The sequence below is a fragment of the Rhinolophus hipposideros genome (assembly GCF_964194185.1).
Source record: "Rhinolophus hipposideros genome assembly, chromosome: 8".
Classification (NCBI taxonomy): domain Eukaryota; kingdom Metazoa; phylum Chordata; class Mammalia; order Chiroptera; family Rhinolophidae; genus Rhinolophus; species Rhinolophus hipposideros.
The window spans coordinates 40521141-40624666 of NC_138054.1; the positions used below are offsets into that span (position 1 = coordinate 40521141).

At 36.9% G+C, this 103526-nt stretch overlaps 2 protein-coding genes across 11 annotated transcripts; one reads left to right on the forward strand and one right to left on the reverse strand.

The window, feature by feature from the left end:
* Positions 1-32118: 32118 nt before the first annotated feature.
* Positions 32119-77784, reverse strand: TYW3 (tRNA-yW synthesizing protein 3 homolog). Of its 2 annotated transcripts, XM_081057226.1 has the most exons (12): positions 77507-77784; positions 75290-75370; positions 73673-73771; positions 73400-73471; positions 71199-71332; positions 64403-64497; positions 63463-63734; positions 62732-62857; positions 42122-42232; positions 40386-40522; positions 36054-36249; positions 32119-32765 (listed from the first exon to the last, which is right to left on the reverse strand). In XM_081057226.1, the coding sequence occupies exons 1-7, from the start codon at positions 77690-77692 to the stop codon at positions 63694-63696; spliced, it is 708 nt and encodes a 235-aa protein (XP_080913352.1). In that variant the 5' UTR covers positions 77693-77784; the 3' UTR covers positions 32119-32765; positions 36054-36249; positions 40386-40522; positions 42122-42232; positions 62732-62857; positions 63463-63693. The 2 variants fall into 2 exon arrangements, with proteins under 2 accessions (XP_080913352.1, XP_080913351.1); XM_081057225.1 differs by lacking the exons at positions 32119-32765; positions 36054-36249; positions 40386-40522; positions 42122-42232 and having other exon boundaries at positions 62610-62857; positions 63463-64497.
* A 30-nt stretch (positions 77785-77814) lies between these two features.
* Positions 77815-101733, forward strand: CRYZ (crystallin zeta). 9 transcript variants are annotated; one of them, XM_081057222.1, is made up of 9 exons: positions 77815-77928; positions 82690-82806; positions 84258-84410; positions 88014-88177; positions 92665-92716; positions 97052-97201; positions 100061-100162; positions 100260-100355; positions 100759-101733. In XM_081057222.1, the coding sequence occupies exons 2-9, from the start codon at positions 82696-82698 to the stop codon at positions 100921-100923; spliced, it is 993 nt and encodes a 330-aa protein (XP_080913348.1). In that variant the 5' UTR covers positions 77815-77928; positions 82690-82695; the 3' UTR covers positions 100924-101733. The 9 variants fall into 9 exon arrangements, with proteins under 9 accessions (XP_080913348.1, XP_080913346.1, XP_080913345.1 ...); XM_081057216.1 differs by having other exon boundaries at positions 77867-78454; XM_081057215.1 differs by having other exon boundaries at positions 77879-78462.
* Positions 101734-103526: the final 1793 nt, after the last annotated feature.

Genomic DNA, 103526 nt, shown 5'->3' on the forward strand with positions numbered 1-103526 from the left:
ATATAATTATTTTAGTGCCCCTTTTAGTTAAAACAGACTGTAAAATAAAGCTGAATTTATTTACCTGCGTGACATGTATTATGTTATTTTGTGTAGAGAAAGAATATGTTTTGATACATTTTATATGTCAAGAGACTTTACCCTGACCCCATAGCCTCGAGCTAATGCTTACTTCTCTAAGGTAAGTCATTTGCTAATATGTATAAAGTCATTTGACTTAGAAATATTACATTTGGTCTTAGTCAAAGGCATGAGAAATGATATGCAGAAAAAGCTAAATAAAAAGACATTGTTTCTGACAGCATCAATGACAGCATATTACAAAATAAAATTTTATTCTTGATTTTAAAAGCCACTACATCTTAAATTACTCAGATGTCGAGTGAATGAATAAAATGTTCCAACTTACTTAATTTTCTGATTTCAGTTTTTCTGCCATCCCATTTCAAAATCAATCATATACTTGAAAGAATTAAAGATAAAACTCCACATCTCTCTAGGTACTTACAGCAAATAGTACACGGCCTGTTTACCTCTACCTCCGTCTTCATAAATCGAGGAAAGTCACTCTCTATACACATCTATGGTTGGCATCCTGCCATTCCTAATATTGAATAGATTACTTTACTCGTGGGGCATGTCCTTTTCTCTCTCCTTTCCAATCATGTCTGATTGGCTTCCCAGTAACCTCATTCTTGAATGTGTATAGCTAAAATGAGAGCCTACAATTTCCCTCTTCTAGCCAAATTTTATTATTTTTGTTAAATAGAATTTTAGGAAAAGCGTTCTCTTTTTACTAAATACAGGGAGAAAGAAGTACTTTTGTGTCAAAACAATTAACTCTTCTGGTTTATTTGCAATGTATTTATGATTAGGTCATTCCTGCTTATACCATATTATCTGATGTCACCTAGAATATGATAGTGTCTGGTTACGTTCTCTTTCCTTCTTGAGTTTTGTGAGGACCTGGAGAAATTATTGTTGTGTAGCAGTGAGTGAAAGAACTGTTTTTTAATTTATCTGGAATTAAGAGTGAGCATGTAAAATGTTCTTACTTCTTTAGCAGGAAAAGAAGATGGAGGGTTCTGTTTCTCACTTATCACTAGTCAAAATGAATTACAATTCTCAGGAGCAAATTGAAAAGTAAGGAGGAAAAAATATTTTCAAGAGTTCAAGTTCTCCAGGTGCTGAAGGGATTGAACACATCAGATCTGATGGATCTATCAACATTGACATTTGTGAAAATGTGCATGAAGAAATATGCATTGATTTTAAACTGCATGCCACAAAAACCTAAAAAATAAGGCATGATTTTCCATCTTCTGACTTAGATGGAAAAACATGTGTTTTGCTCACAATCTTGTCTAAGGGAAATGTGAACTCACAGCCAATCATATTCACATGCAGGCCCTTTTTCTGAGATTGCTTTCAAATGTAAGCAAAACATATGTTGTTCTGTTAGAAAAAAATAATAAAGTGAATTTTTACAATGTAAATTCCTAATATATAGGATTATAGGAAAAAGTCATGTTCTTTAAAACAATGCAGAGTTTTCCCTCTAGGACGATTCATGGGGATGGGGGTGAGAGATGAACGAGTTTAACCCTTGCCTATTTTACATTACCCCATGGTGTCTGCATATGTATCAGAGCAACTTTCTTCTGTCAGGGTGGAGAGAGTCAGGCTCAATAACCACTTTAAGAAGAAGAATAGGCCGATGGTACATGTGTTGACAGATCTTTCTTACCCAGTGGAAGGGAGATAGAAGAAATTAGATGATGAATTTAAGGACTGAAACAGACATTCTAGTTTTTCCAAATCGCCAAGTATTGTGCTCTTCCTGAGGTCACCAACTTTGTGTTGGCTCCCTTTGGTGATGCTGGAAAGTCGTTAGAGGCTAAATGAATGAGTTCTGGAATTGCTCCCATGATGAACCACTAACCAATTTGTCTCAACTGGCACTTGAATGCAAATTAAAAATGAAGGTCGTCTGGACTTCATTGTGGCTTGTGGAAGATGACTGAATGATTTATTCTCACTCATTTTCTCTACTTTCCATGCTAGAATATTTTTATGTGGTCAATAAATTATGAGGGCTGACATTAACAAGATGAAATGTGGATGAAAATACAATAAACTGAATATTTATAAGAATGTGGAATTAATATTTTAGTTTTTCTCCAACCAGCTCTGGACTTGTGGAATATAAATTAAAGGAGGGCATCTAACTTAATTCAGATTAACTTAGTAAAAGGTCCTGGAGACTGATGAGTCCTGGGTCATTGATAATGGAAATGAGGGTGTTGGGGTACTTTGGATATCCTTAGTAAAAGAAGGTGACATGTTTGGAACAAGTAAGAAGAGACACTGTCACTTTGCTTTTGGGAAGGCTTTGGCATTGAAGCTCTGAACTTGATGCTGACCTGGGGCCATACATGAGTTCTGATCTGCCAGTGATGTCTACTTGTCATCTAAAGGATCTGGTTAGCGTTTGGCAGAGGTCGCTGAGGGTTAATATAGCTGGCTGTCCCCGTGATGGAGGCGTTCTAAGAAAAAAGGAAAAGGAGATTAATTCAGGCATAGTCATTTAGACATTGGAGAGAAGCTAAAATGTTCTACTTGAGGGAAGTTGTATGACTTACTGCTGAGAAAAACAAAAAATGAAATGTTTTGAGAAATCAAAATACTACAAAGAGATCATTAAGAAATGAGTGTTTTAGGGAGATGACAGGGAACAGCAGTGCAAGCAGCTAATATTTGAACTTAGCTGTACTAAGCTTTGTATGCTACTTATTTTACTTCAGTTGACTCTAGAAACTATACTATGAAAGGAGCCTGTCTCAAGTCCTTTTAGATGTTTTGGTTATGGCCTCTGTCTGGCAATGTCGCAATAATAAATATGTGTTAAGCCTCTGTAGGGCATAGGCTCCACCCTAAGTCTTCGAGCTGATGCTTGTCAGGCCATTAAAAAAAATCAGAAGAGAAAATCATTGCTAAACACTTCGTACTATATTGATTTATACCTGGATTTTGCATGATCAGTAAACTGAAAACTTCATGTGTTTTTCAGTCCTGTAGGGGATAACCTAATATATTTCCTAGAATCCATTAGGATCTAAATATTGACTTTTTTCTTTTCAGATGCCAAATCTGTAAGCTCAAAGGAACTGACATAACAAGCACTTGAAGCGCATGAGACGTTTGTGATCTCATGAACATTGAAATGAGAGATGATGAAACTTATTTTTAGTAGAATATTTAGAGGGGCCCCATGGGCTAATTTTTGCTTAGGGCTGCTCTGCTGAAGATGTGCGAAAAGGGCAGGCATACTGCCAATGTCGATGATTGTTGTTATTTAGCTTTTTATTTTAAGAGCTTTAAACATCATCCAGAAATATTTATTAAGTATGTGTATGTGCAGAGCAAGGCTGTCTGCGTGTTGGACAAGCTTTGTAGATCTGAGAAGTGAATCATTTTATCCTTCAGCACATAATGAATGAGGGCCACTATTCCCTACGCTGCGTTGAACAGAAGAGAGCATGATTTGCTTGGTTCTTTCCACAAAAGGTATCAGGGTCTTGAGATTTTAGAATTAAGCTTTTTCTACTCGTTACCTTGTCACGCACTACATTTTACATATACAAAATTGAGAATGGCAAATAACCTGGGGAGTTTAATGAGTGTAGCAAGAAAGTCTGGATCCATGTAGTGCCAACTCCCTTCTCTGCTCTGTAGAAGTTGTTTGGTGGGATTTGTTGGGTTATAGGGATAAGTTTTCACTTTTCATTTCTCTCCTTCATTGTGGGTTGTAGGATTTGCCAAATTTAGAGAGATACCCTATGTGGACAGCTACTGTTTTGATTCATTTGATGACAATGGGATAGAAATACCAGATTATCAAAAGATGGATTGGTCAAAGGATTTTGTATGCCGCGGACTCTATCAAATTTAATGCTCCACAATTCCAGATAAAATCCATGTTTCTTCCAGTTTTCTACAGAAATGTGGAAATCGTCAATCATCAGGATAATCTAAACCCCAGAGCTGGTCAAATTCATTAATGGTGAGGATGGGGATAAAAGGTTTTCAGCCTTGTGTGACAGCCAGAAGCTTGTAGAGATTATCCAGTGACCTGTCCAAAAAAGAGGTGAGGTATTCTTATTACTCTGTGACTTTTCCTGAGAACAAATATCAGAATCTGTAGAAACCTTATTTGGACAACCTTATTTAGACAAAGGACAGGTTTCTTCCTCCTCTATCTGTAGTTAAGAACATAACTAAAAAAGCGAGAAAATTCATAAGCAATGGGCAATCAGCAAGGTATTTCCATATATTGCTTCTTTTTCTTCTCTGAAAATAAGCATCTTAAATGTAGGAAAAGGGTTTAATGACTTCAGCAGACCCTAAGAATCATGGTCATAATCTAATTAGACTATATGCATTGCCATGCAAAGAAAAGCTCATTACCTAGTGGTGCCAGAGGTGGAAGTTCTCAGGTCTCCATACATTTGGCTTCATAGGTATCTTGGCTAAAGTTCAGATGTTTTCTAATGACCAACAACAGTCTATAAAAGAACACATTGTACTTACTTTGAAATTTATTTTCTTTACCCAATGATTTATTTAATGCTCCTCTAGTAGATTCTTAGTACATATTGAAAAAATACATATTTATCCAATAATCATCAATGTGAACAAAGAGTCAACACAAGCATGTATTATTATTTCGCTAGACTCAACAGCATAAAATAAAAACCAAAAACACAAATTAAAGTAATTACATTAGAAAATTGTTATAATGATTAAATAAGCTATTTCTATAATGCCTTGCCCAGTGTTTGGCATATGCAGGTGATTCATAAATCTTTATGTAATGATTTATATAAAGATTCATAAATCTTTAATAGAAAGTCTTTTTGAAAACGATATTGATCACCTATTAAGGGAAGATGAACTATTTTCCTTTCACTCTAACATTTATTTCTGATGGCAGGGATTGCATTTGAATAACTTCTATATACCTAGTACTCCCTAAAGTCATTTTTTGGGACTTCCTTTCATTTATCTTGTGTCAGGGCCACCAGTTCTTTGACTTTATGTCTTTCTCTTTCTTGCTTTATTTTATTGGCTGGAGCACATACATAATATCTTCTCTTTTTTCTAATTGTTGAAAGATTCCCGCCATTTAGTTAATTAACATATCCATCACCTTACATATACATATACATATACATATGTGTGTGTGTGTGAACATTTAAATTCTACTCTCTTAGCAAATTTCCATTCCCTAATACAGTGTTATCAGCTATAGTCACCATATTTTATAACAGATCTTCAGACCTGATTCATCTGATAGCTGAAAATTTATACCTTTTCACCAATGTTTCCCTATTTCCTCCATCATCCAGCCCTGGAAACCACTTTTCTGTTCTGCTTCTATGGGTTTGTCTTTTATTTATTTATTTATTTATTTATTTATTTCTTCACATATAAATGATGCCATGCAGTATTTGTTTTTCTCTGCCTGGCATATTGCAATAGCATAATGCCTTCTAAGGTTGTTTCTATTTCTTGGGTATAATGAATAATACTGCAGAGAACTTAAGAGTGCAGATATCTTTCAATATCCTGTTTTCATTCCTTTGGATAAATACCCAGAAATAAGATTGCTGGATCACAGGGTAGTTCTATTTTTAATTTCTTAAGGAAACTCCACACTGTTTTCCATAATAGCTGTACCAATTTATATTCCCAACAGTGCACAAAAGTTCCCTTTTCTCCATATTCTTGCCAACATTTATCTTTTGTCTTTAATAATAGCCATTCTAACAGGTGTGAGGTGGTCAGTATCTTATAGTGGTTTTGATTTGCATTGTCCTACTGATAAGTCATGTTGAGCATCTTTTCACGTATCTGTTGGCCATTTGTACGTCTTCATTGGAAGAATGTCTATAATGTTCTTCTGCCCAATTTTTAATCAGATTGTTTGGGTTTTTTGCTATTGAGTTGTCTGAGTTCTTTCTATATTTTGTATATTAACCTCTTATCAGATATATGATTTGCAAATATTTTCTTTCATTCCATAGGTTGCCTTTTCATTTTGTTAATGGTTTCTTCTACTGTGTACAAGTGATTTAGTTTGATGAAATCCCTCTGGTTTATTTTTGCTTTTATTGCCTTTGCTTTTGGTCTCAGATCCAAATATATATATGTATATCACTACTAAAACATTGTCAAGGATCTTTTGTGTTTTATTTCCAGGATTTTTAAGGCTTAAGATCTTATGTTCAAGTATTTAACTAATTTTTATTTGATTTTTCTACATGGTATAAAATAGCTGGTCCAGTTTCATTCTTTTACATGTGGCTGTCCAGTTTTCCCAACACCATTAATTGAAGAGACTGCCCTTTCCTCGTTGTATATTTTTGGCTCCTTTGTTATAAATTAATTAACCATATATGTTGGGGTTTGTTTCTGAGCTCTCTGTTCTGTTCCATTGACTCTGCATTTCTTTTTATGCCAATATACAGTTTTGATTACTATAGATTTGTAATATAGTTTGGAATCAGGAAGTGTTATGCCTCCAGATTTGTTCTTCTTTCTGAGGGTTGCTTTGGCTATTTGGGGTCTTTTGTGGTTCCATACAAATTTTAGGATTGCTTGTTTAATTTCTGTGGAAAATGTCATGGGAATTTTGATATAGATTGCACTGAATCTGTAGATTGCTTCAGGTAGTATGGACATCTTAACAATATTAAGTCTTCCAATCCAGGAGTGTGGAATACTTTTATATTTATTTGTGTCTTCTTCAATTTCTTTTATCAATGTCTTATAGTTTTGAATGTACAGTGTTCCTCCCTGGTTAAATTTATTTCTGGACATTTTATTCTTTTTGATGCAATTATAAATTGCATTGTTTCTTTAAACTTCTCTTTCTGATAGTTCATTGTTAGTGTATAGAAACTGATTTTTGTACATTGGTTTTGTATCCTTCAACTTTATCAAACATAATATCTTAATTAAGGCATGTGGCAAGTAGATGTTTTGAGGTTTTAACTTCAAATGTTTTTATTCTAGTGTAGCACTTAGTATAATTTATTTTGGTAAAGGATTCTAGATTCAAAATAATTTTTGTTCTGTTGTTTTATGACTTTGTTATGTTGGTTCTTTTGGACCTGAGTATTCTGGATACTTTTTAAAAGGCATTTTCCAATATCTTCACATCTGTTGCAGGTGGTGAGAATTCTGATACTAGTCCCTCTCTATGTTTTTCATAGTTTTGTTTTGTTTTGTTTTTGTTTTTGTTTAGGATCTTGTCTTTGTTCTTGGTATTCTGAAATTTCACAAAATATAAATGTCTTTTTTTTAATGTAATGATGAACACTATATAGCCATTTCGTTTGGTACATTCACGCTGGTATATTCTTTTATATAAGTGTTTTGTTAATTCTTTTGTGTGTGTGTGTTTGTGTGTCTTCTCTTTTCTTTATTCCTAATTATTCCTAATTCTTTATTCTCTAATTAATCAGAAGCTGGACCTCATGGATTTACCTTCATGTGTTTTAATTTTTCTCTATTATATTCTTTTGCTTTTTTTGTTTTTTTCAGGAAATATACTCAAATTTATATTCCTTTAAAATTTTTAATAATTAAAGTATAGTTGACATACAATACTCTATTAGTTTCAGGTGTAGAACATAATGATTTGACATTCATATACCTTATGATGTGATCATCGTAAGTCTAGTAACCATCTGTCACCATACAAAGTTGTTCTGATATTCATGACTGTATTCCCTATGATGTACATTACATCTCTGTGACTTATTTATTTTATAGCTGGAAGTTTGTACCTCTTAATCCCCTTCATCTTTTTCATCCATCCCCCCATCTCTCCCTGCTAGCAACCATCAGTTTGTTCTCTGTATCTATGAGTCTGTTTCTGTTTTGTTTTGTTTGTCTGTTTGTTTTGTTTTTCAAATACCACATATAAGTGAAATATACAGTATTTGTATTTCTCTGTCTGACTTATTTTACTTAGCATAATACCTTCTAGGTTCATTCATGTTGTCATATCTTCGCTATAATAATAAATAATGCTGTGATGAACATAGGGTGCATATATCTTTTCTAATTCGTGTTTTTGTTTTCTTCAGATAAATACCCAGATGTTAAACTTCTGGGTTGTATAGTAGTTCTATATTTAATCGTTAGAAGAACCTCCAAGAACTTTCCATAGGGACTGTACCACTTTAGAATTCCACCAACAACGCACAAAGATTCCCTTTTCTCCACACCCTCGCCTAGACTAGTTATTTACTTTTTAATAATAGCCATTCTGACAGGTATAACACAACATATTTCTTTCTACTAGCTTGGTATTCTGTAACTTTATTGAAATTTTCTATGCGTTCTAATAGTTTTTTAGTGGTGTCTTTAGGGTTTTCTGTATATAATATTAAGTCTTGGCAGTCATATTTAATAGTTTTCCAAGACTTCTTTCTATTTCTCTTAGTTCCTTTTATAATATCCCATTTTTGTTTAGAAACTACAGTGTCTTTATAAACCATTCTGAAGATACCTATTACAATTAGGTGTATTTCTTTTAAAAAAAATTAAGTTATTTTCCCTTACATATCAGCTTTCTCTGGCATTTATTTTCCCTGTCTGTGTATCTTGGTTAATCTTTATATTCAGTGATTTCCTTAAATGTCTGGGGAGGCTTGATTGAAAGTTTATATCAACAAAAAGCTATGTTAGAGTCTAGATCCAAAAATAGGGCTTCTCAAATTTTATGCTTTAGGTTAGTGAATTAAAGGACCTGTTCATTACATCAAGGGATTTCCAAATGTAAGAACACAGAGGTCTTTGCCCTGGAGCCGTTGAGCTGCATCAGTGAGGAACCATTCCAACTCTGGCCTTCTTGGGAATGAAAGAATGGGAAGAGAGCTGTCTGACTTGGGGGAGTTGTGTGCCATGGCGGTGGAGGAGACCGAAGCCAGCAAGCACAGAATTTCAGTCAGTGCCCTTATCTTCATCCTGAGCCCCAAGTCCTGAGCCTCTGGAGAGTTCCGGGGGAACAGGGACTTGCTTTCTAGCTCCACTCCTGTCTCTGTGTGCTCTGCGCTTCACCTCCTCTGCTTAGTCAGGTACCACTTCTCTATTTTCTGTTTTCCAAAAATTTGATTGACAACGTTCAGCAACTATTAGGTCTCCCTGCCTCCCTATTCCTCTTCAGACAGCTGAAACTTGGGTGGGGACAGAGCCCCAGAAAGCAGTTTCCAGGCTCTCGGCCTCATGTGGAGAGGTGCTGGCTCAGATAGTGGATGGCCGTCAGCTGTGGCTGGTTGGCCATCAGCTGTAGCCATTAAGCCATTGGTCACTGATATAACTGCTGCAGCTACGGAGGGGAGCCGAGGAGAGTGAAGGAGGAGTCTGAAGGAGAGTAAGGAGAGTCGAGGAGAGTTGGTCAGTTGGCAGCGTCGTGTAAACCGGCCTCCAGTGAGACCATAGTGGTATGACTTCCCTACCTATGGCTCCGTGGGTGTTCCTTTTTGGCCTCACCATGTCCTGCGTTCTTATGTGGGGAGCGGGAGCAGAGACCCCGCAGGCCGCCCCGCTGGACACCCGGCATGACACTTGTCAATAAAATAAATATATATCAATTGCTTTACTGTTGTTTTATCAGGGTCTCAAAGAGAGAAGATATTAGCATGTGGTCACCCTGCAGTACTGATCCGAAAGTCTCACAGGGGCTTCATATTGAGCAGTCATTCTAGGTCACTTGACAGTGGATCCCTAGGGCACTCTGCTCAGAAGGAATCTCAGACAATGTCTGGGCCACCTGGTAGGGTGGAGGAAGGAAAAGAAGGAATACCTATGAAGTGTGGTGCTCTCCCCCTGTGTATCACGATATGTAGAAAACTAGAATACACAATGTGCATTTCTGTCCAGGATGTGTGCAAAAGAAAGGGTGGAGGTAGAAGAGAATGAACACATTGTTAAAATGTTTAAGGTGGACAGAGAATCTCTACTTTGATAAATTTATATCTTTTCATTCTATATGTATATAGAGAAAATGGAGTGAGCCATCAAAAACTTAATGAGTACCCTTGTAGTTTTAGAGTTTGTTTTAAGCTAAAGGGTATGGAGTTCTAGAATTAGTGATTGTCCCCAGAACTTATACAAGCTTAAAAATAAATACGTTCGAGAAAGGTTTAAATAAATTTATGAATTGTGGATCTGTAGGAGTGAATAAAGGAAAGTGGGGCTATGTATTGATTTATTTACTGCTAGAATAAAAGAACTTGTCATCATTTAAAAGGTATGTAGGTACCACAGTCAATTTTATAGGAATGGGTTTAATCAGCATGGTATTTATTTTGTAGTCACTATCCAGAGATAGTAACTTACCAACGCATCTCATACTCAAGTGGAAAACCATACAAGCTTTACAGTGATCTTGAGAAACTGTGTACAGTAATAGAATGGGTACTAAAGTAAGAGTTAGAACACCTGGACTCCAGTCTTGGCTAAGCAGATAACTCCCTGAAAGCCTGAGCTAGTCTTTTAGCTCCTTAGCAGTACTTACTGTTTAATAAGTGATGGGACTGCTATACTTCTAGACTCTGTTAACTCTTATAGGAGAAATCATGCACCCCACCTTTCTTGCTCCACAGGCTGCATACCTCATAGCTAACAGGCCCACATCATATAGCATAGATCAAAGTACCACTAACATTTGCAAGAGTAAGCAAATGCCCCAAAATACTTACTACAGTTGCTTCTCTATTATCCATGTTCACAGGAAAAAAATATATAGGATAATCTTTTTTAAGCAGATGAGCTTTTAAAAATGTACTTGGCTTGAGATAGCATCACACTTAATAATATTTTTATGAGAATTTTCTTTCCAGGTTATGGTTTACTTTGGCTAATATAAAAGTTGGTGGGGAGTTTCTGAGAACACGACAATTTCTCATTTGGAAAAGGCAGCCATAGAGTTGACTTGGTATGAAATGTTTCAAATGTGCTGTTAATAATCTCCAGAGAGAATGATTTACAGCTAGATAAAAGGAATAATAACAATACCTATGCTTTAATAGGAATTTGTGGTGGCTTTGAAAGATGTCTACAATCCTATGACACTCCTTCTATGAAGAGATGGAGTCTCCGCCCCCTCCCATCACACTGAGGAGGGCTTGGTGGCTGCCTTGATGAGTACAATGCAGCAGGAGTGACGCTGTGTGACTTTTGAGTTTAGGTTAGGAGGCTATGCCTCTTCTGCTGGTTTTTCTTGGGATAATAACTGCTGGAGCTTAAGGCACCATGTAGAAAGTCTGGCTGCCTCGAGGTTGCCTTATGGAGAGCCTAAATGAAGTGATGACATATGGAGAGAGAGAGACGGCTGCAGCTCCTGCCTCCCCAGATGTATGCATCTTTCCCGCCCAGGCACTGTGAGTGAGGAGTCTTTCGAGGTTCCTAAAGCCCCCTCATTTTCTGACTTCAACTCCATGAGCGACCCTGAGCAAAAATTGTCTGACTGGGCCTTACCAGAAACCAAGATTCATTATCACAATATATAATAGTTATTGCTTTCAGCCATTGTTTTTGATGGGTTATTATGCAGCAACAGATAACTAGAACACACTTTAAAAATCACTTTTATCCCCTAAATTTCCCTGGACAGGCAAGCTAACGTTCCTGTTTCACAGATGAGGAAATTGAGACTCAGAAAAGTGAAATGGATAGGTACACCAGTCTAATCCAAGTTCCTCTTTCCATCAGTGAGGAAAATGAGGATCAGAGAGGCAAAACAGAGAGGCACAACAGTCGTGTAGCTTATCAGTGGATGCGCTGAGACTTTTCCCAGTCCTCTGCCCAGGAATTAGCTATGTGTGTGTCCTCTGGTCCATACTAATGACAGTTGCTTTTCATCCAGGGAACTGAAAGTGGCCAGGAACCCTTTCATACTCAGATCATGCTTTCCTTAGCTCCATAGAAACAGTGGACAGAACATAGGCTTGTCGGTGACAGAAGAATTGAATTTCAACTCAGCTTGCTGGCTGTGTGCCTACAGTTATTTAATTTCTCTGAACCACATCTTTATCATCTGTAAAACTGATCAAAATGCTTCCTTTGGAGTATTGTTAGAAAAACAAGATGTAATGAATATTAATTGGCACAATATAAGTACCCGATAGATGACCCTCATAGAAAGTCTCTTATAAAGTAACTTTTCATTATTATCATTATCATGTTTTCCCAGAGGAAAATAAAATAATTAAAGTAATAATATTATACTATAGTAATAACAACTATAGTTTAGCTCACTTGATCCCCATCGTCAGCACACAAGGTAGGTAAATTATTCATTTTTAGATGAGGAAATAAATAAGCAGGGAGTGGTTAAGTAATATGTCAGTGTTAGTTGGGAATTGAATCACGGTAGACCGGAAAGGAAGAAAAAATGGTTTCTTAACATGGTGGTAAAAAATATATTTTGTTACTATTTGACCTCCCCTTAACGCCCTTTAGGGAAATAAAACTAAGTATAGTATGCCTGATAACAGCCAAGTCTTCCACCAAGCCAGATCGTTTCTCAATCTTGCTGAAAAGTAAATCAGATTCTATGTAATTGCATCTGATGTTAGTGTTGCATTAGAAAAAGTCGTTCTGGGTTGCCTGGATTCACTGTCTAAGGTCTTCAGTGTAATGTTCATGCTTCAGATAAGGGCTCCTAGCCTGAAATGTGCATGCTCTAATGGTGCTGTGAAGCATGTTTACAAACTGAAGCACAAAATACCACCAATAGGGACAACTCAGGCCCAGGGTGAACCTGAAATATCTGTTTGAATTGCACTGTAATTTTCAGATTCATGATTCGAAATTGCTTAGTAACGTATCTTTATTGTAATGTTACAGCTGTCTAGTACATATGGATTGTATTACTTATTAAAAACATCTTGTGTGTTTTTTTCATTATAAAAAGTCCGGCCATTAGTCAATGGTCACATTGTTTTTCTTCTTCTTCTCCTTCTCCTTCTCCTTCTCCTTCTTCACATTGTTCTCTAGCACATAATGTAATACAGTTATTACTCTAGTACAAATATCTAATGTGCAACTATATTTTAAAGTTGCATGTTTTCACAAAGTGATTCTAATAGTTTTGATCATTTCTTTTAGCAGTTCACCAAGCATTGCTCTCTGGGGAAGACCCTGGGAAAAGAAATAATGTACATTGTACCTGCAAGTTTTTTATTTACTCATAACTCAGACTATTGCAACAACTCATGCTGAGATGCTGGAGGGTCCCCTCTAAACCTTTTCCCACTTTTAGTAGCCATGTAAAAAATTTGCTAATGAAGATGAATTCCTACAGTTTTGATAACACAGACACATAGAAATGATGGCTAAAATAACTACATAGCCAATCCAGCAGGAAAAGTAACTTACCTGTGTTAGAATTAAGAGTGAACAGTAACTTTCATGATAATCAGGTGAGCTCCCATAGCACCTAGATAGAGGACCTAAAAATCTACTCATAAAAAAAAAATGTAGACTACACAAAGAAACAATCCATCAAAAGGTAGAGAAATAACACAACAAAAAGGAGAATTTGCGCCCCAAGAACCTGAAAAGCTAGAACTACCCCCAAAGACTATAAAATAAATATATTTAAAGTGATCAAAAAGATAAAATAAGAAATTAGGGATTTTTATAAAATTACAAGGTACTATAAGAAAAGAACAGAATTATTTGAAAAAGGACATTTTAGAAATTAAAAATAGTCATGGAAATTTAAAAGTCAATGACCATCCTATAAGGAAACTTGTATCATCATTTCCGTATAACAGATAAAGAAAGTGAGGATCAGAAGTTTAAATAATTTACCCAAGTTCGCATAGCTTATAAATATATTTATATTTATATTTATACGTATTTATATAAACATGTATATATTCAGACACAGGGATATAGTAATGTTAATAGTAGTGAATTATGGTGGTTGATTTACTTGTGATTTATTCTGTACCTAGAATTTTCTACATTAAACATTATAATAGAGTAATAAACACACCCTAAGTTTTCCTTTCATAAATACCTTAGATGAAGCAAAGAAAACAAATGTGAAACAAAACAAAATAAACCTTAATAATAAGGATGAAAAGCAGATTAAACTCAGATGAAGAGAGAATATGTGGTATGAAAAATAGATCTAAGAAATTACTTAGAATAGCCAGAAAGAAAAGTAGTTATACATTCTATTTATAATTGTTAGTGGCTGCCCTTATATTTTTAACATGTGTGTCTGATTTTACATAATCTAAAGTTAATCACTGTCTTTAGCTTCTTCCCAAACAACCCAAGTTCCAACTTTTAACTCTGATTATATTTCTGTGTCACATGTAATTTTTTGCTAGCATTTTATTTCCAACTTCTTAGTATTGTTCTATTATTATTTTTTTATTACTAATATTTCTTATACTGTCAATTCTTATTTAGAGCTAATCACTGCTTTTTATATCTTCAGTTTCCATATCCTAAAATATACCATATTAGCATTCCATGGCAGTGTAACAAATTACTAAAAACTTGGTAGTTTAAAACAACATCCATCTGTTATCTCTGTTTCTGTAAATGAGGAGTCCAGGCACAGGCCAAAGCTTGGACCTCTGCTCAATTTCCCAAAAGGTTGAAATCAGGTTGTCAGCTAGACTGCATTGCTTTCTGGAGGCTCTAGGAAAGAACCTGCTACCAAGATCATTTAACATATTGGCAGAATTTAGGAATTTATGATTATAGGACTTAGATTCCAATCTTCTAGATGTTGACCAGGGGTTATTTACAGTTCATGGTCCTGTGCCATGTAGCTTTCTCTATAGACCCTCATGTACTTTGAATCTCTCTGACTTCCTCTGTCTCAGACCCCTAGGCCCAGATTTAAAGGACTCATGTGATATTATCCCTATCTTAAGATCAACTGATTTGGGGGATGTCAATAAATCAGCACAATCTCTTCACAGCAGTACCTAGATTAATTTTTTACTGAATAACTAGTAGAAGGTGTATTTACAACAGGGACGAGTATTGTGGGGCAATCTTAGAATTCTGCCTACCACCTAACCTTTTAAAGATTCTTTTATAAGAGAAATTGTTAATAGTAAAATCTCTGTGTTTTCTTGCTTTAAAATCTTTATATAACTTTATTCTTGAATGGTTATTTAGCTGGATATAGAGTTCTATGCTGACAGTAATATTCTTTCAGCTTGAAAATATTATTCCATTGTGTTCCGATTTCTGTTATTGCTATCTAAAAGTCTGCTTTCAGTTAAATTTTCAATCTTTGTGACAAATCTGTTTTTTTTAAAATAGTTTATTCTTTAAATTTGTCTTAGTTTTTGATGTCCTGCAATTTCACTAAGGTCTAGCCAGTGTGGATTTAGTTGTATTTATCCTGCTTGTTACATTTCCCGAGTCTGAGGATACATGTCTTTTAATAATTTTGGAAAATTCTCAGCCACTATCTATTTGAAAGTTACTTCTCTTTCCTTTTTTTCCATCTGAAACACCTATCAACCTTTTGTTCTGAAACAACTATTAAACATCTACAACCTTATTCTATCCTCCGTTTCTCTACATTTTACTTTAAAATTTTCCATCTCTTTATCTCACTGGATTTTGAATAATTTTATAGGTCCATGTTCTAACATATTATTCCCTTTTCAGCTGTGTTTAACATGTATTTAATTAATTTGTTGGCTAATTTCAGTGATGATGTCATTCATTTCTAGTCATTCTCTTTGGTTCTTTTTCAAATATGCCTGATATTTTTTGTTTCTTTTTTTAATGTTGTCACTTCCTTTATATCTTAATGGATTAAAATATACTAAGTTATCATCATTTGGCAACTAATATAGTAATACTTGTTTCTGGCAAGAATTATCAATGGATCCTAAAACTAGTGAGTGAAAGTTGGACAAGAAAGTAGATATTTACACAGTCTCAAAATATCTCCCTATGTGAAATTTATTTATTACAAAGGAGAAATACTAATTTTATAGTGAAGAAACCTAGCACACATTATTTAGTGCTCAAAGTTAGCCTTCAGAGTAATAGGGAAAATAGACATGATTTGCCTCCTGATATGATGTACTGATCAGGATACAATATTACTTCTGTGGCATTCCTGCCAAAAATGCCTAATGTGAATCAGTCATGTCTTTGTTCCCCACCAATTATAATTTCCCTTTTAAGAGCTATCAAGCTCTCTTAATCTATAATAATGTAATACACACACACACACACACACACACACACACACATATAAAACCTGCTTACTCAGAGTATGCTATTTGGAGTTATACAGACCTGATTTTGAGATCTTGAGCCATCTCCACCTTGAAGATATACAAAACTGAAGCTGAAATGGTGGGTAGAGAAGATTACTCTGTTGCAGCTGTTGATATGTGGTACATTTCCTCTTCAATGGGATAGAAAAGGTGATTGCTCCTCCTCCTTGATTTAAATAAGAAAGAGGGCTTCAAGGGAATTATTTGGAGGGATTGACTTATTATCCTAGAGTCTGAGGCATAAGGATGATGAGAAAAGCTAGAGATAGAGTGGCTCAAGGCAATGGAGCAGAAAGAAAGAAGACTACCTTGGGAGTAAAAAGCTCTTCCACAAACAGCATGGTAGGGCAAGGGTGTATGAGTTTTTCTTGTGGATCAGATATGGGCCACCTGGGAGACAGGCATTATGGAGCTACTTTGAATTCTACCCCACACCCCAAGAAACTGCATGGATGAGGGTGTGACTGCAATGAGACAGTGTTGACTGCCGCAGTCTCAGAGGCTGAAGGAAACATTTTAAGCAGCCAGCAAGCCACAAAGCAACAAGTAAGCATTGAGGAAGTGGTGATTGAAAAGATCCAGTGGAATATCACTAAGGAACTCACGAAAACATCCTGCAAGAGGAAGAATCAGCTTGGGAACACTGCCACACTCAGTTCCATCACAGATTACTTCCATGCCACTCAAGTAAGATCTTTTCTGTTGCTTACCTGTCCTCCCTCACTAGCCCATCTCCACCCTGATAGACCCAGAGAAGACCTAAAAACAATGAGAGGAAGAGAAGAAGGAGGAGAAGAAAAGAAGAACCCCAGAGTGCCCTTCCATCATTCTGGACTCAAGGTCCAAAGCAATACCAAGCTGGGGTAGGAAGGTAGGTGAGGGGCGGGCATAGTGATTATGACAATTTTTTAGTCCTGTAATGAGACTATGATCATGCATGAAAATGACTGGAATACTTGCATTCTTTGAGCTTATCAAAAAGATTCTGCCAAGATTTCATTGTAGCAGTGAGGAAGAAATAGTCCTCCGAGGAAGTCTGAAGAGATAGCAGTGAACAAGAATAAAGATATTTATTTATCGTTTTGTTTTGTTATATGTTTTTTGCTCATACTTTATTGAATCCAGCCCATTTAATATCCAGATTTCATGCACAGCTTGTTTCTCCCTCTCCTTTTTCATGTGGTGGTTAACTGGTAGAACTGAAGCTGAAATTCAGGGACTATTTACTATATGATATGGCTTATTTTTTTAGAGAGAGAGAGAGAGGATGGTTGAATATTTAGTACTTATTTACATAATTGGAAAGCTTAATTTCATCTCTGGGTAGTTTTCGGCCCCAAGGATAAATACACTCAAAGTGCTAGATTTGCAAAATCTTTTCCCTGAGAAGGGCAAGCCAGGTCCTGGCTAGCATGGGTATGGAATTCCCCCGGACAGGAGGCCGAAACTTTGAGAGGCCAGGATTTCCCTGGGGAGCCAATACTCAGAGAGCACAGATGGTTTCCAAAGTAAAACCTAGAGAGAGAGTTCCCCAAAGGGGACCAGATCGTAGGTTTTTGGCAGAGAGGAAGTTGTTTCTCTAGTAGTGAAAACATCTCCACTCCCCCAAATTCACTTCCCTCCACACACACACTCGCAGAACATTTTCTCCATTGTGACAACACACAGCACAGTTCACCACGAAAGGGCGATCATATTTTCCTGCTGAATGCAGTGGGCTTTTCAAACAGATTATGAGGAGCCTGCGTTTTGTCGATAAACCTCTAGTAAGACCCAGAGGGAAACCAGAACACAGACTTGGGATTTGAGACTGTAGCCTGGCCAGTGACAGGAACCAGGCCTGGGCTGCCCTCCTCTGTGGAGGGGCTGGCAGGGAAGGGGGAGGCAAACCCGGGTGCAGCATAGGGAGGGGATTTTGTGCAGGAGGTGCTTGTAGCTCTGCATCAGTGGGAAGCATCGCTCTCACTGGAAACCATCTTAATGAATGGTTATCAAAGCACCCAGGGGCGGACTCTTTTATAACACAGCATTTATTTCCCAGAGCCGCTGGCCCAACTATTTGCATGAACGTTGTGTTTTAATGTAGTATAGCCCCAATGAATTGTGAGGGGCAGGACACCAGACATAAATTGGATGTGAGTTTTCTACAAGAAATTTGCCTTCCAAACACTGTGGCATCTCTGAAACTTTGAAAACCAGCTGGTCAGTTCCCTTCAAGCAAACTGTCTGAAGCTGACTGGAAGACTCAATATTGAGAAGAGGCTTTGAAGTTATTAGGTTTATTGTTTCTCCCTCTCCTTTTTTTAAAAAAGTTACTTCTCTGTCTCACTTCTCAAAAAACACCTGCAAGTCATTTTTATTTACTTGTAGATACTAGAAAAGGAAGGAAGGAAAACTGATATTAATGACCAGGGTTCTTTTTGATTGAAATTTTAAAACATTCTTCAAGAACCCATATTCCCAGCAACCATTCTTTATGAATGGAAGCCTTAATTATTTGGACAGAGTTTGTTAGAGGTTCAATGTTTAAAATAATATTAACAATAAAAGTATTCAATCATGATATAGAAAGTGTTCTGATAAACTATAATAATAAATATTTATGTCTTTGAATAATGACCCAAAATATATAACTTACTTAAATTCTTTATACACTGTTTCATTTCTAGCATAAAACGTCAACGAATGACTGATAAATATTGATAATATATGATCATCCTTTTTTCCATCGTGGGTCTTTCTTACTTTATTATTAATGTTGATAGTCAAATAGTACTCTTTTGGTTTGTATAGGCTTGATATGTTTAAAATAGAAGACATGATGGAGAGGTAGAGTTTGGACAATTTCACTTAAATGTCTTTCCTTTCCAGACCTGAACTTGGTGTGAATGGCACATAAAAACAACCATTTATATATATGGGGGGTCCCAAAAAAGTAAATGTGAAATCTGTTGCTTTTCCTTCTCTTCTCTTAGTAATTCTCTCAGGGTATCAGTGGACTGGCTGCTCCCAATTCCAGGAATAATTGGAGTAAACTTTATGCTGATCTAAGAAAATATCTAATGAGAATATGATTTTAATATATTGAAATATATAACAATTCTTTGTTATATCTTTGGTGCCTGACATCTATTAAAAAACATACCTCATTATCAAATATTTAAGGAAGAAATAATACCACTTCTCCACAAACTTTTACAGAAAACCAAAAAGAAAGGAATATTGTCACTTTGCTTCAAATTCATCTATAGATTCAATGCAATCCCAGTCAAAATCCTAGGAAATCCAGAAAATAGTTGCTAGAAATAGAAATGAATTTAGCAAGTTGAAAGAAAGGATATTAGATTAATATACAAAAATAAAATGTATTTTTATATACTAGGCAAATGATTGGAAATGAAATTTTTAGTTTTATTTACAATCATGACAAAAATATATATACCCAAGGATAAAAATAATATAAGATGTCCAAGTACTAAAGCCTACAAAAAAGGCTGGGAAAAATTAAAGAAGACCTATATAAATGTAGAGATCTACCATATTTATGAATTGGAAGATTTGATAACATGGCAGTTCTCCTCAAATTGATCTATAGATTTCAAAATGCAATCCCAGTCAAAATTCTTCCAGCTTTAATGTAGAAATGGACTATCTGATTCTAAAATTCATATGAAAGTACAAGAACCTAGAATAACCAAAGCAATTTTTAAAAGTAAGAACAAAGTTCTGTATGATTTCATGACTTTCTGCAGTACCGTTGGGTAGAATTTTCTGTGATAATGGACATGTTTTCTAATTATGTGCTGCTCTATGTAGTAGTCAATAGTTACATGTGACTGCTAAGCACTTCAATGTGGCTTCTGCAGTTAAAGAACTGAAATTCCAATTTTATTAGTTTAAGTTTAAATCGCCAGGTTAGTGACTATTGTATTAGATAATGCAGACATACTAGAAGGCTACATTAATCAATACAGTTCAGTATTATCCAAAAGAAAGACTTAAAAATCAATAGAACAGATAGAAGTCTAGAAATAGATCAATGCATATATATAGTCAACTGATTTTCCACGAAGGAGTCAAAGAAATTTAATGGGGAAAATAAAACTTTTTAAAATAAATGATGCTATATCAACTCAATATCTTCAACTCAATGCTATATCAACTCAATATCTTCTGCTATATCAATTCAAAAAAAAATATTGATCTAAAGCCCTAGAATATCTAGAAAAAGCATAGGAGAAAATCTTTCCATTGTGACATATGCAAAGGTTTCCTAGATAAAACGAAGAAGCACAAAACATAAAAGTAAAAAAATTGATAAATTGGACTTCATTGGAATGTAAAACATTCACTCTTTGAAAAACATTAAGAAAAGAAAAGTGCAACACAAACTTGTAGAACAAATAAACATGAGCAAAATATACGACCAACATGTCACCAACAAAGCAACATAATAATACTAATAGATCTGATTAACAAGTACTTACGTACCAGACATTGTTTTAAGTGATTTACCTTTATTAATCGATACATTTAATGTAGTATTTAAGGATACAGACTCCTGAGTCAAAACACTTGGGTTTGCATTGTAGATCCACTCTTTACTAACTTTGTAAACTTGGGTGAGTTACTTAATTACTCAACTGTATGATTCCTCATCAATAAATGAGGATAATATTAGTACCTACCTCATAGGGTTGTTGGGAGGATTAGCGACACCATAGATATAAAGTTTTTCGAATGGTGCTTAGCATATAGTAACAGCTCAGTAATGTAAGCAGTTACTATTTTCTTTGGAAGGAGGCAACGTTGTATAAACCCTGGGTGGACATGAATGCTTTCATTTACTTATTTGTGAAATAGGTATGCGTTAATATCAGTTCTAACTGATAAGGTTGTTCATTCATTTATTCACTCATTCACCAAACATTTACTTAGCACCAGCTATTTGTAAGCACTACGGTAGATAAGGGTATAATGGTGAACAGGATACATGAAGGCCCTGACTTCATGGGGGATAGGGACAACAAACAAAAATAATAAACATGTAAGCAAACAATGATATACAATTTAGGGATCCCCGAAAAGACGAAAGCAGGGTAAGAACGTGGGAAGTCACTGGAAGGAGGTGGTAGGGTAGTTAGATTAGGCCCCTGTGAGGAGATGACATTGGAACAGAGACGTGACTGAAGTGAAGGACTGGACCATGCCAGGAACTGGTGTAAATACATTCTCTGCAGAGGCATACTGCAGTGAGAACGAACTTGCAGAGTTTCAGAGGCAGAAAGAAGGCCAGTGTGTCTAGTGAAAGACAGAGGAACTGGCAGGGGAAGATGCCAGAGAGATAAACAGACCAAATAACATAAGGGATTGTAGGATTTTTTTCTAAGTGTGGGCACTTCTGTGTATGGGTGTACCATTATCTTATTCACAGTATTTAAATAATTGCATTGAGAGTAGAAAGCCGGGAGGCTAAATCAGGAAGCAGGAAGACATCTTAGGAGGCTTTTGCAGGATCCAGCAGAGAGATGATGGTGGTTTGGAATAGGATGTTAATAGTGGAAATGAAAAAAAAAGAAGTGGAATTGACAGATATTTGAAGATGTAGTTAGCAGAACAGAATGAGAATTGGGTATAAGGTGTGTGAAAAGGTGGGGGAATCTAGAATGATCTCTTCATTTGTCACCTGAGAAACTGCGTTTATGGTGGTGCCATGTCCTATAAAGAAGATGGGAAAAGAACAGTTTGGAGTGGGTAGTCAAGAGTTATTTGGACATCTTAATTTTGAGGTGCCTACCAGATATCAGAATAGAAATTTAAATGTCTATTTTAGTAGTCAGGAGAAAATTAGGGTAGCTTGGACTGGGGTGGTGGTGGTGATGTTGGTGGTAAACTTGTGAGAAATAGACTAACTGGAGGCATTTTTATAAGTTGGTAAACATTGGTGATATATTGGACGTGGGTGTGAGGGATATTGAGATATCATTGACACTGGTTTCTGGCTTGCACACAGCTAGATGGACAGTAGTGCTTTTAAATGGAGAAGGACAAGATTTGGAGGAAGATTATTAATTCCGTACTGGATATTTAAAGTTTAAAATGCTTGTGAGACACCCACAAGGTGATGTCAAGCAGAGAGTTGTACAGGAGATATAAATTTGGGTATCACTGGACTGTACAAACAAGATAATTGAAACCATGGTCAAAAAAGGTGATCATCTAAGGAGAGAATATGAAGTAATAAGAGAAAGGGCCCTAATACTGGAGGGATTCCAGTATTAAAAGATTAGGTAAAGTTTGCCGAACTTGGAAAGAGGATACCGAAAGGCCCAATGACATAATTTATATGGAAGGTATTTTATAATTTGTAGAGATCCAGGCAAATGGTAGTTCTAATAATTAAATGAGGCCCATACTTCTCAAATGGGGATATGAATTCCTCCAGATATAAGCTGATTGAATCAAGGGGCACTTAAAACCCCAGGATAAATAATGATATATTTTCCTTGAACATGAATTTTACTCACGGGTAAGTAATGTTAGGTATTACTTTCATGTGGAAGCAAATGGGTATCTATTATGGAGTAAAATGGAAAAATCAAGTCACTTTAAAGATTACAATGTAAGATTTCAAAGAAATTTCGTGCTTGAGATAGGATATCTCTGCCAATACCCCCCCAAAATTTCTTCCACTGCCAACCTCTTCCTCATCTCTTGCTGTGTTCATGGGAGTGTTTGGTGGGGACATTTGAGAAGCACTGGGTGAGTTAGAAGCAAAGAGTCTTCCTGGCAATGATGAAGTCTTTCCTTGCTCTCAACTGTACACAGTAGCAAATCAGTATGGTTTGAAAAGACACTACTTACTAGAACATAGTGTTCCTATGGGCAAGATGACGAACAGCCAATGAGAATGTGTGTAATTTATTTAACCAAAAGAAGGCTGAGGCCACTAGCCCCAATTCATGATTCATGATCCCTGATTCATGAGTTATGATTCATGATTCATGATTAGGGTCTGAAGTAGGCCATTTTCAGACTTTCCTAAAAGAGAGGCTCTGTCCCCATGAGGAAAGATTCTAGAACAGCATGACAAGTGTTGATGGTAACAATTCCACCCATCCTTCTCCGAACAGACTTAGGGCCTTTTACTTAGGTGACCACACACTGGGGAAAGGGGAATGGATACTCTGACATTTGGAGGACTATTGGAAGCAGTTATACAAGTTGACAATGAAGCCCCTCCCATTAGAGCCAAATGGAGTCCTAATTTTAGTTTTGCTCACAGTGGGTCCACTGTGTTCACAAACCCAGTGGCCAGATCCCCAGGCCTTAAATGTATCATTGAAATCTACATACTCAGTAATTAATTGTCAGAACCCTCCCGTGGGGTCCTTAGCCTATTGGATAAGGGATAGCACATGGACAAACACCACATAGAAGCTTCTGAAACTGCCACCTTCCCTTGGCCAAGTAATCAAAAATATTATCACATTCTGGGTTGGGTTTTTAATCGCCTGAAAATGTATGAAGTAATTTTGGAAGAAGTGACATTGTTATGATATTCATCACCCCCCCACCCCAGAGAGATAATTATGCCTTTTCACTTCTGTATGTTTCAGGAAATGTGATTTTCTACATATAAATATCACATTTCTTAAGAAAGTTACTTCTACATATTTTACAGATTTAATTGCCATCGTAAATACGAAAGCTCATTACAATTTCTGAACGTTGATAGTTTCTGAACAGCTATCCAGCTGCCATTCTAATTCCTTAATCCACGATGGGGACTGTTCTCTATGATTCAGAACAACACTCAGTTGAGGCACACATATAAGGACAAAGAACCAATTCAGTTTTCTTTTGTTTTCAGGAAAAGAACAACTAATCACTAATTCCACAAATATTTATTGAAGGATTGAATTAGGTGCTTTGTAAATATACAAAGATGAGGATGTGGGCCTTGTCCTCAAGAATCTTATTAGGTTGTAAGAGAGATAAATCTTCATATCAATATTAAAACAATAACAACAATGACAACAAGAAAGGTAAGGGATTATTAGGTCAGAGAGAGAGAGATAGAGGGAGCAGAGACAGAGAATAAGAGAGGGACAGAAGGAGGGAGAATGATGGGAATTAGAAGGGAGGGAGTTGTCTTCTGAATGACAACATTGCAGATGGTGTCAGGCACAAAACTCAGTCAGCCTTGGACAGGAGATCCCTTTTTCCCTGATAGGAAGAGAAGGGCTGCAAGGTGAATTCAGAGGAAAGAAATAGAGAGATGTGTTTTTAGTAGTTGTCAAAGATGGAAACTGAAGAAATTCACCTTAGTTACATTGTTCTCTGTAAAGTAGTATCAATAATAAAAATATTTTTTTAAATATCGTGTTAATGGGCAGTTCATGATGTGTGGGAAGCTGAGAGAAATGTGGGAGGTAGAAAAGGGGGGTAGGAAGTTAAAGAGTGGGAGAAGGAGAAAAAAGATGACAAAAGAGAAATATTGGAGAAAATGACAAAGATACAAGACAGGAGGAATTGGAAGCAGAAAGGGAAAAGAGGTGCACAGTTACACAGGCAGACATATTAAAATGCGGGGAAGAGCTAAGTGTAGTTTTGGTTAGTATTAGCATAACCAGCTTTTTAAGTTAGCCTTCAGGATAGATTGTTTGTTTCCACCCTCTTTGCAATTCTAATTAGCAAATAGTAGCAAATTTGCTACTCTTTCTTTCTCCTGCATTAGGAATCTCAGCTAGCAATGTGTTGGCTAAACCACTCAAAGGGAGAATGTTTTTCTGCAGACTTTTGTCACAGGTTGGCAAAATTACACCCAGATCTGGTGCTCTAGGAGATTGCCTATTCGGACTAGCCCCAGGGCCCAAATAACAGGGGAGACTGGAAGAATCTGAAATGGGGGCTGTAGATGGTTATCATGGTCAGTCACCTAACCTTTGGTCACATGCAAGTCAGCAGGTCAGTACTCTTCCTGTTGGTAATAACTTGTTACCTAGGTAACTAATCAACTAACTCTCTAATATGGATGCTGTGTTCCTAAATACATCATCAAACCTGATATATATTCCTATATAAAATAAGTTGAAACTAAACTCTTCATTATGACTAGCCCAGTATTCCTATGTTAGCTTTACGGCTTAACAGTGGTTGGAGAGAACTTAGTGCCTTGTTAACCAATGGACTTTCTTGGGAATTCCTAAGTGAGGGTTTGAAGAGCAGAAGTGAAAACAATTAGGGAAATTAGGGGAAAATTGCTCTTCCAGGTACTGAAATGTGGTATAAATAAAATTTTGTATTCATGTGATGACCTTTAGTGGCATTGGGTGGGCTTCAGAGAGGCATCTGTTGGAGGGGAAAAAGGAATTTCTTTCAGTAAGAGCTAGAGAAGGCCTGTGGCCTCTGTACACTTCATAGTCATCTCAATACTCTTAACCCACCCACTCTATGACCAACAAGATATTCCCCTCGTCCCCCAAGGCTTCAGCATATTCTTTCATAACTTTCCTTCTCCATCATTTTACTGTCATCTGTTGTAACAAAGATGCTTCCAGTGGAATGGGACAGCTAGTGAAGTTCTTTTTTCCCCCTAGAGATGACCTCCTTAACAGAGCAATACATTTGTTAAAATTGATTATTTATTTATTTATTTATTTATTTATTTATTTATTTATTTATCTTTTCCCCTTCTTCAGCCCCACCCCCACTCCAGTTCGAGCCATTGTTTCTCAGTCTGGTTGTGTAGGACACAGCTCCCAGGCCCATGCTGGTGTTATGAGCCTTGCACTCCCCCCCGGCTGAGGCAGTTGATTGCTGGTCATCAGTCAGCCACTCTGAAAATTTGTTTTTAAATAGAAGAAATAACTAGGTTGCTTTAACTTCATAGAAGATAGCAGTTTTGGACAGAGCTAGATTACTTTTTAAATGAGTCCTAATTGTATATTGTTACAAAGTTTCTGAGGGCAGTTTGAAATTGTGTCAGTATCCCCCTATCACATTGTTGCAAAAATAAAGCTTAAAAATAATATAAAAGCATAAAAAATATGCATATGCTTTAGCCCAGCAATTCTAATTCCAAATAGTGATCCAAAGACAATTGGTATACCACTAATGGCTGCTATGTGATTACCAGGGCCATTTCTCTTTCTTCCGGGGCACCTGCATAGCCAAATATCTCAGTCTCCTTTGCCGCTAAGTAGTCATGTGACTTGAGTTCTGGCTAATGAAATGTGGGAAAAGTGATGTATGCCCCTTGAAGACCTGGGCTATTAAGAAGCGCAGGTCTTCCATACAATCCTCAGGCTCTCTCTTTCTCTTTCTCTATCTATGTAGCTGAATGCTGAGGAGAAAGAGGTTCTAGAAGATGACTGAGCTACACAATGGAAGGCACTTGGGTCTGGGATTAACTACATAACGCAAAGTTCCCCCGCCAACCCATATTTGACTATGATTGAGAATTCGGTTTTATTAAGCCATTAAAATGGTTTATTACAGCATATCTGCCAAGTTCTTTTTCCCACACAAGGTAAAATATTCATAGGTTCCAGGGATGAGGACGTGAACATCTTTGGTGAGCCATTTTTCTGCCTACCACACAGCACTTATCAAATTTAAAATTACATTCCATAAAACAGTATGGTGTATAGGGTAGAGGCCTAGAAAGAAAACCATGTGTACTTAGAAGCTTAGCTCTTAGCTTTTTGTAAAAGTTTTAGGCCTTCTATGAGAAAGGAGACTTGCAAATAATAGGATAAAGGAAAAGTTATTTAATACTTGGCACAGAGACAAGCTAAAACCAGATTTCCATATCATATTTTATGCAAAAATAGTTTTTAAATAATATAAAGAGAAACTGTAAATCTTCCTGAAAAAAAACATTAGAGAATAATTAGAGAATAACTTTGTGAGAGTTTTTTTTAAAGAAGCACTTATTTAACAATACAAAAATGATAAACCATAGAAGGAAAGATCAATAAGTTTGAGCTCTTTAAAGTGAAAGCAATTTTCATAAAAAAGGCATAACAATTAAAGTGAAAAGACTGATTCAGACAGGGACATATTTTACAACCCATATCTTAAAAATGAGTAAGAAAGAAAAAACAGACATGGAAGCCGAAAGAGAAATGGGTAAAGGATATGAACAGACAAGTCACAGAAAACGTGTAAGTAGTTGATAAAAATATAAAAATATTCTCAATATCATCAGTAATCATGAAAAATAAAATTAAAACCTCAATGAGATATAATTTCATAACCATTATATGGACAAAAAGTAATTAGCAGGATTACATCAAGGTTAGTCATAATGTAAGGAAACAGCAATTCTTCCATATTCCAGCTGGCAGTGTCAACTGTTACACAGCTTTTAGAGCAATTTGGCAATACCTGATAAAGTCAAAGATGATCTTTTTACAGGATCTAGCAGTTTGTTGCCTAGATTTCTCTTCTAGGAAAACTCTAGTATATGCTCAAGGCATCATGTATAAAAATGTTCATTTTGGAATTATTCGTAACAGTAAACAAGCAGACAAACAAAAACATTTGCCATCAAGACTAACATTTTTCTGTGAACTCCTGTACATACGCATATGTATATTATGAGTAATTAAAATACTTGATTAAAGAAACAACCTGCTGTCCTATTAAACGGGGTCAATCCAGCAGTTACTGAGGAGTTGGAAAAGTCTCTTAGGAGGGAAGGGGGTTAGCACACCTAAAGGAATGCTATGTTGCTCTTAAATTGAATGAACTAAATCTGGATCTATCAATACGAATGGATCTTAAAAATGTGTTAAGTAGAACGTTGCAAAAGGATAAATATAGCATAATGATATGCATGAAAATGGTTAAATAAAACGATAGTACTTACTGTTCAGGAACACATACTTATATAGTAAAAGTACAAACATGTGCAAAAATGCTACAAGACAATTTCAGGTAAATTTTTACCTCTGAGGAAAGGTGAGGGGAAGAGGATGAAGGGGTGAGGATATAGTATTTATGTCTATAAAAGAGGGAGATATCAAGCGTACATCGAAAAACGTTAATATCTGCTTAACCTTGGTGGTGGAAAACAGAGACCTGTTATATTATGTTCTGTACTTTTGTGCATGTTTTATATTTCTTATGAAATGTTTCATAATTTTTTTATTATGGAAAGAAAAGCAGAGGCGAGTAAAAGATGAGAGACAGACCAAGCAGTGAAAGTAATTCCTGGAACTGAAAATCATTCACTATTTTTCGACAGATATTTATTACAGTTTTGCTGTGTGACTTATTTTTGTGCTAAGAATTTGAACAAAATCCTATTTTTTTTAAAGCCATTCAGCCAGCTGAAGTCAAACCCAGTAGGGACGTTTTATATTGAATAATACAGACCAGTCCGAGTCTTTAGTAACTGCTAGATTGTTCCTGCGTAATTGGATGGCTGCTGAATCTTTTAAGGACATACTGCTGTTCATTCACTCAGATTCTTCCTCAACATTCAGTGAAAACTGAACCATCTGTTGTAATGAATATAAGACTTCCTGCTTTCAGTTCTATCTTCTGATTCCCCCACTAAATGCTGGTTGTCACTTTCAATTTAGGAAAACATCATTATATTCTCCAATTCCTCCTTTAGAATTTTCCTGTGAGGATCTCAAAGCACTTGATCCGTTCAAGGAAGGCACTGCAGTTTGTCCAGAGGATTCAGTCGTGGTGGTAGCACCAATTGGAAGACTGGGCAAACGATGATTTCGGAGAGTTCCAGAGTTTTGTACCCATCCATCTATTTGAAAGTTAGTGCCAGTCAAGAACCGAAGTATGACTTGCTATTCTTAGATCAAAAAATTTCAACACCAGGCAGTGCTCTATGGAAGAATTGCAGAAAAATTTTCACAGCGTTCCAATCTAACCTGATGTACTCTGTGTCAGCTGTAGCTGACAGGTTTTCAGCACTTTCCCGCTTGTAGGCTGTGGGTGGTCTCCTGGCTGCAGACCCTGGTAGATCTGACTAATGAATTGTAGGGGAGCAGAGAAGGAGAGAGGTTCTTAGGGAAGAGAGGCCTATGGATAGTGAGCTGGAGGTTAGGGAAAGCTTTTCTCCCAGTGAAACTAGAAATTAGGGTGGAAAATCTGGATCTTCCAAAGGAAAGCATAAAACAAGCTATTAATTAATGAGCTGGTACTTAGAGTTGTAATAGAAAAGGTAGAAAATTCTCCTTTGGGCATAGGAAATGGAAAATTTCACCTTAGTAATCATAAAGCAAGGCGCTTACAAGGGAGTTAATCAGTTCTCCTAATATATGTGTTCCCCTCCTTCCTGGCTTCCTTTGCCTCTTCCTTTCTTTCGTATTTTTTCAGAAGCCTCTCTACTGTCCATTAAACCTGGTCCACGTAATATTGTCGAGAGACACTTCAGCAGGCTGACCTCCTGTGATCCTGATCCATGAGCTGCTCTCGCCAATTATTGTCGGAGACCCCAAGTACGATGATTTATTCCACTCAATTAAGAAATTGTAACTTTTCACCTTCCACTCTCTTTTAAAACAGAAAATCAAATCTCTTAAGAATCTGGGACATACCTGGGTTTTGAGCTGCCTCCACTCATTGTTTTGAAGCAAATGTAACCCGTATATAATGTTCAGATGTTAGCCTAACAAAAATTAATGAGAGTACGTCAAAGAACAAGAGAATGTGTGGCTTTGCTGTGCAAGCACACACTTTGGATTTGTTAATAAACTTTTCATTCTGAATGACCAAACACCACCCTTTGAAGAATATGTTAATCTGGTTTGGACTCTAAATATGGCAATTCAAAAGAAACCTTATGAGGTTCTGGCTTGCTCTTTTTATTGACAGATTCAGATCTCGACTATATCAGGCCTATATCTTAAGTCTCTTTGTTAGGGACCAGCAATAAATTACCTGAGGTCAAGCTCTGTTTATACAGTGGACGGTTCTGAGAGAATTACCTTCTTGACTTAATAGCTTCCTTTCGGGTGACATTTCTCCCTGAAAGAAGACAAATTGTCTAAGGTCAGCCTGCAGATCAGCTCTGAGTGTAGGAGGAAATTGTAGTGGATCAGCCAAATTGCACCATCTCTACCCACCAGCATCAGGCAGCACGCGGCCAGTCAGAGGCCAGCCCTCAGGGACCAGGCCGGCAGTCTGGGCCCCTCCCTGAAGAGCAGAGTTTTCAGATTTTCTCTGTGGGCTGCTCTTGAATTTTAAATGCCCCCCCCCACTTTTCCCCCCATCAATAATAAAATGGTTCAGAGCTGAGTTGCTTTAAAGGTTCTTTATATCCCTTCATCTACTAAGGCTAATTTGCGAGTCTGACTGGGAAATGAGGGTGAGTCTCAGACTTGACTTAGTCTTGAATCTGTTTGGTTTCCTCCACTGGAGCAGTGGAGTGAACTCCAAACTGTCATTTTTACTGAAGGGGAAACTTATAAGTTAGAAGCGGACTCAAAGCAATGAGTAGGTTTTAGGGCACTGAAAACAGAGTGATTTACTCTTAAAGATGATTGTCTTCTACACGAAGCAATTCAAAAAGACAATTTCTTTTTTTTTTTTTTCATATTCACCTACAAAGGAACTGGTGACTTTGCCAAGTAAGTGGGTATTTTACTCCTCCTTTAAAGGAAAAACACAGAGAAAGGGAGAAAAATAGAAATACAAGTCTCTTTTTAATTAACCGTTTTATCCTTTGAAGTTATTCTGATTTTTTTCACATTGATGATGTAATTTATGTAAATAATCATCTATCTATGAAAGGAGTGTGTCTGTCAAAAGCCGAAATAAAAAACATCCGTCATTTTGAAGTGATTAACATTCTCCAGATGTTTAAATCATCAGATTTCAGGAGTTTCTCTTTGTTGTGATAATGATATAGTATCCAGAACAAGAATGTTTACTTTTTTGTATGGGTCAAACGCAGATTTTTCACAATCCTATTAAGGCATGCAGTTCATTGTAATTGTATGTGCAGATGAAAGCATATTCAGTTATTATTATTCCCCTTAATTGTAAACTGCTGCTGGTAATTTTACTGTAAAGCTCAAACAAAAGGAGTATACTTGAAAGGACCACCACTGCCCACTTATGTAATCAATTTATATATGTCAAGTTTGTACTGGGATGGTTATCCCCTTCTGTTACCAGACATGTGACATGCTACCACCCTGCAGCTTGGGGCCATGCACGCTTGCCGTTGGCTCCCTTTTGCAGGCTGCTTGCAAATACAGTACATGTTGGTGATAATGTTAAATGACAGTTCCAAACTATTTCCCTTAGGCCTGTTTGACCCTTGGGTTCAGGGTAAAACAGGAATGGTTCCGCTTACCTTCCAGGCCTGAACATCCTCACCACTGGCAGACTTAACTTGGAGGTTTGGAGAAGCTCCCTGGAGGCCCAATTACCCTTGTTAGGGGACCTATTGAAACACTAATGACATGTAGGCACTTCATTCATAAAGTTGGGCTCAACTCGTGTCTGGCATTACCCCACACAGACCCTTGCCGGCTTCAGATCTGAAATGCTTGTAGGGATTTATTAAAACCGCTCGACGAGGGCACACACTGACTACACGCTTATTATGTACTACCTAAATGCAGACAAAGCTGAGGGGGCTGGGGTGGGGTGGGGGCTGTCTCAAATCCCCATATGCCCAGTTCAGTCTTGTAGAACTGCATTAATTAAGGACAAGAGATACAGAATAAATTCTGAAGAACGATGCGTTGGTAGTAATGTCTCTGGCCTTTTTTTTTTTTTTCTGTCTATTCAGCCCTTAATACATTTGTTCAGGAATTTAATTAAATGTTATTCCATCAATGGCCACACAATTCTTCTCTCTTGAACATCAGAGAGATCTCTTGGCATCAACAGAGGAAGGAAATGTCTTCCTTTACTTTTCTCACAAGAAATCAAAGCATTACAAGGGTTAGATGATAATGAGTCAGACATAGAATACCTTCTTTCTTACTGCACTGAAGCTTTGGTAATAGGCTAATAATTAATAGTTACCATCTGCTATCCCTTGTCTCCAACCTTCAGATCATTCTTCACTTGCATTTGAACACACACATTCCTTTTCATCATTCCATGGCCATTTAAGCACTTTGATAAGCTTTGGGTCCCTAAAATGTTTCCAAATCATCCCCATCTGACATAGACACTTGAATTAGAACTTTATTAAAGAGGAAGTATGTATAATAAGCGAAAAAGGGCTGTAGCATTGGGCGGGGAGTCATGTAACTTTGGCTTTCTTCCTTGCTATGTTCAAGCATCAAAGCAAGTGCCGAGCCCGCCCATTAAGCATTCTTGTTCCTACCTTTTTCAAAGAATTTTAATGACCTCACCTGTCACCTAAAGATGAATGTTTCAGCCCTTCTCCCGATGGACCTCTCATCTCTACTCCATCTAGAAGAATGCATTTGGGTCTGGGATTATTTTGGGACCTGAACATCATTCTTTCTCTAAATTAGAGAAAAAGATTTGCTTCCAGATCTTTATACAACGTTTAAATTCCGTTTCCTCTGGATAGTCAAAGGGTCAGGTTTTCCTGGGTAAAAGAGAAAATGTGCACAGAAATCTGGGGACATCACAGTACCACTTTCCATGTATCACCATCATCACATTAAGTCAACATCACTCTGAATGGTAATAGGACACATTTTATCTCTTAATATCAAATTAAAATGAGAATATTATTTAGAAATTTAAAAATAGATCCAAAGAGGATAAATGACTAACCCAGTGTTATATTTGTTCATGAATTTACCGAGCACCTACAATTGCTGGGCACTGTGCTTGACGCTTGTAATAGGGAAGAACAACGTAAGATCCCCATCCTAAAAAAGGAGTGGAGCCAAGACAAGAGACTTAGGAGCAGGAGAAACACCTTCTGCTTCTACCCGACCTTTTTTTTTTCCCCCATCTGGACTCATTGTTTTTAAGCATTAAAAGGATTTTTTTGTCATGCTCTGGTTCTATTTTGACAATTAACCCCATGATATAGATGGTAGCCATACATCTGCAGGCAGGAAGGGTGATAGCCATAGAGGAGAAGAAAGCACACACAATTTAGTTTTTCAGAGTGTCATCCCACCCACCACATTATGATAATGGTATTAGCCTGAGAATCACAAGTAATATCTTTGCTGGCACTAAAGACCAAGTACTCTTATCGTCAGAACAGATTTCTTTTAATAAGACAAGAATTCCTAACCCAATTTTAAGCTCACGGGGAATTTTGGGACAATTTTCAGAATAGCTGTGAAAAGGTTAATGGCAAACTATTCATCTTGAGCAATTTCTCATCAACAAGCTAGTATCAAGGGCCAATGATGCTAAAGAGCTTCAGAGTTCATGAACAGGTGAAGCTGGACAAACAATGGGGAAAGTGTCAACAAGATAGTCTCAAGACTCGTCAGTTCTCCTAGATCCCTGGGAAGTGATGTAGCAAGAGACGGAGACAAATTTGTTTATTTTTATAGTGATGTTGTATTAAACACGTCTCTTACCAAGTCCTAGAAGTGTTCCCTTTGGCTTTTTAGGCTTTTAAATTATTTTACTTGAAATATTAGGCAAATCTTTCCTGTTTCATTTCCTTGATACAAAAAGTGTGATGTTCATTTTAAGCCAAAGTAGTTTTAAAATTTCATTGTGACTGGCTCCAGCCTGTTGACAGAATAATGTTTTTGGTGAATGACTCTAACAGAATCTCTCTCTCTCTCTCTCTCTCTCTCTCTCTCTCTCTCTCTCTCTCTCTCTCTCTCTCTGGCTCTCTCTGTTTCTCCTTCTGTGTTTGTTTGTCTCTCTCTGTATCTCTCTTTGTCCTTCTCTCTTTCTCTCTGCCCCTCTCTCTTTCTCTCCCTCTCCTTCATCTCTCTCATCCTCAATCTTACTATTTTCCTTTCCTCCTCTCCCTCCCCTTTCTCTTTTCTCCTCCCTACCATTTTGTTTTCCTTGGTATGTTGCTCACAAAGACCCAGACTCTTCCTCCTTTGTGTGTATTAGATCTGTTTCTCTTATCATACTTAGGCTCTAGCAAACACTTTTTAGCTCTTAACTTGAAGTTTATTTTTTTCATCCCCTGAGTCACTGCCAGATTAATCTTCCTCACATTCCACTTTCATTTTCACTAGCTATTATAAAATCCAAACTCTTACAAAGTTTTCCATCACCTCAGCCTCTTAGAACTCATTTCTAGGTAAGTATCTGGTAACACTTTACTGTTTACAATGTATTTCACATCTGATAGCCCAGGAGAGCTTCATAAAAATCTTAGCTGAAGCTCATAGAGGTTAAGTTACTTTCCAAGGTGTCACAGATATTGAAAGAGAGTGCTCAAGATTGAACCTTGGCCTTTTGCATCCAAACCCTACATATATGTACAAGGGTTAGCAAACTAGGACCCGAGGGCCAAATCCAGCCTGCTACCTGCTTTTGTAACTGAAGTCTCATTGGAACATACTCATAGCTATGACCATTTGTTTTTCCTATATAACGACAGAGATGAGTAGTTGCAACACATATCCTATAGCCAATATAGCTGAAAATATTTAATATCCGGCCCTTTATAGAAAAACAGTTTGCTAACACTCGGTCTAATGTATCAGCATCTGATCTTTAAAATAAAAAATATACCCCAAAAATCACCCTTTAAAAATTATAAAATGCATGTTTATCATAAAGAATTTGTAAAATATCGAAAACCTCCAGTACCCATCCCATTCCTCTTTCCTTTCTCCTCCCTGACCAATTGGAGGGGCATTTGGTGGGGCAAAGGAGGCATGTGTGCCTGAGCGTGGGATGCTGGCATGGCCCAGAGGAGGGACTCTCCTTACCCCATCCTCTTGGAGTCCTAGAGCAATTAAGGCTGGCATCCTTATAGGAGGGCTGCCCTGCGGGGGGTGTCAGAGCCCAAGCAAAGTGAAGAGGGCATCTCGGTGATGGGCAGCACAACATGTGCTGCAGAGCTCCAGTGTGAGGAAGGACCGGGGCTGTTGTGGGGAGTGGGAGCCCTCATGGATCAGGAGATTGGTTACAGTACAGGAGTGTTAGTCATATAAGTAAATATATTAAGAATAATGGGAGCTAGGTTTGTCGATGTCAGGGATTTGCAAATAGGAAAAGGGAGAACACTGGAAAGAACCCTGTGATATCCAATTGGAATTGAAGGCCTTGTTGTGAACTCATAGATTTTGGTAATTATAGATAGATATACTAGTAAATATAAATGTAAATATGTATGTAAATGCTTATGTTCCCCAGCTCTGTACATTGAAAGGACCTGAAACAATGCCACAACAATAGCAATGAGGCAATAGCAGCTCCATAACACTGGCTCTTAAATACTGTTCTCCACTAAAAGGAAACCAGGGCTTCTTGGAGAAATGACTGATTCTAAGATTAAGGCAAGAAAATAAAAGATGAGTCCAGAACATCTTGTGACAGAAAGCAAAGAAGTAGTCAATGAATGATGGAGAAATGCCAAACACACAGAAAAACCAGTTTGAATAAGTTCCCATCACTCAAATAGAAGACAAACTAAGCATAAAAATGAAAAGTATTAATGAATTATAATAAAATAAAATAGGAAACCATGAGTCCCTTAGTGATATAAATTTAAAAATTGAAGTTTAATGAAGAACAGGATATGCATATAGTCCCAAAGTCTCTCCCAACAAAAATACTTCTTCCTACCTGAGTGAAGTCATATGGTTCTCAACTTTTCCTGTCTGACTTCGCTTAGCATAATACTCTCACGATCCATCCATGTAATCGCAAATGGCAGTATTTCATCTTAAGCTCGAATAATATCCCGTTGTATATATGTATCATATCTTCTTTCTCCAATCATCTATCAAAAGACACTTTGGTTGTTTCCATGTCTTGGCCACTGTAAATAAAACTACAATGAACTTCGGAGTACATATGTCTTTATGGGTAAATGTTTTCAGATTTTTTGGGTAGATACCCAGGAGAGGGATTGCTAGGTCATATGCTAATTCTATTCTTAGTTTTTTGAGGAACCTCCACACTGCCTTCCATAGCGGCTGCACCAGTCTGCATTCCCACCAACAGTGTATGAGGGTTCATTTTTCTCCACAGCCACTCCAACACTTGTTATTATTTGTCTTGTTGATAATATTCTATTATACTAACAGGTGTGAGGTGATATCTCATTGTGGTTTTGATTTGCATTTCCATAATACCATGTTTCCTTGGAAAATAAGACCTAGATGGACAGTCAGCTCTAGGGTGTCTTTTGGAGCAAAAATTAATATAAGACCCGGTCTTATAATATAAATATAAGACTGGGTCTTATAATAAAATAAGACTCGGTCTTATATCATATCATATCATATCATAATCATATCATATTATATAAGAGCTGGTCTTATATTATAGTAAATTAAGACTGGATCTTATATTTTTGCTTTAAAAGATGCGTTAGAGCTGATTGTCTAGATAGGTCTCATTTTCGGGGAAACACGGTAGCTAGTGAAGTTGAACATTTTTTCATATATCTGTTGGCCGTTTGTATATCCTCTTGGGAGAAGTGTCTGTCCAGGTTCTCTGCCTGTTTTTTAATTGGATTGTTTGTTTTGTTGAGTTGTACAAGTTCTTTGTATATTTTGGATATCAGCCCCTTATCGGAGGCACTGTTTGCAAATATCTTCTCCCATTCGGTTGGTTGCCTCTTTGTTTTGTTGATGGTTTCTTTTGCTGTGCAGCAGCTTTTTAGTTTGATACAGTCCCATTCAGTTATTTTTAATTAAACTTCCCTTGCCTTTGATGTCAAATTCATAAAAATCCTCTTTGAACCCGAGGTCCATAAGTTTAGTACCTATGCTTTCTTTTATGCAGTTTATTGTTTCAAGTCTTACGTTTAGGTGTTTGGTCCATTTTGAGTTAATTTTGGTATATGGAAGGAGAACTGACTCTGAGTGATGAGCACACAAGGTGACATATAGATGATGTATTATAGAAATGTACATTTGAAACCTATGTAATTTTACTAACCACAGTCGCCCCAATAAATTTAATTTAAAAAAACTGTGGTAAAAAAAATACTTCTTAATTACAAATGAGAAAAGAGTAACATTACAGTCGGGGAGACACAACCTTAATAGGATGACCAAAGTGAACATTGTTTTAATGGTGACAAATCAAAATCATGAGCTACCTGATAGGATGCAATAAGAAAAACATGCCATCACTTTTCAAAATTCCTGCCATTGTTACTTAACCAAAATCTAATCATGAGAGAATGCCAGACAAACAGCAATTGAGGGACACTCATTGGTTTATAAACTTCAGAAGTGTCAGTCATGAAAATCAAGGGAAGACAAAGGAACTTTTCCAGAACGAAAGAGACTAAAGGGGCATGTGAACTAAATACAACATGTGCTTCTGAACTAGGTTTATTTTATTATAATATGCATTTTGGGGATATTTAGTGGAAATTTAATGGGATTGAGAATTAGATGGTAGTAAGTATCAGTGTTATTTTCATGATTTTGATAATTTTCTTGTGCCTATGTATAAGAATGTTCTCATTGGTAGAAAATACATCCTTAAGTCATCAGGGGTGCTGGGGCAACATGTTGGCAAGCGACTCTCAAATGGTTCACCAAATAAATTTCTTTGTACAGTACTTACAACTTTTCTGTAAATTTGAGACTTTCAAAATTAATAAAACCTTTTTTAATTTAAAAAAGAGAACAAAAGTCACACGTGGGTTCCTTATCTAGAGATATATAACCATTGCTAACTTTGGTTTATAGCTTTCCAGCCTTTGTTTCTGTATGTATACAGTGAACCAAAAAAATATATACACATTTTAAGAAAGGAAAAAACTGTATTAAAATTGTAATACTCAATATGTACTGATAATAAAAGATGAACACAAGTCAGGTGTATATATTTTATTGGCACCCCCAATATTTTTAAATATTTTATTATTTATTATTTTAGTGAGTCTCATCATGCCATTCTTAATATTTTCTTTTTTTACTTAACAACAGCATGATAATTTTCTCATTTCATTTAATATTCTCATTACTAAATAATGTAAAATGTCTGTTAGTGTCTCATCATTTGGAGTATGACAATTTAATTAATCTCTTATTATAGAACATTTAGGTTGTTTTTAATCCACCTCAGGTTATTTCCTTATGGAAATTTATAGAAATAAAATTACTAGATCAAAGAATATGAATATTTTGGCCTTTTTATACTTATTAAAAATTATCTTCCAGAAAGGTTGAACTAAGTTACATTACCATTATCAAATAATAGTGTCTTGTTTACCACAAGCTCACCAACAATGGTTATTACAGATCACTGTATCTTTTAGCAAAGAGTCAAAACAAAATATCATTTTAACTTAAAATAGGTTATGCATTTCATATATATTATTAGCCATTATATTTATTCTTTTGGAAATGTTCCTTTATTTTGCTTATTTTCAGACAGTATCCTTTTGTATTAAATATATTTATGTAATCTGTTTATATAGAATGACGTTCACTTTTTTCTTTCATTTACACTGTAGGTATCTTCTTTTCCATTTATATTTGTATCGTTTGTTTTCATTATTCTTAGGGGAAAATCCTTCTCTATTGTGATGTGTCTTTCGTTGTTTTTATGTTGCCAAATGCATTTATCTTATATAGAGTCAAGTTTAGAAAAGCACTTACCACTAGAACATTATCTATCTATCTATATTTAATGTTATTTATTCTGGAATTATTTAAGTATACAGTGTGAAAAAAAAAAAGCAATTGTGAAGATCCATTGTTAGTCACAGACACAACAGAACTACAAACAATGGAGTCTGCTCACTTCAGTCTGCTCCTGGCCTCTGAGGCTCTCTCACAGCCCAGAATAATCCTTGGTTATTGACCTGGTTTCTTGGAGAAGGTCAGCTCCAGAAACAGAATATAACGATGCAGTTTGGGGGGGCCCATTCACATGCAATGAGGCTTTCCACATGACAGTGCTTGTAATTTTTCTGTTTGTACTTTCTATCTTGAAGAAATAAAAATCTATGCTTTTTTTAAATAGTGCAGCAGAGCAATAGTTTACATTTTTAAAAAGAATACATCCATTCAATACAATATCTGTAGTGTTAAGAAGCAAAGATATGTTGGTGTATCTGAGGGATACAACTCAGATCGGATAGCCAAATGGAAGAGATGCACATGGCAGGGTACAGGGGGAAGAAGGGGTGTACGGAGCTTCTATGCCCTTTCCAGGTGTGTCATCCTCCCAGCACCTTGAGGTGACCACCAACCTAGAAGCTCCTAGTTTTTATTTTTATCAAAACTTGTTCATAGATTCAAGAGTCAAACACAAACAATATCAAGGGTGGTAGTCTTTATGCCACACATTTCTGGTTCCTTCCAATTCTCAGTGCAGTATAGGATTATGTGTTGTTTTTCGGTTCCCTTACAGCTGGATGCAGCCAATGAGTTGTAAGCAGAAGTGGGTGTGTCACTTCCAGACTGGAGCATTTCATTATGTAAGTGAGACTCTCAGAGCTTTTTTGTTTTTACTCTCATGTGGTGAGTAGCAACAGTCAAGATGGTAGCTGCTCTAGCAGCCTGGGTCTATGACAATAGTGAACAGACTGCTGTTGTCAGCAGTGGACATTTAACGTGAACAAGAAATAGGCATTTGTGCTTAAAGTCATGCTAATTTTTGTTCCTGCAGCATAACCTAGTCTATCCTGATTGTTATAATGATAGTAATGTATGAATTTTTTATTATTTCATATTGTTTATCATAACTGTAAAATTATGTTTATTTACTGTCATTTTATATTATGTTAATTATTTATTCATATTTATTAGCTTTTCATTATAATTATAATAGCAAACACATCGTTCTTATCATGTACCAGGCACTATTCTAATGCTTTACATGTATTATTAACTCATTTAGTGTTCATAATCACTCACTGAAGTAAGTACCATTATTATTCCTGTTGTATACAGGACAAAACTGAGGGACAAGGAGAGTAAGTACCTTGTACAAGTAAGTGGTAGAACTGCATTCTGAATCCAGGTTGTTGTTCCCAGAATCTAGCATCTTCACCACTAAGTCAGTTCTAGAAAGCTTCATTTTCTATTCATTTTCTAGAAAGCTTCATTAGTTTTCTGTTGCTGTGGAAAAAATCACCAAAACTTAGTGGCTTAAAACAGTACATATGTATTATCTCACAGTTTCTGTGCCTGATTTAGCTGGGTTTTCTGTCTCAGGATCCCAGCAGGCTGCAATAAAACTGTTGGTGTGGAGGCTTGACTGGGGAAGAATTCACTTCTAAGTTCTTTCAGGTTTGTTGTTAGAATTTCCTAGCAAATGTGTGACTGAAGAATCTGAATCTGGCTTTTTGCTGTCTGTAGGTTGGTGGCCTCTCTCAAGTCCAAGAGGTACCTGCAGTTTCTTGTCATGTCAACTTTTCCATAGGTAATGCACACATGGAAGTTAGTTTCTTCAAAGCCAGCGGGAAAGTCTAGTGTGTAGTGCATGCTAGCAAGATAAAGCCATAGGTGTGTGTGTGTGTGTGTGTGTGTGTGTGTGTGTGTGTGTGTATGTGTGTTTATCATATCATATGTATATGTATGTGTATGTGTATGAGTATATTACAATGTAACCATAGCAGTGATATCTTATTACCTTTACCATATTACTTTATCTATTTATGGGAGTGACATCCCATCACCTTTGCTATATTTTATTGGTTAGAAGCAAGTCATCATCCCATCAACTCTCAGAGGGAGGGGATTGAACGGTGTGAATCACTGGTGGGTAGTTACCCTCCGGTTGGTCCCCACAGGTGGTAAGAAAAAAATGGAAGTGGAAGAAAAAATGGAAAATATCCATCTCATTTTCCAAATAATACATGTACAGAATTCTATAAAAAGAGAAAAAGACATTTAGAAAATAAGAAGGGCACTTGCATATTAAAAATGATTGATGTTATTTTTTTTTAATTTTTGCAATCATGTTTTAAATTTCATGTTTTAAATCCTTTGAACATTGCCTCTCCTTTTAATAGAATTCTGTGCATATATTATGGATGCATTATCTCCTTTTCTCTCAAAGAACTTTAACATAGTTGTATTTTTCAATATTTCTCCTTCCTTCATAGCTTTACTTCGTCTAAGCTTTTTTTACCTGTTTGTGTATTTGAGTCTCAATCTTCCCTATGAGATACTTGCCTCAAAGGTATAATGATTGTTAATTATTAACTTATATTTAAGAATGTGTAATTAAAAAGCTGAATGGCAGCTCTGTGATTGTGGATGGGGCTTGCTTCCGGAATTCTTCTCTGTATAGTGAATTCATCAGGCCCTTTCGTGCACCCTTCATTGTTAGAAGTTTTTGTCTATTCTCTTGCACTGGGCAGTTTCTTGAGAAGAGACTGTTACAGTCATGAGTGTGGAGGGTCTATGCCTGGCTGTAAGCATTTGGGGAGCTGAGAGGTGGGTGAAGCCTAGAGACTTTAAGATTAAGTGAATAAATGTGCACTAAATTCAACTATGGCTGTGTCCCCCTAGTTCAGAGAATCAACCTCTAGTCCTTCAGCTGAGTGGAAGAAGGAATCTGATGGACTAACTGCCTTTAATTACATCCTGCAGTTTTTAGTCCTACCCTCATCTCCACTTCCAGAGGTACATTGTGCCACTAATTCCTGAGACTCTTCAAGATTCCTTGATGTAAATTGTGTTGCCTCTCACATTTTCCCACTAACAACTTACGATGAGGTTTTCTCAAGTCTCCAAGGTCAGTTACCACTCATCCACATGTTATTCCAGCTTCTGAAGTTGCTGCTGCTACCTCCTGTCTCATTCTGTCTTTGTAATTTATGTCTATTAAAAAAAAACAATAACAACAAAAAAGACAACTCAATAGGTTTCAGGGAAGAATTGAATGCAAATGTGTATGTTTAATCCATCATTTTTAACTTGAAATGATGACTCACGATTTACATCATTGATTTCATGCAATATCAAATTTCATGTTCTACCATATTTCTGACAATTTCAATTTTTTCTTCTCGAGAAATGACAAAATGTTACGTGGGGATGTCACTCCCCTCCTCTTCTCACCCTCCATCTGAAACAAGTTCCTGACATGTCAAAAGAGTCATCTTTCTTGGTTTTGTTTTGTTTTTTCCCCAGGAAGGTCCTCCCGTAACACCCCCCCTCCCCCCACCGAGAAACATAACACTGTCTTTTCCTTGGTCAACAAAGGATTATAGGGACTGTACCTGTGTGTCATTATCTTATTACATTTAAGACAGCTGGTTCTTTAAAGAACGGTTTAGACATGCATGCAGTATGGAGAAATGGCAAAAGTGAAACAAAAAATCCTCTTGTTTGGGATTAGTAGAACTAACTTTGAGTCGCAGGTTTTCTCTGGGCCTAATTTTCTCATTCTTAAAAGAAAATAATACTACTTATTTCACAAGGTTGTTGAGAAGTTTGAAAGGATAACATGCAAAGTAACTAGCATGGATGGATTACTAGTTTAAGATAGCAGATAGTAACTTCACCAGAGAAATGTATCCCTTACAAAAAAAAACCAAAACCAAAACAAAACAAAACACAAAAAACACCACTACAACCACTAAATAAGAAAATGGTAAACAGACTTTGAAATCTAGCAACCACACATGAGAACTGCACAGTCTAAAGAGGCTTGACTCCCAAACAACCCTCTACCTCCTATCCTACAGACCAGTCTGGTAAATCAATTGATATGAGCCAAAGCCATAGGGTGCTTCTCAAACAGGAATGGCACAATCCCCGCACCACCCCAAATAGTTTTGTAAACCTTATGCAAGGCATTTCACAAGATCTCAGAAAAAAACTAATGTCTAAATATAACAGGAGAGAGAGGGAGATGATAGATAGATGGATAAATAGATAGAAAGATAGATAATAGATAGATAGATAGATAGATAGATAGATGATAGATAGATAGATAGATAGATAGATAGATAGATAGATAGATAGATAGATAGACAGATAGATACATAGATTAGAGGACTATTACAAAAAATCCAGATAAGAGAATATGGTGGTTTGGAAGAGGGTGGTGGATGATAGCATTGATAGTGGGAAAGGTGATTAAATTCTGGATATAGTTTGAATGTAGAACCTACAAGATTGGCTGTGGGTATGAGGAAAACAATGGAGTCAAGTATAATCCCATGTTCTTTTGGTGTGAAGAACTGAAAAGTATGAAATTGCTATCAAGTGAGTCAGGGTAGATTGTAGGAGAGATAAGGAGCTTACTTCTGGACATGTTATGTTTGAGACACGTATTAGACATTTAAGTAGAGATGTCAAGTAAGCAGTTGGATAGATATAAGTCTGGAGTTCTGAGAAATCTGTACTAGAGATATAAATTTGAGAAGTATCAGAATATGTGTGTGTGTGTGTGTATATTTGTGTATACATGAATGTGTGTATCATGAAACTGAGTGAGTTTCTTATGAATTCAAAGAAAATGGGAAAAGAAAGATAACTTTCCCAACTGATAATTAAAACATTATTATGGAATCAAGGGATAAATTATCAGTGGCAATGAACAGAATAGTTAGTGCTGAAAATTAAATTGCTAACATAATAGAATTAAGATAGTTTAAAAAAAAAAGATTAAAGCAATTAGGAGGTGTTAATTAATAGGCATGCAAGACAAAGACAGAGAAAAAGAGTCCAACATATGGATAATCAATTTCCTTACAGCTGAGAATCCAATTATAATGATTTAGCAATGTAAAAAGCATAACAATGTTTGCTAAATAAACTAACATTTGAATTGGATGAATAAAGATTTTATATTTTGTTTGCTAGTTTGAGTAGTAGACATAATTAGAACTCCTAATGGAGAGTTTTCATTTATTTAAAGAACTAATTTTTATGTCAATGTTATACAGAGTCAAATTTGTTACAGGTAATACAGTAAAATCTGTGTTTCTTTTTTATTGTTTAAGAGTTCTCCATAATCCAGTAAAAAACCTATTTACTGATGACCATGTCATAAATAGTTGAGGCTACTAGTGCCCTTGCGTTTATTTTTCCACCAGTTAGGTGCTGTGTTTACTCAGATTCAGCTTTGTTTGTCCCCAAGCTGATCGTGACAGCTATCTAGCTTTAGCAATCAACGAACTCAAGTGAATATTATATAAGCCTAAAAACATGAAAGTGAAAGAACCTTGCTTTTTTCCTCTGGGGAGATTTCTGGTTAGGATGTCAAAAGTTATAAGAAACCGAGTTGGGAAGATTTCTGGTTAGAATGTAAAATAGTTATAAGAAACCATTGCTCTCTACCTAACTACCAAAGCAAACTGGCTACGATTAAAATCATTGTAGAGCTCAGAACACAGAATCCTACATTAACCATATTCCAGAAAATGGCATGCCTTCAGAGACAAGAAGAGACACATAGCTGCTCTCATCCCTATTGGAACAGCAGGAAGAAGAAAAATTTACCAGAGAGAAGGATAAGGAAAAACCAACCAAACTTTCAAAGAATTTTTAATGGCTCTAAATGAGAAGGCATGACAGATTAGAGTTCCAAGGAGCCTCAGACACAGACAGATTGCATCCACCCACCAACTCCTTTATTTTTTCTTTTTTGTTAAACAACTGATAGTCAATTTTTTTCTAAGGTCTTCACTGAGTGCTTGGGAGTAGTATGTAAAAGCCTGAGAGCATAGCAGGAGTGGTGGGAGAGCAATGCAGGCAGCTACTTAAAAGCAGTGACAGGGCACGGAGTTTAGAAGAAACCCATTCAGGGAACTCTGGGATTTCAGCTGCCAACACTGGTGGGGAGAGATAAGAAATCTCTTGGAGCTGTAAGAAAGCTGTCCAAGGCATTCTGCACCTTCATAGAGCATAAGCAGCTACCCTCTGAAGTTGGCAGCAGGGCAACAGGGAGGAGAGAGATTTCAGGTGCATAAATCCTTAAGCAGGACTGGAGAGCAAAGCGAACTTCTAAGCAACTCCCAAATCTGGCATCCTTGCTATAAGCAGAGAGAGAGCTCCCATAATGCAGAAATCTGGAGGCATTGCTATAGAACATAAAGAGATCTCAGGAAATTCATCAGAACTCAGAGGCTAACTCCTACTGATGGAAAAATCTTGATCCCATGCTCAAAACATTTAAAGCCAGTAGTGAATTGAATCAAACTAATTCTGTAAAAAAGACCTCTTTCACAAGTCAGAGTCACTCAGCATCCCCTCCTCACTCAAGCAGTTTGGCAGGAAATAGGGTGTGCACTCTTTTCTGGATGTAAATATTATTGACTTGTTCTCTATTGCCTTTTTATTAAAAATATGTGGAATAGAATAAAATATTACAAGGTACACACAGAAGCAAGAAAATGTGCTCAAGAGAGAAAGCAGTCAGTAGAAGTAGACTCAGAAGTGGTCCAGTGGTTGGAATTATCATACCAGGACTTTAAAAGCAATGATACAAATACTAAACGATCTAATGGAAAAGGTGAAAACCATGCATGAAGAGATGAGAAGTTTAAGCACATATATGGAAACTATAAAATATAGCCAGACTGACAGAGCACTGTGTGTGTGGTGCTTTGCACTTAGATCTATACCCAGATAATCCCCATGGAGAGAGGGCTGTAAGTTAAAAGCAAGGAGAAGGAGTGGGGGAGGGGGAATAGTGGTTTGGTGTACACTATGATTCCTAATAGAAGCAGCAGTGAAAGTCAATAAATGTGCTAGCACTCTATGGGAACAGTAGAACAGCAAATATCTCAAGATCACTCACTCAATTTATTCATAAATGCACAATATATTTGGGGACTCCCAAAAACATATACTGAGGATTTTGCAGGGCTCTGAGGTCTTACAGATCTTGTGGGGGCAAAAAACAATGAAGCCTGGATAAATACTGTTAATATTATTCTAGCTATAAAATAAACTGATGAGGATTGTTTGAACTCAGGTTTTGATCAATTATAAGAAATCAACTTCCTTTCTTCCAGAACTTTTATGATTGGGAAAAGTGGTTTTATTTCCTTCCTGTGTATAAAGTTACATAGTTGATATAACTCATGCACTTAAGAGATCAAAGAATATTCATCTTGTTTTACAATAAGTCTTAATAATCTAAACCACAGGTGTTGTTCTGCTAAGGTTCTATTTGTTCCTACCGTATTTCCCCCAAAATAAGACCTTATATTAATTTTTGCTCCAAAAGATGCATTAGGGCATAATTTCAGGGGATGTCTTATTTTTTCATGTACAACAATCTACATTTATTCAAATACAGTCACGTCATCTTCTGGAACATTGTCATAACGTACTAAATGCGTCTGTCTGGCTGACGTTCTTAACTGGGGCTTATTTTCGGGGAAACACAGTAGGAGAAATCAACAGTCTTACTTTCCTTCTTTTTGGCATTCTTTTCTTTCTAGAGCACAGCTTATTGTGTGAGGCTATGCCTTTTCTATTTTTAGTTTATAAAAGCTACTAGGAACTGCTTTAGTTACCTGACATTTATCTAGACAATTTCTTGTTCCCAGTTCACCCATTTTTATTTCTGGTGACACTTGACTGTAGTTAATAGACTTTTCTATTTTTTTCTAATTAACTACTTATTAGCACTGCATTTCAACTTCACTAAGTTAATTACAATCAACAGACTTAACTTCACCATCCTTCAGTTCATATTTCAGTGTATTAATTTGAACAAATATGCAACTCGGTCAAAAAATGGATTAACTGTGTCCTTTATCAGTTATATTCTCAGAGGAGCCTCAATGGAAAGTCACTTTTTAAAAAAGTAATCTAGGTGACATATAGAGCTAAATTAAGTGTAAAAATAATACAGGTAATGACTTCTTAGTTGTGTGCAACAGAGTATCATAGAAACATTTAGGCCACACAACACTTGCCATTTGTAACACTATATTTGCAACAATATCTGCATCTATAAGATAAAATGTAACAATGCTAGTTACTGAATTCTTAGCTATATCTGGAATTTTCATTAAAAAAACCATTCTGAAGTTGGCTATAAAGTCAAATAAGAGTGCTTCTTAATATTTTGTGTCATTGTATATACGTTTTGGCTCTCAGTGGCTAACTTCATGATGACACAAAGGTGAAAAAGGAGGAGGAGGAGGCCATAAAACTGCATTATGGATGTATCTTGTTTACACATACACAACACATGCCAAATGAAGATCTGGACTTGCAAAGTAAACCTATTAACAGTTAGTTATTTAATTTTCTGAAAGATTCACTATTGGGTACTTTTAAATTGCAGGCTCCGAAAAGTATTGAAATGCTTGCCATTCTATTGCTAATAGCAAGGTATATATGCCTCTCCTACACCAGAGCTGAGCTGCGAGTATTACAAACAGGTTCTAGGTATGCCTCACAGGTAGGTTTCTTTTTATCCCCACGAGAAACTTCTAAACAGATGCATTTATTGCTAACACTTTTATCCACACCTCTACCAATTTTGTCTGGGAAACTCGGCCTTTAGCAGTGGTTGTAAAGTTGCCGCTGCTATTAATCTCTTAGTGGGTGGCATTTCACAGGTAAGGTGGGCCTTGGAGGGCAAAACTCAAGGTCTCCAGCCTGAGAATAAGCTCCTTGGCATCCTGATTTTTTCTTCAGCCATTTACTGTTACAGAGAGGCTGTTTACCATTACAGTTTGTGGCTTTGGGTTCATTTATACACGTGCATTGTTCAAAATGGTTTGTGACCTAGGCAAGGCTGGATTTTGAATTTCTGCCATCTTAGTTAAAAAACAAAAAAAGATTCAAAGACCCACAAAAATTTAGCAATGAAGAGTCAAAAACAAAACAAAACCTTTTCTCCTAGTGAAAGCTTTCAGATTATTTAAAAGGGAATGGATTAGTGAAACAATTTATTCCTTTCCTCACACTGCCTCAAGTGTAATTATTAATTTTGATTTTTAACCTTTTACTTCTCTTTCACTCTGAATCTTTAAACAGTTATATTCAGAATTGACGGGATGCTGTATTCCATTAAGAGTTCAAAAAGAGACTTCCTCAAAATTAAAGACTTTTGTGGTTCAAAGACACTATCAAGTGAAAAGTCAACCCAGGGACTGGAAGAAAATATCTGCAAATCATATATCCAATAAGGGACTTATATCCAGGTTATATAAAGAACTCTTGCTAGTCAATAATAAGAAAACAACCCAATTAAAAAAAAGTGGGTAAAGGATTTGAATAGAAATATATAAATAGAAAACAAGCACATGAAGATTGTCATCATCATTAGTCATTAGGGAAATACAATTTGAAATCACAATGAGATCAATTTTTCACCCACTACAATGTCTATAATAAAAAAGATGGACAGTAACAAGTGTTGACAAGAATGTGGTGAAATTGGAACTCTCATACATTGCTAGTGAGAATGTAAAATGATGCAGCCATTTTGCAAAACAGTTTGGAGGCTTCTTAAGTTAAACATAGATTTACCATATGACTCAGCAATTCTATTCCTAGGTATCTTAAGACTCAGCTATATTCTTGGCAGAGCCTATAGACCTTAAATTTGGTGAAAAACTTACAAAATGCCCTCCAAAACAAAAGCAAAGAAAAAGCTCTTGTTTCTGTATCATTTCTCAGAGAACAAAGAGTATGCTAGTGCTAAAACTAAATATGCTTTGGGATGGCTTAGTGTCAGCTTTGTAGCTCTACACCTGTTTTTTTTTTTTTTTCCTTTTTTCTTTCCTGTGCCACATTCCTAAAAATGGAAAATAAGGTCTAACAAGCTTCAAGTCTCCGTCCAAACTTACTTATTGAGTGTAGAAGTCCACATTCCAACATGATTCTTATTTTGAGTGAAAAGTTCTCTGAAAATTTAAAATAGGCACGGTAAGAAGCCAAATGTACATTAGTTACCTGCTCCCATCCCCCATCTTTGTTAAAGGATATATTCTGCATGATGGAGGCTAAAAGGTCGCAGCTGTGCCAAAGTAGTGGACCCTAAATCGCTGAGCAAAAATGAGAGAGGGGGGTTTTGATTGCTCACAGTACAGAAGTGAGTGTGTGCTCTCAACCACAAATCAAGTGAGCTGAAAAAAAAAAAAAAGGCCCAATCAAGGCAGTAATGGCCTCCACTTCACAATCAGACAAGTGCTTCTTACTTGAAAAATCCTACCATTTATAGCTGATTGCTAACCCTGGCCTCATTTCTAATCTAAAGGGCGAGTAATAATTTGGAAAAGGAATTATAACAACTTCCCAACAATTTAGCAAATTGTTATTATTTCAGGGGGAGGGAGGAGAGTAGAAAGGAGTTGCTTTTGTAATGTGTTTCTCTTGGGGGCTACCATTTTCATGGCATCAAATCCCACTGCTGCCATGCTAGAATAGCAACTAATATATATTGGAAATATGGGTTTTTTTTTTATAATGGTGATTATTTTATGCCATGTCACATGTTCCAACATGGTCAAAGTTATGAGTCTCCAAAGAAAAAGAAAGAGGAACTGTCACTTCTTTTATACACATTTACCTACAATAGTCTCAAACTGAGTGAATGTTGTCCTTGGGTATCACTGTTTTAGAAAGGATTTTTGACCTTTCAGAGAACTTGACTTTATAAAAAATAATACTGTTTAAATGCTCCACTGGGTTTTTCTTTTAGTGTTGCAGTATTGATGGATTTGGCTCAGGTGAGGGTTCTGTTACTAGAAATATAGTAATACATAGTCATCTTCTACACTCTTATTTTCAAACTTCTACATTAGAATGAATATATATATATATATATATATATATATATATACACACACACACACACATATATATATGTATATAGTACCAATATATAACCTATATAATAACATGATACATCCATAAAAGTAAGGTACCTGTTATGTAGGTACGATTTTGGAGATTAATGTAATTATTTTTACAGAGCAAGACACTCACACCTATGTGTGTGTACACAACATTCTCATTACAAAGCGGCTGAGCATATGTATCTAATGTGATACTATACGAACGAAGTCAGGACCATGCTGCTTTCTGAGAAAGAAAATTAGCTGCTAAGAGTAGAGGACAGAGGGATACACTGAATCATAGAGACAGGAAAGATCTTGGAGACCACCCTATTTAGCCTCTCAATTATTATGCAGATAAGGAAACAAAGGCTAGGAAAGGGTAGTAATCCTAAAGGTCACACAGATTGTAAATGACAGAGATTACATGAAAGCTTGGAAGACTTCCTCCACCACACCTTTGGCATTATATCCTATACTTTCAATATCATTCTTCCAAATAGCTTTAAATTATGCATTTTTAGGAATGTGGCACGTTAGCTTCATACAGTACAGACATCAGTGATTTTTGTAACAGGATATGCTTAACATCAACATGTAACTTTTTAAGCCTATAGTGTGAGCAATGATATTGTTTCTGCATGTTTTGCCACTTTCCATTACCCGTGTAATAAAACTTCTCTGTAGTTTAGAACCCTTTTGTCCTTAGATATGAGAACACTAAAACATTACCTACTGAAAATATACTTTATTCTCTTTTATTTTCCAAATAAGATCAGTTACTTAAAACAGAATGGACAATTAGTAGCAGAACCCAAACACAGCATTGGTCTTTCATTTCTTTTTTCAGGTAGGCAACCGGCAGATCTGGGGGCAGCACAAAAACCTCCGCAGCTATAGCTATGCACAGCATAATTGACATGTCTGGAAATTCACTCCCTAATTCGGATTCCAAGTTAGAACAAGTGGAACTGCTTATCCTTTGACTCAATGTAAGCTTAGTGGACATTTTTATCACGTATTCATTTTTAGTAGAAAAAATAACTTTCTCTTGGTATTTTCTATAAGTCAAACAAACAAATACTAAAAATAGAAAATATATCTAGTTTCTGAATCAAAGGCAATACTTTGATTGTCAGTTGAAAATGTTGGACAGAAGACGTTATGCTTTCTGAAGCACAACAGATTTTAAGCAGATTAAAAAATTGGATTTAGAAAAACAAATATAACTATCTTTATTTATGTGTGTAACTAGAGGAAGAAGGCTAAAAATTTCAGATACCCAGAAATGATTTATAGCTTGCAATTACACACTCCATTCAATATAAACAGGATCATAATTCATATTACATATATATAGCGCCTTCTAAGATACATAATGCTACTCTGAAAAAAAATTTTCCTTATATCATCTTTCATGTCCAGCACTATGGCCTTGAAGTGAATTTTTTAAAAAGAAATAAGGAATTGATATTATTAAGTCCCAGCAAGGGAACAATGAAGTACTTTTAGGAAGGAGGTTGAAATTTTAAAAACTTTTTTAGGAGTGGGGAAATCTGAGATACTGTAATGGAAAGTATTTGTTTTGTTATGGGAAGAAAATAATCTCCATTCTAATAGATACACTGGCTACACTTCATAGCATTTTGAAAATTAGTGAAAAATAAGGAAGACTTTCACTGAGGCTCAGGAGGATCAGACTGCAAAGGATTGAAGAAAAGTACTAAGCAAACCCAAGTGCTGACAAAATATTAAATAGCAACCACAGACAAAAACATGAGATGAAGCATCACGCCCTCAAAAGTAGCCTAAATATTTTAGTTGAATTAACGAAAATGAACTTTAGATAGGAAACTCAAAGCACACTTTTGTTTTTCATTTTTTTAAAATTAGACCAAGTAATGGAATCTATTCACAGTCCACCTATGGAAAAAGTTAGGGATCTGAGCCCAGGAAAATGTTTTTCCAGGATAGCATTTTCTAGGAAATGTCATATTGCTAACCTCTTTTATTAAAACAAAATACCTTAGAATATTACCATAAGCTAAAATGACCCCTAGTGTTAGGAAATAGATTCCTTAGGGTGTATCATGAGCACCAAATATCATTTATAAACACAGTAAGATTAGCACACACATTGTGTCACTGCTGGTAATACAATTATCTGCTTTAGTCAACACAAAAAGATAAAGTGTACGAGAAAGGGAATCTCTTTTCTCATGCCCATTAAATAAAAGAATACCTAATCCTCAGATCCACTCAAGCAATATTAGATTTTTGTCATTCAGAAAGGACTTTTCTCTCATTACAAAATATATATTTATAGCTATGAGTTATAGGAGATGATGTAGTTACAAGGGGGAAAAAAGGCAGGATTTTTTAATAAAAATTCTGGTAGCATTGTCAAGAACAATGTGTGGAACAATTTCACGGCAGGTTTCTTGAGTAGTAAAGTTACCTATATATGGGAAATCATAACTTTTATGGACAAAATGGAAAAGTACTCAAGTTATTTTAGCTGTGTAAATCATTAGACACATTATAAGGAGACTTTAAAATTTATAAATATTTAAAAGCTCTTGAATCATTAAAAGTATACATATGAATTTTATGGTAGCCATTTAACAGTTAATTTTTGAATCTTAAAGAGCAAATTTTGGGAGGAAAATATAATTTAAGAATACGTTCTCACAGGTATCAAAGAAGAGCAGCACGCACACTGTAAAGGTATCTGTTTACTAAGAAAAAATGCTACGGAAAGAGTGTTGCATTAAGATTCAATAATGAATAACTGAACTTTATTATGACAACATTTTTGTTTTCATGGCAAATAAATAAAACTAGTAGATATCGGTCAGTGTGGTTTAGATAAAAAAGGAGGAATTAGAAAATTAACAAAAAACCTGTACTCACAATAAACGCAACATTAAAATACTAAATCTAATGGCACATGTTTAAGCTTTTGAAACTATTGTTTGTAAATGATACTTATGTTAAAAATAAGATTCACCTGCACTGCATTTATCAATGAAAATTAGAAAAAAGTGCAAGTCAAAGCTCATAAAATACAGGCTTATGATACAGGTGAAAAAATAAAAATTACTTACCTAACATCCAAGCACAGTGTAACATATTTCAGAAAAAAATTAATAATACATACATATGCACGTTAAAAATGTACCAAGCCACTTTCAAGTATTTCAAGTATGTTTTGAATTCTGCTCTGCGCTTAATTTAAAAGCTTTCCTGGAAGAAAACCCACCATGCTTCTTCCTATATGTGCTTATTGCTACCAGAGTAATTAAGAAGAATATGCCATGATGATAAACTTCATTACTCGATAACATTAGTAAACATTAAAATATTTAAAGAACATTGTACTGCATTATGGTTTATTCTATCTAAATATCACAATTATAGCAGCCTTTTCTTCTTGTATTCCTCTAAGGGATGAATTGCTAGGATTTGATAATCTGCTGCTAATGCAAGCTGATATTACAGTCATATGACCTAATTAAACATCAGGATTCATATTTAAAATATATAATTACCAGAGTGTCATTCTAAAAAATGTAATTACTAGTTTCTACTTTAATAGCAAAAAAAAAAAAAAAAATGATGTTCATGTCAACAGACTATGGAATGTTTTCTGGAAAATATTTTTCTTCTCTGATTGTAAAGAAACAATGAAAAATCTGTGTTGAAACCCATTATCAATATTATTTTCATGGACTAAATTCCCTTGTTTTTCATCCTGTGGAAATCTCTGCTTCCAGAAGTATATTATGTGTCATTTCTTATTGTCACTTGGAATCCATTCGTCTTTTTTTACAGGACCATATTTTCATTTTGGGCATCTGAGAAATCCATGTACAACATTAGCGTGAAAGATAAGTAAAGCAACAAACTTCCATTATTTTAAAACAAAATAGACTCGAAGATCTGAGGCTTTGGGGAGGAATTTTTCATTTTTGAATTGCACAAAATCATTCATAATTACCTCTTAGTGATTTCAGTATCACAAATCCCTTCTGATTAGCCCTCTTTAAAAAAAAAAAAAAAAAAAGAAGAACCCGCTTCGGAATTGTTTGGCCCTGTTGGAAGCCCTGTCCTAGAGAACGACAGATTACATAATTAAATTGAATCGTGTATTTTCCATAGAAACAAGGCATGATACTGGAACTGATGCAAGCTATATGCTCATTTCTATATTTAGACTGCTCAGCGTCAACAGGGCAGCAGTCCACTGATGACCAACCAAGAGTTAAGGCATCATATGTAGATTTTTCAGTTTTAAAAATAAGGAAAGACAGAGAAGTGACTATAGAAATGGCTGATGAAATGTAACCCTTTTAAAGAACTATTCTTTATTCTTTAAGTGAAAGAATATCCCCACAAATAGTATTTTCCCATTTAGAAGACTGATTTGCTTAGAGTACAGTAAAGTCTGGGGAAACAGTTAAGTTTAGGATCTAAAAAGGAGATCCAAACGAGAAAGCAAAAACGTAAGTTCATGGAGGAACACATGCCAAGTAGTTTGTAAGTGAAAACACAAATGTAATACTTAAGAAAAACGCTCCTTTGTTTTTCAAGTGCAAAGTGTAAACTAGAGATTACAAGGATAAACCAGATGTTACTGCAACTATATGAAACACACAACAGCAGTAGGAGGGAAGCATATCACTAAAGATTTCTCAGCATTTGATTATCGTTATCTTTGTATTAAGGGACACTATTTCCTACCAACTTGCACTTCCAGATTCTCTTAATTTATTTCTACTTTTTTTTAACCACTAAACCACAATTGTAGTCCTAAGTACCCAGCCGTGCTGTATTTTGAAATCCTCACCGTGGCACTCCAAATTGGAAATGTACTATTTACATTTTACCAACACAGTCATAAAGAAAATTCAGTGTCACAAAAGTCCCTCCAAATCAAGGGATCAAAAATAATCTGTCACCGGCTGTACAAAATCTAGCTTGTCATCAGGAATCAGCGACCATCAATCTATAATAATTCTTTTAAACCAACAGCAATGGATTATTTATAGACTTGGTGATTGAATGTAGATATTTAAATTTTGTAACTACTTGTCTAGGTATTAAACATTATATTTAACATAAAGAAGACACAGGACTTCATGAGGAATAGTAACGTTAAAAATACTAAAGAAAACATTTGACATGAAACTATAATCCCGATAAATTTAACTATAATTACCTATTCTTTTTCTAGGACACCTGTAGATTTCATACAAATATACAGTGGGAGACAGAAATTTCCTTAGAGGCCTATACACGAATAAATACATAGATTCACCCTTTGAATTTATACAAAATGATGTTTATTATGAATTCCTTATACATATACATAACACTTTATTTATGTGTGAAAATATTTAAAGCTATGAAGATGATCTGACAATTCTAACTGTAAGTAGATTTTAGACTTAAGCCAACTAAAAGAATTGAAATAAAGCTTATTCCCAACATATCTTTCATTTTGCACCTTAGACATAATATAACTTTAATGGCAAACTAGAACAACAAAGGTGAAAACTGGATATGTAGCTTTTCCGATTAAAATATCATTTGACAATACATGATTTCATTTATTTAGAAGAGTAAATGGCAGAGTTCTTTTTTATAAATAGTAGTTAAGAATAAAAATATCAAAATATTCTGGAATTGGTTTTATAAAGAAAATAAAACAAACCAAAGTCCACAATTACCACCTCAGTGTTAAGGATACTCAAATTGCTCTAAGGGGTCCACCGTGCGTAGTGCTCTGCCACCTGGTGGCTGCTTGTGGAAAATCTAGACAATGTGTTGGTGCATTCTGTTTCTTTCTTTACCTTCCCCTTTATAGAACTAACAAATTAAACTTCAGTTTGACTCTATGCCTGTTGCTGTGGAAAACATTGTCTAGTTCACGTGATTTACTAATTACGTTTTGCCTCATTTGAAAGTATCAGTACAATTAGCCTCAAGATTAACAAGCAGTTTGATTAAGTTATTGGCAATTGTTAAACAAAATGAAATTAGCAGAATTTCTTTTTTTTTGCATTTTAAAAAATTATTATTTTTTTTTTCAGTTACAGTTGACAGAGCCAGAATTTCTTGAATCTCTGCATAGTGCTTTTCTCCAAGGGGTTAAGAACAGTTTGTTTAAGTCTTACCATATCCTCGAAAATAGGTAGGGGTGGTGTTAAGTCATGAAAACCTGAGGAACAAAGGAATTCATGAAATGAATATAACAAGAGCTCATTTCTGTGTAATAATATGAATATTCCTACTTTTCATCACAGAGAAATAAACTTAGTGGACAGTTTTAGATGTCATTTCTTTCAACATATCTCATGGATGATATAAACCACAAGATCCAATCATGGAAGAGTGATCACATACTGATTATTATACACTGATGAATCATTCCATAAGTATTAAAAAAATGTGTTGTCACGAGCACACCTAGTATTCAGAACGTACTTTCTAAACGCCAAGGAACCACAGCTCTTCGGTTGATTCTATGGTTGGGGTGAACCTGGAACACCTGTGCAAAGTAATAAGGAAATGCTCAACACCTGAAGGGGGCATGACAAAAGAGCACAGGAGCCAGTCTGAAGTGACTCCCACTGTCCAACTCTGGGACAATATAAGCATTAAAATTAAGAATGAGAACAATGCATTATAACCCATTGAATAATACAAGAATCCATGAATCCATACGGATCACACACACACACACACACACACACACACACACACACACACACACACGCACGGTGAAGGGAAGCTTTCTCATGAACTAGAATGTCAATTAATAAATACAGAAGGAATAAGGGAAATAGCAAATTACTATTTTGCAATCAAAATCATCATAGTAATAACGGATTCAGACAAGAATTATCAATAGATGTTAAAACTAGTGGGTAAAAGTTTGATGAGGAACAGGTTATTTACATATCCTCAAAGTGTGGCATCCTACAAATTTCTTATTAATACCTCCAGAGTGGAGAAACTTGGCTGCCACCACATTAACCACACGATCAAAGTTAACATCACTAAATGATGGGATAAACTGAGGTCCTGAGCCTCCTGAAGCGATACATGGATAAGAACACATCACTTATGGAGTATTCTTGCCCAAAATGCATCACCTGAATTGAATTATGAATAAGTAAGAAAAAAATGTAAGTTGATAGCTATTTAAAAAAATCTCTTCGGGTATCCCTCAGAAACATCACTGTTATAAAAGGCAAAGGCTTCCGACCTGATTATAAATGAGACTAAAGGCACATGAACACTAATAGCAATTCACTTTCCTAAATTGGATGCTGCACCAGAAAAAAACAAACTGCTAAAAAAGACGATCACTGGGAAAACTGGTGAAACTTCCATAAGATTTGTAGATTGTACAATTGTGTCATATAAATGGTAAATTTCCTGATTTTTATAATTGTGTTGAGGTTTTATGAGACTGGTCTTGTTCTAAGGAAATATACGTTGATATATTTTAAGAGTAAAGGGCAACGGTATCTTCAATTTACTCTCAAATGGTTCGGAAAAAATGTTTATGTATCTATTATATAGCAGGGATGCCAAAAAATGTATGCACATGACTTGTACTCATCTTTTTTTATTGGTATATATTAAGTATTATAATTTTAATACAAGTTTTTTCCTTTATTAAAATGCATATACTTTTTTTTGGCACCTTCTGTATGTTCTATCTATACATAGAGAGAGACAGAGAGATGGAGTTGGCAAACTAGGTAAAGTGTATAAGTACATTCAGGAGCTCTTTTTACTATTATTACTTTTCTGTAGCTTTGAAATTATTTGAAAATAAAAAGCTTTTCAAAAAAACTTACTGTAAATAAACAGAAGAACTTGATCACCTTTAGTCACAAAGTATATCTTGGAATTTTAGAATGTTGGGTCTGGAAATCTGGATATAGAGGGAATGTACTTCAGTAAAATAAATGCCATATATGACAAACCCACAGCTAACATCATAGTCAACAGTGAAAAGCTAATATCTTTGCCTCTAAGAGCAGGAAGACCAGAATGCCCGATCTTACCAGAATTGCCAGAGCAATTAGACAAGAAAAAGAAATAAAAGGCATTTAAATTGGGAAGAAAGAAGAAAAACTGCCACTATTAGCATATGACATATTATATATAATACCCTAGAGGGGGTGGTATATGGGGACTCTCTGTACTTCTCAATTTTTCTGTAAACCTAAACTTCTCTAAAAAACATAATGTATTAAATAAATGAATGTACAATGAGTTAAAGTTTAAATTAAACCATTTTAAAGACAAAAAGAAGGCTTCGGAATAAATCCTTAGCAAGAACTGAATGCATAAAAATTAAATTGTTGAGTTAAAGGACATAAGCATTGATGAGTATTAAAAATCTTTCGCATTAACAGAAGTCTGCATGTTGAGAATAATAGGATAGAGCAGGGGAAAGGAGAGGCTTTAAGCTCAAAGCCCATTTTGAAAGGCCAAAAATCCTAACCAAAAATATATTCCTTATTATAAGCCTTATATGGCAGTGTTAGATTTACTTCCCATTCCCTGCCAAGTTAAAGATAGTGCCAGCTCCCACCTATAGGTTGACAGCAGCCGTTTTTCAAGGTTTCAATGGCACCCATTCCCCTCTTCAACTCTCCAAGCACCAAGCCTTCAATCCAGGGCCGGGCTCATGGGTATATAACCCGTAGTTTCACAGGGCCTTACGCTTAGAAGAGCCCTTGACTTAATGCTCTGTTTTGCCATTTTGTAATTCTTCAACATTTTCTAACAAGGGGCCCGCATTTTCATTTTGCACTGGCCTCTGCAAATTTTGTAGTCAGTCCCATTCTAATCTCTTATTTATTATAACCTACCAACACCATAATTGGTTTAGTTCTCCCCAAAGTTCTAAGCAGGGGTTGCTAACACTGGTGCCTACAGTGTGGAAATGATTGCAGCAGGTAAGTCAGGGAGCCAGTAGGGGGTGCTGCGTCTGCGCTGAGCAGGAAAACAAGCCTTGTCCAAAGGGGCAGCCAGTACTTGGCTCTGCGGAGTGCGGTCAGGTGGGAATGTGGACTCAGTGTAGCCACATGTTCCAATTTTTTTTTTTTTTTTTAAACAAAAGGCCATCATAGTTTAAAATATTGTGTCAATTAGGAAAAAATACCCTGTGTGGGTCAAATGAAACACATCTGCTAGGCCATCCTTTCGCCACTAGTTTATGAACTTGGCTTAGAATCTCAAGAACAAAAGCATGTTTCTTAATTTCCCTCCCTGTTTCTCAACAAATCTGACAACTTTTGTTTTTCTTTCTCTTTTAGAACACAAAAGTACAGTTAACCCTTGAAATACATGGGTTTGAACTGCATGGGTCCACTTATATGTGGATCTTTTATTTCAATAGATACTGTAAATGTATTTTCTCTTCCTTATAATTTTCTTAATAACATTTTCTTTTCTTTGGCTTTCTTTATTATAAGAATCCAGTATATAATACATATAACATGCAAAATAAGTGTTAACCTACTGTTTATGTTATGGGTAATACTCCCCATCAACAGTAGGCTATTACTAGTTAAGTTTTGGGGGAGTCAGAAGTTATATGTAGATTTTCAACTGTTCAGGAGGCCAGCACCCCTACCTCTTGTATGTTTTTCAAGAGTCGGCTACAGTTACCTCATTGGTGATATGGAGAAATGGAGACTCCATTAGGAAAAAATGCCTGCCTCCATCTTAGGGGAAGGAAAAACATTTATTTTGGAAAGCTCAACCAAAACGAAAACAAACCAGAAAGTTATTTTTCAATAAGTGATCTTGTATGTTTAATTATTACTACATTGCCCTTTTGCAGTTATTAATATTTTGGATCAGGCATGTGGATTGATTAGATAAATAAAATATTAAGGGACACTAAGGAGTGAGTGGGATTCAGTGTATTCTTGGTTTTATGGCCAGCACTTGGTCTCTCTCTAACCCAAGAGGTCCAGGGTAATTCTGTTACCTTAGATAAAGAGAAGAGGAGGCAGCCCCTCTCTTCCAGATCCTTATGCATATATCAGGTTAGAGAGTCTTTGGAATACATATGTCCCTCGGGGATCAGTTTAAATGAGTGAAAAAAAGTCTGGATTATGAACCCTTTGAAACAGCAGAGTGCAGTCATTCCCCGTAGTATACCCTTCCCCACCCCCATCACTTTTCCTACAGTTCTTATGTATTTGGAGCCTATTTTTTCATTGTTTTTCTTCTCTTCCCATCTACCTGCCTGGCAGGTAATTCCATATTCTATTAATTAAATTAGAAGAAATGTTCCAGACATTCTGAGACTGAGATTTCTTTCCTGGCCAAATTCCCTTCTGGCAGGACTGCTGTATGTTAGTATATAAGAATGTGCACTGTACAGCTTCATGGAGTGCCATTCATATTGTCACAATGGGGAATGCCCCCTCCTGGGTTGTACAGAGTTCACCTTACACAGCTGTACATTTTACCACTCCTCCTGGCAGCTGCTTGAGACCTAAGAAAGGGTAAGGACAGTGACGACACTGATTCACATACCGGAAGCTCCTGCTTACCCTCCTATAAAGTGTATACACAAAATCTATAACCTAGGTACACTGCAGCATCTGCTGATATTACTTCTTTTTTCCTTCAAAAAAGTGTCTTCAGGATTAAGTCTGTTACCAGTGGATTCTAAAAGTGCTGGGCTAATTTTTATCAGAATCACTTGGATGAGTTGCTTAAAATATAAAGATTCCTAGACTTGAGATTGAAGTTTCTAGCTTGAGAGATGGGGCATCAGTGTTTTAGAACACAGCCCCCCCATGCTCTATCCCCTCTATCTATGGCAAATTCTGAGGCATAGCCATGTTTAGGAAGCATGGGTCTACTTCCTCGCTGGATTACAAGGCCCTCCATAATTGGGCTTCAACCAGCTTGACTCATTTCAGGCTATGTGTTGTATTTCAGCTTTTCTGCAACATTCACATCACTGAGTACATCATACTCTTTGGTGCCTTACTTACATCACACATTCCTTTTGTCTGCAAGAGCTATTTTTTGATTTCTCTGTCAAGTGAACTTGTTTCTTGTCCTTTAAGACCAAAATGAAATGGTATCTTCTTGAATTGGACTTCTAGTACTCCCTCACCTAGAATCAATTCTTCTCATTTCTAGGTTCTTATATGTATTATAGAAATGACCCTCAAAAATTGTTTATTAGATACTGCCCCAAAATAATTTTTAAAACTATGTACTTATCATAAATTTATTTGCAGCATGTTTATGTCGTAAATTTAAAATCACTACCAATAATGTAATTTCTATCATATTAAAATATCAACTCCTTCAAATAAATGTATGTCATAGCTTTTTAAAATATGACAGAAGTATTCTCAATACGTGTCTTAAGTCAGGTTATTCCAGAAGACAGCATCCTAGTGCAAGTGTGACCCCAGGAGAGACAGGTAAGGGAGTAGAAAAAACACGGTAGGATTAAGGTGAAGTCCTCCGCCTGGTGCTGCTGGGAGCTCAGATGGCAATTGCACATGCAAGTGTATCCCATTTCTGGGCAACAGAGTTGTCTTTCGAAGTTCTGCACTTATCCTTATTGGCTGAGACAGTGGGTATGCATGTGGCAGGAGAGGGGAACAAGAAACAGACTTCTAGGCTTTTTCTTCTCTATTTTAAGGTGGAGAGGCTCTAGTAACCTAAAGCAAGAGCAGCAAAACATACAAGCTGGAAGGTGAGGCACAGCACTAAATAAAGGGCTCTCCGGCTATTTGCATGGGTTCCAAAAGTGTCCTCAGCAATACACCAATATTTTATCAATAATTTAAAAAATACATAGACTTCTGATTCTGGGAAGATACAGTATATATATACTTTTTCCTGTTCCTTCCACTAAGTGCAACTAAAAACTCTGAACATTATACATAAAATACAGTATGACTCTGAAAAGTACAGAGTGGAAGGAGAACCAGCTAGGGATCTCGGGACCTAAAAAGCAACACAGCAGTGAGTTCCCTGGGTTTTCCTTTTGCCTTTCATGTCCCAGACTGGGCAATGAAAAAGCCAGCAACCTAGAGATGCACATGCACTCAGACAAAAACAGTCACAACAAAAGCCTGCTCTCTGCAGCCAAAGAACCAGAAAAGGTAGTCTAAGGAGAAAATGCTTAGAAAGTAACAACTCTTCTGAAGGAGCCCAGCTGGAGAGCAGGAGACAGGTCAGGGCAGGAGAGGTGGGAGTCCCGGTCTCAGAAGCTGAGGCTACTGGAATGGATGAGATAGCTGGGGTGAAGAGAGGAATGGAAGACGAGGGCCGAAGACAGAAATGGGGGAATGTTTATAGCATTATTAGCCTTTAGTTTCACAATTAAAGAAATTGGGAGCTTTTTAAAAAAAATACACAAGCCAACTGCCCCTGGAGAATCTCAGGTCTTTTACGTTATTTATTTTTTTAATTCTAAAGATGATTCTAAGGTGCACTAAATGTTGCAAACAGTTAAAGGGTTGGAGAGAAAAACAAATTGAGGACTCGCCATAAACGGAGATGATTGAGAGGAAAGCATGCAGGATATCCATGAAGGCAGATGCATGGCTGTGAGTGGTCAGCACCATCAAAGCTGCAGGACGGCAGAGGATCCAGGACTCAAAGGTGGTTCTGTCTGGAACAAGGAAACACAGGACTTTGTTAAAAGATTTCCTAAATATTAGAATAAATGAGAAAATTTACTCTAATGAAATAAATGAAAAATGAATGAAATGAAAAAATGGGAAGATACTAAATATTAGTATCTTCTTTTAAAGGCCAAAAAAGATAGCTGTCCAAAGCAATGATAGGAAAAAGGAGTAAAGAAAAATCTCACAATAACTTTAGAACAGTCTGAACAGTATCTCTTATGATTTTATTTACAGATGTCTATGAAGTCAGTCTATTTAAAAAATGAGAGTACAAAATGATGTCAGAAGGCAAGCACTGAGATACAAACCTAATTCATATAGGATGAAGACTTAAGCAAATTATAAAAATATTAGGAAACGGCAAAATCATGACTCAGTATTATACTACCTTATATAATGTTTCTTATTTGACATTCTGGTATTATGACGTATTAGTTCTTGACTAGTTAATTTCCCTTTAAATATGTTTTTTTATGATTTAATATATTCTGAAAATACAGCATAAAAGCATCATTTGAAAAGAAAAATGGTAAATACTAACATATATGCAAAATGGTCTATTTTATACTGTTTTCACATTTTGATTTACCTTCATTCTGTCAACAGTCCTATGGTGTAAATGCAGCAGGTTTTAGAATAACTGTTAGGCAGAAGAGGAAATGGAAGCCCTTGGAAACTAAGTGATTTGCTCAAGGACCTCCGACTTCTGTGTAGCAGTCAGAACTCAAACCCAGGTCTTGCGATTCCTTGCAATTTTCGAGCACATTTGTTCCATTACGATTCCTGTGTCTTATCACTTCTGACCAGACTCAGGGAAAAACTATGCCCCCTGTTTGACAGAGACTGTGCCAGTGGCAAGCTCTGGTTTGTGAGAAATAAAAGAGAAAGACAGTTCAGATATTTTGTCCAGAATGAAAAGCGTATCAGTTGTTTTATCCACAAGGTCAAAAGAGAGGAAAAAAACTTGTCATTGGATTCCATGGCAATGAGAAGCAAACTCTGACCTGCCTTTAAAGCCGGAGACTTCAAAGTTAAAAATAAGTAAAACGTTACTATGATTTTTATTCAAATATTCCTAACGATACGGTTCTCTTGAAAGGGTATTATAGTTCTCCTGTTTGCAGAAGTACAAATTAAAATAAAAAAAAGAGGCATTAAAATTCATAATTCGATTTTTATAATGAATCTGTGATTAAAATATGGTATCTAATGAGCAAACATTATATACAGCTATTTTAAAAAGGCATCTGTTTATAAGATGCATTTCTCTAAAACAGAGAGAAAAATTAAATCTTGTTTTTCTGAATGTCTGATACACTCAACAAACTAAAATACTCTTATAAAGAGCAGCTTTATAATAATTATTAGAAACATTATTCTACCAAGACACTTCAGGACCAAATCTTAGTAATCTTTAGGAAAGACAGTAGTAACATTGATTCCTGGATAATCATCATTTTCAAGTTCTTTATCATTTTCTTCAGTAGTACATTTGCCATGTGATTTTTCTCGGTTTCTTTTTTTCTTACGAGAATATGGGTTATTTTTCTCGTTGATTTTCTCTTTGGAATGTGAGTTAGTAATAGTTTCTCTTTCCAAAGCATGTTGTAGGCAGTTATAAAACCTGTAAAGAAATAAGTACTGTGGTTAAATCTGTGTTATGAAACAGAATGACTGAAATACACTTATAAATTATATACATTTGATGTCTCATATTAACCTTAAACTATGAAATGAACCAAAGAAATAATATGCTTCTTGCTTTATTATTGTTTAATTTGGGATTGTGTTTTTAGTTCTTTAAGGACAGTTCTGAAAATTGGGTTAGAATCACCTCTTGACAATCTCTATTCTGCCTCAATTTCTATTCCACAAGAAGGGACAAAGAAGGTAAAAACAGAAATTATGTATCTATTATAATTATTTATTATAAAAAATCATAACGTAATAGCTCATTTTAGAGAATTTGGAAAATATATGAAGTTACAAATACAGATAACCTCTGTATAACTAAATAGAAATAGCCACTCTCAATATTTTAATTCTTACCAGTTTGTTTTCTGAATTAATGTATTTATACATGCACACATATACCTGCTGCCTTTTACACAATTGTGCTATTACATATAAATTTATACATTGTTTCTTCAAATTTAATATTTATTCAAAACATTTTCTATATCATCAAATGAACTACAAAATAGCGCTTTTTAATGGTAGTATAACATTATGTCATCTAGATTGGCGTTAATTTATTTTCAAATTTTCTAAAACATAAATCCAAGCATGCCACAAAATGGTGTGACTCGTCCTTATTTGATCGTAAGAGCCTATCCATGATGTGCAACTTCATTTTCTATCATTCTCCACCCAACTCTGAACTTACGACTCAGGTAACCAAGTCTTCTTTTTTTTTCCTGGATTTTACTCTATTCCTAGAAAACTAAAGTTAAGATTAAATTACTCTTTTATAATAACAGAGAATTAACAGCTTGTGTAAAATATCTTGTCAATAATATAAAAAAAGTAAAAGACTTTTTTTATTCTAATCTAATCTAACTGTCTAATAAGACAGTTCTTATTCTAATCTTCCATTAAAAAAAATCTAAGAATTCAAAGCTATGTTTTTGGGTACCAAAAATAAACTGACAAAATTGAACAAAGACTCTTTTGTGCTGAAAGCCAAAAATAAAATCTTCAAATACTTTCCCTTTTCCTTTTTTAAGGGAACTTTTAAAAAGTCCTTTGGAAAACTATCTTCCTCAATAAGTCAGAAATTTGTTTTTCCAATGACATGTTCTCCACTCATATTATGACCCTTTACACAGCATTTTAAAGCCCAGCTCTCAAAGTGTAATTTTCTCAGCTCTCACAGGCAACAAAAAGAGCTTGGAGAATAAAAAGAAATGTATGCTCAGGCAACTGTTTCTTTTTGCACTTCAAATCAAATTGTCTTCAGTTTTTCTACCTCTGCAGTTAAGATTATCATGCCACAGGGCAACTTGTACTAAGTTCTCTCCATGAGAGAACTTTTTAGCCCAGCTCTGGAAAAATGAATTCTTGCTTTTCAGGTCAGTTATAGGACCACTTGCAATAAAAAGCTAATTATTTGACTTCTGAAACAGAAGCATAAAATTAATGAAACTTAGGCACAATTTCATACATCGCAGGTGTCTCTTATTCACAAGTAACAAAGAAGACTATTCTCATATATGACACATTTGGAATTTAACTGTTTAAGCGCAAGTGTTTTTATTACAAAAACATGTATGTGACGGCCTATGCCAGGTGCTGGAAACAGAGGTAAGACCCAGGGTCTGCCTTCAAGGAGGTTAGGGTTTAATGGGAGCTGCGAAGCTGGAAAAACACAAGCAACATGCCACAAAAAAGATAAAGTAGGAGCATACTGAGGGGACTTTGCTCCACAGGAGATCACGGAAAGCTCCTTGGAAAAACACCCAACACCTGGGCTGAATTGCAAGGATGAATGGGAAGCTGGCCAGGTGATGGGAGAGGAATTATGAGAGGGAAAAAAATGAGGGGAGGGGATAAACAGAGAGGAACTAAAGTATGAAAATAAAGTATGTATTTCCACTTTATATTATTTACTTTTTTGATCTTGAACTATATAGGGAAATGTGTGAGTTATTTACTAACCTGCTTTACTTCCTTAAAAAAAAATACGACTAGCAACTATGAGGAGTTTAAGACATCTATTGTTCTTGACTCCTCCTTCTCATCTATCCCCATTTATCTGTTGCCATGGTCAGCTGATATTCATTCCCTTTCATCTGGTTACTCAGGGTCCTGTTACTTCCTACCTGGACTGTGTAGCAAGAACTTCTTGTTCACCCCACTTCTCAACAACCTTACATGTCTTCCAGGATAATCTTCCTAACGCTATGAAGTCTTAAAAATAGCACATTAATGAAAGAAGTCAGTTCACTAAATTTATGAGCCACCATTGTTGTGCCAGACACTCAGAAAATAATGAATAAGAAACACTCTTTGCCTTTGGGGAATTCAACATAATGTGTTAATTTTTACGTTTCATTATTGTTTGTGATTAATTCAATAAATATCTACTGGGTTTCTACTATGAGCCACACACCATGTAAGGTGTTAGGATAAGAGTTAGGATAAGAGATATTTAAGTGTAAGTACAAGTGTAAGTGTAAGTGTGTGTGTGTGTGTGTTTGTGTTCAGTTGGGGTAGAAGTCGGTCATATTTTCAAAGTGACCATGATGTAACGGAAAAAAAAGACATATGCAATTAAATAATTGCAATTCAATCATTCACATTTCTGTTTTGCACTGAGGCATAAACTGTAATGATACTGGTAAATGATAAGAATCTAAACCAAGGAAATGGCTATGGGGTTGAGGCAAGGATAAGAAAGATATTAAGGAAAGACTGATGGGATATTTTAGTTAGATATGTTCAATAGGTTATTGGATATATGGGTCCAACAACTTGGGAGATATTTGGAAGGCGTATCAGTATATGGGGAAGTAGCTGAAATTATGCGCCAGGAACAAAATCCTAAAGAACAACGATATTTAACCAACAGATAGAATAATAAGAGAAAGTTAAGAAGAAGCACCATAAGCAGGAAGGAAAGCATCAGTGATACAACAGAAATTCTTATCAACAGGAACATGAAAAAGTGCTCAATGTCACTAATCATCAGGGAAATGCAAATCAAAACTACAATGAGATATCACCTCACATGTCAGGATGACGATTATCAAAAACACACACACAAAAATAAAAGACAACAAGTGTTGGCAAGGATGTTGAGTAAAGGAAACCCTTGCACATTTGCTTGTGGGAAATGTAAAACGGTACAGCTCCTGTGGAAAACAGTAAGGTGGTTCTAAAAAAAATTAAATGTAGAATTATCATATGATTCAACAATTCCACTTGTGGATATACACCACAGAATTGAGAGTAGGGACTCAAACAGATATTTGTATACCCATGTTCATAGCAGCGTTATTCACATTAGCTAAAAGGTAGGGAAAAAATCCAACTGCCAACGGTGGATGAATGGATAAACAAAATGTGGTATATAAAGACAATGGAATATTATTCAGCCTTAAAAAGAAGTTCTGACACATGCTACAACATGAATGAACCTGGAAGACATTAGGCTAAGTGAAATAAGTCAGACACAAAAGGACAAATATTGTATGATTCTGCTTTTATGGGGTACCAAAAATAGTCAACTTAATAGAGAGAAAAAAATAGAATAGTCATTACTAGGGGCTGGGAGTTTGGGGAATGGGGAATTATTATTTAATGGGTACAGTTTTAACTTGGGATGATGGAAAGGGTTCTGGATATGGATAATGGTGATGGTTACATAAAAATGTTAATGTACTTAATGCCACTGAACTGTACACTTGAGAATGGTTAAAATGGTAAATTTTATGTATACTTAACCACAAAAAAGAAAAGTAAACAAAACAAAAACACCCAACCATAGGAAACAGATTAATTTACTTTTTCTTCCAATTTGTTTTATTTTTATCAACAATATTACATGCCAATATATTCTGCCTTTTAGTCTATACTTTATTTAAAATGTTTATTTTCTTATCACAGAGTCAGTGAAAAGAAGAACATGGCTACTCTATTCTACTTATGGCCAAATGGTGGTCCTATCTGACCCGTCAGTCCTGATCTGTGATTAATAGATACAAAGACAGCCTCCCTCTTATAATTAATTGGTAAGTGGATCTCCAAACTTGACATTTTTCACATGGAAATCATTATGTAGGAAATTATCTAACTCTTCCCACGAAGAACTGGGCTTGGAAAATGTATTCAACAAACACCAAATTTCTATTTGAAAATATTTTACCTTTTAACTTTGATTTTTCACATTTGCAGACCACTTCTCATTGCTGAAATATTACTCATTTGAATTTTAAAAATTCTTATAGCTATTTTAATTGTGAAACTTTGGTCCTAAGACAAACCAATTTTAGCTCTCAATGTCTGATTGCAGAACTCATCACCTCGTGTATTTATTATTTTTTCTCTTTTCAATATCAGAAGAGTCACTCTTTCTCTTCATTTGGTTGGATGTACAGCTGTTCCCAAAGGAGCTCCCTAATTTGTTCACCCTTTCTGAATTCACATGTAATCTTCTAATCAGTATCTTAAGACACTTTTTACCCTTCTTTAATTTTTCACTGATTTTATATGATGAGCATGACTCTCTTGATAGCAGCATGCACACGATAATCGCAAAACATATTTTTGAGTCACTGGATTTAAAGCATAATTTGATTTTATAGTTGGTGAACGTGGCTCAATTAACTTCACCAGGTGTCTAGTTAGTTGATCGTGGGCTATATTTATAATCTTGTTGAAATTCACATAAGGAAACAGAAAAACTGATTTGTTACCTCCTACGTTTTATCAAATAGCCTCACTAGAATACCACCTAACAAATGTAGTCAACTTTTGGAATGGTACCGATAAGTACCTACCTATATAGTTCAAACTCTGCAGCCTACTGGAGTGGCTGGATGCTCTTCAGTTGCTTACTTGAAATCATCACTTTCTTTAGAATGTTTGCTCAAAGCATTTTGTGGCCAGGTAACCTCTTAGCTTTTTTCAATCAGGATTCTGCTAGAAAATTAAGCCCTAAAGTCCTAAGGCATCCATTGTATATAATGAATTAACTTCTCTTCAGTGTATCTAGAATGGTAAAAATTATATACCATTGTTGGGAGAACTGAAAAATAGTCACTCGAATAATTTTGTGAATTCTGTGGTTCAAATGAGGAGCCCTGGTTGAGAAAGCCTGGATGGTGGCACTATGTGATTATTGGTTTATTCTTCTTATGTGTCACTGAAGGAGAAGGCTATCCTATCCTGAGACGCCACACCATGACAGGGACAGGGCCAATCATTATGCACATACTATCGAACGGATACTAAAATTATTCTGTAAGATAACTGTGTCCCCAAGTTAGAGGTAAGAAAACTGAAGCCAAGAGAGTTGAGGCCTCATTCCCAGATGGTAGAACCTGCATTTGAACTAAGTTCTGCCTTGGGAGCCTAGTTATACCTTTTCTCACCATGCGACACTGCCACCATTGGCACTTCTGGTCTTACCTGCTTCAAAAAGAATTCTAGCTATTGAAGAATTTTAAGCAGGCAAGTTAAGCAATAGGATTCCTGTGCATTTTATGGACAGGTTTCTGATGGTGTTATGGAGAATGGCTTAGCAGAGATACACTAGAACTCTACTATGAGACGAGCTAATATTGCAATGGTCGTGAATGAAGAAAGGGGCAGTAAGGATGGAGAAAGAATGATTCAAGAGTTACTTAGGCAGTGATTAACTGGTTGTGAGGTGGCCAAGGGGGTGGGGAGAAGGGAAACAGGACATTATAAATGATATCAGGTTGGCCATCACCACAATAACTCAGAAATGTACATCCTAATGATGGGTAGGTCAATGGCATTATCTTCATATAAGAAAGGCAACATAATAGTCACTTTTTTCATATCAAAAGCTATTCTTAGGAAAAAGTTGAAAAAAGAAAGCAATGTAAGAGATTTATCTACCAGAAGGTAAAGTTTAGGAACAAGTAAAGTGTAAAGATGTAAACTGATAGCCATAATCCTTCCTACTGGGACAATTATGGCAATTCTAGATCTAATCCATGATAAGACCAGAGGTGTAAAATATTTATGAGGCTAAAATTAACCAGTCCATTCTCCTCAAAAGGAGAATCTAGGTAGTCTCTAGTAGATCACACCCAGCGGGCAGTGTACCTCTTCCATGGCTGCCTTCAACTTGATCAGTTATGGTCTTGGTAGCTGTTGGGCTCTCTTACCTAAGTGCTTATGTTTCTCTCCTTTATGCCTGTAGTCATTTGTTCCATTCTTCTAGGTGTTGCTTATAATCCATTTAGTAGCCATGACAATCTGGCCTACTCTTATCTATGAGTTTGATCATCTTTTTATTATTCATGGTAAGGTTACAAATAGAAAAGCAGTTGGTGTGTACAATGGTACCTCGGTTTTTGAACATAATCCATTCCAGCAGACCATTCGAGTTCTGAAACATTTGAAAACAGCTGACAGCTAGGCCTCAAGATTTTGCACTCAGTGGAAGCCGCGTGACATGTTCGACTTCTGAGGCGTGTTTGAAAACCGAAGCATTTATTTCTGAGTTTAGGGCGTTTGTAAACCGAAATGTTCGTCGAAGGAGATGTTCGAAAACTGAGGTACTACTGTATTAATATTTTCAAAGATGAATTAAGCATATAAGAATAACATGGAAATATCCAATTAATATACCTTTCAATCCTCTTCTTGTTTTCCTCCATTTTTTGATTTGCTATCTTTAACAGGAAATCAATATATTCCTCAGTTACCATCAGTTTTCCCTCATGGCTTAATGGAACTTCTAAGCCATGTGTGCTGCGGACAGCCTACAAAGAACAAACAATTTATATATGATGAATTATGTACTAGAGACATTGATAATAACTAAAGCAAAGTCCTAGTCAGGGTTGTCTTTAAACATAGTTCATTCAGTTCCATTACAGCATTTAAGTTGATGCTTTGATATAATTTAGCTAAACACAGTTGAATCAAAGGAGATTAAATAGATTTTCCCATCATATAGTCATTTCTTAAAGAAAGTCATTCTATACATTGTCTTTCAGAGAAGCAGAGAATATGAAAGAATCCAATAACTTGAATAGTTTCAATCTCACTAAAGCTGAAAAAGCTTTAATACACGATTTAAAGAAAATAAATAAATGAAATCTCAACAGAAGCTTCAAGAGAAAATCAAAATGGACTGGAAGTGAAAGAGCCTCTTGGCACTGCTTGAGCAGAGTGTGGTTATACGAATAAAGCACGCCTGCTCTAGCTCACAAAGTGGCCATTTCTCGATGATGCTTAAGGGCTAGTCTCAGTAACCCCATTGATGAAACAGTCAACGTGCTACAGGTAAGTCCAAACACTGGATGTAGATTAAGAACAACAACAAAAGCTATCATGAGAAGTAAAACTTCATTCATGAAACCTTACTGAGCATCTGCAATGTTCCAGGCCCCATGTAAGTCTGAAGATACAGGATGGATATAACGTGGTCCCTGCCCTATAACAACTTACACTTTAGAACAGGAAATAAACAGGTGGACAAAGAATTATAATACTACATAGGAGCTATGACAGGAGAAATACACACGTATGTGCACACACACGTGTGCATGTGCACACACACACATACACCACACAAACACACACACACTCAGAATGTTAAGAAAATGTAGAAGCGGTGCAACTAGTTGAGACTGATGCCTCAGCTTTATGGGAAAGTTGGCATTTTAAAGGATAAGTGCAATTTCACCAGATCTAAAAATGGGGGGGAGAGGGGCATTCCTGCCAGAGGAACAATTTAGCTGTAGTCATGGAGATATGAAAGCCCATCACACATTTGGCAAACAACTAATAGTTTTCTATCCGGCTAGAGTGTAAGTATACTAGGGGGAGGTGAACATAAGTAAGGTAGATGGAAAATAGTTTGGGGGAAGTCTTCAATATCAGGGCAAATATTTGGAGACTGACTTTTTCAGAAGAGATCTGACAGTATTGTTCGGAGGGACTGAAGAAGATGGAAAGCAGGGAGACCAGTCAGGAGAGCACTGTAATGACTGAGGTGAGGGACACTGGGGGCTTGAGTCAGGGCAGTAACAGAGAACGTGGAGCAATCGTGTCAGGTGTGAAAAAGTAGAGGCAGATATGACAACTTGTAACTAACTGAATATAGAAGACAAAGGAGAGGAAGGTAAAACAACAGCTGTGTTCTTGCTTGGGCCACCAGATGCAGTGGGGAATGAGATGGGGACTCAAACCAGTACCGTGGACTTTGATTTTCTACTTGGTTGTGCTTTATAGGGGTCTTCTTTTGTAAGACACCTCTATTTGGGAAATAGGCCTATTTTTTAAAAATCAATATAAAATAGGAAAGTCTAGGGAACTAGAATGGAGGACAAGCTGAAATTAGTTCAAAAGCAAACAATAAATGCCATGCCAAACAGTTAATACAAACAGAAAGTACTATAGCAGATAAGAATAGGGCAAATTCACTAAGGTTAGGTTGGCCAGGAAAGGACTCAGAGAGGATGTGACACTTAAAAGGGGCCTGAAAGATCATTCAGTCCAGGGGTTGGCAAACTTTTTCTGTGAACGGACAGTAAATATTTTCAACTTTGTGGACCATATAGGATGTCCATTCTCTATGGACATAGCGAATGAGGTTAAAAGGAAGTGGAGTACAGTACAATAAAATCAGACTTCAAATGTACATCTCAACAACTCTGGACTTTGCCCCATAGGTAAGAAGGTCACTGAAGGTTTTTGAACAAGGGCATGGCAACAAGATTTGAGTACAGAGAGACTAAAGGCAAGAACCTAATAAGAAGGTTATTCAATAAATTAGATCACTTTATGCTCAAAGAATTGCTTTTTGCCAAGAGGTATCTTACCAACATAATCTTTCCTCTCTTTCCCACTGTGATGCCAGAGTTCCTGAAACCAGAATCTATTGCCACTGAATGCTGTAAATAAAAAAAAAAAAAAAAATTGTTAAATTCTGATAATCGGACTAAATCAGATAAACTGTTCTTACCTCTATAAAATGCAAAAACCCATATAACCCCAAACCTGTAATTAAACTTAATTTTTAGTAGGAGTTTTAAGACTTAAAATTAAATCTACCCACATGTCTATAACTTCAAGTATAATCACAAAGTTTTTACCAGAATCTGTGCATCCAGCAACTGTCGACACTGCACATGAAGAACAAATGGTTCAAATTTCAAAATGGCATCACCATTTGCTTTCTTCAGAGCTGCAATCTAAACAAACGAAAAATGTTAGTATCAGTCACCAATATATATGATCCTGTCCTTTGGTGATCCTTTATCATACATAACTTCAGTGTTTCCCAGGAACTTTCAGACTCATTCAGCATCCCTTTTCCGCAGTAACTTTTTGCTCTGTTTTCTTGGTCCTCTTTCTCCAAAAACTTATTAATCCGCTTTTTTAAAGAAAAAGACTGATTTCTTCATATACTTTTTGTGTCATTCTCTCCAACAATATCTTTAAAAACTAAACTACTACTGTATTTAATTCCATACCAGATTTTTCATTAAGAAAGAAGGCATGTAGGTTGGCTCAGTTGGTAGGAGCGTAGTGCTGCTAACACCAAGCTTGCCGGTTCGATCCCTCCATGGGCCACTGTGAGCTGCGCCCTCCTTAAGAGTCAACTATGCCATTGTAGCATGAAAGCAATATGTAACCAAGGACCATGGCTGTTTCCCAATTAAAAAAAAAAAAAAAAAAAAAAACAAAGAAAAGAAAAGAAATATGGCATGTAAAAAGATGCTACCAGGTTTGTTTAAATACTTTGTTGTTTGATTGAGGTTTGAGACACATGTTACTATTATGTCCGAGCTAGAATTTATATAAGATTTATATAAGGCAGTTGTTATTTCTGTCTACCTAGTATCCCTGGGCAACATCTTCCCTCCTTCACACCATTTGATTTTGGTGGAACTGTCAATCATGACCTTGTTACTCATCATTTCTCCTATCATAATATCAGAGATGCCAAGTACCTAGGACTGATCAAGGGTAGCATTCCATTTTATCGGCAAAAATAACTGACCTCAGGGACAGAACAGCTAACCCAAGCAGGATAACTCAGAGTGAAGTACTCTGAGAATGATACATGAATCTTAGAAAAAAGCCTTTTTCTGCTGGGGTCACTGGCAGCTATCTTTCCTGCCACAAAGATCATCTATAGCAGAAGAAAATAAAGGCAGACATGCAGAGAGAATCAGTACCCAAAGAAGGGGATGGAGATTGAATGAGTACTCTGAAGACAACATCTGAGCATCTGAACTAGTAATGCAAAGTGCCTGACTAATACTTATTCTCAAGAAGCAATCCTTACAGAGTAATTGTATAACTGTCTTAGACAGTGATGTATGACTTAGACTTTGTATTTATTTTCTAACCCCTTTCTCCTAGCTCCCTTCTCTTTCTATAATTTATTCCAGGTTACAGGGTTATCAAATGGCAGAACTGAAATTCAAAGTTTGGACAATATGTGTCCAACGTCAATGAACTCTCTACTAGGTCCAAGAGAATGTGTTTTGTTGAGCAGCTGTCAGTACTGCTTGCATACATACGCGTATTTATACTTTTATCTCCTACAACTCAAAAAAGCCACAGTAATAAATTCGGCTTTATAATCTTCAGTCATTATAATTATGCACATTAATCACCTTGAATTTTCTATTCTTTTCACATGTACTTAAAGTGATTATGAATTAAAAAAAATATTTATATGTTTATATATGAAAACTTACCATGTCATTTTTTACACAAGGTCTGTGTGTCACCAGTAGCCAGCAACAGTTTTTTTTTTGAACCTCAATACCATTTATATTCTAAAATAAAAAAATAACATAATGTAATTTAATCATACATTTACAAAAATAATAAGTACAATGTACAACATATTGTAGGCTTTCTTAAATTAATAATTCCAGTGGTGATTTTAAGGGCTACCTAGCAGCACTTTAAGTGCTACTGAGACTTTATACGTAGACCCAAAGGGCAGAGATAGGACTAAGAGGTCAAAGTTTCAAGAAGGCAAATATTTTAACATCAAATTTTTTATTTATTAACTGAAAAAATGTTTATTTGCAAAGTTCTATTAGGTACTCTGGGTATAAACATGTCCTACCCTCAAGGACACTGGAAAGAGGATGCAGGAAACCACAAGTACTTTTAAATCACTCCACTTCTACCATTTATACAATAGGTATACTTTGCTGTCTGGCCTTGGAAACTGGAAGAGCTGTGCTTGTCCTAAATAACTGATTTGTTTTTATTCAGTGACCTCAGTGATTTATGTATCTGATTTTATTATGGCTGCTCTAAATCGCATAGCCAAATGTGTGGCTTACCTCTAGCAAAATTACAGAAATCAAGGGTCATGTTTTGGGAACTAATGCCATCACTGGCTTTCTCTTATCTATACTCCCTTTATCCAGATTTTTCCACTTTTATTTTTTCTTCTTGTATTGCCTTTTTGTAAGCTGATCCAAATCCTTCCTGAAATGAGGCAAAGTGAAAATGTAAATACAAGGTGTGAGATAATACGTATAGCGAAAAAGAGGTTCACAAAAAGTCTTAACGCAATTCAGAAGTAGTCGTTACTTCCAAGTCTGTGTTTGTGTTCAGGTGGAAGAGGGGAGCTTGGGAGTCATGTATTAGATATGTAGAGATGGGAGGAAACATTTCAGGAAAAATAAACATGGGCAAAGGCAAAGGCAGGTGAACATAAGATGGAAAAGAAGAGTTCAGTTTCAGTAAATAGATAAAGATGAACAGAAGAAGCAGAAGATAGAGTTGAAAAGTATGCTGGAGTGGGGGTTTGAATTTAATGATATCGAAAAATGTATAATAAAAGATTTTAGCATAGATGAGTGACATGCGCACAGAATAGTGCTTTAGAAAAGTGAATCTGTTAACAGTGTGTAACACGGTTTGGGGTAGAGACTGGTAGTTTAGTGACCTGTTAGGGAACAACTGCAAAAATCCAGGTAAGGTAGGGCAGTAGAAAAGGGAGAACAGAGAGCAAGCCCAGCCAGTGTCAGCACTCAGGAGGCAACTGAAGCAGTATCAAAATGAACAGGCCCTGCTAACCCTGGAGACCAGCAAATGATCCGGGTAGCGTCTAAAGAATGAGCTTATGAGTTTGCTGTCTTTCATGCTCTGAATGCAATTCTAATACCAAAATCAACACACAGCTAACTTTTACAGTGCTCTTAATATGGGCCAGGCACGATACTAAGTATTTCAAATAAATTATCCCATTTCCTCTACACAAAATCCCTGTGAAGCAGATATTCTTTATTATCCTCAGTTCATGGAACAGGGAGGGGATGAGTTTGGATAACTTTCCTACAGTCACGAAGCCAATAATTCCCATAACTGTAGCTGTATCACTCCAAAGCCTAAGGGCTTGACCAACACTTCACACTGTATACTAACTACAGTATTGTACTCAGCATAACGTAGAAATGACCAGAGCTGTAATAAAGGAGTGGGCCGCCAGGAGGCAGTGAATACCTTAACCCTGGCGACGTTCAATCTGGTAGTTACGGTAAATTGGTTGAGCCGTTGAAGAGATGCCACCGATTCCGCCAGGCTGGACAGTCTTTAAACTCCCTTAGTACTCAGAAAATCAACTTCCTTAGCCCTTGCAATTCAAGAGCATTCCCAGGCCAACAGTTTCAGCATCTCTTTGGGGCTTGTTAGAAATGCAATACCAGGACCCACGCTAGACCTACAGAATAGAATCTGTATTTTAAAAGACCTCCAGGTGATTAGTAGACACATTAAAGTTTTAGAAGGAGTAATCTAATTCACCCTTTAAGTTTCATAGATAAACCGAAACCACCCACCAGAAGGACAAACACAGAGGCTGGTTTGGGGTGTCGCCTTGGGTGGGCACAGGACGCCTAGTGCTTCACGCTATTATAAGGCAGCGCTGCAAGAGCACAAAGGAGGCTCACCCCATCTAGGACGATGATGCGGCCAGCGCAGGAACTCGTGGTGAAGAACTGTTCTCGTTCATTCAGGAGCTGCACAAGGTCGACCACATCCTCGTCTACGTCGCCCTTCCGGCTGAGGTCCGCTTTGCTCAGGCCCTGCGCCTTCCATCTCCTGAACTCTGCACTACGATCCATGCGATGCGACATTTAGGATCTGTTCTTTCACGTTCACCCTCGCCTTTCCCTGGGGGCAGCCATGTTGAAACGAGTGGTGCCGAGAAGGTCCAAACTTCCTCGTCGTTCCGAACGTGGGAGATTCTCGTGAGGTCTCCTGGGGGCGTGGAGAGGCGGAGCCAGCAAACGTCGAAGACGGTCATACCCGCCCCCTTTTCTGTGGAAACAGTGCGTGCCCTCGCAGGTTTTGGTTCCCCACTGTAGAACCGGTAAGTGGTTTTAAAAAGACCCCTCCGTTGTTCAGACCTTGCACCTCCCCGGCGCTCGACCAGATGGAATCGGGCTTGACTTTTGGCTGCGCTCCTGCCTGCGCACGGTCCTCCCAGAGAACTGGTGACTGAGAAACTCCTGGCCTCCCGCAGAACCAGTGAATAACGAACTCCTGGCCGAAGTCTTCCCTCTAGGGGCCGCAAGTTCCTGGTCTGTAAATCCACCTGGGGAGTTTTACCTGCCCGTCCTGAGCTCCCAGCCCTGGATCTGCGTTTGGGCTCCACACCGCGGGGTGCCGGTTGGCGCCACCCCCGCACCCCCGGCCCTCCACCCGCTGGATTTTCCCTGCGGCCAGGCCTGGGCTTGGGATTCCTGCGGCCGCGGGTGTTTGCTGCGTGCCTGCACCCACAGCACAGCTGCAGGGGCAATGTTCTCCGGTTCCTGCAACTGCAGGGGTCCCGGAGCTCTTTCCACCCGACCTTCCTCCTGTTTTGCCATCAGAGTGGCGGTCTTACGGAGAGAAACGTGTAGGGGTGTGTGTGTGTGTGTGTGTGTTTTGTTTTTGTTTTACACCTTTTTCCCTTGTTGGCCCCCACCTAGAATAATCTTAAAAAAAGAAAATCACAAAACACTCTGTTAATACATCGTTTACACAGTTCCTCCAGGAGAGTTGTATCACTGACCAGGGAAGATGTGTTAATGATTGAACCATTTCAAGGCCAAACTTTGGACGGTTTCTCCGCAGTTAGTGGAAAGGGCGGTGTGACTATCTGCTCAGCAGCCCGGCAGCACGTCCCACAGAGCTCTGCTCCCCAACCCTGGAAAGCAGCCTGCCCGGTTCCATCCAGTTTGCGTCAGAGAACCTGGAGGGGTTTACAAGTATCTGTTCAACAACTTTTCCTCCACCCCCTCTTATCAGAAGTGGCCACTGAGATCCAGACCAGCTACGTAATCTGATGAGGTCACAGCCAGGAAGAGACACCCTTGGCCACTTTTAATTTTTAAAATTTCTTCTAGGTTAAAAATAAATACTATGTTACATGAATCATTCTTGATCAGTAGCACATTTTATGATTTCTCTTTCCAAGTTTTTATCTTTTTTATTTCTTGCCTGAAATCTTTAATTTTACTTCTGCTTTTCTCTCATAATGTGCCTTTACTCCGACTTTGTGAATTGCTCTGTTCATTCCATATTAAAATATAATTCTGACGTTTTCCCTGTCCCTTTAATTTTTGTTTAAATCTAATGGATTCAAGTGTAGCATGGAAAAGATCACTGAGGAAATATTTTAAATTCTGTATTTCATGGATTTGCAAAGTATGGTTGGCAACCGTTGAAAGGTTCAAAAGTAAAACCAAAAGTTAAACCAAAGTACTCTTGGTTCAATTTTTTAAAGTTCATATTTGAGAAATAGAAAAACCTAGTTGGAGTACGTATTCTGAGTATTTCTACTGGATGCCATAACATGGACATTTAAAAAATTTCAAACCATAAGCAGATGCCTTAATTATAAAATACATACTACTACCTGCAGATTGGTTGAATTTCAGATTTCTAGCTGAGTCTCTCTCACTGTCATTATAAAGTATATTTCTAAGAGATTAAGGGTCCTCTATGCCAACATTTCAAAGGGTAAGATGAAAAAGATTGTACTGTAAGGGAATAAAATCCCCCCACATTTAGGGTCTAGAACTTGGGTTCTAGCTGTGCTTCTGTGTCACCTTGGTGAGTCCCTTTACCTCTTGGAATGTTTTCTCATCTATAAAATGGTGATTTTATTTAAATTTCTGCATACAATGAAAGGGTGGTTTTAATAACTTGCTTCTCTTGGTACTGTGAAAATAATTATATCAATGGACATGAAAGGTGTGCTTTTTAGAAGAAATCAGGCATTGCAGGGGCTTAAAAATTACAATTACTATTTGCGTATTGTGCTATTTTATTCTTTTTATTAGATCTTTTGACATGGCACCCGTATTGTGAAGCAGAACATGATCCTTTGGGGTTCAAAGGCAAAGAGTGCAGACTAGAGCCTGATCAGAGGCAAAGGCTCAGTGGGAACTAAGATCGCCAGAAGCCAAGTAGAAGACAGAGCTGTCAAGGTCATGCTTGTCTCCTTACACGCTCCATAGGATAAGTGCTGGACCAGGAAGGGTGTCTTCTAAATCTACTATTAAGGATGAGTCGCCTCCTTTGTTCATTTCTCCCAAGTTAGCAAATGTCAAAAAGCAGGGGGAAAATGTATGTGCTAGATATTTTTGACAGATCCTATTTCAGGGTAATTTTGCTTTTATTATTGCTACAGTTTTTTGAGGATAATAGTGATGTCTGTTGGTGAAAAGACAGATGCAAGTGCTTGAAAGAAATGAATAGGTAGGACGTGGGTACATATTGAAAGTGAAAAAAGAGCTATGAATCTTACGTGGTTTGTGTAGACATGTGTGAGGGAATGAGCGCAGAGTGGGCAGGAGCTGGGGAGTGGCTGGGGCATTTTCTCTCTGCCCCTTGTGTTCTCTGATTTTCGCACAGTGCCTCACTTACAATTCATGTTCAAAAAATATATGTTGAATGAATAACAACCATGTCTGGTATTAATGTTTCATTTAAATGATTCTTTAGACTGAAATTTTTGAGACTAATGACTTGTTTTTACCACCAGAGTCCTGTAAATTTTATTATAATAAATTCTATAATAACGATTATAGAATTATAGACTCGAGAATATTTTAATGAATAAGAAATTGGAAAGGAGAAAATAGACGGGAAAGGAATAATGGTGTCTACCATACGTAGGAGTAGACATTGGCCAGTTTCTGAGCTTGATGCCATGTGTCTAGCACAGTAACCCTGAGTGGAAGCCCAGTTTTCAGATGAAGAGACTCAAAAAAGTCGATTGCCTTGCCCAAGGCGGTGTGGCTAGTAAATGACAGAGCTGGGACGCATACTGAGAGTGGTCATCTTCTAAAGCCCACACTCTTTCTATAACACCATGCTGAAGACAGAAAGCTGGGGTTGGGGGGGGGGCGCCACGGGAGCCGTTTTCTTATTTACAGCATGGCAAACTCTGATCTAGGCAACCTTTTTCTGTTTTTTTTTTTTATTTATTTATTTTTTTATTTTCACTTTGTTGTCTAAGAAATACCCAGCTTGAGTGAAGACCCAAATAGAAATACAATCATGAGACTGGTGAGTAGGTGTGGAGTGAGCTAGTAAGCTGCCTTTCCCTGTCCAGCAGGTCTTCTCACCCTCAGGGACTGCTTAACTGCCCTTCAGCGCTGTTAGGTTTATGCCTTTTGTCTGCTTCTGACCCCTTGTATTTGAGGGCTGCCCTTAGGATAGATCCTTGCTAAAGAACCTGTTAGCAATGGAAATTTTACTGTTTCCTCTGTGCTAGGTACTACACTAAATCATTTTTATATAAAGGGTTTTTAAATGATCTAACTTACTAATTATATCAAGAACTTTCCATTAATAACGCCATCAAAATGCTTTTGATCCCCTCCATACATGGAATGACATTCTGTGGTTAGCATGGGTTCTGAATAGCCCTGGGTTGAGCTTCAATGCAGTAAAAGTCTGAATTCTTTCATCTCAAGTCTTAGTTTCTGCAACTCTTGCTGATGTTTCAGCTACTCATGATTGATGAATATGATTATTTTAGAAGTTACAAAGATGTTCTAGGTGGTGGCAGAGTCTAACAATATTTGTTGTGGTTAATTTCAAGAAATTGGGATAATGCAGAAACAAAATTATGGAGATACGGTCAAAGCCCTTTCATTACATCTCTATAGGTTTAGAAGATTTCCAAAGTTATCTAATTTTATATACAAGTGTTTTTTACATTTTCTTAGAGTTCATTTTAACTCTGAGTTTTCATTTTAATATTAACAGTTGTAGGACAGAAAGATTAGCTGTAAATTACCCTTGTAATTTACAAAAGATTGCATACAACGCAGTGTTTTTAGTTTCTAATGTTTTTCCTCCTCTGCTAAAGTGAATGAATTTCATGAAGTGTTTTAACATTGATAAATCTCGAAATCTCAGTGCCAAAAAGAAAAAGCAAGTTGCAGAATTACATACAGTATGATCCAATCTAAATAAAGTTTGAAAACATGCAAGACAATAGCATACCGGTATATATATTGTTTGCTAATACATACACTAGTGATATAGCATCCTGCCTGGGAATGATGAGCACTGAGTTTATGGTCACAGTCACCTCGTGAAAGGGGAGGACAGAATTGGGCTTGGGAATGAGTATTGGAGGCTTCAGTTATATTTACAATGTTTTAGGTTTTTAAAATGTTAGGATTGTTAAAGCTGGATGGCAGGTAACTGTGTTTATTATATTCTTATTATATATTTGAAATATTTCATCATCTAACAAAGGAAGGTTTATTTAATGTTAATAAAGCTTACTTTAGCTCCTAAAATTTCTAAGATGTTGCAGCCCAAGCTTTACACAAAAGGACACCTAAGATATTATATTATGCTATGTCTATCCAGATGTTTTTGTTTGCGTGTTTGATTCCCTTGTTGTAGGCACTGAATCTACAGGAGGTAATATGAAGTATTTTGCTTTGTAGCTGGAGGATTTGTAAGATGAAAGGCTTTTAAACATGAAATGAGATCAGTGGTAAGCTTGGGATTTAAATTGTTGTTTGAAAAATTGTTTGATCTGGCCCTCCAGGGGAAAAAACACATAGTGATAGCCTAGATACAATAGAACAATACATTAATTTTTTTTTTCCATGTCTAGATCACCATGGCGACTAGACAGAAGTTGATGAGAGCTATTAGAGTTTTTGAATTTGGTGGACCAGAAGTGCTGAAATTCCAGTCGGATGTTGCAGTACCAATTCCAAAAGACCATCAGGTGGGAATAATTACTTTTAAACAGGCAATAATTACAGAATGTGAGTCTCCAGCACGTCAAGTGAATGTTCAAAAGAAGCAGACTCACAATGATTGTAAAGACATTGAATTAGGACAGAGTACACTGTTTGTATCTGTGAGCTATGACAAAGATAACGTAATTTTAATAGTGAAGTAGAGCTATGAAAAGGAACCACATCTTATGATAAGAAATTTTTGAAGTTGAGAATCATCTGTGCAGTGCAATCATTGGATTTTTCAGATTGGGGGGGGTCATGAAGAGTTTTGAATAGTGGTTGTATTGCAAGCTTTCCTGATTTTTATTTTGTGTATGGTAGGAAAACTATTTTCTTCTGTATACCTGCTTTTTCACATATGATTTAAGATAATTTAAATGGAGAGCTTAATCATTTCCAGGGATTTTAACAATATACTTTTTCAATTAAAATTATGTTATTTTATTACTGCACCTCCCGTGGCGTCCAAGTCCTATTTGCTTAGCAAGCCTTGGGAGACTTTTTCCAATTGGGCCTTAGCCTACCTTCATAGATGTATTTCGTATCACCTTTTCTCAGTAGACTGCTGTCACATCAAGTGTTACCCGGTTTACCCAAGAGGCATTTTCATTCCTTCTGTCTTTGCATATATAGTAATATTCCTTTAACCTGAAATACCCTTTTGCTCCCATTCTGAAAGAATTTCCACTCATCCTTGAAGGCCTAGTGCAGATACCACTTTCTTTGAAAGTCCTTCTCTTACTCTTATGGCAAAAGTAAGTATTGTGTATTAATTAAGAATAATTAATTATTAATAATTAATTAATTATTCTTAATAGAGGTAACCTCAAAATCTCAATAGTGCAGCACTAGAAAGTTATTTATCCATCACTAAGCACCACAGTTCTGAACTGTTGGGGGGTAGCTCTCCTCCAACAGTGTGTGGTTTAGGATCCTAGGCTTCTTCCATCATGTGGCTCTGCTACTTTCAACAGCTGTCTTCTGAGGCCACATGAAAGGTTAGAAGCACTGTGTGGGTTGCTCAGAAATGTCTTTATGGGTCAGGCCTGAAAGTGGCCCTCATCACGTTGGTCACATTCCATTGGCTAGAACTCAGTCATTTGGCTCCTCAGAACTGTAAATGAGGAGCCAGCAAACAATGTTCTTCCTATGTGCCCAGGAGGAGGAAATCGATGTGATGAGCACATAGAGGTAGGTTTCTGACACATGTCCCCTCAAGTATTTCCACAGCTGTTTTCTCAAAATGTTTTTAGTACAGCACATAAGCCATTCTGTCTTATATTTTTATTTACATGTTGGTTTGCAAAATTGGAAAGTGAGCTCATTGAAGGCAAGGTTTTCCCCTCCATTTTTATAGCATCCATCATTGCAGCCCTAGCAAAATACTTAACGAATCCCTAAATGCTCTGTGTGAACTAGTACATTGTCATTGCAGGTTCTAATCAAAGTCCATGCGTGTGGTGTAAACCCAGTGGACACGTACATTCGCTCTGGTACTTACAGTAGGAAACCACTCTTACCCTATACTCCTGGTTGTGATGTGGCTGGGGTAGTAGAAGCTGTTGGAGATAATGTATCTGCTTTTAAGGTATTACATTTTTAATGATTTCTATTGTAGGGTAATGTTTTTTTCCTAAAGTATTTAAACATGTTTTTAAAATGTGTCTGTATTTGTCTTTAAAAGACCCCATTACACAATTTCTGCCACTTGGGGGACTCCTCTAGTAACAAAAGAAATTATCCTTCATCCAGAGGCCTGGCTTGTTTGCATTGATGGGGATAAGTGCTGGGTCATTTCTGTGTCTTCACATCCCTACAGAGTTAAACTGTAAAGCTTTTGATTTAACAGAAATATGTAAAGAAAGAAAATAAGCAAGAAAATTATCCTATTTCCTAACTCTTGATAATACACAAGCCAACATAATTTTTCATTCTTTCTATAAATCTAACTTCATAGAGGAAATGGAATACTAATTCTTTTGAATAATAAGTAGAAGATTTAAAAATAATGCAAGGTCACTATACATTTTTTGAACTCTAACTCAGAACAAGGTGATGAAAATGAAATGAAAATGTTATGATCAGGACTTTTGTTATTTATAGCCGGAAGACATATAAAGCATACTGTATTCATATCATAGCATCTTTCCTCATAATTCCTTGACCTGCTCAACTTTGGCCACCCATTTACCAACATCGGACTGAGACAGAGAAGATGAACGTGGCCCTTGCACAGGGAGACACGCAAATTCCTACAGCTTTCCACCCACTACTCAGCCTGTGGCAATCTGGCTTCTGCCCCCATCTCACCACTGAAACGATTCTTGCTAATGTCACTAATGGCATCCGTATTGCTGGAGTTAATGGGCCCTTTTATGTCATTATCTCTCTTGACTTCTCTGTGACAGTTGACACTCTCAGCCACTTACTTTTTCTTAAAAAAAAAAAAAAAGAAAAACCTCTTTGTATAGCCTCTGTGACATCATTTTCTCCTGTTCTCCTCCCTCCCTTTCTTTTCCTTTCTGGGTATCCTTCCTCAAAACTTCTTTTTCCCTGATGTTCTTCAAATCTTGGTGTTGCCCAGAGCTCTCAGTCCCTACTTACACCTCTGCTTTTTGTATTTGGTACCTTCTTCTTGACAATCTCATGTATGCCCACATTTTCCATGATCTAAGCTATCTTTAGCTTAGAATTTTCTACTGAGCTCTGGGCCTGTGCTGTCCAATACGATAGCCACTAGCCACATGTAAATGTCTAGCGGCTATTTAAAATTCAAAGTTAAAAATTCAGTTCCTCAGTCACACTGGCAACATTTCAGACGCTTACGAGGCCCAAGCTTGGGGGCGGGAGGTTATCACTTTGTGAGGGGTGTAAATGTCTAGCTAGTATGTTGCTTTGTACACCTGAAACTAATAATAATAAAAATAAAAATGCTTGCTAGCCCCATGCATCGAGTGGCTGTCCTGTGAGACAGCGCAGAGGTAGAATTCCATCAGCACAGAAAGTTGTGTTGGAGAACACGGGACCCACATGGTCAAGTTCCAGAACTAAAACTGAGCTTGTCTGTCCTCCGTCAAATCTGCTTCTCTCTCATGAGAGTGTCTTGGGGACTTGTGGAGTTTGAGGCTTATTTCTTCACTCTTCCTCACTGTGCTCTCCTTTACTAGATAGAACTGGTTTCTGTCTCCTCTTTCCCTTCCCACTGCCTGTAGTTTAGTTCAAGTTATCTTACCTAGGCCCTTACCTGGATTTCTATAATAGACACCTTACCACCTTCCCTCCTCCTCCTCGAATCTGTCCTTGCTCTATAAGGTTTTTTTTTTCCCCCTGAAATGTAATTCTGATTGTTTTACAATTAATTCTGGCATTCGTTTCTTGTAGGTTTCAGGGTGTTGTTGAAAACGTTTATATTATGATAGAAGACTCCTTTGTGATCTCTCTCCCACCTATCTTACCATTTTTACCTCTCATTCCTTCTCTACGTGTAGTTTATTCTTTAGTAAGAACTGTTTGTTCTTCCCTGCATAGCCCAGCCTCTTTCATCTCTGTGTCTTTGTTCATATTGATTCTTCTGCTTGGCAGAATTAAACTGAGATTTACAAACATGGGTTCAAAGGATTTGACATTCCAGTTTTAATTTCTTTTCATTTTTATCTCCCTAAACTATTACAATCCCTGCATTAGACAACTTACTCATTGGGAATGGAATGCTGACATTTATTTCTGCCATTATTTCTTTACGTCCTATGTCACCTTTACCCATAACGACTCTTGCCAGTTCTAGTTTTCAATCTCCTATCCTTCAAGACCTACCTCAAATACTAGCTTCTCAGTGAAGAGATTCTGGAGTCCCTCACCTTGGAGGTGATTCCTTTCTTTTTCTTGTACTACCTTTGATGACTCATCATGTTTTCCATGCTTTGGAATTATTTCTATCTTTTTTCCTCTTTCTTCCTAGAGTTTAAGATGCTTGACATTAAGGAGAGTGTCTTGCTACTAAGATATCTTTCATAGAACTCAAAGTAATACTTTTTGTATAGTGGATTCTTATTAAATGTTTGAATTACATTCAAATCAATGCAATGTGTTTTTAAGCTGTAAAAACAGGACTAATCTACACATAGTCACACTTGACCATGCGCACGCGACACTATAAAGCAGGACTGCTTGTCTTTGACTCCCAGATGCCTTTTGAATTTTGTTTGTCTATACCCCACCGCATAATGCAGTTACTCTTACAGATCTCTTAATTATAGGACGAATATAAGCATACTGAGAAATGCCTTAATGTTTTGCTTATTCCAAAGGATATTTACTTCCCCTCCCCCCCAAGAAAGAGAGGTTAGAGCAGGTGTTTGTTTGTAGTGGGCAGTCTGATTTCCCGAGTGTGCAGTCATATCAGGCGGCCCTGTGGTGCTTGCACAGTACCTTACCTCTGCCTCAGTTGTGTATCTCCTTTTCAATAGTAAGGCCACACACGCTTGTGGAGAGTTTGCTACTACGGGTGCGTGACAAGTAAAGAAGCCTATCCTGGCTTGTCCTGCTATCAGGATGCAGGCATAGTGGCCCACTTTCTGGCGTATGCATGGAAAACGAGGGAAATACAGGGGTGAAGAAACCTATGGAAAGGATTTAGAGTGGTGATTGGTTAGAAGAAAGCTTACATTTGATTTGTTTCTTCTCCCTAGTATTTTGGGCAAAAAAAAAAAAAAAAAAAAAAAGTTGTATTAACTGCCATTTACTAACTGCTTGATGTGAGCAAATTACTGAACTTTTTGCCTTAATTTTCTTATCTGTATAGTGGGATTAGACTAAAATGGAGATAATAAAAGATATCTTCCACTGTTGTGAAGGTAAAACTAGCTACTACTCATATGACACTTGACACTCTGCCCCGCACAGTAAGCTCTCAATAAGGGTTACTTATCATTATCATCATGATACCATTCCGTAGGTTGTCTTTCCTCGTATTTTTACTGTTTCTCTTAATTTTTGTCTTCTCACTGGTTCCCTTTAATACAAAAGAAAATTAAAAATTTTCAGTATTTTAAAATTATTTTTATGAGACCCTAAGATATTGAAAACAATATAGACTTATGTCTTGTTATAAAGTGTGCATGATGAAAGATCATACCCACTGTGATGTTGTTTTTAATCCCTGGTGCACATATTAATTTATTGCTTTCCCCAGAAAGGTGACAGAGTTTTCACTACCAACACGGTCTCTGGGGGCTATGCAGAGTATGCTATTGCAGCAGATGACACTGTTTACACACTACCGGAAAAACTGGACTTTCAACAAGGAGCTGCCATTGGTGTCCCATATTTTACTGCGTATCGAGCTCTGCTCCACAGGTAATAACACTCTATCAGTTACATAGCCAACAACAAAGGGGGGCAGTATTAGTTGCCTTCCATCTTTCCATCTGTCTGTCATTTTTTTATACCATTTAGCTACCACTAAGCTTTTATGGAGTGGAAACTGTACTAATTTGGGAGATTGTTCTAATCACTGGGGATGCAAAGAAGAGCGGAATGCTGTCTTTGTCTTCAAGATGCTCACAGTATAGTAACGGGGGTAGATAAGAGTAATAATATTTATAAACAGTGTGGAAAGTACAGTGATAGAGACGTGCGTAGGAATTTATCGGATCACGAGGGCTGTGCCTGTTGTGAAAAGTCCGGACCTTCCTGATAAGGTGTAAGACTTGTATTATACCTTTTTGAAGCCATGGTTCAAAAATCTTGTTATCCAACCATGGAAGCTAATTGCTGAATTTTAAAAGCACAGTATCGGGCCCTACCCTAGACCTACCGGTCAGTTTCCATGGCTGGGATATGAAAACCTATATTTTAATCTAATTTCCTAGGTATCTGAAAAGGATCAGAGGGAATTAGATTGGAGAAGGTGCTGGGAGGGGAGCGGGCATTCTAGACCATGGGAGTAGTTGGCGTGTGGAGAAAACATGGTATCTAGGGAGGGCTGTAGCAATTTGGTTTTGTTTGATCGAAGTGTGGCAAAAAACAAGGTTGGAACATAGTAATCTCTCAATAAATGTTAGCTGCCATCACCAAATAGGTAGGCTTCTGATTGTAAAAAGTTACATTAAAGAGCTCATGCATTGTTCTGTAAGGGATTGGGGTCAAGAAATGTTTTATTCAGGAGAGTGATATTGTCATATTTGTGTTTTATTGATATCATTAATCATCTATGTGAAGGATGGATTTGAGCTCAGGAATGGAGAAGGAGATGGGAGAGTCTTATAGGAGTATCCTCTAGGCAAAATAATTTGGGGCCAGAGCAAGGGTCATGGTAAAGAGGTGGAGAGGAAAGGACAACTATTTAGGGGGTGCAATCAGGAACATCTGGTTACTGTTTGCATGTGGAAAATGAGGGAAAGGAAGAACTTAAGAATACTTCCAGGTGTCTAGCTTGGGTAATGTTTAACTGTGACAAAGAAAAGGAGGAAAAACTTTCAAAGGGAAGCTGAGTTCAGTTTTGAACTCGAAACTAAGACAGACATCCTAATGGAGAAGTCCAGCAGGCTGTTGGATGAAAGAGTCTGAAGCTTGATGGCTGAGATACACATTTAGGGATATCAGCATGTGGGTTCGAGTTGACAAGATGAAAGTGACTGAAATCCCTTGGGGAGTGAGAAGAACAGTGGATTGAAAATAGAAACTTAGTGAACAGCAACGTTCAGAAGTAGGGGACAGAGTCCTAAGAGAACCAAAGGGAGTGTATCCCAAGGCCAAGAGAGCCCAGAAGTCATGGTGTGCATTAAACATCCATTAAGCCTTTGGGCTTTGAAGATAGGAAGACGTGGGTTGGAGTTCCCTCTTCACCTGCCGCTAGCTGCATAACCTTGGTCAGGTTACTTCCCTGTGCCAGCTTCAGTTTACTGATTTGAAAAACTAAAGCGCCTACATCATAGGGGTGTGGTGAGAATTAAATGAGGTAATGCATGTAAACATCTTAGCGCAGAGCCTGGCACAGAGTAAGTGCTTAGTCTTCAGGGTGGTAGTTGATATTCTGCTAAGGAGGAAGGCCATCTGGCAAATGCAGCAGTGAGGTGTGTTTGGAATAGTTGGGCTTAGCAACGAGGAGGTCACTGTTGACTTTAGTCAGGTCATTTTCAGTAGAGTGGAAGGACCAAAACTGATTGAGGGGGTTGAGGAAGGAAGAGGAAATCTGTTGTTGGAAAGCAGACTATTCTTGAAAAATAAGAGAGACAGGAAGGAGGGTGTAGAAGTGTGGGAACAAAAGCATTTTTTAAAGGATGGGCAAGATTTCAACATGTTTGTAGTTGAGAAAGGATCTAACAGAGAGGGAGAGATGGAAGGTTTGGAAGAGAGGAGTGGCAAATGGAACAAGATCCTGCATAAGGCAAGATGGAAAGCACTTAGGGCATAGGTAAAGAGTTGGCTTCGAATTTTGGAAGGACAGCTTATCTGGTAAACCTGAGAGAGATAAAGATGGTAAAAATATGGGAAGTTTGTGGGTAGGGGATGCGGTATTGAAGGAACTTACATGTGATTGCCTCCCTCTTCGTAATTAAGTAGAAGGCAAAGTGATTTCTTGAGAATCAAAACTGAAGTGGCACCAAAATGCGCATTGTCATGTGATTTTTTTCCTGCCATCTTAGCCAAATTATCAAGAATGTTATATTTTTAACCTTAATTCAGGGCTGGAGTATTGGTGGCAAAATAAAATAGTGCAAAGGAAATGAGAGCACTGGAGAGGAAGAGAGAGAGAAGTTGGGGTGGTCTGCCGTGGGATCCACACTGACAAGGGAAGGAAGTGAGGCCAGGCGCAGCAAGTGGGCAGAAATAGAGCAACCGAGAGACAACGGTCTCTATGAAATTGAAGGAAAAGGTTTGAGAGAATGTGGGTTTACAGAATTAGGACGGAAGATTATTGTCATACTATTGGTTACTAGTGTCTGATATTTCTCGGCAGAACGGTTGGGGGTGGTTACCAGGTTTAGTCTTCGGAGAGAGCAGCTAAAGTGGAGGAGAATTTAGGAATTGTGATGAAAGATTTTCTTCCTGGTAAATATTGGAATCTCCTTGATTGGGGCTGGGTTTGGGGTGGAAGAGAAAGCCTATGTGCCAGGTACTAGTCTTCGGTGAGTAGGTAGGAGGGAGTAGGGGACAACAGCTAGTACCCCAGCCCCTGCCAGGAGCTCAGGCAGGGTGTGTGTGTGTGTGTGTGTATGTGTGTGTGTGTGTGTGTGTGTGTGTAGAGAGATTGATTTGACTGATTTTTAAGGAACGGGCTCACCTGATTGTGGACACTTGGTAAGTCTAAAACCATCTGAGAGGGTAGACCAGCAGTCTGCAGACCCAGGGAAGCGTTTCAGTGCAGTCCAAAGGTGGTCTGCTGGCAGAATTCCTTCTTGCTCCAGGAGAAGTCAGTCTTTATGCTATTAAGGCCTTCACCTGATTGGATGAGGTGAAGGCAATCTGTTTTATTCAAAGTCTCCTGATTGAAATGTTACTCTTATCCAAAAAACACCTTCACAGAAACATCCAGAACAATGTTTGACCAAAATCTGGCACCACGACCCAGCCAAGTTGCCACATAAAATTAAGCACCCCAGTGACTCCCCAGGAGGATAGCAGGATCGTAGCAGTGGGGATCCTGGAGAGGGTTAGCCACCACCCACAGCAGACCCAGGGCCTTGGGAAAATGTGCTCATAGTGTTTGAGGGGGTTGCTTATAAGATTACACAAAAATTGATTGGGGAGTATTTCATACCCCTTAGTATAACAGTAGTAATCCTCCTACTCTCTTACATTTGTATTTTACTTTTTTTAAAAAAGTGTTTTAGTAATAGTTATCTCAGTTTATCATTTCAAACCCTCAGTTTAACTCACTGCCCTCAATCCCCTTATCTCCAAGCAAGAGTGTTGGAGAAAGCTTCATTTATTGCTCATAACTTCCATTTGTCAGCTGTTGGCACACATCCTTGAACAGGACTCTGAGTTACTGTGTTCACACTTCCAGACTGAACATAATGTCTGCACAGTGTGGCCACCCCCTATTCTAGGAAGTAAGAGATCCTCTCGGAGAGTCGCATCTGGACCACACAACACTTGTGATATTAGCACTTGTCTAGCTGGAATAAAAAAGGATCTGCCTTGCTGCATGTTCCTTGTTTTCAGTATCACAGAAAAGTAGTGGTATGACCCAGAAGTAAAACGCATCTGTCATTTCACCAGAGGATCTGAATATTTCAGGGTCGACACCAGAACCTTTGCGACAGGATTTATTATCTTTCCTGTGCTCTCACCATTGCTGACTCAGCTGTACTTTGGAAATGAGTGTTTAAAGGCGGGTGCAATCTGATGTGTGAAGGCTTGGGAAAATAAAAATGTTTCCTTAAATAGTCTAGTTGCTGTGTTTACTTGGGCATTACTCCACAGAATAAAGACTGGGCTGTAATAAACCTGTTCTGAGATGCTTCCTGTGGGAATCAGTGAGAAACTCCAGTTCCTCTAGTTTCAGCCGTTTCACTTAACGTACCTACAGGAACCACAGCCTCTCAGAAGGTAGTACCACCCTGTGATCGTGGCGTCCAGCGTGGTGCCGGACACAGAATAGACTCCCAATAAATGTTTGTTGAATGAATAAATGAATTGAGGTTTTCTTTTATCTGTGGCTCTGAAGAGCTATTGTTTGATCCTGTGGAGCTTGGAGAATATTTCAGAATGAGTCCCCTCTTTGGGTACGTGTTAGCTGGACTGAGGGTAGAATTGCCATAAGAATAATGAAAACACCAGAGCTTAATTTAATTAGCTTTAAAGCAAGGTGATGAACCTATGCTTTTTTTTTTCAGTGCCCGCGTGAAAGCTGGAGAAAGTGTTCTGGTTCATGGGGCTAGTGGAGGGGTAAGTAGTTTTTTTTTTTTTTTTTTTTTTAAGTTTATTTTTATATAAGCTTACATTTGTGGGTTTCACATTGTCTTTCTAAGTCATTTTTAAAAGCCAAGTTTATAGTCAAGGGTGCTTTTTTCCCCTTTATGTAGTGAAGCTTCCTTAAGTCCTGTCTTTTGAAGGTGATTCCTTGTCATTAGTTTAGCATTTATTGGTTAATACATTCAACAGATTACCCCATCGAAAATGTCTCTAGTAGGTTGTCCACCTGCATTGAGTGTGGATCAAGATAAACTGGCTTTGTTTTTGCTCTCAAGTAGCATATGGTATAAGAATCTTTATTTGGAATTTTAACAGCTCTTTAAGGCTAATTTTAATTCTGTATTCCCTTCGAAAAGGAACTGACGTTCATTAAAGCTTTCCCTATGATGCCCCAGACAGCACTGCAAAGCCACCCTGCGAATTCTTTGTCCTTTCTATTTCCCTTCCACTGCTTGCCTGCTCAGCTTTGATGACATTCATGGAGTGCGAAGTATATGAAGTATACAGCTGTGTCCTTAACACCATAACCCATGGCTTAAAATGCTAATGGAGCGGGGAGGTGGTGAGGACTCAGAATTATAAAATAAGCCCTTCAGTGAAGTCGCCCAACTCAGGGCTGTCAAAAATCTCTTCAAGAAACTGGCTGTCAATTTGCTTCTGAGGAGCTTAGAGGAAATGATAGAGCTCTGAGGTTGGACTTTAACAAGAAATGTATGTGACCTCTGTCCTGCAAGTGGATGCTTTAGAAATTTTGGCAACAAGATTTTGGCATCTTTAAAATAAAGGTCCTGGGGCTAGATGACTTCCCTTGAGGAAGATGGTTAACCCCTTCAGAGAACTATGTAGGTATGCTGGAGAGTAGATTGAAAGAAGTCATGTATTACACGGTGCATGGTCCTTGGAATCATGAGTGGCATCCTGAAAATGAGACTTTACCTTTAAAGGTGGCCAGGTAATCCAGAGAATTCGGTCCATTGTGTTTCTGTTATGTTAGATGCTGAACCACAAGGTTTCACACCCAGCTTCCTGTGTTCCTCAGATCAATTCTGAAGGATTTCACAGATCAGACGACTTAATAAAAAACACCAAGATGGTCTTCATGGGGCTTGAGAAAATATGACTAATACACCTTGTCAAAAACCCACATTAAGCTTCACTGAAGAGGCTATTTTTGAGTTAAATTAAATTTAACCCTGAATAACTAAAGGCTCTGTCAAACACATTTATTTAAATTGCTTTGGCTTTTCGAGAGCTAACCTTGTGCTCTGTATAGAAGAGAGAAATTTCAATAGGAAGGAGAGGAGAGTTTAAAGAAAAATCTTTTTTTATTCCCTTTACCTTCTTGTAAAAAGCCTAGTTGCTTCACCATGATTTTTTTTTTTTTTTTTTTTTTTGAAGGCAAAATCCACACTGTTCTTTGAGCTGGCTGAGTATTTTAAATCCTTGGCTGGCAGGGATAGGCTGGCGACCTGGTGTGTGAAGCGCTTCTGATCCTCCCTGCCCTATCAGAGGGAAACAGTACTGTTTTTCTTGCTTCTGTGTGTACTTTCTGTCCTCATTTAATTCAAATTCCTTTGGGATTATGTTGTGTATTTAAACTGATTTAAACTGGTGTGGAATTTAGGAACACAGCTATTATCCAGATATGTTGGTGGGGAGTGTCCTATTATAGTGTCAGCAAAATAAATAGAAGAAAAATGGTAGACTTATAATGGTACATAATCTATTGAGGGAGTATAGCTAGTATAATTGTTGACAGGAATAGAATAAACAGTGCCTTTAAAATGGCTATTGAGTGACCTTTTGAAGTTGTTAGAGCATTGGGAGATGTATTTTCGTTAACTCCTAGTGGTTTTATTAAAGGCTTTTTTTAATTGAAATTTTTAACTGAAAATTAAAAGAGCAAAAATCAATTGTGCTTACCCCATAGTGTATTGTATTTCATGGAATTGAATGTTTCTCTCAGTCATTAGACAGTGAATTCCATGTGTTTGTTTGTTTGTTTGTTTCGGTTAGATCAAACAAATTCCTGCCATAATCCAACTGAGTTCAGGCTTCTCATGCTTGTATGCTATACAATCTTTAAGGCCTATTTTAGGTTTGGGAGTTTGTGATTCTGTTACAATTTTTATTTCTATTATCATTTTTTCATTTTAATTCTTTTCTGTGATGCCCAATCCATAATGATTTTGCCTCTCTCTAAATCAGTGGTTATCAATAAGGAGTGATTTTGCATCATCCTTCCTCTCCCTTTGGTGACATTTGGCAGTGTCGGGGGACATTTTTGGTTGTCGTATCTGGGGAGAAGGTTCTGTCTGGCATCTAGTGGATGGCAGCCAGGCATGCTGCCAAACATCCTTCAATGCACAGGACAGCCCACAACAAAGAGTTGTCAGGTCCCAAATGTCGATAGTGCCAAGTTTGAGAAACCCTGCTGTACATGTGTGTGACACTTATCTGTACCATTCATATGGCACGGAACCAAACACGTCTGTTCTAGTATTACAATTTAACTAATTGCTTATATCTATATTTCTAAAATACTTTTATATCTCCTTTATACTAAGCACATTTATCTAGTGACCTAATGATTTCATCTAATCCCATAGCTTTAATTACCATCTATAAACTGATGAACCTCAAGTTTGTATTTCCAACTCCGAACTCTTTCAAGTCCATACCCATTTTCAGCTGATTACTGAACATCTCCAGTTAGGTGAGCAGTACATAGCTCAGCTTGTTCAAAGTGAATTCTCGATGCTCTCACAAACTTGATCCTCTCTAATCTTCCTTATCCTGTTAATCTACCCAGTTAATGTGGCTGAAGACCTGGGAGACGTCCTTGATGTTTCTCTTTTCCTCACCTCCAGCAATCTGTGAAGGAGTCCTTCGGTTTACCTCTACACTGTATTTGAGTTTGTTGTCATTCTTTTCAGGGCGGCCAACTGAGTCTAAGCCAGCTTCGTCTCTTATCTAGACTATTCCATCGGCTACTAATTGATTTTCCCACTGCCATTTCCCCACAACCTTCTTTTTGTCTCTCATATAATGGGAGTGTTCTTTTTAAAGGCTAAATTGGGCCATATCACTCTCCTGCTGAAAAGCTCTCCGGTAGTTCTACACGGTTCTTGGATGTAACCCAAAGCCTCAGCCTCCAGGGCCCGGTGTGTGTGCCTCGGCTTCTCTGTGCCCCTGGGGCCTCCTCTTCCACTCTCCCGTGTGCCCCCCTCAAGCCACATTGACCCTCTTTTTTCTGAACACCCCACGCTCATTCCCACTTCACCAGTTAGCCATGACCACTCTGCCTACCGCATTCTCCATGTGGCTTCCCACATGTTCACGTGGCTTGTCCCTCACTGTAGTCAGGTCTCATCTCTTCAGAGCAGCTTTTCCTAGTGACCTAAACCAGCCCATCACCCTATCTTTCTAAACCTATAGGCTGTTCTATTTTTTTCCATAGCACTGCTTTTGTTTTGTTCTGTTTTTTTTTTTATTAGTTTCAGGTGTACAACAATGTAATAATTAGACATTTATACCCCTCACAGAGTGATAACTCTGCACCCCCAATCTACTACTCTTCTGGCATTGTATATAGCTGTTACAATTCCATTGTCTCTATTACCAATCCGTGGCACTTTTTGTTTTCTAAATTTGTTTTATTCATGTATTTCTTTATGTGTTTATCATCTTCCCCCTTCCTTAGAATGTTAAGTTTCTTGCGTGAAGTACCATTTCTAATACGTGGCAAATAATAAATATTCATATGTACATGAATAAATTAATTTTCCCATGTATCTGTTTCTTCCACTTAAATGGTTGAGGCCTTACATTGTTATATATAGTATTTTGTATGTACAGTTAAAGTATGAAGTCAGTGAACATATTTTGATCATCTTTAAACTTGTACCTCCTGCACAAAACAGATGCTAAGTAAACATGTTGAAGCAGTGGTTAAAAACTCAAGCTCTGTGCTATGATTTGGTCCAGCTTGTGTTTCCATCTCAGTGACTTGGGCAGGTTACTTACATTTTATAAGCTTCACTTTTCTTATCAGTAAAATAGGGACACTAATATCTGCTTCATAGATTTATTGCGAGAATTAAATAAAGAATGCATAGAAAGTGTGGTATGTAGCATATTACAAATGCTCAATAAAAGTAAGCTATTGTTATTATTTCTTCATTTAGATGTGAAGTTCCTTAACAATAAGGTAGGACTTAGGGAAACTTAAGTTCATTAGATACATTTAATAAATGTTTGCAAGGATGCAAAAAATTGAAAACTATTGGGTTATATTTTGTTTTTCAGGTAGGCCTAGCAGCGTGCCAGATTGCTAGAGCGTATGGTTTAAAGGTTTTGGGCACAGCTGGCACTGAGGAAGGACAAAATATTGTTTTGCAGAATGGAGCCCATGAAGTGTTTAATCACAGAGAAGTTAATTATATTGATAAAATTAAGGTAAAATTGTTCTACAGTTTTATCAAAGTAAAATTTTGTTTCTTAGGAGACTTACAATTGGTTTTTTTTTTTGGTAAGTTCTTTGTATCAACCCTTCTCTTAGTGTTGTTTCCTTTTTTTTTAATTTCTGTGTTTTTTATTCTGTGTTTTAAAGTTTTAATTAATTTAAAAAAGCAGAGATGTCTAATTTTTAAAATGTCACTGTCATTTCTGTCTTGTTTATGTTTATCAAATGAAATTTAGCCCCTCACATCTTATAGCTATAAAAATTTGTACTCTTTAATGCAAATCACAGTTCAAGTAAAGCTACAGCTTTGTATTTGCCCCTGTGACGTGTTCTTATGTAATTTCTCATGGTGTAAATTTTCCATTGAAGGTGAGGTATCCACAGATTACAAACTTTACCTGTCTAGCCCAGGGAATACAGTTTATTTGTTAACTGGATGCTTTGTAGGAATGATCACGACTCCAGTGAGGCAGCATTTAGTTCATTGTTAGGTATGTCCCATTGATACAACAGAACTCAAGCAGATTCTGCAGGTCCCCATTAGTGCTATCTTAGCAAATTACTCAACACTGATTACTTTACTAATCCTCAGACTACTTGCTCATGTTGAGAAAGCATTAAGAGTTTTCCAGGTATTGATTACTATGTAAACTAGGTCATTACAAACTGAGGAAAAATATGAGTGAGAGTTTGTTTTTTACCACTAAATCACCTTGCCAAAAAACTGAGTACAGGTACTCCTGTGTTATATGTATAGGAAGCCTAAAATTAATTGTGTCCACTACCAATACCAATTTCCAAGAGTATTTAGGAAGATGAATAATAGCCAGTTATTTTAAGAATATGTTTTTGTTTTGCAGTAATTTAATTTTAAGACCATGAGGTCTTGTAGCTTCCATCTCTTCTATTTGTTCCTTCTGCTTGAGCCTCTCTCATTCTCCAAAAACATTCTTTTAACCTTTTGTCTCCCCCTCCCCACTTCCTGTCCTTTATCACCCAACTCCTTGGAAAAGTAGTAAGTACTCCTGGCTTTACTTCCTTCCCTCCAACCTCCCACTGCAGTTTTGCTGCCATTCCAACTTCTTACACTATGAATCAGAGGTCACTGATAAGCTCCTATTACCAATCTGCTACTTTTGTCCCACTCCTCATCTTGTTTGATTTCTCAGCAACAACTGAGCCTGCCCACATCTCCTGGAAACTGGAAGTAAGAAGAGATTCTTACTTCCGTGACTTCCTTTTCGGTCTCCTTCCTCTTCATATTACTCAAGTGTTTATGTCCCTTTGGCCTTTTCCCTTGGTCTCTCATCTTCTCTGGTACTTAACCTTCATCTTGATCTGTATTGTACACACACATGGCTTCAGTTATTACCCATTACTGTTACTACCCATCAGGCCAACACTATCTCTCGCCTGATCAGCCTGCTAGACTGCCACTCATCTGGCCACCCAAGGCAAAAAAACACATTTCGTTTTTATTCCTATCTTTTCATGACCATTCTCCCTCCTACCCATCAAGTTGGTCACCTCATTCTAACAGTTTCATCTCTGACATGCCTTTCTTATGTGTCACCTTTTCTGTTCCCTTCACCATTGTGACTTAACCTTCATCTTCTCCAGCCTTGACTATTATTCATAGCTGAGTTAATATGGCCTTTTACCTATTCTACTATGTTCAGAGTCATTTGGTTCTCTTTAAAAAGAAAACAAACACAGTTTCCAGACGTAAGTAAAATGGGAGCTCCACAAGCATAGGAATTTTTGTTTCTCTTGTTCCCTGCTGGACCTCCCCGGTACCTAAAACAGTGCCTGGCACAAGAATTAATTAATGAACATCTGTCCACCAAAGTCCAAATCCTTTAATGTGGCATTTAACGTATTTTCATGGTCTATACCACATTCCAGTGTCCTCTCTCCTACCTCTTCCTGTCCCCAACCTCCACCTTCCCAAATACTCCAGCTCTGCTGGGCTGCTTTCCAATCCTGACTTGAACTGTCAGTCCCTAAATCTTTGCTTTTCTGTTTCTTCTGTCCAGACTGCCTCTGCCTCATGTCTAGCTTCCTCTTGCTCCTCTTCCTTCCTGCTCAAGGATTCCTATTCATCCTTCAGGGCCCAGGTCTTCATCTCTATGGAATTTTCTATGACTATTACACCTGATCAAAGTTGTAACTTTTTCTTTCTTCATAACCTATTTGTTTTGCGCTCCTTATGTCCATCTTTGAATTTTTATACCTAGCACAATGCCTGACACAGGTATTCATTTTTCTGTTAAAATAAAATGAATATAAGGTAGAGAAGTATAGCTTTTTAAGAGGTAGTTTTCGATGTTGGGAACCAGCATCTGAGAGCCCAAAAGAAAAGAAACATTATGCCCAGCTGATTGTAAACCACTTCGAACAAATCTGAATGCGCACAAAAAAAATCCTGCAACATCAAACAGCCAGTGTTTTCTTTTGTTTTTTTATTTATTAATAAAAATGGGAGCCCTGTAGGGTTTTATTTTTTATTTATTTTTTTTCTGTATGAAAATACATTCTGAAGATAAAATTTTTAACTAAGGAGAACGTATTTTATAGTCAAGTTGAGTCTAAGCGCCTGAAAATTCTAAACAAATTTTATTTTATTATGGCAATTTATTTTATACAAATCTGTCATTTTAGATGTTGTAGCTCATACTTTGGAATGACATCACAATATAATTAGATCAGTTTAAAATTTGCATTATCAGATTGAAAATGTACATTTTATATCATTTGAAACATATTTCTGTAATATATGGGAGAATGATAACTATTTTACACTTTTTAAACTTGTTTTCTTAACTTACTCTGCATTCTTTTATATTATATAGAAATCTGTTGGTGAAAAAGGAATTGATGTGATTATTGAAATGTTAGCTAATGTAAATCTTAGTAATGATCTGAATCTTCTGTCATATGGAGGACGAGTAATAGTAAGTATTTCTTTTTTTAACCACTTTGAAGTTTTGCCATAATTTAACACTGTTTTGCAGTAATCTTCAACGATACACACGTTGTTCTTTATAATAGGTTGTTGGAAGCAGAGGTTCTATTGAAATAAACCCACGGGACACCATGGCAAAGGAAGCTAGTATAATTGGAGTTGCTCTCTATTCATCAACCAAGGTAGGAAAAGAAGTGATGCAGTTTGACTGGTCAGGCAGGCTAGAAATTTAGGTGTAAAACTTGGTTATGTGACTGGATAAGTAGGTTAAGGATTAGTCACTAGAAGATAAGTAGGGTGGCAGTGTAATTTGTTTTCTAAGTCAGGACACTTTTGAGAGAGAAAGGAGATCCCATTAGCAATTACTTCAGGACAATAAGCATTTGTAAACTGAGACTACCTCAGACAAATTAGACTTATGGTTATCCAATAGTGATAGGATAAACTTTCTGTAGTTCTGGACAAGTAGACAAAAGCCACACATTTGTAAGAAACTCTTTAGGCTTTCTTAGATTCTGAAAATGTTTAATGCATCTGAAAATTAAGTCATATGTTCCTCTACAAAACGCCTTTTCTTTCACTTAGGAGGAATTTCAGCAGTTTGCAGCAGCCGTTCAAGCTGGAATGGAAGTTGGTTGGTTGAGACCTGTAATAGGTTCTCAGTATCCGTTGGAGAAGGTGGCCCAGGCTCACAAAAATATCATTCATAGCAGTGGGGCTACTGGGAAAATGATTCTTCTCGTATCATGACTAATTATTTCATGTATTTCCTATGTAATTAGAGGTTTCTTACTCCAGTTTTACTTATGCTGTCTTTGCTTTAATTAGCATTCATTTGATTCATTGATTTTTTTTTTTATATTAAAAAACAAGATTTGTCTTTAGAGATCCTGGGTATTAGAGTACAATTTTTGTTAGAGCTGGCGATATTCCTTAGGCCTTCTACCTGGAATCAAGCAGTCATCATAGTAGGAAATAGAATGTTGTCATTACCATTGGCATGCATTATAGACATTCCTGATCATTCATTTCATACCTTGGACTAAAACATGCTAATTAAAAATCACACTGCTTGATTTCCAAGACTATATTCTTCTCAAAGTTTCTTTAGTCTCTGATTAGTCTAGAATTGTATTTGACTCTGAAGATTTTCTAGAAACAAGACCCCTTTTCCAAACTAATTTCATGGAGATCTACAAGTCTCTTGGAAGGGCAAAATAATGTCCCGAGAAATTTGTAGTTTTCCAATATTTCCCTAACTATTAGGACATTTACTTTGTTAACGGTTGATTACCAGTGATCCATATATTTTGTGAAGACAGCAGCCTTATCTTTGGTATAATATGACGCCAGGTACATAGTCTCCAAATAGATACTTACAGATTGATTTGACTTCAAATTAGATTTAGAATTATCTGTTTGTGTGATGGGGGTCGCGTATTTTTATTTAAATTAATAAACAAATTTGACACATTAAGAATGATCTGCCTTTGTTTTCATAACATGGAAACCTTAAGTAAATTCTATAGGAAATTAAAAACTGTGTTTATCTGGTTAGTCTTGATGTAGTCCTAGCCTTACTTCACTCTTACATCGCTCGTGATGGTCCTTCCTAATAGTGTTCGGGGCTGAAGTCTTTGTCTAAATTCAGTAAAGGAATGATTATGTAGAAATCTTGCCATCAATATTAAGCCCAAGGAAATGAGGTTTGATTGTTGATGTTCTGATTTTTCTTCACCTGAACACAGCTTCCTATCTGTTGCTGCATTAAGTGCTTGCTTCTCTTGACCTGATTTGTTGTTTTGAATGACAATCATATTTCTAGTTTGAACACGGAATCCTGCTTTAATAGTGAACAGAAAGCACTGCTAAGTTCTACAATAGAGGGTTGTTTTGGCTTCTGGCTGAAAGTGCTATGGCTGAAGTGTTTTGGCTATTAGCATTTTCCAAGTTTATTCACTATTTCTTTTACAGGTCAGCATTCTGTAAAATAACATGTTTGAAAAAAGTGTTAAATAGCAATGTCATGAATGTAGAGGCTAGCATTTCATATACATCCTAAAATGAAGAATTTCTTCCCATGTAAAAAACAAAGGGATAATTATTCTGTAAAACTCAGTTTAATCTGTTTGCACATTCACCTTATCTGTAGAGAATGAGGTAAAGCACACTGCTGACTTAATAATTCACAATCCATTGACACAGTCCCATTCATTTCAAAGGCAAAATTAGCCAAACTTTCTGGACTACTATATTTATGATTATGTAGCATTGGACAAGTTCCCTTTACAAATGTCCTTGTAGTTCTAGTTCTATTCTTGTCTTAGTTTTCAGCCAACTGTACTGACTGCTCTGTTGGTGCCTGTAGCCCAAGGGCTACTATACCAGTCATTAGTGCTGTTGTCCCTGACGCACAGGAGAGAATAACCAGTAGAATCAACAAGCATTATGTCACGTCTCAACCATCTGAATTTCTGTTCCTTTTTGCTTTGACCTTAGATGTCTATTTGCTTAGAATCATATAATGTGTTAGAAACCAGATGGATCAGCCACCCCAAGCTTAAGAAGGTGAAACGACAGACCAGTGTCACATGACTCGTAGGTTCACACTCAGCTAACATTTTTGAGTAGCCTTTGGATATAAAACCTGAATTTTAATGTCCAGGCCTTTGGCTTTCCTGGATTGCTGTACATCCAGCTACCACGGGCGTTAAGCTGCCTGCTTGTAAGCCTCATTGTACCTGAGATTCCTAGTTTCTGACCCTAGGAATCATCCTTGCCTCAGCTGTCACTTATCTCCCGATTTGACAGTCTTTGATGAAGGGAGTATTCTATTCATCCATTAGTTCAAAATATTTATTGAGTACTTAAGAGTCTGAAGGCACGTGCTAGAATTTGAGGATTCAATGTATAAGACATCCAAGTGTATACATCCTTGAGATGTATGAGACATCCTTGAGTAGGGACAAGAACCAAGGAAAACATATTTTTAGAGTATTGTATATATACATTTAGGTTGTTGGGTATATACATGTAAATATTACACATACATCTGTATGTATGTATAAAGAGATTTCTTTTTAAATTTTTTTCTCATGCAGTTATGGGGGCTGACAAGTCTAAGTCTGTAGGGCAGGCCAGTGGGGCTTTTATATTTCAGAATGAAAGCAGAATTCTTCCTCTGGGAAACCTCAGTGTTTGTTCTTAAGACTTTTGACTGATTAAATGAGGCCCACCTGCATTATGAGGGTAATCTACTTAAAGTCAGCTGATGCCTCTGTAAACATAAAACTAACCATCACAAGAGGTGACCTGGAAACACAAATGAGGAGCACTTAGTGTAGCTGGGGATT

Excerpts from the sequence above, each read along its gene's own strand:
- TYW3 (XM_081057225.1), bottom strand. The coding sequence starts at position 77,692 with ATGTCGCATCGCATGGATCGTAGTGCAGAGTTCAGGAGATGGAAGGCG. Across the intron at positions 73,772-75,289 it reads CTTGTGTAAAAAATGACATG|ATTGCAGCTCTGAAGAAAGC; the intron begins GTAAGTTTTCAT and ends TCGTTTGTTTAG. Across the intron at positions 64,498-71,198 it reads AACAAGAAGAGGATTGAAAG|GTTTTATAACTGCCTACAAC; the intron begins GTATATTAATTG and ends ATTTCTTTACAG.
- CRYZ (XM_081057214.1), top strand. Across the intron at positions 88,178-92,664 it reads TATCGAGCTCTGCTCCACAG|TGCCCGCGTGAAAGCTGGAG; the intron begins GTAATAACACTC and ends TTTTTTTTTCAG. Across the intron at positions 100,163-100,259 it reads CATATGGAGGACGAGTAATA|GTTGTTGGAAGCAGAGGTTC; the intron begins GTAAGTATTTCT and ends TCTTTATAATAG.